The 144179-nt window shown below is 35.1% G+C and overlaps 2 protein-coding genes across 2 annotated transcripts; both read left to right on the plus strand.

Moving 5' to 3' along the window:
• The first annotated feature begins 34982 nt into the window (after positions 1 to 34982).
• Positions 34983 to 38740, plus strand: LOC131064076 (protein EDS1-like). The gene is made up of 3 exons (XM_057998103.2): positions 34983 to 35011; positions 35917 to 36241; positions 37976 to 38740. Exons 1-3 carry the CDS (start codon positions 34983 to 34985, stop codon positions 38738 to 38740), a joined length of 1119 nt encoding a protein of 372 aa, XP_057854086.2.
• Positions 38741 to 44417: 5677 nt separating this feature from the next.
• Positions 44418 to 102726, plus strand: LOC131876147 (uncharacterized). Its single transcript, XM_059220946.1, has 3 exons — positions 44418 to 44558; positions 97015 to 97601; positions 102717 to 102726. Exons 1-3 carry the CDS (start codon positions 44418 to 44420, stop codon positions 102724 to 102726), a joined length of 738 nt encoding a protein of 245 aa, XP_059076929.1.
• Positions 102727 to 144179: the final 41453 nt, after the last annotated feature.

Genomic DNA, 144179 nt, shown 5'->3' on the forward strand with positions numbered 1-144179 from the left:
ACTTTAAAACTCATCACGTGCATCATAGATACATGGCATCTTCATCTTCAAACATCATTTGGTCATAGATACTCACAACCAATTCTCTAAGCTCCATTAGTTAGGGTTCTACCTATCAACTGGTTAGGGTTACTGGTTGATCACTCTGCTTGAATAACAATATCGATTCCCTTCACTACTTTACTACCAATTGCACTACTAGATCACTATCGCATGCAATACAATTTCATTATTGGTTACTATTAACATCAATGACAACACTATACTTCATCAATGCAATCTTCATGCAATGCCAACAATATCCCCCTTTGTTATTGATGACAATACAAATATCAATACCCTTTGATTGTGATGATTGAGAGTGATGCACATACATAGGTATAAGAATCCTAGTTTATATTTTTCCATGTACTCTCTTTCAACTGTATCTCCATGTCTTTAGCCGGTAACTGGCTATTTAATTATATATATTTCTTCTCCCCCTTCAGCAACAATGCCAAAGTGAAGAGTAACCATTTCATGCTTCAGCAATCTATAACTAGTCGCTCCCCTTGAGGAGTATCTCCACTCTACACCAATCTTGCTTCAAGATTTTCACTAAGCTCTGGGACTGATGTTTTCCACATCTACTTAATTGACTTCATGTAGGGGTACAACCCCTAACTTACCTCTAAGATACTCAAATGTATCCTTAGGTAGAGGTTTAGTAGAGATATCCGCTAGCTTTTCCTTAGTAGATACATGCTCTAGTGACACATCTTTACTTTGCACTTTCTCTCTTAGAAAATGATACTTCACCTCAATATGATGTGTCCTAGCATGCAACATCGGGTTCTTAGAAATGTTTATCGCACTAGTGTTATCATAGAAAATCCTTACCAGCTTTGATATCTTCAACTTCAAACCTTCCATCATGTGTTTCATCTAGATTGCTTGGGCACAATTCATATAAGCTACAACATATTGTACTTTTGTAGTTGATTGAGAGATACAACTCTATTTCTTGTTGCTCCAAGACACTAGTCTTCCTCCAAGAAATAATGCTCCTCTGGTTATACTCTTCTTGTCATCAACATTGTTTGCCTAGTCTACATCTGTATAGACTTTTCAATAAAAGTCTCTTGCATATGGATACCATAATCCATAATCAATTGTGCCTTTCAAATATCTGAAAATTCTTTTGGTTTCTACCATGTTTTTCTCCTTTAGGATTTTCTAAAATCTAGCAACCAATCCTACTGCATGAGCAATGTCCGCTCTGTTTTGGACAACATAATGTAGTTTGCCTATCATTGACATGTACTCCTTTTCATCCACTGATGCAGAATCATCCTCTTTAGACAATTTACAACCTATAAACATTGGTTTTCCAAATGGTTTACAATCTCCCATTCCAAAAGTCTTCAATACTTGTTTCACATACTTGGACTGTGTGATGAAAATACCTTCCTTCATCTTTTGGATTTGTAGACCTATGAAGAATTTTATCTCACCTACTAGTGACATCTCAAACTCATTCTTCAACTCATTAGAAAAATCATGACACATATCATCATTTCCTCCAAAAAAGATATCATCCATAAATACCTCACCTACTAGTATCTTGTCTCCTTCTGACTTCAGGGTAAGTGCACAAAGATGGTGGTCAAAAAGGGGGGTATAAGTCGACACTTTTTTCTGAAATCAAGGAAACCTGAACTTGGAGGCAAAATTTGAAAGTCATCCACTCAAGATATGAAGATAATCAAAGCACAAATATTGTAGTACTCTGAATCTTGTTTCCAAACTACTAAACTTTTTCAAAATTGGATAAGATTAAGGGGGTCAAATCCTTCGCGTACGAAAAACTGACCCTGATTTTTTTTGAAAAACATAACATAGTGTCTGACGTGCACATCAAAAAAGTCATAGTTAGATTTAGTATTTTGACAAATTGTTTGGCACAAAGATAGTTAAAAGTAAGCACTAGAAGATGTGTATTTTTTTGTAATTTTTTGTTGAGTATTTTATTTTTTATGATTCTTCCAATCGAGCACATCCTAAATATTAGGTACCTGTTCCTGCGTGAAGCATAAGTTGCACTTAACAAATCAAAAATACATTTTTTTTTAAAATTGTAAAGAATCAAGTGCACTACAATAATATATAAAGTTGTTTAAATTTGGATAAGTATATCAAAAGTTATTCAAAAAATGGTGCACCTATGTCTGTGAGACCTATGGAGACACTGGTAAAAGAAATTCAATAATAATATGTTATTGTTGTTCGAATTGAAGAAAAATTATATTGTTAGAAAGTTGAGAAGATGGGTGAAAATATGGTGGCAATTTTAGAAATACTCACTTGATGAAGTGTAAACTTGATGATGACAAAGTCGATAAACCAAGTTGATAAAATAAAACACGTCAAAAATGAGAGAAATGGAGGGAAATCAAACTTTCAAACCGTAGCTTTGTCATCCAGGCCTATTTCCAAGCCTAAATAGTGAAAAACACATATGGGGTACTTATGGTGTAAGTAGCACGTACATGCTCTTTTTACTATAAATAGTGCATATGTGCTATTGTATAATATGATATTGTATATATAATGTGTATATACATATAATATATAATATATATATGTATATATATAATATATTAGGTATATATATACACATGCAAGTGTATTGTCTACCCCTCTTAAATGCATATAAGGTCTCTCTCTCTCTCTCTCTCTCTCTCTCTCTCTCTCTCTCTCTCTCCTTCTCCCTTCCTCCATACCCCATCCATCTCTCTCTCCCTCCCTCTCTCCCCCTCTCCCTTCCTCAATACCCCATCCCACCCTCTCTCCCATTATTTCTTCCTCCATACCCCATCTATCTCTTTCTCGCTATCTCCCCTTCTCCCTTCCTCCATACCCCATCCCTCTTTCTCTTCTTCTCTCCCTCCCTCCCTCCATACCCCACTGCAACTGTGTCTACACTTCTATAGAAGTGAGTGAATTTATTTCTTGTCTCCAACTTCCTCTTTGACTTTTATCATGTATGCTCTCCTAAGAAAATTGACTAATGGATTTGTGTTTGTATATTGAATAGGAGGAATAGGGTTTGCAAATTGAACCACAGGTGTATTACTATGATAAACAAGGAAACCTACAGCAATATTATTCTCGAATGTGTTTTTAATGAGTAGAGCAGATGTGGAAAATAGTGTCAACAAAGCAACATGATGAGTCACAGGACCTGCAATATGTTTTTCAAAAGGAAACAACATGTAGGAAGAGAAAGAGGGAGAGTAACATAGATGATGTCCTAGAGAATGATAGTGGTGGGTATGTGAGAGTTCCCATGTTGTTACACAATGCTTGTCACCTAAAGAAATTAAATTTTGTTGTATGCATGGTAGTGGTAGTATATGATGATCATCACTTGTCAAATAGCCTCGAATGATACATACCCATGAAAGAAATCAAGTGTGTAATTCCTATAGTCCCAATCAAGATCTTTCTTATAACCTTGGAAATTTAATGGCATCATATGTTTTACAAGTTAGGTAGTACTCTTAGGGTTAGGTCAAGCTCTTACACTTTCTTTGTAGCGAAACCTCATTGTTTGTTCACTTGGAGTCTCGTTGTGTGATGCTCTATTCATAACTTTAAATTTAATATATAATTTGATTAGCCTACCATATGACCCCTTAGGTGTCATTAGAGGTTTTATTGTTTCCTAAGAGGTCATATGGTGTCATGTGACCCCTTAAGACACCATACAACCCATAAAAACATCATATGGTGTCCTAAGGGGTCATAGGATCCCATATGACCCCTCGGGACACCAATGACCCATAACAACACCATATGGTGTTCTAAAGGGTCATATGGTGTTCTATGACCCCTTAGGACACTATTTGGTGTTGTTATAGGTCCTATGATGTGCTAAGGGATAATATAGTGTCATATGACCCCTTAGGACACCCTATGACCCCTTAGATGTTGGGGGTCATATTGTGTCCTAGATTCAATATCTCTTCCTCTCCCTCCCCCCTCCTTCTTCTCTCCCTCTCTCCCTCTCCCTCTCTCTCTCTCTCTCCCCTTCTCCCTTCCTCCATGCCCCATCCCTCTTTCTCTTATTCTCTCCCTCCCTCTTTCTCTTCTTCTATAATTCCTATAGTCACAATTAAGATTAGTCATATGGTGTCCTGTGACCCCTTAAGACACCATTCTACCCATAACAACACCATATGGTGTCCTAAGGAGTCATAGGATGCCATATGACCCCTCGGGACACCATTGACCCATAACAACACCATATGATATTGTAAAGGGTCATATGGTGTTCTATGACCCCTTAGGACACCATTTGGTGTCATTATAGATCCTATGGTGTGCTAAGGAATAATAGAGTATCATATGACCCCTTAGGACACCCTATGACCCCTTTGATGTTGTTAGGGGTCATATTGTGTTCTAAGGGTCATATTGTGTCCTTGATTCCATATCTCTTCCTCTCCCTCCCCCCTCCTTCTTCTCTCCCACTCTCCCTTTCCCTCTCTCTCTCTCTCTCCCCTTCTCCCTTCCTCCATACCCCATCCCTCTCTCTCTTGCTCTTTCCCCTTCTCCCTTCCTCCATACTCCATCCCTCTTTCTCTTCTTCTCTCCCTCCCTCTTTCTCTTCTTCTACAATTCCTATAGTCACAATCGAGATTAGTCCTATAACCTTGTAAATTTAATAGCATCATATGTTTTAGAACTTAGGCAATACTCTTAGGGTTAGGTCAAGCTCTTACACATATCTATATCAAAACTAAACTATTGAAGTTCTATTGTATGATGTTCTATTCATAACTTTATATTTAATATATCATTTTATTAGCCCACCATATGATACCTTAAGTGTCATTAGAGGTTGTATTATTTCCTAATAGGTCATATGGTGTCCTAAGGGGTCATAGGATTCCATATGACCCTTAGGACACTATTTGGTGTCCTTATAGGTCCCTCCCTCCCCCCTCTTCTCTCCCTCTCTCCCTCCCTCTACCTCTCTCCTGCTCTGTACCTTCCCTTCCCCTCTCTCTCTCTTTCTCTCCCTCCTCCTCTCTCTCTCTCTCTCTCTCTCTCACTCTCTCTCTCTCTCTACCTCTCCCTCCCTCCCCCCTCTCTCCCTCTCCCTCCTTCCCTCTTATCTCCCTCCAACCTACTCTCCCTCTCCCTTCCTCCATACCCGTTATTCTCTCCCGCCCTCCCCCCTCTTCTCTCCCTCTCTCCCTCCCTCTACCTCTCTCCCTCTCTCTACCTTCCCTCCCCTTTCTCTCTCTCTTCCTCTCTCTCCCTCTCCCTCCATCCCTCTCTCTACCTTCCCTCCCCCTCTCTCCCTCCTTCCCTCTCTTTCTTCCTCTCCCTCCCCCCTCTCTCTCTCCCTCCCTCCCCTACTCTCCCTCTCCCTTCCTCCATACCCCTTCTTCTCTCCCACCCTACCTCCTCTTCTCTCCCTCTCTCCCTCCCTCTACCTCTATCCCTTTCTCTACCTTCCCTCCCCCTCTCTCTCTCTCCCTCTCTCTCCCTCTCCCAACTTCCCTCTCCTCTCTTCCTCTCCCTCCACCCTCTCTCTCTCTCCTGCTCTCCCTCCTTCCCTCTCTCTCTCTTCCTCCCCCTCCCCTCCCTTCCCCCTCTCCTCTCCCTCCCTCCCCACTACTCTCCCTCTCCCTTCCTCCATACCCATTCTTCTCTCCCACCCTCCCCCCTCTTCTCTCCCTCTCTCCCTCCCTCTACCTCTCTCCCTCTCTCTACCTTCCATCCTCTCTATCTCTCTCTCTCTCACTCTCTTTCCCTCTCCTTCCTTCCCTCTCTCTCTCTCTTCCTCTCCCTCTCCCCATCTCTCTCTCCCTCCCTCCCCACTACTCTCCCTCTCCCTTCCTCCATACCCCTTCTTCTCTCCCACCTTCCCCCTTCTTCTCTCCCTCTTTCCTTCTGTCTACCTTCCCTCCCCCCTCTCTCTCTCCCTCTCTCTCCCTCTCCCTCCTTCCCTCTCTCTCTCTCTTCCTCTCCCTCCCTCCTCTCTATCTCTTTCTCTGCATCTCCCTCCTTCCCTCTCTCTCTCTTCCTCACCCTCCCCCTCCCTCCCCCCTCTCCTCTCCCTCCCTCCCCCTACTCTCTCTCTCCCTTCCTCCACACCCCTTCTTCTCTCCCACCCTCCCCCCTCTTCTCTCCTCCTCTCCCTCCCTCCTTACCTTCCGGCTACCTCCTCTCTCCCTCCCCTCTACTCTTCCCCCCCTCCCTCTCTCTCTCTTTCACTCCCTCCCTTTTCATTCACATTTTTCTTACTACCAATAGCGCGTGCGAGGTACTAAAACTATTAGTTCAATGCCCTGCCATAACTTTTTAAGGTGTAGGAGCGTGTACATGGTACTTATTACTTGTAAGCATGTACGGGGTACTGAGCCTATTATTCGCTACCCTACGATAACAATTTTTAGGCTTAGGAGCGCGTACGCGCTACTTATTAGTACAGAATGGGAAAAAAGAATATTGTTTAGCTTGCCAACATTTTATGGACTAACAACATGTACGCACACTAATACATTTGGCCTAAAATTTTGAAGGAGAAGGAATTGACAATGACATTTTGTTTTTTTTAGAAAAAGTGCCCGTGTTCATCGAAATTCCGACGATCGTGTGCATTACTTCAAAAAAAAAAAAGAAAAGACCAAGTCATTTAATAAATCCCGTGTCTTCATCCATCGACTCTACCATTACTTCGTCCTGCCTGTACCATTACAAAATCCTGCCTCTATAGGGAACCAACCGTGGAATGAAGTGGTGCTGCAGGAGCAGCTATACCAGGATACCTAGCGACGGGAAACTTTCTTGGAGCTTCATGGTAGGAATTTTGTTATGTTTTTAATTTGTGTTTTGTGTTTTGTTAGGAATTTTGTTATGTTTTTGTTTTTATGTTTTCTTAGGGTTCCTTAAGAGCCTCCCTCCCTTCAACTGAACTATCCAAAACCTAACTTGCTCAACTAGTGGTGAACTACCTCCATCCTTTGGACCGGCTTCAATCCCTCTTCCCTGGGATGGAGCGTAACAACTGTGGATCGATCTAACTAGAAAAAAATCAGATGGAATAGATCTTCTTCCACCATAGAATAGTAGGGGCATACAATAGTAGGGGCCCCGACATAACCCCTCTCTCCATTTATCATTGTTCTCGCAAACATGACTGTAGAAGCAACCAACGTCCATTTAGCTAATAAACCATCGATCAATTGATCATTTTTCTCGCAGACATGACTGGTGAAGTGACCAAAATCGATGACCCTAACCTACACCACACATTGAATGAAGGTTATCCAAGAATCTAAAGCAGTGAAGGTGAGCCTCTGGAATGGGGAACCCCTGCAAGGAGAGGTTTTAGTTGTTCCTCACTACTTTCCTTCATCCAACAGAGGCAACAAAGAAAGCAGCCTTGATGATAGATCCATCTCGTGATCTTATGGGCAACTACTACTATAGTTGTCCTTCACTACTCTATGCTCTGATATCTGCTACCACTCAAATTGAGGTGAATATGTATAAATTGAGGTGATATCCCTACTGCAGAACCGTGAGAACACTATGTAGTGATTGAGTGCTATTTTTTGTCGGTGTTTTGGAAGGGAGCATAAGTGTACTATTAAGAAGGTGCTATAAAATGGTGAAAGATGATAAGATAGGGAGGTAAGTGATGAAGGATGTAATGGTAAAAGAGTAAGTTAGGATATGTTAGGGGTTTGGAAGGTAGGAAAGTGAATGGGGGGTGATAAATTAAGGATGTGAAGGATGGAATGGGGTTAGGTAGGTGAAGTAAAAGTAAGTGTGTATGAGGTTAAGGTTTATGATAGGATGTAGGAAAGTGGAGGAGGTTAAGATAGGGGATATGAAAGGTACATGGAAGGTAATAATGATAGGAAGTGAGGTAAAGGTTATGAGGTGTGGGTTAGAAAATAGGGTGTAGGAAATGGAAGGAAGGGTCATATCACTTTGAGAGTTTTCACCAAGATGAGTAGCCTGAGTATGGACCTCAAATCTTACAAGCCATGAGGATCCACTTGTAGTAGAGGAGCATATACTTGCATCTTGGGAGCTTATTATAAGTTCGCCTTGAATTTGGGAAATACACATAGAGGAGATAGAATATTGATGAATACACATTACCTAGCCTCATCATGCATAAATACAAGAGGTATAGACTATAGCAAGCACATATCATGAGCCAAAGGATCATATTCAAGAGTTGCTTCATCTACAATCCTCTACATTTTTAAGATCCACAAATGGGGTTGAGGTTAAGTCTTGGTTACTTAGCTTGGACTTATGCTTTGGGTTGCATCTATATGTGAGCAACTTAAAGGCATAATTTTCAATATAATTTTTGACAGGACTTGATTCCACCTTGTGGTACTGTGAGGATAAAATGCACCAACTCACATTGGAAACCCTCTCCAGATACCATTTTGGAGTGCTTCAAAGTGTGTTCTATTTCAAAATGTTTTTGATAGAGATGCATAGATGAGTTTCACAATTTACATAATAAGGTTTCATAGTGGATCAACATGAGAGTTAGTTTTTGGAGTTCTTGTAGTTTGTATATTACATTCAAGACAAGTTACTTGTCCATTATTTCATTAGGGGTGGAAAGCCAAAAATTTCAGTTTTCCTACACATGGCCAATCGAAATGACTTTAGGCTTGCTATGGCAAAGTCTCTTATGGAAAAGGAGGTACATGGGAGGACACAAGAGGCATGAGAGAAGTTTGTAACCAGCTCTGGCAAAGTCTCTCATTTTAGGTATGAGAGACTATAGGGCAATCAAGCTAGGCCTTCTATGACTCAACAACCTTTTAGGGGAGAATCTAGTCTTTTTAGTAATTAGGATCTTCTAATTATGGTGGGGCTTAGCCAACATAGGGTTATATGAGAGGCACATGTTATTTATATGTTAGTGTTAGACAGAGAGTGCCCACAAGGTTTTAGAGTAGGTGGACACCATCCTAGGATGTCAAAGTAGATAGTTGATATGAGGGTCTTTACCCTCCCAAACACAAAAGGTCAAAGGAAGATTCACTGCTACAACACACACTTTTTCTGACAGTCTCAAGCACTTAGCTAGGATAGTCACTCCTTTCATGGCCATTCATCTTCACACAACACTCTCTAGCATTAATTATGATGATAGTGTACCTCCTTAAACCTTCCACCAACACCTAACTTAATACCAAACTCTTTCTCAATCTCGCTAATGGACTAATTAACTCAACTCACTGTGAAATTGTGATGGTCAATGCAAGGTTTAGGACAGTAGTAACTAGAATCTTCTAATTATTATGGGGCCTAGCCAACATAGGGTTATATGAGATAGGGGTAAGTTTAATAGTGATTTCTCCTTCAATTATTGATCCTAGTTTATGAATTGATCTTAGTTTATCCTTCATGAATTGATCCTAGTTTATCCCTTTAACCCTAATTAATTTATTTAGAGTGTTTAGTTCCATTTTAATCCTTTCTTTTACAATTAAATATACTTAAAAAATTGTATTATTGTTCCAAATTTTGTGGATATTTAGGAGACACAAATAAAATATAAATATAATCATACCATATTTTTGTAGGAGATATTGGAATGAAACTAATAGGAAGAGTAGTAAACATGAGTCACAATGAGCACTTTAGAGTAAACCTAAACATTATAAGGAAGATTAGCTTAGAAAAATAGAAGCGTAACTTATTTTCCAATATGCAAGATTATTACTTGGGAAAGAATCTTGAAAGAGGATTGAAAATATTCCTTGAGCTAACATTGTCTCACTTGTCCAAAATTATGAGGAAGGATTCATTAATGAAATGGTCATTAACAAGATGGAGAGAATAATAATTAGGAAGAGATAGATTTGACATGCTACTAGGTGACTAGATTGGAGAGAAACTAGAGTCAAATCATTTATCTTGGCCATGACACAAAGTCTTAGAATAGATGCCAACCTTGGTGAATGGAATGAAAATCCCAAACAATTAATGAATGGTGAGACTAGAGGCATCTATAAATTTTGTTTTGAATAAAATAAAGAAAAAATGGGACTAAAACCAAGGGAAATTCACATGGAAAGGATAAAGGGTTATTTCTAATGTTTGATAAGATAGATATGAATGATTGACCTTAAACTACATGTTTTTAAAGATGAAGGTGCATTCGGGGTTTAGATGATCTTCCATGACCAAGTCAAAGGAAAGTGATATAAACCTATTTTAAAAATTATATTATCATTATACTCAAGCCATTTAGAAAATATAAAAGAATATATCCAATCTCTTAACTATTTTTCTTAAACCTACCATTTTGTTTGCCCATGTGAGTGCCCCATTCCTAGAACTAATAAATAAAGAGTGTATTCATGTAGATAAATGAATTAAAATCAATTTGTGATAGTAAACATTTACATAGCATGTATAATTAATTTATTTATGATGGACTTTTAAATGTAATAAATTATCTCCTGTAGTTATCTCCTAAAGGTGGGGCAATTAGGTCCATATATGATGAAAATCAAAATAAATAGTTTGAAGATAATATTACTTACCTAAAGGATATTCCACTTGATTATTTGGTATATCATAACTATTTTGACAAATTTTAAAACCATTAGAGGTACCTTTTTCTTCTCTATATGAGGCATTCATTGATGTTGAAGTTGTGATAGCTTATTTGCCTCTTTGTAGACAACAAATTATCCATACAAATTATCATATATACTTGTAACCTCCATCCCAAACCACCTATTTCACTCTTCTTCCTTTGTGTACCTCTTTTATTCTTCCATTAACTCTTTGCTTACCTAAATTCAATCCAAAACATAGTGTATATAGCATCAAAAAAATTCCATATTTGATTAATATTATACACAACATATCGAAAAGACAAATACCACACTTACTATGTCATCAACCAAAAATTATTTCCTTACATATTCAAAGATTTCAATAATGGAGAAACATCCATGTGGTGCTCTACACATGTCCTTGAAGGTTCAAGAAATATTTATCCTCTATTGGCCCAAACTTTAAATCGCTTTCCATACATGAAAATAATTGCAACCATACACAATTTCCCACCCAATAGATTTTCTCAAACTAGTTTACTATCTTAACATAGGGTCAAGGAAAAGCAGGCCAAAATAGGAATCCAAGTGTCTTAAAAGCCTTCAAGACCATAGTGGTGAGGATTGAATTTCTTTCATTAGTTGTAATTTTCTCTAGATTAATTAGTTGAGGATTCTATTAGGACCTTTTCCTAATATCATAGCATTCCATTAGACCATGTTTCTTTGATGCATATCACCAAACAGTTCATGCGCTTTCATGTCTATACTTCCACATTTTCCAAACATGTCAAACATATCATTTCCAACCGTAAGCATCTGATATTAATTGCCCTTACCTTCTGCTTTGATGGAAGCCCATACTTTGTTCCAAAGCTCCTATTTTGGCATAGGTAGAGAGTACGTTGGCAAATAAAACTGATCGAAATGGAAATCTATTTGTTGCATTGACTGCATTGTGAGGACGCTTATGTATTTCATCGACAATATAAAGAAGGAAACAACATCAGAATATCTCCTCAGGGAGGTATTCTATGACAACTGCGAGGTAGATGAGAGTTTCTTATGCCATTTGCTTTGTTCTATGAAATCAAATGCGGGAACACTATTTGAATTCAAATACTAACAATGATTGTCTTTTTAATGGAAATGGATGGGAAGGGACGTCACAGGAAGGAATGGGCCCACAACACACCTAAGCAGTCAAAGCTTAGTGTGTTTTGTTTAAGGCTTCCCCCTTAAGATATCATAATTGATTGTCTCTTCACTCCTAAGACCTTCAAAAGTCTTTAATCGCTTCATTGAGTCCTTTGGTCTTCCAAATGCACCTGCACTAACTTGAATTCTCCTTCAATGCTTAATTTCCTATTCACTTGGAATTGAATTGATTTTTTAATTAAGAGATCACTTGAATTGTAGGCTTTCTTTTATACCTAATATATGTCTTGAAAGCATTTTATCCTCATGGCTTTAAATTAAAGTACTTTCTCTTCTATCTAGTATTTGTGGAGCAGAGGTTGCCTTGCATCGTCCTAGGATACATATTTCTGCAAATACAACACAAGTTAAATATATCCCAGGTCAATGCAAAGCAACCTCTTCTCTAGAGATCACTAGAAAATAGAGAAAGAACTTTAATTTAATGCCATCAGGATAAAAGGCTTTCAAGATAGATAAAATTTGAGTTTGATTGTCATCATTTACTTTGCCAAACTCTTCACATGTAACTCCTGATTCAATTTCCTACTCATAGGAATTTTATTAAGTCTCAAATATAGGGAAACAAAAGGCTTCAAATAGAAAACTTGTACATGCAACTAAATCCATTGACTAATCAGAAGAACAAAATTAAGAAATAGTTTGATCATCTGAGAGATGTTGTAGACTTGCAACTCACCAACTGCTTAGTTTTTGTGGGTAAGAAATTTTTTGTTTTGGTTATGATTGTGGTGTTTATAGGGAGACATTTAAAAATTTATATCTATTTTCACTATTTAATGGTTTATGGGTTTCTAATGGTAATTTAATTTTCTTTCATATTTTTGTATATATTTTTTATAATAGCCTATTATATTAATTTGTTCTATTAAGGATAATGGTGTGGGTCAGACGGCTTTGTTGTCGGTGCATGAAAGCATTGAACAAGTTCTACTTTTAAAAATTACATGAAACATTTTTAATTTATTTGATTAAGTGTTATTTGCAAAAAATGATTATCAATGATGTTTCCTTTCTCCAAGAATTGTCTAGGATCTTTCTATCAGATAATATGTAACATCGAATGACTAAATCTTTTCTTTACAAATGCTTATTTTATTTAATTATTATCTGAGCGTGAATTAAAATTTATATCTGTACGGAAGTAGGACATATAAGCTGAAGATTCATGTGCAAGAAAATTTCCTAAAAGAAAGCAAGCAGGCATTATCTTGAATGACATGGAAACAAGCTCATCAACTACCTAGAAGAGAGTAATTGGAGAATGGCAGAGTAAAGTGTTTAAGGGTGATAAATAGATAGAGAGTATGCAATACAAACAAACAATGTCTGGAGTGTTTGATGTGATGTCTCTAATTTATGTCCGGAGGGACTAACTTGTTTTGGAGTTCCTGCAAAACCTATTGGGCCATGCTTGGAGGAAATCAATGTGTCCATGCAAGGAGCACCTTTTTTCTATTATGAGAATGATGCTTTTGCACCCAAAGATATTTGGAAGTCAATATCCAAAAATTTCTATAGTGTTGAACCAGAGTTGGTGAACTCGAAGTAATTTTCAGCTTTTAGAAGACCAAGAGGTTATGTACACAATCTCCCAATAGAAGGGAAATTTCAAGCATTACCTCTTCCCCCCATGACTATTCAGGAAGCACTTCCTTAGACAAAGGACTATTAGCCTCCATGGGATCAAAGAAAAAAATTGAAGCATAGACTCTAGATGATGTGATGGTTTCCTTTGTGAAGAACTTTGCACTATAATTGAAAATTCATGAGGGAAACTACAAGATAGTGAAGAGAAATACAATCTTGAAAAGTGGGAAGAATGGATCTTGGTTTGGGTGGGGCCAAGTCAGGTGGCTCCTCTAGAGGTTGACAAGATAGAAATCATATTAGGATTTGAAAAAGATCACACTTGTGGAACTTCATGTGCGAGTGATCGATTGTAGTGTTTGGGTAATGCATTCCAAATAGATATAGTTGCATGCCATCAGGATAAAAGTCTTCAATCAGGACATTACCCATTTGGAATGCAACTGTAACTATTTGGAATGCATTACCCAAACACTGCAATCGATCACTCGCACTCGAAGTTCCACGAGTGTGATCCTTTTCAAATCCTAATATGATTTCTATCTCATCAACCTCTAGAGGAGCCACCTGACTTGGCCCCACCCAAACCAAGATCCATTCTTCCCACTTTTCAAGATTGTATTTCTCTTCACTATCTTGTAGTTTCCCTCATGAATTTTCAATTATAGTGTAGAGATCTTCACGAAGGACACCACCACATCGTCTAGAATCTATGCTTTAATTTTATTCTTTGATCCCATGGAGGCCAATAGTCCTTTGTTTGAGGAATTTCTTCCTGAATAGAAATGGGGGGGAGAAGTAATGCTTGAAATTTCCATTATGTTGGGAGATTGTTTACATAACCTCTTGGTCTTCTAAAAGCTGACAATTACTTCAAGTCTACCAACTCTGGTTCCATACTATAGAAATTTTTGGATATTGACTTCCAAATATCCTTCGGTGCAAAAGCATCATTCTTATAATAGAAAAAAGGTGCTCCTTGCATGAACACATTGATTTCCTCCAAAGCATAGCCTAATAGGTTTCGCAGGAACTCCAAAACCAGTTAGTCCCTCCGAACATAAATTAGAGACGTCAGATCAGACACTCCAGACATTGTTCATTTGTATTGCATACTCTCTATCTATTTATTACCCTTAAACACTTTCCTCTGCTTTTCTCCAATTGCTCTCTTCTAGGTAGTTGATGAGCTTGTTTCAATGTCATTCAAGATAATGCCTACTTGCTTTCTTTTAGGAAATTTGCTTGCACATGATTCTTCAGCTTGTATGTTCTACTTCCGTATAGATATAAATTTTAATTCACGCTCAAATAATAATTAAATAAAATAAGCATTTGTAAGGAAAAGATTTAGTCATTTGATGTTACATATTATCTGATGGAAAGATCCTCGAAAATTCTTGGAGAAAGGAAACATCATTGATAATATTTTTTTGCAAATAACACTGAATCAAATAAATAATTAATGTTTAATGCAATTTTTAAAAATAGAACTTTTTCAATGCTTTCATTCACCGATGGAAAAGCCGTTTGACCCACATCATCTCTCACCGTCGGAATTCCGATGATAGCTAATGAAATGTCCAACAAGGGTGTTGTATATCTGATGTCACTTCTATGTCGGATGGTCGTTGAGGAGCAATCATAACATCCATTGAAAATCCGATAGAAATCCATCGATATTTATGGTGAGGGATGCAAATATAGCCACCATCATATCAGTTCATTACATCGTCGAACGACCGACGCAAATGGCATCATCGGGAATCTCGATGATGATTTTTCTAGGGTAAAGTTTGTCGGAAGTCTGACATTTGGTCGTTGCAAATCCGACAATTAGCCCAAATGTACTAGTGGTGGTTATTAATGTAGCATATACACAGTACATAGACATAGATTTAGTTGCCCAAGAGCCTCAACGACCTCAAAAGAATTTTTTGAGGTCATTGAAGGCCCCACAAGAACTTTATCTGCACTTCTATCACTATTTTATACATAGAAGTAAGTGAATTTTGTGGTTTTGCATGATTTCAAATGATTGAATTGTTGTTCTTATTAGTTTTATCAATAGCAGTGTGATTGTTTAATAGTTTGATTCTAAAAAATAGTGATAAGATGTATATTTATGGTTATTTATTTGTTTATGAACTTTTGTTTACATATATATGTAATATGATTCTATTTAGGACAACCAATATCAATGATGGGAAAGAACAAGCAAGGAACGATGGAACAATGAGAGGCTCAAAAGGAAAGACAAAGGCAACGTATGAAAAAATTGTGTGACATAAGAACAATGGGAGAAGAAGGTATGTCATCATCAACATCTCAATTTGATTTACCAAACAAACATAATGTACCTAATGCAATTGAAGAAGAGACATTTTATTTACCGTATGAACCTAATGCAATTGAAGAAGATACTGCATTGAATAATCAATTAAATGATGAACATACACCTTCTCTATTTGATGAATTGAATGTACTAATGCACTGATGTTAACATCTCCTAGAATCATTCATAGGAAACCAAAGTATCTAATTGACATTGATGTGAATATATTGAAGCTAATGCCCAATAAAATGAATGAACGAACTTGTAGGAGAATGGTTAAAAGAATATGGGAAAGCTATTTTGAAAACTTAAATCAAACCGGAAGATGTCAATTAATTGTTCAAATGATTAAAAATTTGAATTTTAGAGAGACAATGAAAATTCTAGGCCTAAGATCATCTGAAAGTAACAGTGAAAGAACTATTGTGAGAGATCTATTTGATGCATATTAAGCTATTGGTTCAAAATCACATACTAAAGATTCTAATGCCACTCGACGTGTCATTACATCAACCATAATGAGCAAGAAAATAAAAAAAGATCATTTGATAAGCAAAACAAGTAAGCCATTAAACATTAGTAGAACAACATTAAGTAAAGCATTAAAGAGGTGGGAAAAAATAGAGGAACCTAACAATAATTCTCTTTGGGAATTCTCAGGTAGACTACCACACAGAGACAAGGTTGTTGTTGATGCACTAAGAACATTAATTGATAATTTTTGGCATGACAACACAAGAGTTTCGCCCAACCAAAGAGATGTGTTACAAGGAGAATTGGGTCTACAAATCATAAGCCACATGCCAAACACTATTTGGATATGACTCAAACTAAATTTTATGAAAGATTCCTTCAAAAGTTTCCTCAAATAAGAATTTCTCAAAAAAAATTTGAAATGGCAAAACCTTTTTATATTAAGATTAATCATGTATGCACCACGTGTTGTTGTAGGATGCATATTGAATTTTTCATGCACTATGATATTTTTCATCATATTTGTTCTACTTTTTACACTAACGATGTTTTGCAAGAATGTAATATACAAGTACCTCCTAATTTGGTAAGAGAATTTATTTCAAAATGTGTTATGTAATAGACATGATGGTTGCATTTATTAGAAGATGCCTTGTTTGGAAGGTTCTTGTGCTATATATGATGGTTTGCAATATTTACCAAGATGCGTACATGTGGAGAGCACACATGAAATTGGTACAAAACTAGTTTCTTTTGGAAAATACAAGACAGTCACATATGGAGTTAAAGATGGAAAAGATTTGAGAAGATGTGAGCTAGTGAAAAATGATATATGTGTAGTTGAATTTATGAAAATGTTTCAAGAGAAACTAGTTTATGAGTACATGATGCACACACATAGAGCTTGATGGTTAGATGAGCAATTCAAGTTATGTAAGGACACATTTCTACTTGGCACCATTGTCTCTATCATTGATTTTACTAAAAATTATACACTACAACCTCAAAATTAAGTGTAATCCATGTATTATCACTCTACACAAGTTTCTATTTTTGTACACATAGCATTCATGCATGCAGATGATAGCATAGAGGATGATAGAAAGGTTGTAAAAGAGTATCACTTTTACATAAGTGATGATCATACTCATTCATCAGAGTTTGTACAAGGATGCTTTAAAGTTTTCTACGATAGTTTAAGGGAAAGGAACATATGATACAACCGACACTTAATATGGTCAAATAATTGCACCACACAATTCAAGAATGCAAGGATGTTTAATTGGTTGACAAGGATGCATATGACAAGTAGTGTACAATATTTTTGAAATTTCACTGAGGCTGGACATGGTAAGGGAGAGCACGATGGTGCAGAAGCATGTGTGAAGAGAGCCCTAGCTAGGGAAGAATTGAAGTACAAAGGTGGTAGTGAGTTGATAGATGTAGAAACAATTGTGCGATGGTGTAAGTCTACGATGGGTCTAGGTAATCCAAGTACGTCAATATTTCGTAGATATTTTTGGTTGATCACTGAATCTAGCATTGAAAACTATCTAGATTGTTGTACAGTTGTAGGATTGAGTGACATGCACTTATTTATAAGTTCAAATTCAAGTTCACTGGTAATTTATATGAGACAGATGGTATGTTTTTTCTCTTCATGCATGTATTGTTTGTGGGAAGAATGTGAATCACAAGAGTGGGTTAACAAATGGTCTTGTAGATCGTTGGATCCCATTGATTCATATCAAATTCCCAAATCACTACAATTGAGCCAGATGGAGACATCAGTGGATTTTGACCATGTACCCAACCTAGTGGATTCATGTGATTTTTTGAGTTAATTTTTTGCAACTATTCTTTTTGGTTCATTTTGTTGTACATCATTCTTTATTTTTTGTATTAATTAACACTTTATAAAATGCAGGTCATGTGTATGCAGTTGTTGTAGAAGAGAATAATGAAGAAGGAACAGATTACCATTTGTGTCATTGTGTTGAGCCAGAAAGAAAATTGACAACCAAAATCATTGACGAAGATGGTATTGAGTACCCAATAGGGTCTGTTGTCATAACAAGAACATGGCTTCGAAGATACCCTATCAAGAATTCTGATGTTTGGTTTTTCGAGGACTTTGAAACACACAGACATATTCTTCATTTCTCTAACCTTGTTGTTGGAACAAATATTCATTTGATGAAGTATCGTGGTAGACCTCATAACAAGATTTTATGGAAAGTTCATGAATCTGACCACGAGGCAATACTTGACACAATACGAGTAAGAGCTGATCCTGAAGGCTCACTTGATTGATTCTACGGTTCTGAGTAGAATGGTTTTGAGAATTTTGTATAAATCATTGATGAATTTTTCTATATTCATTTTTTGTACATATAAATGCCCATGAGCTGATTTTTACATGTTTAGGGGCATAATTTTTAATCGCACATATTGCAATGCCAAATTTTGTATAAAAGCCCATGAGATGATTTGTATATTAAAATGATGATGAGCTGAATTGCACATATTATAATGCCAAATTTCGTATAAAATCCCATGAGATGATTTGTAAAATATTTTCTTGTATAATCAAATAGCCTAGAGCTGATTTGACCATATTTAGAGGCAAATTTTTGAATAATATGTGACAATATTTTGTGACTATTTTGTGTGTCAATGTTTTGTGAGTATGTTTTGAGTATATGTGATGTGTCCCTGGTCAGTCATGAGCATTCTTAATTCTTGTATAATCATGGAGAATTATTTGAGTCATTATCGGGTCATACATTGAGACTAGATATAATTTAAACAAAAATTATCATTATCAAAAAAATTGTCAAAAAAGTTGTCAAGCAACTTCTACATTGCATCAGTAGGGTATGACTCTCAATGTTCCAGTGCTTTGAGATGCATGAGAGGGGCATGCCTAGCGTACACCTACCCACTTGGATGCGCTCATGATGGCGGTTTGTGCACACGACAAATTGAATCAATTCTAGCCAATCTTGCAACTTTGCATTGCATGCAGCTGACGGTTTTTGCAGCAAGCAAAAAATTGGTACCAATTGAAAATGGCTCCAAGTCATCAAAAAATGAGATAGGTCATTGTAGAGGAGCCTCACTCAACCACACGAGTTTAAACGGATCAACCATATGTGTCCTGGATTTGAAGAAATAGTCCGTCAAATTTTGACAATTTCTTGGACTCATGGCACTTGAGAGATTGCCCCGGTATGGTATGATTCTCGATGTTCTGACACTTTGGGATGCAGAACAAGTGCATGCCTAGTGTAAACATGCCCATCCTGATGTGCTCGTGACATCATTTTTTGTACATGATGAACCGAATCAATTCTAGCCAATCTTGCAACTTTGCATTGCATGTAACTAACAATTTTTTTAGCAGGCGAAAAATGCTACCAATTAAAAATAGCTTTGAGTCGTCAAAAAATGAGATAGGCCATTGTAGAGGAGGCTCAAGAAACCCCATAGGTTCAAATAGATCAACTATATGTGTCTTGGATTTGAAGAAATAGTCCCTCAAATTTTGATATTTATTTGGACTCATGGCACTTGAGAGATCACCTCGATACATATGAATCTCAATGTTTTGGTGCTATGGGATGTATGAGAGGGGAATTCCTAGTGTAAACCTTCCCATCTAGATGTGCTTGTGATGTTAGTTTATGCACATGATGAACCAAATCAATTCTAGCCAATCTTACAACTTTCCATTAAATGCAACTAACGGTTTTGCAATAGGCAAAAAAATGTTGCCAATTAAAAATGGCTCTGAGTCATCAAAAATAGAGATAGGCCATTGTAGAGGAACCTCACATGATCCCACAGGTTCAAATGGATCGACCATATGTGTCGTGGATTTGAAGAAATGGTCCGTCAAATTTTCATAATTTTTTGGACTCAGGGCATTTGAGAGCTGGTCCTGGTACGATATGACTCTCGATGTTCTTGGTGCATTAGGATGCATGATAGGGGCATGCCTAGTGTAAAATTGGCCACTGTGATGCGCTCGTGACATCAATTTGTGCACACAACAAACCGAATCAATTCTAGCCAATCTTGCAACTTTGCATTGCCTGCAAGTTACATTTTTTGCAGCAAGCAAAAAATTGCTACCAATTGAAAATGGCTCCATTTCATCAAAAATAGAGATAGACCATTGTAGAGGAGCCTCACGCAACCCCACAGGTTCAAACAGATTGACTATATGTGTCTTGGATTTGAAGAAATAGTCCGTCAAATTTTGATAATATTTTGGACTCATGCTACTTGAGAGATCGCCCCGGTATGCTATGACTCTCGACATTTTGATGCTTTGGGATGCAATACAGGGGCATTTCTAGCATAAACCTACCTACCAGAATGTGCTTGTGACCTCAGTTTATGCAAATCACGAACCAAATCAATTCTAGCCAATCTTGCAACTTTACATTGCATGCAACTGACGGTTTTTGCAGCAGGCAAAAAAATGTTGCCAATTGAAAATGTTTCTGAGTCATCAAAAACCAAGATAGGCCATTGTAGAAGAGCCTCACGTGACCCCATGAGTTTAAACAAATCGACCATATGTGTCCTGGATTTGAAGAAATAGTCTCTCAAATTTTGACATTTTTTTGGACTGAAGGCACTTTAGAGATCACCCTGATAGGGTATGACTCTCAATGTTTGGATGCTTTGGGATGCATGATAGGGGTATGCCTAGCATAAACCTTCCCACCTAGACATGCTCGTGATGACAATTTGAGCACACGATGAACCGAATCAATTCTATCCAATCTTCCAACTTTGAATTGCATGTAACTGACGGTTTTTGCAACAGGCAAAAAAATGCTACCAATTAAAAATGGCTCTGAGTCGTAAGAAACCAAGATAGGCCATTATAGAGGATCCTAAGGTGACCCCACGGGTTCAAACGGATCGACCATATGTTTCCTAGATTTCAAGAAACAGTTTGTCAAATTTTGACAATTTTTTGGACTCAAGGCACTCGAAAGATTTCATTAGTATGGTATGAATCTCAACATTCCGATGCTTTGGGATGCATGAAAGGGGCATGGCTAGCACAAAAATTCCCACTCAGACATACTCACTACATCGGTTTGTACACATGATGAACATAATTTTACCATTGCAAGCGTGAGGCTGTTCTTGCACCAAACACATTGTTGTTTATATTCATATTGTTGACTTTTGTTGTTTATATTCATATTATTTTTTATTACAAGAAAAGTAGGTTTTGAAGGGATCCAAAAACCCTTTACAAAATATCCTTAAGATATAAAAGCATTAAGAAATAAGAAGAGAGAAATAACAAGAAAACCAGCATAGAAATGGGCATTATCTAGCAAAAAAGCCTAACAGAACCAGCAACGTCTAGCCAAAATAGACAAAAGATAGAAAACAAATTACTTAATGTGTTTTAGGGCATTAGCCAAATTTCTGCTAATCCCTTGTAAATCTTTAATATTATCCCTAAGCTTAGGGATTTCCTTTGAAGAAGTTGCAGCAGTTTTTTTCATGCTCGCCCTTGTTCTTTTTGCCGCACCACCAGGAGCACTTTCCAAAATCCCTGTCTCAATAGCATCCTCATCAATATCAAGGTCCACGATAGGTTTGGAGGTGCTAGAGCCATCAAGGACCTTATAAAATTCCTCCAAATTCTTAGTAAGAGAGGAAAGGATATCTGGAATCAAAACTAAAAGGTTTTTAATAGTTCCTCTCATCTGTCTTCCCTTTCTTTGCCTGTTGCTTCTCAGTTTTTTCTAGATTCTTGATTCCTTCATAAACCCACCTATCAAAACCCATTCTAGCCTAATTTGGCTGGTTGTTGACATTACCTATGCTCACACTATGGGTAGGGCTATTCTGATAAAAAATATCCTCAACTCCTCCTTCCTCTTCCCCCACTTCCTCTTCTTTATATTCATATTGTTGATTACATATGTGAATATTCATTTAAATTTATAAAAGGGCAGCCATCAAATACAAGGAATACACAATAATGAACTAAATACAAGGAGTTTTGTAGGGTTAATGAAACATTTTAGAAATTTTATCAAATCATATTCCCTGATTGCAATGTTTTATATCATATATTTTTGTTGTTTATATTCATATTGTTGATTACATAGGCAAATGATCAATTAAATTTATAAAAGGACAACCACAAAATACAAGGAATACAAAATAATAAACTCAATACACATTTATTGGATCAAATATCAATATTTCAATACAAGTATTACAAAAATGTTGCATATGCCATGTCCAAATCGATATACAATAAAAAAGTAGAATATATCTACATGTATTGGTCATTATATGACCAAAACTAACACTATATGATGTTAAACTTGTGGTGGTTCATAAAAATCAAGGCTCTTCGATGCAGTGCGTGGCTCTATAGATGGCTAAAAAACTACAATTCAAAAGCTAAGTTAGAATTCTTTTGTAGAAAATAGTTCATAATTAACAACATAACTATGCATTTAACTATAATTTCTTTGCAATTGAAATGTAGATTACCTCATCGGGTGATCTAGGAGCTAATGTCTTTGCTCTCTTCTCCTTGTCACTCTTAGGAGTTTTCTTGAAGATATACTTAAATGGATCCACATTATGGCCATACCACGAAGGGGACTATTGTAGATTAAATCTGCAATTAATACAATGTACTAACATAAATATATAAAAAACACTTAAAAGCTATGATATAGAGAACAATGACATACCTATGCCTGAGATGCTTCTCCAATGGACTGAGGAAGGCTCACCATCGATGTAGAAACTGTCGCTATTACCTATACAAAAAATGTTCAAAGATTAAATACAATTAATATAATGATAAGTATTGAAGGTTAAAAACAATTAATTTTACATATCAAACAAAAGTGTACCTGATCCTGAGATGCTTCTCCAATGCACAGAGGAGGATTTACCATTGATGAAATAGGTATGGATATTTCTTGTATGAAAAAATTATAAGATTATAATATATCACGAGTTCACATGTATGCGTGCATATAATCATGAAATCAAGAAAATAAAGTAGAGATACATACCTCTACTCTCTCTTGATCCATGGGCGAATCAAGTGCATTCAACAAATCCACATAGCTCAATGGTCGGTGTACATGTAAAATAGACAAAAAAAACTAATCAATATACAAAACCCAACTAATACTTGATTTCAACATTTTCAAACAATTGTACAACTAAAAATCTGTTCAATTATCCTCTTCCCACATTTTGGCATCTTTGAGGAATTCTTTTTCTTAGGACGAGCCCTAGATGTGGAGGGGGTACCCTAAAAAACCAAAATTAACATGAGATATTAGTACAAATAATAAATTAAACATAATTTTAAAAATCTAAAATGAAATGACTTGCATATTCCATAAAAATAATACATAAAAAGGGTTGTACAAAATATGATACTGTATAGCCTTGTAGGCCAAAACCGATCACTAAGAGCATGATGTCATCAATTTGGGACAATTTGTCCCCTGTCAATACCTACAAACCAAAAATTGGACCAAGCATTAAAGATAGTTAGTATATCTTGTATTTTTTTGAATTCAAAGTATACTATTCTATTTTAACATGTTACAAAATTTATACCTCGGGCATCAAAGTTGCAGATATAGTAACTAGGGGAGGAGTATGGGATACCGCTATTACATCCTGAAATGCATATTATTTGTCTCAATTTAAATCGATGTATAAATAATAATTCATTTATGTAATTACAAATTTAAAGTGACTGATAAATAAAAGCTATGAATTAAAATCAACACACCTATGCCTGTTGCTCATGGGCGAACACCATGTCCATCAACTCATCTGTTAGCGTGAAATCCTCAGCTACGCGAGCCTAACATCTACTCCTGAAAATTGTGCACAAATGAGATGAGGATCCATCTGCACCAGTTGCATCATCTATCCCCAAGCATATCTCCAAGCAACTGACACACATATGTTGGATGGGCTCTCTGTTGCCACCTAATGGCTCATCATCCAATACAATAGGGTGTGCTAATGATGTCCCATGCTGAATGATGGCACCAGTCAATGTTGTGGCCACCTGAAGAGTCTGTAGCTCCATCAACTCTTTCAGCTTTAACAGGACAGCCTGATGCACCTTGTGTTTGGGTGCTAGGGGGCAGTGACTCTCCGTGGTCAATCACCTATGGGTTCTAGGTCTATCTTGGGTAGAGACACAACCTCTACCATGGAAATCTCTCATGTAAAAATAGTTTGGGCTCACATTGATCACAAACTCACAATATACTTTTCTCAAAAAATATAATGGCACCTCATAATTATTACAACTGGATCATCAAACACCATCCACCTCCTCTGCCAAAAAAGATTCTTCATTTGCACATTGGTACACCAATGTATGGGAAACCTCTTTGTATTAAGAGGTAATGACTGACCAGTTTTCAGATCAACAAAAAGGGCACATATTTATTTTTTAGTAATATTTTTGTTTTTTACTCCATTGTATGATAGCCCATCGGCATAGAATTGATGACACCTATCCCTAAAGCTTCCCCATTTGGTAATTTGTGTGGAAACAGCTATGGCACCACTAGCTAATGTTTCTAGGCTAGTGGTGAGGGATTGATGATGCTCAAGTTCAGATGTTTTCAATTTAACAATTAGTCTATTGATTTTAGATGTATTTTATCCTAACTAATTAATTAATTGCTCCTGTGTTTTGGATGTGCTGTCAAAAGGAGGAATTGGGGGTTGTTCTCGTGGATTTTTTAGGAGGTGCATTTGGTTGTTCTTGTGGGTTTTAAGGAGGTGCATTTGGTTGTTCTTGTTGTGAATTAGAAGAATTTGGTTTTTGAAACAAAAAATGAAAAAACATAATCAAAACAGAGGAAATTAAATTTAAAATGTAAAACAAATTGAATAAACAAGAAAGAAAGATAAAAATAAAAAAAAACTAACCTTCATCCATAGCCTGGAGGAGAAATATAGCACCCCATTCATGGTATAGGAGAGGAAATAAAAAAACAAAATAAAAACGTGCTATTCACAAGTAAATGAGACCCAATTTTTTTTAAAAAACTTTTTTAATAGACACTGTGTACATGGTTATCTTTTGATTATTAGTGCGTACAAGCTCATTTTCCTAAAAGAAATGCGTACGCGCTACCTTCTCTAGGCTCGGGAATAACAAACCTAAGCGCGTATGTGGTGAATTCAAATTTTAGAACCGTGTAAGTGCTGCTTATTTTTCCATTTTTTTTTGGGTGGTGTCCACTTTTCTGACAACCATCTTTGCGCACATACCCTTGAGATATACGTTACTATCTTCATTGGTTCTCTGAAAACCTATCTTCACCAAGTGAGAGTGCAATCTTTCATACCATACTCTAGGTGCTTGCTTCAGGCCATATAATACTTTATGTAATTTGCAAACCATGTCATTTTCTATAGTTAAAGCATAACCATTTGGTTTTTCAATGTAGGCTTCCTCTTTCAATATTTGATTTAGGAATGCTGACTTAACATCCATCTGATATACTTTGAATCCTAGGTATGTTGCAAATGCAACTAGAGTCCTTACTCCTTCCAATCTTGCAACTGGTGCAACTGTCTCACCATAGTCTTCACCTTCTTCTTGTGCCTATCCTTTGCATACCAGTCTGGCTTTATTTTTGACTACTACTCCATCTTCATTCAGTTTATTTATGAATACCCATTTTGTACCTATTACATTCTTGGTCTCTTGTCTAGGTACCAATGACCAAGTATTGTTCTTCTCTATCTGGTCAAGTTCTTCCATTGCCTTGATCTAGTCTTCATCTGTAAATGCTTCTTTTGTAGTTCTAGGTTGAATGGTGGAAATCATACAAGAGTTCTCTATAAGCCTTGTTCTTGTTAGCATAGCTGCATTCATGTCTCCAAAAATCTGATCAGGCCTATGATTGAGTCTAACATACCTTAGAATAACATGATCTTGATTTCCAGGTTCTTCTTCTTCTTCACTTTCTTCTTCTTCTGTTGGATCTCCCTATTTCAGTTGAATTGGGGCTTCTCTGTTCTATTCACCAACTTCTGGCTTCACCGGTTTTGGTTCCAAAAACAACGTGTAAGGTTCTTCTTCTTCCTTCTCTTTACTAGTTTCTCCTGATTTCTCAAGAAACTCATCAACTCAGATACTAAGACTTTCTTCTTGGTTTAGTTGTTGTAACACTTGTAAGCTTTTCTCTTGGTGGTGTAACCAAGAAATATGCCTTCATCACTCTTGGCATCAAACTCACCAACATAATCACATCTTTTGATAAAACATCTGCTACCAAAAATATTAATGTAACTGACATTAATTGATCTACAATACCAGTGCTCATAGGGAGTTTTATTCTTACCTCTTTTAACCAGTATCTGGTTCATTATGTAAATAACTATGCTGACAACTTCTCTGCAGAATGTCTTAGCCACATGTCCTTGAATTAACATAGTCCTAGCAGCTTCAACTAATGATCGGTTGTTCCTTTCTGCAATACCATTCTACTGTGGTGTCCTAAGTGCAGAAAGCTACCTCTTAATACCATTGTCTTTACAATATCTAGTGAATTCCTCTGAAGTAAATTCATGACCTTGATCAGTTCTTAAACACTTTATCTTCTTTCCACTTTCATTTTCAACTAGGGCTCTTAATGCCTTAAACTTGCTAAATGCTTTTGTGTTGTCTTTCAAGAATGTAACCCACATCATCCTTGAGCAATCATTGGTAAATATCATGAAGTACCAATCACCTTGAATACTCCTAGTCCTCATTGGTCCATGAAGGTCAACATGAACCAAATCTAGAAAATGATTAGCTGAGAAAGATTTTCTCTTGAAGGTTGAGGATGTCATCTTCCCTAACTGGCATTCCTTACACAAAGCATTCACCGATTTGTCCAACTGTGGCAAACCTCTTACTAGTTTGGACTTACTGACTTTTACAATGAACTATCAAAATTTACATCACAAAATCTTTGATGTCAAAGCCAACTATCTTCTACTTTTGCAATTAAACAACTATTGACTTTAGATCTTAAATGAAATAAATTATCTCTAGTTTGTTTGTCAGTTGCAATCAGTTCACCTTTGCTTCCATAAATCTTGCAAACTCCATTATTGAATTCCAGTGGGTAACCTTTGTTATTGAGTTGAGCAACACTCAAAAGATTGTGTTTCAGTCCTTCAACCTAGTAGACATCATTTGCACTGCTTTTACCACAAAGAAAGATGGATCCTTTTCCTTTCACCTTGTAGGGTGAGTCATTCCCAAATGTCACAACACCTCCATTAAACTCTCTCAAAGTAAGAAACTTACTCTAATCACTGGTCATTTGGTGTGAACAATATTAACTATCTATAATCCAGTCATCAAAACTATCCATGAGAGAGACTAATGCCTTATGATATTATATCTTTTTTTTAATAGCAACAAAGATAATGTCCTCATTTGCATCTTCTTTAGATTATTCATCTATAATTCCTCCATCCACTGCAATGAGACAATCTCTTTTACCTTTTCATTCATACTTCTTATACTTCTCACTTTTTTGCTCATTATCTCCATTAGGATAGTTAGCAGCAATATGTCGAATTCGGTTACATGCAAAACACTTCAAAGGTAATTTACCTTTGCACTTACCGGTACCTTTGGGTAACCACTTGGCCAACAATTCTTCAAGCTCAATCAGACTATCTTCATCATCTACCTCTCTGCTAGATCTAGACTCATGACTGTGATTCACTTCTCTACTTTTCCTTATCGATGGGGTTGAAACTGAGGCTCTAAATGCAAATTCTGGTCTCTGAACACTTTCATCAAAAACATTTAATTCAAATGCACTTAATTTACCAATGATGGAGTCAAGAGTTACATTTGTTTTATCAATAGACTTGAGTTCCTGAATGGTTGCAACTCAGATAGCGTAGATCGGTAGAAGGGTTCTCAACACCTTGCTAATGACTGTTGTATCCTCCACTATACCTCAAACACTTTTGATCTCTCTGACTATCTCCTTGATCCTTTGACCATACTATCGAATGTTTTCTCCTTCACCCATCCGCATATCATCAAATTTACCTCTCAGACTCTCTTCTTTGGCAATTTTAACATGCTCATCACCGCTATAGATATCTTCTAGTTTCTTCCACACTTCATATGTAGTATCCAGTCCATGAACATCAACATACTCTGAATCGGACAAGGAACTGATAATGGCCTCCAATGCTTGATTGTTCTCCTGTTGCTCCTTCTTTTGATCATCTGACAAAATCCCACTAGGCAAGTTATATTTAGTAACAACATGTTCCCAATATTGACTTCCTAAGCTCTTGATATAGATCTTCATCCTATCACTCCAGATTCTATAGTTTTCCATATTGAACTTCAGACCTTTCTTAATCATGTTCTCCTAAATCTTTTCCTCAAGTTGTTAGGCTTAAACACAAGAGGACCTGAAATGCTCTGATACCAATTGATAATATGATGAAACAATAAGGATCCAATCAACTACTAGAGGGGGAGGTGGGGTGAATCAGTAGATGGAAAATATACTAAAATTTCACCAAACTTAATTCCAACTCAGGAACAACTTGCTAAACTAACCGATTTAGTCAATGTACCAAAAACTGCAACTGCACTGTCAAACTTACCATTTGACCAAAACAGCAATGATACAATGCAACAGATCTAAGAAGCACATACCATTTAACCAAAACATTGAACCACTTTAATAATATCAATAATAGCTCATTTCAGATCACTTATGGTCATCTAAACATATCTAAGTGGTTTTACTAGTTAATCATATCAACCATATAAAAACATATCCACAAAATCATTCACCACTTGACACAATGATTTTTCATGTGGAAACCCGAATGGGAAAAACCACAGTGGGGATGAATACCCACAAGTATTTTGAACTCTTATGAAGTCCACCTTATTAGGAGCTAAGCCTTGTTAGAAGCTTATAGAATAATGTCCATTAAGAACAATTCTGGTTAGGGACCACCTGGTTAAGGGATTGACTACAATACCCTATTAAAGGCAATACCATGTTAGAGGAAACCTCGGTAGAGGATTTCAAATCTAAGCTAATGGATCACTTGGTTAGAGGATTTAAACAACACCAACCCTATTAAAGCTAACCCGATTAAGGGATTTAACTATTGTAATGGTCAGAGAACAACAGGTTCTTTGGTGATCTGGTAATAGCACTACCTTGCTTAGTTAGATCCTTTTCTAATCCTATCTTCCTTCACAACATTATGCAAACACTCCTTCTGGTTCAACAAAAATCACACTATCACACTTAACCAAATTGTCAACACAATTACAAACAACTCATCCACCTTAAATAAAAATACAATAGGTCAGTAACACAACACAAAACCTACAAATCTCATAGAGATTACGAACATACTGGTTCAATCATAACCGTTGGATTACATAGCAATCAACTACACATTGTTCTAGACAACTTCAACCTCTCCTGGATCAGCGCACATTGGATCCTATAGCTCATCATGTATTTTTCACTTCATGCTATGCATTTTCTCATTCCCAAGATAAACGGTTATCTTCATAGGTCAAAACTACTTTGAAACTCATCATGTGCATCATGCATACATGGCATCTTCATCTCTGATCATCACAACCGATTCTCCAAGATCCATCAGTTAGGGTTTTGCTTATCAACTGGTTAGGGTTATTTGTTGATCACTCTTCTTGAATAACAATACTGATTGCCTTCATCGATTTACTACCGATTGCATTACTGCATCACTACCAGTTGCAATACAACTTCATTACTGGTTACTATTGACATCAATGACAACACTATACTTCATCAATGCAATCTTCATGCAATGCCAACAACATAATATTATGCTTATTTAATTTTCTTTAATCTTTCATAATCTTTTAATACCAAACCAGCCTCGTCTGAAGTCTACTAGGGATGTAATGTCAAAACGTTAGGAACAACTCCGAACCCTCAATTTATTCCCCCGTAGACCCTACCCCTATGGACTTGAAGTCACATGGGCATCCTTCACTCAAGGACTACCTACGTTCCCACTTCCAAATGGGTCAAAGTCACATGTAGTTCTCCTTACAAAGTTTCTCCCAAAGCACACCTATGCACAATTTTCCTATAATCATAGTTTCATCAATCTCATATAACCCACTGTAGAAGTACACAACTATTTAGAGTTTCCCCCAAAGAATGTAATTCTACATTATTAATGATAACGCCTAGGATAATTCTACAATACTAGGGTTATATATATGTATAACTTAGCTTACATTAATACTCATTACGAAAGAAATCTTATCAAATAAAGGTCAAGTTCATCCTTTCTCAAATAGAATTCTTTCTTATTCTTTTTTATTCTCGACTATTAATAATGCTCAACAATTAGTAGGGAACACTGACCCTATTCCTAATTTAGTAAAAATATTCAATGACACTACACTCCAAGGATATTCAAATCTCAAATCAATATCTCCACCATTGTTGTTACTAATTCAACATAAGAATCCCAAAATATCCTACAGTTTATCTCCTTGACGCAAATTTTAGATTGACTACTTAACACTAATTTCTCCCCATTTGTACCAACCATGCTTATCATTGAATTAACTAATTGTGTTGTAGTAGATACATAATGTGAAGACACATTTTATAATCACTAGTAAAAAGGTCCCAAAATTATATTATAGTGCAAGGCCATGTGGGGTTCATTGGTTAGTTCACAAGAATGAACAATACTTTTGGGTGCAATATGCTGGGGTTGGTGTGCCTTATCGCTCTAGTTAAGCATACTTAGCTATGAGATTGTCTAGGCAATCTTGATCTCATCTAAGAATAGGAACTAATAAGGTATATAAGTTCATATATAGTAGTATTCATATATTATTAACATCCTTCCATAATGCCAAAGCCTTTATAAAATTCTCAAAGAGGTTCCACTATGGCATGCTGTAATGATATCGGGTATATATTGTATTATAGAATTGCAAAGGGTTGAATAGTTTTAGCACACTAAAAAGCATGATCCATTTATGTTCAAAATATATCCTCCTCTAATCTAGAAGTTTAGTTAAATATCTTTTAATAGCAGTATATTGTTTCATCCATATTTTAGTGCAAGGCTCACACAATTGACTTAGCTCTCCATTATTTATATTACCCCTATATTGTCAATAAATAATGACCATCTCTAACTAGTCTAATTGCATAGTGACTCTAGATTTGTTTCCAATATTACTCATGTCTAATATCTCTTAGGTCTTACAACATAGGTGTATTTTTTATTTAGCCACGAGTCCTACACAAGCATACCATCATCTAATGTATCCTAGTACCCTTTCCATAGTTCCCTTGATAGTTCTCCTACCAAGGTTATTGTACTTGAGAGGTCAATAAACATCATATAGTCAAGTAAAGCTATTATCCATTAATTTGAGCCGAGCAATTAAGGATATCAATTATGACCAAAAGACATGTTTAATAATAGGTTGTCTTAGTACCACATAGTGAAGCCATTCTCCCTAATGCCATTATGCAATTTTAAGTCCAACTTAATATTAAGTCATATTCTTAGAACACAATGCAAGGAGATCAATACAACTTTAGATACAACCCATAATTCTATGTTGCATTAATAATGAACACAAATTGTAATGCTCATGATATTTCTTAATAAACTTAAGAGTCTCTCAATTTTACAACACTATTCACACTATTAATAAGATGTACTTTATTTAAGCTTAAAGAAGATACCCACAACCTAATAGATAATAAATTACATTTAATCAACAGATAGGCCCATACAAGTGTCATTCATTATATCTCAATTTCCACCTATTCCATAAAGAATAATTTAATCCCCATTCCAGTATTATTTACAACCAATTATATCTTACCATATGATTAAAACCACGATGAAATATAATTACACATCTTGCTTGCCCTCCCTTTCTCTATATGGAAATGAATGATTCAAGATGCATTCACTAATAGTATGCTGGAATATTGATAAAAACAAGTCAAACAGGGTACGAACCCTAACCAAGTGCTTTAAGAAAGAAATCCCATATTGATTCTGTTCTAGAACAATTCTTTTAGCCATTCGACTTCATTATGAGATAATAGAACTTTTATGAAGCACAGAGAGAATAGCTTAAAATTACTAGTACTTTAGGAAAGTAAGATTACAGAGGGGTATACTTAGCTCTTGAAATAATGTGGAAGTTATTTCTGCTGTAATTATTGAAATCCATACGCCTCCTTTCCTTGTGTCCTCATCTTTGTCAAGCATTTTTACTCCCTGGCAGTAAGTTTTGGCGATACCTTCCACCTTGGCTGTGTAACTCCCCTTCGATTGTGCCTATCCATCTAGGCTACCTCGATGCACTTTATTTCCCTTATAGCTCCAGGCGCTACAATAACAGATTTCTTTTAAGAAAAAGCTTTTAGAAACTTCAAGCATATGCTATTGTCGGATGTAAGACATGACTGTGCAATCTTTAGCCCACACCCTTTCCCTTTTATGGGTCATTTTTATGAGGAGCCCCATCATGCAGAGAATACTAAGGTAGCTAAGAATCGTGCTCTCCTCTTGCCAATGAGCATACAGATCGCTACTTCCTCCCTTTGCTCACATTTTGAAGATCATTCTGCAGTTCAAAACAATTAATTCTTTCCAATGTAGATACAACACTTCTCTAATCTTACTTGAAATAGACATGAATCTCACATTTTGGTAGCAAGCACGAAGGATAATAGCAAGGAATGAAGCATTTCTGTCAAACAATTCAGATACATCGCCTACGCCTCCACATTGTGGTCTTTTACAAAATGACTCTGCGCCTACCAATGTGGTTGCAACTATAAGATCTCGCAAACCCTTCTATTCTTCACACTTTTATGGTTGACCATCCCTCATTTCCAAGCTCACATTTTTCCATACAACCTGCAAATTCGGTCCCTTGAGGGACAAGGGTGCCATATCGAATTAATGACACAACCCTCTTATTTTCGGTTGGACGACCAAGCTTTTACTCATTATGGTCCAACAGACATGCATCGGTCAAATTTATGATTCTGAGGTTTGTTTTTCCTTCATACATATGGGCACCATGCATCTTTATGGCATTTGCAACGAATTCTCGATTCTTATGCATTGGTTTTTTTTGGATGTGACACAAGTACTCAACTTAGAATTTGTCAAATTACTAGAGCTAAGTGCCAATTAAAATCAACCACTCGCTGTCCATTCAACATATTCACCAGGATTTGTGAATTAGATTCACAAATAATCCTTTTCTTCCCAAGAATACAACCTCTCTCCAAACCACACAAAATGGTGAGAGCCGCTATGCAATTATTCATATGAAACCTTTTATAAATGGAGAAGTAGAACTGAACATCCCAAGAGCTATCACGACCAATACCTCCAATACCAGCATGATTAGGATTCTCCCTAAAAGAACCTTTAGTATTTATCTTCAAAATGTCATTAGGTGGAGGAACCAATTGACCCACCCAATCAATTGGCCTCATAGAGTGTCTACATCTAATCTTGTTAAAACCCATACCAAGAGAAGTATCAACCCCTTGAACAATAAAGTTGAACCTCCTAAAAATCTAAAGCTCACTAGACTCCACAACAACAAAAAGATTACACTTAGCAGAAACAGTCTCCTAAAGAGTATGAACAATTTGCCACCACAATTGATGAACAAGCAAATTTTTATCCTTCAATTACATGCATTTTATGTCATTTTATAACTGAAAAATTTAACTAAAGATTGTTTTTCTCCAAAACTTTCAAAAATTATAACCTATCAAACTCATAAATATAATTGCTCATATTAATAGTTTAAACAAATTAGTTAGAAGAACTGAAAATAACCATTCAACTTTTCAATGAAGTTTTATTATCCAAAATGAAATCCCACAAACTTTAGTCATCTCATGAGCATTTGGACGGTGGAAAGTGGAAGGGAATGCAGCACTTTATTGAAAATATCGATGGCTTCGTTTCCATGAAACTTCATTGCAATTTCCTTGCAAATAAATTCCAAAAGAAATCAACTCGTATTTCAAGGCGGTAAAGAAATCAATGTTAATGGATCAGTTCCCATTGTAAATAACTGGTGTCATGATCGATTGTTTAATGTGAACACTCCAAAATAAACACCTGCTTAATCTCAGATGTTTGGTTGTGAGTAACACAATTAGTTATATGATTAACAGAACGCTTTTCAGCTTAAAAATATCATTTTACAGTCAAACTGAAAATTTTGAACCAAAAATGTGAATTCGATACTTAACTATAAGCACCCCAATTAGTTTGCATGGTACAATTTGTTGATTAGATACCAAACCATATGGTGTGGCCCAACATCAAGCAGCCTCTTACAAAGAGCTTCCCAGGACTTTCTTTGTACTTTCTCTTTCTCAACCTCTAAGAAAAAATGCCCAAGAATATTTGCGATCTATTCAATATAAAGTCTTCATACGGCAGAAAAATTGAGATGACGACATTTCTTCTGAAGCTTTTCTTAGATGTTGCTCTGCTGCTCCCTGAATTTTTTATTTTTATTTTCTCCTTAATTAAGAGAGTTTAAAAAAAGAGGGAGAAGATTATAAAGGCGCATCCCGTAAGAACTCAAATGCCAAGCAAGTAGCAGGTGACAAGCCATGGATTTAGATTTCACAAACCCTCCACTGTAAGTTCCCATTTGGGTTATATGTTTGAAGACATTTTTATGTAAATATTTTTTTCTGAGTGTTTGAAGATTTTTAGATTAATTATGAGTATTTTCTAGATTCAATTGTATAAGATCTGTTTAGTATCAATGTTTTGGCTCACATTCTGTGATTCATTATCAGAATACAGTAGAAAGTTAGAGGATATGATTATGTGAATTTTTTTTTATCAATGTTCCAGATCATATTTTATGATTCATTCATTTTTTTCTTTTATTTGTTCATCTTGATGATAAACAATAAAATATGATCCAAAATATTGATGAAATTTTTTTGATTATAAATCTGACCATTGAAATTTTCATTTCCATGTTTTTCAAGTCTCTTCTCCTTCCACTGTCCTTTCAATCTTCTTTTGACATATTTTCTACCAATTGACATAAGAGATATTTTATTAATGATGAAACTACATGTATTGCTCCGGTTAATATACAGAAATAATACACATGTACTTTTCCTCTGGATGTAGCCAGTGATTGGTGAACCATGTAAATGTCGTTGCTTAGGATTTCTTCTCTGTTATTGCTGCAGACGAAACTCTGTTTTTCTGCCCTGTTTTATCTTATCACTAACATTGTAGACTCTGAAAACTTATGTCTTAAATTTTTTCCTGTTGTTATTTGTTAATTGAATTTTATGGGAATGTAGACATCATAAAACATGAATAGTGTAAGTAAGAGATGAGTTTGATAAAAATAAATCCGAATGTCCACTGTGTGCTCAAAAGACACTAGATATCTGAATCCTTTTTCTGTGGAAAATTCTAAGCCGGTTTAATCAGATAACCGTTAAGGAGCTTTTGTCTAAATTAGCCTTGGTTTTTGTAATGCCCAAGTGCTGCTAATTTTTAGATTTGTTGTTACAGGTTCAGTGTTGGCTGGGAGCTTGCAACTTTCTTTGCTACCTGTGGGATCCTGCCCAAGGCTTGGGAGGCAATACGTAGTATTTCCAACAATAAAGAAGACATTTTTCTTCTGAAAAAAGATGAAGATGTAGTATATGTGATTTTCCCTTCGTTTCATGAAGAAGATTTTATTGCCCCAGATATCAAATATGCAGAGTGCAATACCCAGATTCAGAAAATCTTCTCTGCGGGCCCAAAGGGTGATGATGCTAAACCGGCCCTCGTTCACAAGGGAGCTCTTTACCGACTCCGGAATATTCTGAAGAATTCAAATTTCGAGGCCAAGGTAAATAGAACTTTTAATCCATATTATAAGGTTGCTTTGTATTGTAGGATCCCTGCTCTTCCATTCCAATTAATCGAGCTCTAGTCTGGAAATAATTCTATCACTACCAATTTGCAGTTTAATGTAATTCACTTATTGTTGTTGATGTTATCAGTTAATGAAATATCTGACTGATCAACCTAATACCTTTTTTAAAATTGTGCCTGTATACTATGATGGCTACTACATTGCAAAGCTTATTGATCTTAACCTTACTGAAAATTAAAACCATTGAATAAATCCCCAAGTATGATTATCATCAGTTTATTGCATCGTAGGAATCTGTCACTTAGGAAACTAAAGTTCACGAGCTTAAATGTCATCCTTCAGGAAAGGAATGCTCGAAATTTGTTGTGCTTGTCAGGTATGTTGGCCATTAAAGATCTTTCTATAAAGAAACTTATGCAATCACAGATTTTATAATTTACAGGGCATTTATACATGTATTACTATATTTATTTATCAGATACATATTTTTAATCAAAATTACGAACTAGAAAAAGGTTTTTAAAAGGTCTGTTTAAAACGTCACTGAGTGTCAATTCATTGTCATACTTAGTTTCATGATTATGATTATAAGAGTTTATGCTGTTTCTTTGAAGCTATAAATATGTACTATACCATTTCTACTGTTAATTTTCAAAGTTTTATCATTACATTAGAGCTAGTAGTGTTAGAAGTTGGTGAGAGTACAACTCTTAGAGATGTCCAAAATGATACAGTGTCAGTTCATTTCATACTGAGATTTATGATATTAGAGGTAGACAGGATGTGACTTCATTAGTGAAATGTATAAAAGATGAGAACATCTTGAGAAATGATTCTTGTGAGATGAGAAATAAATGTAGCTGACTGAATAAAAAACTCAAATATGTTGAAACCATTAAAAAGAAAAAAGAGATCTGTCAAACAAAAGTATGAAAATGCATCAGAGCACTCTCTTGCAATGTGAAAGCCTTTGTTTGTACTATATTATTTATGCTGTTGACTTTCAGAGTTTTATCAATCACCTAGCCAAGAAGTACTTGTTACTCAAAGGAAAAATAATCGGGGTTTTATAAAAGTACAACTGCAAGTCATTTGAGTCAAATGTTGTTACTGTTGGATAAAGTTGAAGTGGTTAAGATAGGCATCATAACTTCAAACATATAGTTTTGAACTCTCGTGAGAACAATCTTTAATATTAAGACATAATATTAAGAAATCATAATCTGAAACATAGGTTTGAACTCTGATATAATAACCTTTAATATTAAGACATCATAAAACATATAAGTTTGAACTCTGATGACAACAACCTTTAATATTAAGACATCATAACCTCAAACATATATTCAAACACTCATGAAAACTGCCCTTAATATTAATATGCTCTAATAACCTCATATTTTGTAAACCAATATTTTTACATTTCAGAATTTCCAAAAAGTTGTGCCTCCAATATTCATAAATTGCAGTACTCCATACTTTTATGCCTTATGGACTGTCAAGCAATATTTAACCCTTGAAATTTTGGCCCGCTTTGTCGTAGCCACAATGATATGAGGATCAGTGAAACATATCGTCATCAGTGATGCTTCTACTTTAACACTCAGCCACACAACGTTGGACAAATATCAATTCTTGTCAATCAGATATTCCTCATTTGTTCAGTGCCCATTTAAAAAATCCTATTTTCCTTTTTGGTTGCATCAGATACAAGGTTTAAAGGAACAAGACATTATATTTGTGGGCCATTCCATAGGAGGTGCAGTTGTAGCCCTGGCCACTCTCTGGTTTCTAGAAAAGCGGTTGAGAAACTCCAATGCATTTTGCATTACATTTGGTGCTCCTTTGATTGGAAATACCACAATTCGTGAGGCAATTGGGCGTGAGGATTGGCTGGGCAGATTTTGTCATGTTGTCTGCAAGTATGATATTGTTCCCAGGATGTACCTTGCACCATATGAATCAATTGCCAAGCCTTTGGATGCAATTTTACCTCACTGGCAGAGCAAAATGGATATTGACTATGTTGCTGTATCACATCTTTCTATTTCGGAATCTTGCACGACTCTCCTTAACAATGTCATGAAGTGCACATCTACAATAGCAAACAATTGCCCTTGTGTTAGAAGCCCGTATGTGCCCATCGGTACTTATATGTTCTGTTCAACCCATGGTGCAGCTTGTTTTGACGACTCTGAAGCTGTCCTTAAGTTGCTGCATTTCACTATGCAAAGCCAAGATGGAATACCATTCGATAAAATTGCACGCACCTGTATTTCAGAGCACACGGATTATGGCCATATGTTAGAAGATATAGATGAAGCCTCGCTAAATGCAAGACAGTTTGCAAACATTGTCTCAAACTCCTCCTTCGAGATGGGAATAGCCTTGGAATTGGAAGCAATCGGTGTTGGAGCTCAGGTAATCTCATTAACTGTGCTTTTTACTTCTGTATGTACCATAGTTGCATGATTCGCGCTCTGAAAATCATAGATACAACAATATGCAAAAACTGTTGTTTTTTTCTTTTTATATTTCATTACAAGTTAACTTTATTAGGTGGAATTGATTTATTAGTTGTTCGATAGCTTTTGAGTTCTCTGTATTCTTTCCTCTTAATGTTGTTTCTGTTTAGACACTGAGATTGACGACTTTTGACTTTTAAGGAGCACAATCGTGCGTTTTTTGCACTCAAAAACGCTGGAGAGGCGAAAAATTGTTAGGGCAGAAATGTAAATGAATTGACAAAAATAAAATGAAACACATTTCAATTAAAATTCAAGAAGTACTTGCTGCATAATAAAGGCAGCGAACAGTTTGCACAGTTACACAAAAACTGTCGGATGGAACAAATAAGTTATAACTATACAAAAACTAATAAAATCAAACAAAACTAAAATTAACCTAAAATAACTAAGTTTTAACCTAAAGATTAATACATTAACATCTCCCCCTTAATCTGAAGGAGTTAAACCAATCATTTCACGAAATTTTTCAAACTTAACACGACCCAATGCTTTGGTAAGGATATCTGCAGGTTGGTCTGTAGTAGCACAATATTGAGGGGAGATACTGCCATCTTTCACATAGTGCCGAATAAAATGAAACTTGGTGTTGATATGTTTGGTACGATCATGAAACACTGGGTTCTTAGCCATTTTTATAGTAGATTGATTGTCAATAAAGAGTGGTGTGGAAGAAGCTTGTGGTGCCTGCAAATCTGCAAGAATTCTTCGAAGCCATAAGATTTCTCTAGTTGCCTCAGATGCTGCTATATATTCTGCTTCTGCAGAAGAGAGAGCTGGGACTGGTTGTTTTTTAGATTTCCAAGAGATTACAGCAGAACCAAGAGACATTAAGTAACCAGATGTAGATTTTCCATCATCCATATCACCTGCATAATCTGAATCTGAATAACTAAGCAAAGAAAATTTTGATATTTTGGAGTATTTAAGCCCATAGTTTTGAGTGCCCTGTAGATATCGAAGAACCCGCTTGGCTGCTAACCAATGAGTTTCTCTAGGTTGTTGCATAAATCGTGACAGAACTCCAACAGAAAAAGAAATATCAGGTCGAGTAGTTGTAGCATAAATCAAACTGCCAACTAGTTGCCTATAAGAAGTTGCATCAACCAAATCAGAGGAATCATTAGATGAAAGTTTGAGATTTTGCTCCATAGGAGTGCTGAGAGGCTTGCAATCAGCCATACCAAACTTTTTGAGAAGATCACCAATATATTTTTGTTGACTGATGAAGATAGATTGGGGGTTTTGAATCACCTCAATTCCCAAATAGTAATGAAGATGACCCAAATCAGTCATATCAAAACCTTGTTGCAATCCTTCTTTTACATTTTGAATATTAGCCTCACTAGTTCCAGTGATAAATAAATCATCCACATAAACAATAAGATAGACAATAGTACCATCAATCTGTTTAACAAAAAGAGTTGCATCATCAAATTCAAAGTGATGAAAATTCAACTGCAAGAGATGCTCAGTAAGTTTTTCATACCAGGCTCGTGGGGCTTGTTTTAAACCATACAATGATTTTATAAGCTTGCATACCTTGTCCTCTTTACCAGGAACTTCAAAGCCTTCAGGTTGAGTCATATATACTGTTTCTTTAAGATCACCATTCAAGAATGCAGTTTTAACATCCATGTGATGGATGCTCCAACCATTTTGGGCTGCTAAAGCCAACAAAACATGAATAGTAGTCCATTTTGCTGTAGGGGCAAATGTTTCATCATAGTCTATGCCCTCTTTTTGAGCATAACCTTTGGCAACAAGGCGTGCTTTGTGTTTATCAAGTGAACCATCAGCATTATATTTATTTCTAAAAATCCACTTACAACCGATAGGTTTACAATAAAGAGGAGGATCAACCAACTCCCATGTGCCATTATTCAAAAGTGCATTATACTCATGTTGCATAGCTTGCCTCCAAAATGAAATATGATGAGCTTCTTTATAGGAATTTGGTGTTGAATCGATTGTGAGATTGAGCTCATCAATAGACTCAAGGTTATCTGAAATATTAGATTGAGCTTGTAGCCTTGCTTTATAAGAACTTCTTGTACCTGTTTTACCTATTTCATCAGGTCGCAAATCTTTCAAAGTTTGTTGAACTTGTTTGGTCCACCTATGAGAGGATTTTTGTGGGACAGTAGATGTTTCTATTTGTAGATTAGAATCTTCATTGGGAGGTAATGAGTCAGGCTCATCATTAGTGAGAACATCACTATGAGAAGGGGCTTGTTCTGGTACATGAAGAGGTGGAGCATCATGAGTTGAGGTAGCTTGAGATGCAGGTTCTACACATGTATTCATTCCTCCAGAGTGTAAAATCTCACAAGAATTTTCTATCCAAGGAGAAGATGTGGCAAATTTATCAAGTTGTTTTAACTCATTTTCAATATGTGTATCACTTTTGAAAGATTCACAAAATACAACATCACGAGCAATAAAAAACTTTTTATGAACTTCATCATATAATCTATAGGCTTTTGAAGTTTCAGAATAGCCCAAAAAAATGCACTTATAACTATGATGATGCAACTTATTCCTTTTTTCTTTAGGAATCAAAGCATAGCAAATAGACCCAAAAATTCGAAGGTGTTGAATAGTTGGAGGATAACCAAACCAAACCTCATATGGAGTTGTTTGGTGAAGAGCAGATGATGGAGATCTATTGCGAAGATAGACTGTTGTTCTTGCTGCTTCAACCCAAAAATATAACTTGATGCCTTTGAAATATAACATTGCTCGAACCATGTTCATGATAGTTCTACTCATTCTTTCAACAACACCGTTTTGTTGAAGAATGCCTGGAATAGTGAGATGATGCTGAATACCATTTTGACAAAGATAATCCTCAAAAATTAGAGAAGTAAATTCTCCACCATTATCTGTTCGAAGAGTACCAATTTGAGATTGAGCCTGATTTTCAATCATAACACGAAATCTTTTAAAAGTGTCAAAAGCCTCTGATTTTTGCTGCAAAAAATAAATCCAAGTCATGCGACTATAATCATCAATAAACAACATAAAGTACTTAGATCCTCCAATAGAAGTTACTGGTAAAGGCCCACACAAATCTGAATGAATGAGTTGCAATTTTCTATGTGCTCTCCAGGTGGAATGAGGAAAAGAATTTTTATGTTGTTTGGCAAGAATACATGCTTCACATTTTTCAATTGATTTAGAAAAAAATGGCAAACCATCAACACCATTCTTTTGCATGGTATGAATGCTATCATAACTAATATGCCCCAATCTTGCATGCCATAAAAGGCTTGGTGATAGACTCTCTTCTTCAGTAAGATATGCAAAATTTTTAGAAGTAGATGCACCATTTAATTTTAATAATCTTCCATCTTCACACCCAGTGAAAACAATTTGATTGTTAGATGTTTTTCTTACAACAACCTGCCCATCTTTTAAGAAAATAGAATAGCCTTTTTGTCGAATCAATACTAATGATAGCAAATTTCGTTGTAATTCTGGAATAAATAATACATCATGAAGCACAAGGTCTTGAAGATTAGGCAACTTAAATCGAATAGTTCCTTTTCCAAGAGGTTTTAGACTAGATTTATTTGCTAAATAAATTGGACCATAGGCACCTTCATGAAATTCTTCAAAACAATCAAGCCGAAATGTCATATGTTGTGTGGCTCCAGTATCTAAGATCCAAGAATCATACCATGAGGAATTAGATGTAAAATCTGAAACAGAAAGCACATATTGATCACTATCACTGTCACAAGCAAATTGGGCTGCTCCTGAAATTTTATCCTCTGAAATTTTATCATCACTGTGCATTTTTGTTTTATCTTTCTGTTTAAATGAATTTTCTCTAAAACTTTCTATCTTGTCCCATGAGAGCTTACATTCATGTGCTTCATGACTACCTTTTCTACCACATCTTTTACAATATAAATACTGCCTATCATTTTGATTATCATGTTGCCTCCATTGACCTCTAGTTTTTCCTTTATCATTATAACTATACTTTGAAGAGATTTTATTGATAGATTTTTCTTTTTGATGAGCAAAACAAACATTTTCAGTAGTAGTATCTATTTTCCTTCCAAAAGCTTTTTCACGTTCTGCTAACTTTTCAACCAATGTATCAAATGAAATGGTTTTCAATTGATTACTTGCTTGAAGAGACTCTAGATAAGTGGAATGTGTTGGAAGAAGTTCCTTGATGAAAGCAGTGAGATAGATATCAACTTTTCCACCCGCAGCATCAACATCATGTTTTATAGCTCTGATTTCAAAAGCCAAACTCATAACATCACCATTTTTCAATTCAAGATTAAACAATTTTAATTGTAACTGAATAAACTCTAATTCTGAATGAGAATCAAATAAATCTTTTATTTTGTGAAGAGCTTCCCATGCAAATGTGCATTCTTGTATATGTCGATACACATCTCCATTAACAGAAGCTCTTATCAAAGCCAAAGCTTTGGAATTTTTATATTGCCAAATTTCTTTTTCTTTAGCATCAATTGGTGTTGTAGGTTGTGCATTTCCATCACAAATTTTAGACCATAAATCATTAAAAATGAGAGTGTTTTCAATTTTTCTATGCCATTCCATCCAATTATCTTTTCCTGTTAAAGTTTCTCCAATCAATGAAACAATAGACTGCATTCTGAATTTAAAATAAATAAACACTATTTACAAGGCCTGCAACTTTAAAATAACTTCTCAATCCTTTAAAAATAGAGAATAAATAAATTGATATCACCTGAATCAATTTATTGTTTCTGTAGAATTCTCTGCTCTTATTTCTCCGCTTTGATACCACTGTTAGGGCAGAAATGTAAATGAATTGACAAAAATAAAATGAAACACATTTCAATTAAAATTCAAGAAGTACTTGCTGCATAATAAAGGCAGCGAACAGTTTGCACAGTTACACAAAAACTGTCGGATGGAACAAATAAGTTATAACTATACAAAAACTAATAAAATCAAACAAAACTAAAATTAACCTAAAATAACTAAGTTTTAACCTAAAGATTAATACATTAACAAAAAATGAGCAAGAAATGAACACTGAAAAACTCAATGTGGAGTTGAGCAAGAACCAAAGTTATTTGGCAGAATTGGAAGGGCTTAAAACGCGTTGTAAGGCCAAAAACACCTGCAATTATAATTCTTTCAAACAGCAAGCTGATAAGAAAGATTTTCATGTAAATTTAGCCAGAATAAAGCTGGGAAATTTCTGGGATGAGATTGTTGAGATGGAAGAGAAGCATGTGTCGCCCAGTGACTTCCGAAGCAGAAATAAATGGATCAATGCTCGCACTACATATAGAAGACTTGCAGAGCCTTTTGACATTGCATACCACTACAGTAGAGAGAAGGGAAACAAAAGTTATCTTTCAGATGGGGTCCGACCGCATCGTTACATAGTTCTGGAGAAATGGATGAAAGAAAAAGAGCAAAATCGCACTGGTTCATATAGAGAAAGAAGGGCCTGCACAAATTTCGCATCCTTAACTCAGGACTCATGTTTTTGGGCTCATTTCTAAGAGGCTTGTAAAGCCTTGATAAGTCTCCGACAAGAGGAAAACATAATAAATGCCTCTCTGAAAGTGTGCCTTGAGTTTGAGGATTATGTGTGGAGGATGATCAAAGAAAAGAGCATTTCTGCTGAGGTTTTCATGAAGGGTAGTAACTTCATGAAATGGTGGCAACAATACAGAGATCTTCGATCCCAATCCCACCAGTGGCAGTCAAGCTCTTCCTTGTTCAGCTTCGTGGCAGATGTGAGCTGGAAGCAGAAATTTTAGAAGGAATTTTGCTACACCCGACACCGAAAGATATCATGGAGTTCATCAGATTAGTACTAGTTATTTGATAGTATATGGGGTTGCTTGTTAGACAGGCAAAAGTAACTCGTATGTATGTATGCATGCATGCAACTATATGTATATGTATGTATAGTTGGAATTAGTCGATTTGTAAGGATTTTTTTCTCCTATCTTGCATGTGGTTATATTTGAAATGATGGGTTGGATAAATGGACTCTTTCATGTGGATGTTCTTTAAATGTTATTATGTGTTCATGGAAATTTGTTTCATTTGTGATATAAGATAAAACAAGGATAAAAAGTAAGAATTATTTTATATTGATTAAAGTTTAAATAAAAATTACAATTATTTAAAGAGAGTTTTTACAAGGATGGTAAAATTTATGTTTATGAGATTTTATATTTAACTTTTAGTCTATTTTGATAGAATGATTTAATAAAATTGTATAGTGATAAGTGGCATTTAACTCTATTAAGTTTTGCTTCTTTTATAATTTTCTATTTATTTATATTTTTACACATTTTTATAGATTCAATTTATAAGACTTATTTGCACCTATTTCAATACATTTAGTTGGTTTAGATTCTAAACTATTTGAGATTGACCCCAAAATTAAATTTTATATCCATTATCCTTGATTACTAGGCATGCTTATCTTATTGAGTTTGATGCGTTTGCTCACATTGTAACATTTGATTTAGACATATTTGATTCATTCACAACATTTCACTATAAAAGATAAGGTCATATTTTTTTATGGAGCTTCATTTTGTTATTTACTTACTTTTTCCCCCTCCATAGACTTAGTAATAGCATTCCTTCTCTTTTAGATAAACTATCCTCACTTTCTGGGATCCTAATATTTTTCTCATTCCTTTTATTGATATACTTTGATAATAACCTTTTCATGGTTTTCTATATTGTCTTGATCCCTATTTTATCATATGAGATATTTTAAATGGGGACTTATCTACCTAGCTTCTACGCAACTTCATGCCTTGTGTCCATAAAATTATTTCTTTGGTTCATTATTTGGGCTCTACATGTGTTGCCTTGGTCTACCTTCCTAATTAAATAGCCACAGTGATTTGGTTGGAGATCCTTTTTGAAATACTAAGTCTTTGTTCACAGTTGTTGTTATTGATGTCAACCCTTAGTTTGTATGTTGATGTTGCTAGACTATGTTAGTACATATTATTGTGTTGTTCATTGGTGACAACCCTTTGATGGTGGAAGTATATGTTGTGTTGTGTCTACTAGATATTTTTGGTAGCTATTGTCATGATTGTTGTCTAGATGGATGTGCAAATGGATGATAAAGATTCAAGATGAATGCGAAGAGGTTTTGCATTGTGGATGTCCACCTTACTAGTCTTGATGTCTACACTCCATATGGTGTGGTGATGTTGGTTCTCTTGGAGATGATATCATGGTGATATTAAAATGAGGATTAGATGCATTGAGATGTGTATTAGAAGCATTAAGATGAGGATTAGAAGTTTGGTGGTGAAGTGATTATTTTAGATGGTCATGTGCATACTATAGGTTGTTTTAGTATCTTGTTTGTTGTTCCTAAGTGAGCTAGTAGTATCTTGATATCCAGAAGTTGATGAAGAGTGATATTTTCAATGTGTGTTGAATGTAGTTTGGAAGATTACTCCACATTACTCTACATTAGTAGATATGGTCTTGCAAACATGGATATAATGTCAATACTCTGTGGATGTTGTAAATTATGTTTCTAGTGATGGAAGTTGTAAGGTAGGGGAAATTAGGGTTTCAAGAAATAAGATAATAAAACCAATAATCTCACCAAGTCAACCATACATTTAAAAAGGGGGCAAATTCAATGGATCTAGCCACAATTCAATTTGGGAAAAGGGTTGAAATACTAATTAAATTTACTTACTTGTTGTCTCCCCTTTTAAAGTAAACATTGGATTTGAATTGCAATGTTCTAGGATAAGGAATTATCATATAGAGATTTGAAAAGAGGAAGTGAGTCAAAACCTATAGCTAAAAATTTGCGTTGAATTATTGGGACAAGGGTGGTAAGTTATTCTAGTTCTATAAGTTCTAGATAGGCAAGTGGGATGTTTTTCTGATGAGGGAGATGCACAAGATTCAATGTTGGAAGATCAGAAAAAAATCTAAAGGCCAAGGTGGTAGGTCACCTTTGTCCTTTGAGTTTTTCTCTTCTAAAAGATGAACCTATTTGTTGTCATCTATTTTGTCAAAATCTTCTATCATAACTTGTAAATCAATTTTCTACACACACACACACACACACACAAAGGGGGGGGGGGGGTGTGGGGAGTTGTGGATAGGGGTTATCCTTGGATCAAACCCTAGTTTAGGAATTAACCTTGAAATTAAAATGATAATTGCAAAGAAAATAGAATTGAATTGTAGAAAGATGCTTCCTTTCAAGGGAAAGGAGAAATCTAAAATTCAATGCTTGTAATTGAATTTGATACCATAATGAAGCTTTCTTGAATCCTCACACAAGGGTTTTGGATATCATGTAGAATGTCTTCATGAAAGTTTGATCATGAATGCCATCTTGAGTGCTTCAACTTGACTTAATCTCTCCTTGAATGCTTGATAAATGCTTGATTACTTTATCACTTGAATTGAATTGGCAAGAGTGTAATGGAGAGATAGGCTTCATAAATATCATAGACCTAAAATGAGATGGGTAGGCCTCCTTTTATACTAAACCATCCAAAAATTATTTGAATTTTTGGAATAGGTCAAAATGAGACCTAAATTCATGACCACTTGATGTTACCATTGATGGGACCAAATTTGGATCCTAATTAGGAGAGCCAAGGTGTTAGAGTGCCTTGGTCTTATTAATCAAGACTCAAATTTGGATAAGAGATGAAAGGGAAGTTAAAAATGTAGGTTTTTGGAAGGTGTGAGTAGAAGCGAAGCAGACATCAAGCATTGAGAGATAGAACACCATGGTGTGGTCTAGGTGAGGATGAAATTGTATATAGATATAATTTATGATACTACATTTAGATCCCACTTTCAGTGAAAGTATAAGACTACACCCATACTCATGATAAAATACAAAGCATTGAAAATTTTTCATGAAGATACCAAATAGACAAGATACACCAAGCCTCCAAGGACTTAAGGATCGTACTACTCTAATATTAAGATAAAATGGATAACACATGAAAGGGAAAGATAACATGACTTACTATGTTGGAATCCAAGAACACTAACACTTGGGGGGGTGAATCAATGTTCTACCGAAATGATCAATTTTAACCTTATTAAAACACGCATTCACCAACCGCTAAACTAGTACATATAAGAATGAAAGAAGTAAAGCAATCAATAAAACAATCACACAAATGGATACCATAACACAAAGAATTATACATGGAAAAACTCATAGAGGAAAAGAACAGTGGGATTTATGACCCACAATATCAATCCATTGGCCATATGAAGAGATATTACAAAATATGGGGGCCTGCATGCAAGAAGACTTCAGCCTAGAGCACACTGCTCATAACAAAAGAGTCTCACTAACTACACACAAATCCAGACTACAATATGAAAGAATGAGTGAACTGCAATGATAGCATCTCCTATGCCTAAATATAGTTCTGGTTAAGCTCTATCTGTTCCAGTTCTAATACCCTAAACCCTTACCAGAATAACCTCTTACATAAATGTCCTCACATACATGATATCTCTCACATATCTTGTATATCATTACATAAAAAAATGATCTAATCAATCGACTTATATACCCTTACAATCCTTCATGCCGTATGTTGGCTAACATAGATAATTACAAAATGAATATACATATCGGTTCAATTACATATACATAAATATCAAAATCAATTGCCGATGGTTAGATCTCACAAAATGATGTCGACCTCCAATACCTATAATGTGATGAATTCATGTCAGCCTGAAATGCCGATACCCATAGAGTTTCTCCTACCAGTGAAGATACCTATCAGTGTCGATGACGGTGATAGTGAAGTGTCTGTCAATAAACAACCAAACCAAACTATGAAAGTTAGAACATGTTGCCATCAATGAAAACATATTGAAACCAATGAAATGAGTGTCAATTACCAACAATCTTCCCTTTTGGCATTGATGTCAAAACTTATGTAAAAAAGGATAATGGTTTCCATATGTCGGTTTCATCCCGAGATTGCTCCCCCTAAGCTGAATATCCATCTATGATCATGACTTGAACAAAATACTTCATACCTCCATATCTCCCAATTTCAAGAATATTTTTTTCACCTATACCTCCCCCTTTGACATCAACACCAAAAAAATTAACAAAAACTACGATGAAGAATGAAAGTTTGTACAAAGAATGTCCCAAAACACCTTACTGGAGTTTAATATATTTGAAAATTTTTGGATAGGCTTTCTCCAAAAGCTCTAGATAGGTATCACAACTTGATTTGAGTGTGTTGGAAACAGATAGAAGTCCATTAAGCATATGGGCATATGACTCTTTATCCTTAAGTGTTATCAGTGTGGAGTTACAAACCATATCAATACACTCCTATGTACACTTAATGAGTCCAATCAAGGACTCACCAATCCTCTAAGACCTCTAGCTCTCCTTATAATTTTATCTTTATCCCTCTCAAGACCTAAAACTTGAGCTTCCAATACCAAAAGCTAACTATCAAAAGATGTAGTCAAAGAATTTGATCCATCAAAAGAATTGATTATACCTACAATCTTCTCCTGAATATCCTTAGTCCCTTTATCTAAATCTATTGTAAGTAAACCTATGTTGTAGCATACTCTGTAAATATTAGTACATTTCCTTAAGGCATTATCAATCAACTTCAACTTATTAGTAATCTCTGTCTTCTCCAACTCAATCATCTGATCAAATGTTGCTCTCTTAGCCTGTGTAAACCTCTCTAGTGCCTATCGGTTTAATATCTATTGGAAAGATTGACAGTCCTTAGAAATGTGCTCTATGATTATCTTAAGCTTGTCAGATGGGCTTGCTCCTTTGTCAAATTTGCACTCTGGGACAAGTCTATGCAAAATAGGGATTGATTTATCAATAACTCCTTTGTCCATAGATCCTTCCTTCATCATCTTTTGTGCAGTCATCATCATGAGCTCAGTAGAACTCATCTCAGTTATGCTTTTTGGTTCAACCTGTGAGGTGTCAATTGACAACAATGATGTGCTCAATGTCGGTTCCCTATCGGATTCCTCTGTCTTCTCCTCTGATGGTTTATTAACTTTTATAGCTTCCTCTTTTACACTGGTGGCTTTACCACTTGGTGCAGTAATAGTTATTGTTGGTTCCTCCTTATGAAATATGACCTCAACCTGTACATTCTGATCCAGAGGACTATTGTCCTCAACATTTGTAACCTATACACTCTCTGAATCTGTTGATATCTGAACATTTGTCGGTATCACCTTTGTGTCCTATACATTAGATTCTATCGGGGGCTCTATATCCAATATCTTAATGTCCTTCAAAATTGTAGATGAGGTACCCATTATACCTTTTCCTTTCCCTTCAACCAAGATGTCTATAGTGTCAGTTTTAGTCTTTGATGAAGTATAAAAACTAGGGTTTGTAGCAAAGAATTGAACCCATGCCTTGTGAGTCTTAGTGACTATCTCATTAACCCTTCCTAAGATAAGACTAACTATCATGTGCTTGCTATGAAATATCTTTCTATCTGCAACCTCAAGAGTCATGTCCAACTCCTCTTGAGTAATACATGCACAAGTAGTTAACAACTCTTGAATCTTTATATGCTTGTCCTCATTCATAGCTGATAAGATTATAGCATCTAAGTTGTCATATAAATGTGCTGGTATTTGATTCTCAATTTCCAACAAGGCTTTCTTATATATATCCAAATACAATAAAACTACTTCCTCAACTTCTCTATGTTCATCATTATCTAAATGCTCATAATATAATTGTACATTTTTCAACATACCATCCTTAGTAATTTCATCTACCAATTTTGCACAAGTCTTAGGTGGAATAATAGTTACATTACTGGTAACAAGTGCAAGATATGTGTCATCCATCTTCTTTCTTCTTCCAGTACCGGATGGAGTAGAAGGTGTTTGAGATATTTTCTTTGGATCTCTTTTCTGTGCTGGTACCTTGATTGTAACCTTCCTAATGGGTTTCTTCCTTGCTTCCTCCTTAGTCTCTTCACCTTTCTTCCTCAATACCCTCTTGATTGTTAAGGGTGTGTTATCCTTAGATTCAGAGTCAGATGTAATAGGCTCAATAAATATTTCAGGCTCTTTCATCTTCCTTCCTTGTTCTAGAACAACATCAATTAATGCCTTGAGGTCCTGGGAAACTTGTTCAACAAATTTTCTTGCCTTGCCCTACTGTTTCTCCCTCTTCTTCTGGTTGAAATCGGTTTCAACCTCTTGCTTCTTCTGTTTAGCGGTACCAAAGGATTTCTCAGCCTCATCAATGGGTGCATCAATTAACATCTTTGCATAAGCATTCAAAATCTGAGCATCAACTTCATAACCCATCTCTTCAATCCATATCTTCTAGGGCTTGACAACTTCCATCAAAGTTTCATCCTTTTTAACCATGAAGCATATCTTGGTTGAGTAATTTTCGACAATGTTTTTAGGAACCCTCTCTCTAGAATTCATAGCCTTCTGGAATGCCTTAAAGTAACCCCATACCTTATCATCTCATTGACTACCCAGTGTAGCAATAGATTGTTTCAGTTGTCTTCCTACCAGGATATCAAATGCCCACTATCTCTTCCCAAAACCAAGAGTTTCATTAATAAAAGATAACATCAAATAGATAATAAAATTTCCATACCAGAATGTCCCCTTCTTTTCTCCTTTGATCTTTCCTAGGTTAATTAACAGCTCATCTAAAATCCATCCACAAAGATCTAACTTCTCATTTTCCCTCATCATCTTATGTGCTACTTAAATGTAGGAGCTAGAAACAAAGCTCCTTCAAGATATTATAAGGTTTGTCCAAATAGATTCAAATTCTCTATGCGCTCTGCTCAAAACATATTTGACAAACTCATCCTCAAATTCAAGAATATCCAAAATGCCGGTAAACCCTAGATACTCAATATGCTTGTACTCAGGCTTGATCTTTCCAAAACCTCCCATTAACCTGCTCATATACATGCTCTTAATATTACTAGTACCCAAATCCTCAATGTGGCAGTGAATGTAAGCTTTGACATTTTCCACATATACAACTCCTTCTAGGACATGACAAAAAGTTCCAATCGAATCATCCAAGGTGGTAATATGTGGACATCGTTTGAAAATCAGCCTAGGATGATCTTGAACTTGACAATAGTAGGATTTGTAATAAAAGTAGGTGCAGAGGATGATTCCACTTCTATGATGAAAGATAAGTACCTGAGAAATAGTTGTTGGTGAAACCCTAAAGAACTCTTGCAATCGCTGAAGAAGATATCGATCACACTGAATCACCTTAGACTTGCTTTGAAACACTTTGAATTGCTTTGAATGCAAGGTGAACAGAAATGAAGTGGATTCAACCTTTTAACCTCCAAGGAACCCTAATCCATCCTTGATATGAATGACTTCCAGTGAAAGATATCGGATCTTGATCAAACATCTCCATGTCAGATAAGCATTTCCAATATCTGGAATATCTTCCAGAACCTCTTCTCAAGGCTTAAGCAATATTATCATTAATTTTGCCTACCCCTAAGGCATCTACCTTAGTTACTGGATGAGCTTCCTACCAGTGCAAGAGCAACCTCCTCTATCGGTTGAGTCACTAGAGCATTCCCATCTATAGATTGATCATTTGACTTCGTGGCCCATTTCTTGATATGATCTTATTGGATTTCATTGAGCTTCTCTTTTCCTTTATCATTTGATCCATCATTGTTAACTAGTGGATTTTTGCTTCTACAAAACCTAGCTATGTGTCAAACCTTGTTGTATGCATAACATGTAACATTGTTCTTTTTAATTGATTTGCTAAAACTAGTATAATTTCTTGACCTGCACTGATTAGCCATATGTCTAAATTTTCAACATGCATAACATTTTACATTCATTTTGCAATCTTTTGTCTTATGACCATACTTATTGCATTTAGAACATTGATCAGGAGAAAAATTATAGTTCTGATTTTCTTTACTTTTACATTGCCTTGCCATGTGACCAAATTTATTACAAACAAAGAATCTACCATTAAATTTGTAAGCATTAAGCTACCTTATGAGTAGTGCCTTCTAGTTTTGATCTTCATTAGTAGTACCAAAGCTCCCGCCTTGTTCAAATCCAAGTCCACTAGAATCTCCATTTTGTCTTTGAATTTTCAATAATTCATCAAGTTGTAATGGTGGGAAAATGGTGAATGATAGATCAAGAGGAAAACTACCCTTTCCCTCAAAGAGAGATGAGATTTTGACTATTGATTACCATTCAAGCACATTTCACCATTATATTAGGAAGGGGGAGAAGAAAATTCACTAGAGTCAATCTCTCCACACAAACATAGTACATTGAATTTTGCTTCAATTGGGAATGATAAGTTGATCCCCTCTTCCTTGTTTGATTTAGAAAGAAAATTGATTGAATTATGTAGTGCAAAAGTGACAAAGAATCGATTATAACTTGAGATCAGAATATGGGTTGAAGTTGTTCACCTAGATTTGGTAATGAAATGTCGAGATGAAGTTGCCTTGTGGATTTGAGGAAAAGTTGCCTGGACCATGGTGAGAATGTACATAGTCCTCCGAAAAATCTACAAAACAAAAAGGGGTTTTACGCCTCTACAAATGAATCCTAAATCCAAAAGTATGGTTGTGCACCTACAACCTACAAACAAAAAAGAGAGGTAAATGGGTTAGGATTAGGGGTTTGCCTTTAGATCAAACACCATTTTTGGAATTAACCAAGTAATGAAAGAAAGTACTTGGAAGTAGATGTAAATGAAAGAGTGAATTATAAATCACCTCAAGCGAGGTTGTAGTAGCAATGTTGATAGAAATTCTTGTGTGGAATTTTAATTCGAAATCAATCTCCTATTCAATGGTTGAAACCTTGACTTGAATGCAACACCTAGCCATGAAGGGAAACTTGAGAATGCTGAATACTAGAAAAGAATGTTTAATCACTTGTGCATACTCCAATCTTATCCAACTTCAACTTATGAAAATTAGAGGACAAATTCCCCTTAAATACATGTTAGTGGATTTAAATTTTGTCATGGGCCGACATTGGGGGAGTTTCCCACCCAAGGCACAACCCACAATGCATACTCTAGGAAGGGTCCTGCCCTAAAATAGGGTAGAGACAAGGGCACCACACCCCTATCCTAGGAGGAAAAGGGTGCCATGCCCCTATCCAAGGGGGGGAAATGGTGCCATGCCTCTATCCTATCCCTCTCTCTGTGGCAGAATGCAGTCCGGGTGATGCAGAGGCCAATGAAGAATTTTTTTTGCAATCTGAGCAATCTCTGTTCTCTGATTAGGTTAGAGGATTCAAGTTCACATGCGTGAGGACCCTAATGAAGTTGAATAATGCTAGGGTCACAATTTTATGACACTACATTTACCCCCAGTTTAGTGAGAGTATAAGCGTACACAAATAGTGTTGGTAAAGTACAAGGAAACAAGATTGAGAGGACTTTCACCATGTTGAGGAGGCAAGATGTGCCAAGCCCCAAGTAGACTTAGGATCTTATGACTTCAATTGACAAAGTAAAAAGGAAGATCAAGAAGGGGAGAACCATGACTGCAAGTACCAAAGTTCCCTTCACTATGAGTCATGAAAGCAAGGATACAAAGATTACAAAGAAAAACAAAGTTCACCAAGTAATTCTAAGTATCACAAGAAGGAAAATGTGAGCGAAGTGTATGGATCCACATTAAAGCAATCGCACATGCCTTTTCGGAAGTGATTTCTTTAAGGTAGGATACACCCAAAAGAGAGAAAAGAAAGGGAGCACACTATCACAAGGATTTAGCCCCTAATCGAGGTATAAACCCAAGGATAATGAACACAAAACATGAGGTAGTGTCACTTTCCTCAGGGTCAATATACTATATGATAAGTCATGTATATCATGTATGTATATTCATATAATAATATTCATTCCCCAAAGGACACTACCTTAGAAGAAAGGGAAGAGAGGATGTCTTTTGAGTCAACATGAAAAATACCAAGAAAAGATCTCAATGCTTTGCATCATTCCCAAGTAGACATTAAGGGAACAATAGAAGAACACATGGATACACATAGAAGAATGGTTACAAAATAGAAAGAAAGGAGAGAGAGAAAGATCTGTAGTGCTAATATTTCTAATCTAGCATGACATCTGTCTCCCAACCTTGTTGATCACTATTTTGGGAAGGCGAGAAACATGCCAGAGGAGAGACATCAAGCACAACATATGGATCTATCACAAGATCCAAATAAGGACTATGCTCATGTTGTAAGTCACTTTGTTCGATTCTAGGAGCTAGGATTAGGGTTTGTGAAAACTCAACTGATAAATGTTTTTCCACATCAAAATACTCATATTCACTATCAGAAGCATTAGGAGTTGCATTTCCATTATGAATAACATTTTCACCCATTTATTCATCAAAGTTTAAAGCAAGAGGAGCAAGAACATGAATAAGAGTAAAACCATCACATGTTTTATGCAACTTATGATTTGGAGATGTTGGTTTAACATCTTTCTTAGGAGAAAAGGGAATCTTGTAAATTGTCAGAGTCTGAGGAGAGTGAGTATTTCGAGGGATAGCTTCATGAGCTCAAACATGACATCTTCATCGGTGTTCTCTCTCACAAAAATTCCATCAAGTCTTAGTGGAAGGTTGAGAAGGAGGAAGAACACTTGAAAAATTAGGAACCTCTCCCTCCTTGATAGTAGAAGGGTTAGGTTGAGGTCTTTTTAATTGAACAAGAGGGGAAGCATGCATCTTCTCTCAATAAGAGGAAGGAGGTAGAACTGTGCCATAGAAAGGAAGAATATTAGGTGTAGGGAGGAGACAAAGCCCATCATGAGGAGGAGGTATAGGTCTAACCTTAGGAGGAATATTGTTGTTCTCCTTAATAGAACATAAAGTCACATCCATAGGAGTAGGTGGACAATTTTCCTTAGGAAAGAGATTAGTTCTATCCGAGAGGAATGTCAAGTGTTGGGGATCTAGGTTGACTTAAGGATAATAGGAATGTCAAATGTTGGGGATCTAGGTTGACTTAAGGATAATATCATATTGCTCTTCCATTTCTTATAAGATTGAAAAAGAGGATTGCTCCTTGCTGGAAGAGATTGAAATTGTTTGGGCCAAAAGAAATCAATAGGAACACCTGGTCTTCTTTCGGATGGACGAAATAAGCTATGGTTCATGGTTATGATTTCTCAATTGTGAGGAAATTTAAGACACTTGTGACTTGGAGAAGCAATAGCCTTCATGGAAGATAGCCAAGGATAGCCCAGCTTCACATGGAATTTCTCAAAACAAGGTATGATAACAAAGTCAACATCCATGGATTTAGTATGGAATTCAATAGGAAGAGTAAAATAGCCAATGGTAGGATAAGAGAAGCCATCAAATAACTTTACAATGACATTAGAAGTATCATATATTCTCTTGTGCAATCGTAAAGTAAAAAGATACTCTTCAATTATGACATTAACCATGCAAGAGGGATCAATCAAGCAACCACGACAAGGGATATCCATAACCTTTCCAACTATGTATAAAGGACCATTGGGTGCTCTAATGGTCTCACTAGGGTCAAATGTAATACAAGGATCCTTAGGAGTATCTTATGTTTCTACCATATTAACTAAGTTTTAAGCCATAGAGGTGAATTCTTTAGAAGTGAGAGAATTAGGCACAATCTTAATAATGTTAGAGGTATGAGATGGCAAGGGATCAGTGAAAATATTAAGATTTTGATTAAGAGGAGCAATTGATTTATTCCATTTATCATTCACACCTGCCACAGATATAATATTATTATCAATCAAGTCTTGAACCTTATCTTTCAATGCAAAACATTTCTCAATATCATGACCAGGTTGACAATGAAATTGGCAAAAGGAATTGTTATCAAAATAAGGAGATGCAAGTTTGGAAGGATCAATTTGTTTTATAGGAGGAAGTTTGATAACATCTATGTGCAAAAATTGAGACATAATACTATGCAAAGATTCATTCAAAGGAGTAAATTGCCTTTCTCTTTGGAAAAATTTAGAAATAGAAGGCACAACTATAATAGAATTCACATGGTTGTTGTTGATTTGATCATTGAACTTGATGAATCTTTTTGTTGCTTTGAAATTTACAAACGGTTGTTGAACATTCTCCCCCTTATCACTCAGAGGCATAGGAGTGTATTTATCCATTCGACTCAAGGCCAATTGATAATTTTGTAGTATTGCGCAGAACTGTGGAAAGGAAGTAAACTCAGACAAAATAATCTTTTCCTAGATATCTTTTTGTAAATTAGAAATGAAAATTCTTTGAATATAATTATCAGGCACATAAACAGAGATCTGAGCACACAAATTCTTATATCTACCAATGAAATCCATCACTTTTTCTTTAATACCTTGTTTACAATGCATTAAACCAGTCAAAGTGATTTTAGGACCAATGTTGTTTTGAAATTATTGGATGAAATCATTTGCTAGTTGTTGAAAGGAAGTGATAGAATAAGAAGGCAAAGAGGAATACCATTGTAAGGCATTACCTCTTTGTGTTCTTGTAAAAAATTTTGCTAGCAATCATTGATCATAAGAAAAATCATTACACAAGGTTTGAAATGTTTTGACATGTGTAAGAGGAACACCTTTTCCATTATAGAGTTCTAATTGAGGGATCTTGACATGTTTAGGTGGCATGACGTTAACAATATCAAGAGAAACTAGGCTTGCAATATCAAAGGTGGGCACACTAAACTTGGATTGACTTATGGAAGCAATTTGTTGTTGTAAGGAAGACACGATTTGATAAAGATTGTTAATTGTCATTTCATTGGAAGAATTGATGTTAGATATAGGTGATTGAGAATGTGGTGTGATGTTATTGAAAGAAGGCATGGAATAAGAATAAGGTGGTAGGACATTATGATAAGTAGGCATTGGTGATGATAGGGTAGTTAAAGGGACACTTAAAGGAGGAATAAAGTTGCTGAAGGAATTGCCCCCTTGTGTCACACGGATTGGTTGAGGAATAATAGGAATACTCATGGAAGTCATAGGTAATGATGGAGGATTAAATGAAGAAGAGGGATTTCCCCCATGACCTATGGTTGTAGGAATGACATTTTAAGTTGAAGTAGCCATGATGTTAGATGTGAAAGTACGAATACTAGTCATAGGATTAGTCAAAGGAATAGGAAAATTAATTTGTCTTGAAGGTTGTGAGTAACCTAGGGTTTTGGCACAACTCTTGATAGGCATGAAATTAAAATCAAAAATATATGCAATTCCATACAATATATTAATTCCATTCTTATCACTTTGAAGCATGCACTTAAGACCTTCAATTAATGGAAGAGCTTCACTATTAGGGTATTCTTGGGACATCCGTTATTGAAAGCTATCAAATTGATTGTCCAATGTAGAAAGTTAATCTAAAGAAACCATAGTTAAAGATTATTCTTCATCATGGGATCCATCAATGGGGTGAATAAGCACATGATTAGGATGGGAAGAATTAGCATGATCCTCATTAACGAACTCAACCAAATAAGGCTCCATCTCCTCAGTAATTAAACCTTGGGAAGCCTTAATTCTAATGCTTCGTCTAACGGGGATAGGATGGGTAGGACTAATAGTGGTAAAACTCATGCACTAGAGGGAAATTTTGAATTTTGAATTGTAGAACAAAGCTTACAAAATTGAGTAATGCCAAAATTCAAGAAAAAAAAGATTACACAATTTGAACTTTGTTGGAGGAAGAGAATGACACAATTTCCAAAAATGAAAGGAAATTGGAATTTTAAAATTAGGGCTAAGGGGACTTAATTTTAAAATTAGAATTTTTAAAATCAAGGCAGACAATAATTAACCTCTTAATTTTAAAAAATTTCTTGAAATTTAAAATGTTGAATTTTGAAGGTATGTCTGATTCTAGAGTGATCAAAAATTGATAAAATTAGCCAATCTTCTGGATTTAAGCTATTAAATACAATCATAACAAGACCCCCAAATTTTAGGAAAAAAGCAGAGGTCCGTGGTAGGAACGCACATAGTCTGACCAACTTTTTTTGAAAATTTTCAGGAATGGATATTACAATGATTTTAAAGCTAATCCCCTAAAATGGCTAATTTTACAATCTCTAGATGGGCGAAATGAAGGCACAAATGTGAAAATAGGACCCTATTAGGGTTTTGAAGAAAAAGAGGAATTGAATTGCAATTTTGAAAAGGGTCAAACCTAAAGGATAGGGACACCTTGGAAAATGTTTAAAAATCTAAATGTAAATAAAATTGATTTGAAATTCATAGAAAATCCAATTAATTTTAAAAATTAGGGTTTGATGACCTAACCACTTAATTTTGAAATTTGAATTGTGGGAAAAAGGGGGGAAATTGAAAATTTGAATTGTAGGATTGAAGATAAATCTAAGAACAATCAAAAATCTGAAAATTAAATGAAAATCCAATTTTTTGCACAAGTTCAAGATGGTTTTGAAAATTAGGGTTTTAACAAGTAACCTCTTAATTTTGTAAATTTTAACTGCAAATTGAACAAGACAATGAGGAAATTGAATTTGACAAACAAAACAATTTTCAGATCTAAGATAACCACAAACAATTTTTACAAATCACAAGTTCAATTTTAAATATAAAAACTACAGTTTTGAATGAATTAACCACTAACTTTGTAGAAAGTTGAAACTTGTAAATGAAAAATATGCAATTTTGTTCAAAGGAAAGCATGAAAGATTTTAGGTTCACCAAAATGTAATGGTGGGAAAATGGTGAATGATAGATCAATAGGAAAACTACCCTTTCCCTCAAAGAGAGATGAGAGTTTCACTATTGATTACCATTCAAGCACTTTTCACCATTACATTAGGAAAGGGGAAAAGACAATTCACTAGATTCAATCTCTCCACACAAAGATGGTAGATTGAATTCTGAATGAATTGAGAATGATAAGTTGATCCCCTCTTCCTTGTTTGATTTAGAAAAGAAATTGATTGAATTATGTAGTGCAAAAGTGACAAAGAATTGATTATAACTTGAGATTAGAATATGGGATGAAGTTTTGCACCTAGATCTGGTAGTGAAATGTTGAGAAGAAGTCACCCTATGAATTTGAGGAAAAGTTTCTCCGACCATGGTGGGAATGTACACGGTCCTCTAAAAAATCTGCGAAACCAAAAGGGTTTTTCTACCTCTACAAATGAAGCCCAAATCTGAAAGTACAACTACGCACTTGCAACGTACACATAGAAAGGAGAGAAAAATGGGTCGAGATTCGAGGTTTGCCTTTAGTTCAAACCCCAGTTTTGGAATTAACCAAGTAATGAAAGAAAGTACTTACAAGTAGATGTAAATGAAAGATTGAATTATAAATCACCTAAAGGGAGGTTGTAGTAGCAATGTTGATAGAAATTCTTGTGTGGAATTGTATGTTGAAATCAATCTCCTCTTCAATGGTTGAATCCTTGAGTTGAATGCAATACCTAGCCTTCAAGGGAGACTTGTGAATGCTCAACACTAGAAAAGAATGCTTGAATACTCTTGAATGCTTGATCGCTTGTGCATACTCCAATCTTACCCAACTTCAACTTATGCAAATGAGAGGATGAATGCCCCTTAAATACATGTTAGTGGATTTGAATTTCATCATGCACCAACATCGAGGAAGTTTCTCACTTAAGGCACAACCCACAATGCATCCTCTAGGAAGGGTACTACCCTAAAATAGGGTAGGGACAGGGGCACCATGCCCCTATCCTGAGAGGAAAGGGGTGCCATGCCCCTATCCAAGGGGGGTTAGTGGCACCATTCCCCTATCCTACCCCTTTTTCCAGTGTACAATGTAGTCAGGGTGATGTAGAGGTGAAGGAAGAAGCTATTTATGCAAGCTGAGAAATATTTGATCTTCGATCCTAGGCTAGATGATTTGAGTTCGCATGCGTGTGGACCCTAATGTAGTCAAAAATTGCTAGGGTTGCAATTTTATGACACTACACAAGCTATGCTGAACTAACCTTGAATTTTTTCGTGTACTTACTTGCAATAGTGAGATCATCTCTCAGAATTATCATTTATCTTTCAAGTTCTTGTTCATTACTCTGGGATTGCACTAAGTCTATTCTCAACATATCATTTTCATGAACCAACCGGATGCATTCTTAAGATCTATCTTTTAGGGATCTCCAAGATTTTCTTCATTCATCTTCTAGTCTTCAATCTCCTTTGACATCCTCATAATTAGGGCTTGCATTTCATTCCTCATGACCATGTTCTCCTGACTCAGCTTCTAGCATCTTTCATTAAGGACATCTTTCTCATTATTATCCTAATTTTGCAGAAGTTCATTCCTCCTAGCTTGAGCAGATGACAACCTCTCTTGTAGGATGAGAATGAATTCCTAAGAAAAACTCAATTAGTCTTGTAACTTCAAGTTCTTCATCCTTTTAGCATCATAATATTTAAGTGCTACCTCAAGTTGCTTCTCCAAACTCAAATCCATGGATTCTAGATTCAAGATCTTCATTAAGTTGTTAAACTTTCTTTGAGGCACAAGGCTCTGATACCAATTGTTGGCATCCAAGAACACTGAGACGGGGGGTGAATCAGTGTTCTTCCAAAATGATCAATTTGAACCTTATTAGAACATGCATTCACCAACCGGTAAACTGGTACATATAAGAATGAAAGAAGTAAAGCAATCAATAAGATAATCACACAAATGAATACCATAACAAAGAGAATTATATGTGGAAAACCTCAAAGAGGAAAAACCACGGTGGTATTTGTGACCCACAATATCAATCCACTAGCCATATGTAGAGATATTACAAAATTTGGGGGCCTACACATGTTGGAAGGCTTACAGACTAGAGCACACTACTCATCACAAATGAGTCTCACTGACTACATACAAATCCAAACTACAATTCAAAAGAATGAGTGAACTGCAATGATAGCATCTCTTATGCTTGAGTATAGTTCCGGTTAATCTCTGTTTGTTCTGGTTTTGATACCCTAAACCCTTACCGGAATAAGCTCTTACATTAATGTCCTCACATACATGATATATTTCACATATCTATACATAACAAAATGATCTAATCAACTGACCTATATACCCTTACAATCATGCCTTATGTCAACTTACATAGATAATTACAAAATAAATATACATGTTGACTCAGTTACATATATACATAAATATCAAAATCAATTGTCAATTGTTGGATCTCCCAAAATGACATCGTCTTCCAATACCTATAACCTAATTAAGTCATTTCGGTCTACAATGCTGGTACCCATAGGGTTCCTCCTACCGGTGAAGATATCTATTGGTGCCAATGTCAGTGCAAGTGAAGTGTCTGCCGGTAAACAACCAAACCAAATATGAAAGCTAGAACATGTTGCCATCAATGACAACATATTGAAACCAATAAAATGAGTGTCAATTTCCAACATACTAACCTAGTAATATTTGTTCTTAATATGAGTCATGAAAAAGAAAATTTTGAAGGCTCAATTTGCAAAGTAACTTGAATATTGAAAACAAGTCATTGGTCTATGCATAAAGAACATTGATCAGAGTGTATTCACCCATGTTAAAGTGATTTCATACACCTTATTGGGAGCAATAGCTTTAATATTGTTGGAATGCACTGATATCGATAGTAAACTAAGAGGGGGGGTGAATCAATTTAAGCACAACACACATAGCACCAATATTTTGATGTGGAAAATCCAAAAAGTTAAAACCACTGTGGGAAACCCTACCCACAATCAGATGAATACTCTATAGTAGTATTATGAATTATTACAATGGGGTCTACACATGCAAAAAGGCCAATAGCCTAGATCGCACTTCCCATCACAAAGGGAAGTCTCACTGACTTACACAATCATCAGATTACAATTTGGAAAATAATGAACTGTTAAAGTAGCATCTACTAATGCCTAATATAGTTTCAATTAAGCACTGATATCTGCTCTGCAATACAAAACCTTTCCAACCTTTTTGGAATTTGATATGACTCTATTAGCACATAATCCATTCTTTGATAATGGAGACTTAACCAACCATAACCATCGATCTATATGAATTACATGAGCAAGTCACTTATAAATATAGATTATCAATCTTATTGACAAAGTTGGCTAAAACCTAAACCCATAAACCCTTAATTACAAAAATTACATCACATGATACCACCAGACCAATATTATGATTTACATTACATAGCATGGACCTAAATCCAGTAACCAAACAATTATATCCATCGGGGATTCCGCTAAGAACAAAATCCTCCTAGCATTATAACAAACAAGGAGAGATTCTTGGAATTTCAATAAGGAAGGTTGTTGATGATTATGGATATAACTGATCAAGGATGTTTACTGTCTTAATATTATTATTTTGTCATAAATGTCAAGAAATTGATTTTCTAATTTAGTACGATGTTGCCATATCTTAAGAAGTATGATTTGATGAGTATAAAGATGTCGGTAAAAGACATAGACAAAATGTGATGAATAAGGGGAGGAATAAGTTATTCAATGGGAAACTATTACCGAGTTAGACAATGATGAGATCATGATGTTTAGATTGTTTTGATATCCTATATATGTTGATTGATTGTAAGGTTAATACTATACTATGTTACCGAGCAAAGAACCTAGTCGGTAAACCCTAAGGTTATCGCTATCGGTTAATGAAGGCAGAATGTCTACCGAGTGAAGTTTAGTATTTATCGAGTTGCAACCGAGTAGTAACAAAATGCATTGAATGAATAAAAGCATTATTTAATGAAGGAAGCTGATGAGCTGGAACTAATTAAATGATTGGTATGCCGTGAATGAAGTTTGTTAAAGAATCTATGGTAAAGGAAAATCGGCAGGAAGATATATAGCTCAGATTGAACTGCAATACCCTAGCACAAGTTCCAAGGCAGGGTAAAACATTTTCAGGTCGAATGATACATTGAACCTACTCAAAGATTGAAGATTTGATGGCTATGATTGATCATGGGAAATGTGATCAAGGAGATTAAATGGTTGGCAAATTGTTTATAAATAAGGAACTATTGATAAATAATATATGCGGGCAAGTGTATGCACAGGGATGCTACATAGTGATTACTGAGCACAGAAGCTTGAGGACCTATTTGAATAATAGAGTATAGAGCCTAGTATATGGACAAGATAAGTCCTATTGTATTGAGCAAATAAGAATCTACTTTAGCATTTTAGATGTGAAGTTGCAGATAGATTTTTAATATTGTTATTTTGTGAAGTAACAGACAATCTCTTAACTAAGTGGATTTAATACTCTTATTCGTAAAACCCTCTAGCAAGGTGACATTCTGATTGAGTGTTTGAAATCCTTTAATAAGGTCACTTCTAACAAGGTGAAGATTCTAACAGATCTGAGGGAAATCCCTTAACCAGGTCACATCTAGAAATGTGTTTGTAATCTTTAACAGGATTTGCTTTTAACCGAGCATACTCTAGAAGAGTATATTTCTTAGTGGGTCAAAAATCCCATAGTGGTTTTTCCCTATTTCAGTTTCCACTTTAAATCTGGCGTTATGAGTTTTATGATGTTTATATGCTTTTGAGTTTGCATGTTTAGCAGTTTTGGTTATATTACTGAAGTATATGTTACCAGGGTTGAATCTATTGTTTTTATGGAAGATTAAGGTTGTATGGTTCACCCCCCCCTCTCATCTTATTAGCTTGGCATATGTACTTAATATTAAGTATTAGATCTATCAATTGGTATTAGAGCTTTGGACTCCAAAAGGAAAAGTTTAAAGGTACTTGAGGTAAAGATCCAAAGATGTATAAGAGGGATGCACCAAAGCTAAACAAGTCAAGTTTCTCTACATGGCAGAAAAGGATGAAGCTGCACCTATCAGGAGTTGGAGAATATGTTGTATATTATCTAGAGAATGATTTCATTACACTGATCACTTATCCATTGAAAATGGAAGAGATAAAAGCAAAGAAAGAACATATCCAAGCAATGATTGAAATAACATCTGCATTGACCGACTCAGAGTTTAATGATCTAGAAGGCTGCAGTGATGCAAAGGCAATGTGGGACAAGCTCATATCTGTGTATGGTGGAGATGAACATGTTCAAAGAGAAAAAGTGGATAGTCTAAGAGGACAACATGAATCTATGAGGATGAATGAAGGTGAGAACATAACCCAGTAGAATACAAGACTAAAGGAGATTGTCAATCAAATTAAAGGAGTAGGTGGAACTATTGAAGAAAAGAATATAACAAGTAAGTTGTTAAGAACCCTTCTACTAGCTTATGCAATCCGAGTCTTTGAAATCAATGAATTAAGGTTTGTACCCAATATGTTAGTTTCTTTAGATGCTAATATTGGTAAGTTACATGCATTTGAGTTAAGTAACTTTGATAACAGTGGGTCATCAGTAAATAAAGTTGAATATGCATTTAGTTCTTTTCATATTGGTGAATTTGATGATTTCATCAAATGAGTAAGTACACTAAAGGGGATCAAAGTGGAGCAAGTGAAAGATTTTGCAAGGACATGGACAAAGTACACAAACTATATGAGGAAATTAGAAAGCAAGAAGAGTTTGAAGCACTATTAGCCAGAAGGTTACCAAGAGGCAAAGGTACGTATAAAGGAAAAGTACCTTTGAAATGTTTCAATTGTGATAAGATAGGACATATGGCTTCTAAGTGTCCTGACAAAGAATCTACTAAAAAGAGAGATTATCGAGATGATAAATAGAAAGATAATCATTACAGAGGACATCAAGACTTCAGAAGAAGAGATAGAAAGTCATGCTTAATAGCAAATGAGGAATCCAATGATAATAAATTAGATGAAACTGATACAGAGGAAGTAGTTTATGTGGCTATCAAAGATGGATCAAATGAAGAAAGGTATGAAGAAAAAGCCCTAATATCTCACATAAATACTAATGATTCTTGGATCATAGATATTGGATGCTCACATCATATGACAGGTGATAAACACAAGTTTGTTATGTTAGAATATTATGATGGAGGTTATGTAAGATTTGGTAATGATGCACCATGTTTGGTAAAAGGTAAATGATCTATAACACTTCTTGACAATGCAAGATGCAATGATATTTATTGGGTTGAAGGATTGAAATACAATTTCTTGAGTGTAGCATAGCTAAACAATATAGGTTACCAAATAGAATTTCTGAAAGGAATTGTCAAAGTTCATGACAAGCATGGAAAGTTAGCTGCTACTGGGATACAAACAAAAGGTAACACATTTCACCTTGACTCAACTCGGAACAAGTGTCTATATGCAAAGATAGATAATACCTAGTTATGGCATAAAAGGTTTTGTCATGTAAAATATTGATAATCTAATCAAAATAAGCAAGAAGCACCGAGTAAGAGGTCTACCGAGTCTTGAGAAACCTGAGAATGCTATGTGCCAAGGATGCCAGATGGGCAAAATGACAAGATCAAGCTTTACTAGTAAGTCCTACACTTCTAAGGGAATTTTAGATCTTGTGCACACTGATATTTGTGGTCCTATGAAAGTTCAAAGTTATTATAGTGATAAATATTTCATATTATTTGTGGATGATTACTCAAGGATGATGTCAGTTATATTTTTAAAAGAAAAATTAGAAGCTTTTCAAATGTTTAAATGGTACAAGGAAAGAGTTGAAAATGAAATAGGAAGACAACTGAAATGTCTTAGATCAGATAGAGGAGGAGAGTTCACATTTTATGAGTTCAACTTATTCTACAATGATCATGGTATAAAAAGACAAGTCTCTACACTGAGAACTCCATAGCAAAATGGGATAGCTGAGAGGAGAAAAAGATCTATTGTGGATTATGCTAGAACCCTAATGATTGAAAAGAAAGTGCCACAAACATTTTGGAGAGAAGCAATAAGCACAGCAGTTTACACCTTGAACCGAGTACAACTAAAGAAAGGAACTTTGAAGACACCATATGAAATTTGGTATGACAAGAAACCTAATGTAAGTTACTTCAAAATCTTTGGAAGTGGATGTTATTTACACAAAGATGATAGAAATGGAAAGTTTGATTAGAAAAGTGAAGAAGGAACATTTCTAGGTTATTCTTCTAGAAGCAAAGCATTTAAATGTCTAATCAAATCATCTAACAAAATAGTAGAAAGTGCAAATGTGAAAATTGATGAATTTGTAGAAAGAAATGATGAACGAAACTCCAAAAAACCAAATGATTATGATGAATTTGTCTATGTTCAATCAACAAGTCTTATCGAGAGAACTACAGAAGAAAATGAAGAGAATATTCAGTTACCGAGTGATGAAGAAGATCATACAAAGCCTACCGAGCCTATATTAGCCAAGTATGTTAGAAGACAACATGCATCAAGTCACATTATAGGAGATAAGGATGATCTAGTAATGACAAGGAACAAACTGAGACAAAACACATGTCTGAAATCTGAATTTGAACCAAGAATAGTGAAAGAGGCTTTCAACAATGAAGATTGGATAAATGCTATGATAGAAGAGATTGATCAAATCAAGAAGAATGACACATGGACACTAGTCCCAAGACCAAAGGACAAAAATGTAATTGGTACAAAGTGGATTTTCAGAAACAAGCTAAATGAAAAAGGTGAGGTCATTCGAAATAAAGCAAGACTAGTTTGCAAAGGTTATTCCCAAGAAGAAGGAATTGATTATGGTGAGACTTTTGCACCTATGGCGAGACTTGAAGGAGTAAGAACATTGTTGGCATATGCTGCTTTCAAAAATTTCAAGGTATATCAAATGGATGTCAAATCTACATTTCTAAATGGTATATTAGAAGAAGAAGTTTTTATTGAACAATCTGAAGGATTTGTTGAAGACAAGAATAAAGATCAGGTATGTAAATTGAACAAAGCATTATATGGTCTAAAACAACCACCTAGAGCATGGTATGAAAGATTGCACTCTTATTTAATCAAGATTGGTTTAATAAGAACAAGTGAAAAGAGAAATATGTACATGAAGAGTGATGAAAATGGAATACTAATCTCAGCCATATTTGTTGATGATATTATATTTTGTGGAAATGACTCTCTATGCAAGAACTTTGGAAATGAAATGAGCAAAGAATTTGAGATGTCATTAATCGATGAGATAGTATTTTATAGGTTTACAAATACTACAAATGAAAGATGAGATTTTCATTACTCAATCCAAGTACATAAAGGAAATCTTGAAGAAATTTGGAATAGAGGATTCAAAACAAGTAAGTACTCCTATGACTACCAACTATAAATTATCAAAGAATGATGAATCTACATCTGTTGATGAGACACTTTACCGATCCATGATTGGAAAGCTACAATATGTTGTTCACAATAGGCCAGATATAGCACATGCAGTAGGTATAGTTGCAAGATTCTCTGTAGATCCTAAGGAAACACACATGACAACAATCAAGAAAATTTTTAGATACTTGAAAGGCACTGAGGATTATGGCTTAGTATATTAGAAAGGAAATGACTTTGATTTAAAAGTTTATACTGATGCTGATTGGGTAGGCAACATTGATGACAAAAAAAGCACAAGTAGAGGAGCTTTCTTTTTAGGAGAAAGACTAGTGAGTTGTCTTAGCAAGAAACAAGGATGTGTTTCACAGTCAACAGTAGAAGTTGAATATGTTGTTGCAGCATTGAATTATACCAATATAGAATGGATGAAACAACTGTTGGAAGGTATAAATGAAAAAGTTACCAAGCTATTAATTATATTCTGTGACAATACTAGTGCCATTAACATTTCAAAGAATCCTGTTATGCACTCTAAGACAAAGCACATCTCTATCAAATATCATTATCTTAGAGAAGAAAGTGGTGTTGGAGTATGTTCGCACAAAGGAACAAATAGCAGATATCTTTACCAAGCCACTACCAAGGGACACTTTTGAGTATCTCAGAAGTAAGTTAGGGGTCCTACCCCTATCATCCATTCACTAACCAAGTTCGATGAACGCATCAATTCGTTGACTCTACATAATATCTTTTAGGAGTTGATACTAATTTACACACTTTAGGATGTTTTCTAAAGGTGTACAGGAAATAATACCGAGAACAAGAATTGAAGACAAAATGCTTTGACCAAGACTAAGTTGACACATAACAACAAGAAATCACTTCATACGGGAAAAAATTATATTTTAGTTCTTTACTTTTTGGCATTGTTGTCAAAGGGGGAGAAGACTAAAGAAAAGAGGAGAAGACTAATGTATGGGGGAGAAGATTGATGACAGGGGGAGAGCATTTCAACATTTCAGAATATCAAAGCAATCTAAATCAGTTAGGTCAAATCAATTGGTTTTGCCATGAATACCAAAGGGGGAGATTGTTGGCATTATAATAGACAAGGATAGATTGTTGACATTTCAATAAGGATATTGAGAAGGTTGTTGATGATTATGGATATAACTGATCAAGGATGTTTACTATCTTAATATTATTATTTTGTCATTGATGTCAAGAAATTGATTTTTTAATTCAGTATGATGTTGCCATATCTTAAGAAGTATGATTTGATGAGTATAGAGATGTCGGTAAAAGACATAGACAGAATGTGATGAATAAGGGGAGGAATAAGTTATTCAATGGGAAACTATTACCGAGTTAGAGAATGATGAGATCATGATATTTAGATTGTTTTGATACCTACATATGTTGATTGATTGTAAGGTTAATACTATACTATGTTACCGAGCAAAGAACCTAGTCGGTAAACCCTAAGGAACCAAGTTGGTAAACCCTAAGGTTATCGCTATCGGTTAATGAAGGCAGAATGTCTACTGAGTGAAGTTTAGTATTTACCGAGTTGCAACAGAGTAGTAATAGAAGGCATTGAATGAATAAAAGTATTATTTAATGAAGCTGATGAGCTGGAACTGATTAAATGATTGGTATGCCGTGAATGAATTTTGGTAAAGAATTTATGGTAAAGGAAAATCAGCAAGAAGATCTACAGCTTAGATTGAACCGTAATATCCTAGCACAAGTTCCAAGAAATGTATGCAAGTTCCAAGGTGGGATAAAACATTTTCAGATCGAAGGATACATTGAACCTAGTCAAAGATTGAAGACCTAATGGCTATGATTGATCATGGGAAATGTGATCAAGGAGATTAAGTGGTCGGCAAATTGTTTATAAATAAGGAACTGTTGATAAATAATGTATGCGTGCAAGTGTATGCATAGGGATGCTACATAGTGATTACCGAGAATAGAAGCTTGAAGACCTATTTGAATAATAGAGTATAGAGCCTAGCAAATGGACAAGATAAGTCCTATTGTACTGAGAAAATAAGAATCTACTTTAGCATTTTACATGTGAAGTTGTAGATAGATTTTTATTACTGTTATTTTGTGAAGTAACAGAAAATCTCTTAATCGAGTGGACTTAATAGTCTTATTTGTAAAACCCTCTAGCAAGGTGACATTCTGATTGAGTGTTTGAAATCCTTTAACAAGGTCACTTCTAACAAGGTGAAGATCCTAACAGATCTAAGGGAAATCCCTTAACCGGGTCACATCTAGCAATGTGTTTGTAATCTTTAACAAGATTTGCTTTTAACCGAGCATACTCTAGAAGAGTATATTTCTTAGTGGGTCCAAAATCCCACAGTGGTTTTTCCCTATTTGGGTTTCCACATTATATCTAGTGTTATGAGTTTTATGATGTTTATATGCTTTTGAGTTTGCATGTTTAGCAGGTTTGGTTATATTACTGAAGTATATGTTACCGAGGTTGAATCTGTTGTTTTTATGGAAGATTAAGGTTGTATGATTCACCCCCTTTCTCATCTTATTATCTTGGCATCTGTACTTAACATTAATTATCAGATCTATCAAATCCAACATGCTTCACTTGCCAGTAGAAACCCTTAGTGAAAGTTTAACAACATCCAAATAGGACCACCACAATAGCACATCATCCAATGCAAAGTCACCAAATTATCAAGATATGGTCAAGATGAACCAACAACATGAAAGAAACCAATTCTATAAGCCAAACCCAAAATCCATTGACCATGTTGCCAAAACAGCATACCACTAAAGCTAGCTAGGAACGCCAGAAGCCAATAAAGCCAAAACCTAGTCTTTAAAGGCATAAACCAATAGGTAACTGGAAATACCAAAAGTGATAAACAAATCATGAAACCACCATAATATAGCAAGCATATAACCATTAGAATAAGCATCCAGAACCAATTCCAGAGATCTAACCATACTAGATTAGAATCACAACCATAACCAAAATGATCACCAAGACTAACCGAGATAGATCCAACTAGGATATAGTGTTGATATAAATGGAAACACCTAACCAAAACCATCATATTTCCAACAATATTCCCCTTTGGAATTGATGGCAACACTAAATGTGAAAAAAATCCAAATGCTAAGGAATGCCAACAAGCTCCAAAACACAAAAAGATCTAGCAGTTTTCACATGAATACCTTCTCCCCCTTTGACATCAATGAAAAAGAATGGTTATTAAACCAAGAGTATTGAACCAAACAACTGACTACTCTCCCTAAGTAGTAGCACCATCTTCATAAACTGAGATTAGAAAAGTATGTCTGATAAGCTCACCGAATTGATGCATCTCTGCATCTCTAAGTCTCCTCTAGAGGGTTGGTAACCCCCAACTAATCTTTGAGATATTTAAAAGTATCTTTAAGAAATGGTTTCATTATAATATCTACAATATGTTCCGTAGTAGGTACATAAACCAATCCAACTTCCTTTTCTTCAACCTTTTCCTTCAAAAAATTATATGTTATAGAAATGTGTTTTGATTTTGAATGAAATATCAAATTCTTTGACATATCAATAGAAGTAGTATTATCATATTGAATAACAATAGGCTCATCATAACATACCCTTATATCCTTTAACATCTATTTCATCCATAAAATATGAGTATGGTTGGTAGCAACTACAACATATTCTACTTCAGCTATAGACAATGAAGCGCATGATTGTTTCTTACTAAGCCATGAAACCAACTTCTTCCCAAGAAAGAACACACCACCAATAGTGCTCTTCTGGTCATCCTTATCTCCTGCCCAATTAGAATCTGTATATGCACATAATGTGAAGTTGTCATTCTTTGGATACCATAACTCAAAGTCTGTTGTACGTTCCAAATATCTAAATATTCTCTTGACAACAATATCATGAGTTTATCTAAGATTTAATTAAAATCTAGAAGCAATATAAACAACATTCATTATATCAGGTCTTGTCTGAGTTATGTACAACAAACCACCAATCATTGATTTGAATTTGCAAGGGTTCACCTTAGGTGATTCATCATCCTTTGACAATTTGTAATCGGTTATCATAGGAGTAGCGACAGGTTTAGAATTCTCAAGTCCAAATTTCTTAAGTAACTCCTTCACATACTTAGTTTGAGAAATGAAAATACCTTTATCAATTTGAGTAATCTACAAACCTAATAAAAATTTCATCTCACTAATCATAGACATTTCAAATTCATTATTCATATCATTAGCAAATTTCATGCATAGACCTTCTTCTCCTCCAAAAATGATATCATCCACAAAGACTTCAATAACCAATGTGTCATCATGATCAATTTTGTAATATAAGTTACTATTAGCATTACCTTTAATGAAACCAAGCTTTTAAAGATACTTATCCAATCTAGCATACCATACTCTAGGGGCCTATTTTAGTCCATATAAATCTTTCTTCAATCTCCAAACCATATCCTTGTCTTTTGATAAAGAAAATCCATCAGGTTGTTTAATGTAAACTTCATCTTCAAGATCTCCATTCAGAAATGCACATTTAACATCTATATAATATACTTTGTAGTTCTTGTGTGTAGCATAAGCAAGAAAAGTCTTATCACTTCAATTCTAGCAATCAGGGCATTCAATAATAGCACACCATCTAATGCAAAGTCATTTAATTCTCAAGATATGATCAAGCAAAACCAAAAAAATTAAAGAAACTGATTCCACAAGCTCGACCCAAAATCCACTAACCAACTCACCAAAATAGCATATCAGTAAAGCTAACGAGGAACGCCAGAAGCCGGTAAAGCCAAAAGCTAGTTGGTAAAGGCATAAACCAACCGGTAATCGGAAATACCAAAAGCAATAACTAAATTATGAAACCAACAGGATATAGCAAGCATATAACCATCAAAATAAGCATCCAAAACCAATTCGAGAGATCTGATCATACCAAATCAGAATCATAGCCAAAACCAAAATGATCACTAAGAATAACTGGGATAGATCCAACCAGGATAGTCTACAACTGGGATACAATGTTGACATCAATGACAACACTTAACCAAATCCATCATATTGCCAACAAATATAGCATGCATCCAAAATACAAGCACATTACCACAATGAGATGCCCCCAAGAAAGGACAAATCAAAGGATAATGGTCACAAAATATATAGGAAAAAGAACATAAGGGATCCACTAACTTTGGGATCAGTAATGCACTTGTTATAAATAATGTATATAAAAAATAATTATATTAAATTGACCTTATCTCTCAAAGGTAGTGGAACTATGAATGCAATGAGAGAAAAGCACACAAGATAACTAAAAAATGTATTTTTGAGTCAACATGGAAGAGACCAAAAATGAGACCTCAATTCTTTGCATTGTCTCTAAGTAGACAACATAAGAGCACATTTACAAACAATAACACATATACAACATAACATAGATATGACATATAGAAGAATTGAGATACAAATAGAATAATGTCACAATGGATTCAACCTCTCTATTACCTTGCACTAATAGAGTAACGAGGGTCATCCAAAGAGAACCTAACAACACACAAAAACATATCAAGCAACACATCATGGGAGAAGCACATTACAAACAAGCAAACACACAAAATAGAATTCATAAGATGAATGAAGCTAGTCAAGTAAATCATCTACCTCGTAATATTTCTTATCATTATTTAGGGATAGTCGAAAATATATAAGAAGAGCCACATTAAGCACAACAGATGGAGCTACTTGATGCAGAGGTAGGGGTTAAACACTAAAACAACAACACAAATACCAAATGGTTCCAAATTTCCAAAGACTAACTCAGAAACCTTTCTCCAATCCTTTGAGGAATTATTTTAATGATTTTTTAATTCCCAATCACACAAACAAAACTCATCTTGACTTCATACAACTACTATCCACAAAACAGTCATAAGAGGCCTATTTAGGACAACCATTAATAAACATCATAAAATAAAAGATGAACTTAATCAATTCAGTAAAATTAAAGATAAAATAGGTATAGTATTTTCTTCCAATTTTCATCAAGATCCAAGGGTGGAAAAGAAACTAAAGTTATGTCTTTTTTTCTCAAATTGGAAACTTTATGGTAGATTTAGACCTGTTGTTACACAAACTGTCATAACTTTTGAAAATCTCAATGAAATTTCCTAAAACCAAAAGAAAATGAATCTAGATTCACATATATAACTTTTCCAATAGGTCTCATGCCTTTATCTGATCTGTATAATCAGTGCCATGCCAAACAAGATGACTGTTACAAAATTATTATGTACAAGCCCACTTAGGATAGTCGATAGAGTATTTGTTTACTCTATCAAAAACATCATTAAATATTGTTTCTTTTTTTTAAGAGACCATTTGATACCCTCCTCCAACCTCACACTCTTGTTGAGCTCAAACACACAACCAACTCATCAAAACATCAACTTCAAATGCACCATTCTTGATTGATACATAGAGGTATTAGTCATATCATCCACACTTTTCATGTGTCCTCTTTGACGTCAAGACCTACAACAAAGGAATTAAAAAAATAATATAAAAATACGTCATTGCACCCATTCATAGAATTTTCTACCAGTGGAATGATGAGAAATACATATTTAAAACCCAGTTCTAACCCTAGCTAGGGTTTGGGGCTGCTTTTACATAAATTACAATAATTTTTACAAATCTTATCAAAAATCCCTGAAACCAGAATTAAAAGAAATATAACTAATTAATATAACAAATTCAATTGATTTAGAACCCCTAGGATTCCGTACAAATCCGTACACAATGAAAGAGCAACAAAAACTACTAAAAATGCACACTTAAACTAGGTTTCCTTCATTCACTTGCTTAAAAATGATCAAAACGTACATACCAAAGGTTTAGAGAGGCCTATTTATGCCTATTACATCTTTTCATAATGAAATATTTTTCTAAGAAGTGACTTTTCAAGTTTTTCCATAATATTGCAACTTTTTCAAAGTTGCTTGACAATTTTTTTGCAAAATGAGTACTTTTAGCAATTTGCAATAAATGGACTCCAAACTTCATGAAATGACTTGTAATGGTTCTAAATGACCTTATTTATCCTCCAAACACCTAAACCAATCTTAAAACACCAAAAAAAAACCATATCCAAAATATGTCCTAATTAGGACCTAAGGGTGCTCCTACACCACTATTGCAAATTCCAAATAAGGACCATGCTCTAATGGTGAATCACTTTGTTTGTCACTAGGAGCTAGGAATAATACTTTTTAAAATTATGAAGATAATTCATGATTAATATCAACAAGCTCATGTATATCATCATAATCATTAGGATCATCAACATTAGCATGAAGAACATTATTATCATCATCCATATCGTCATCTCAATTAATCATAATAGGATCTTTATCATGAAAAGAAGTTGAACCTTCATTTTTCTTGATCATTTTAAAGTTAATTGATTTGAGTAGAAGTTCCTCCCTAGGGTAAGGTGAAGGCTGGACAAATGGGACCAAGTCAAAATTTGGTGTCTTTAGGCAGGAAAGGGTTTGTGAAGCCAACTCGTGACCCTTAGGATGACATATTTGTCATTGTTCTCTTGCAAAACAATTTCTTTTATTTTACTCGAGACTTGTAAGGCTTGAGGATCAATCAACATAGGCTTCTTTTCTTACCTTACAAGGGATTTTAAAATATTTACAAATTGTAGAAGGGATACCTTTCATGGAAGATAGATAAGGATGTCCCAACTTCATATGAATTTGTTTTGATGTAGGAATAATAACAAAGGTGACATATAAGCAGTTAATGCCAACTTCAATGGAAAGAGTTATAGAGCCATTGGTAGGAAAATAAAAACCATCATACACCTTAACCATATTAGATTTATCATATGTTACTTGACACAATTGTTGAGTAAAAAAATGTCCTTCAATTATCAAATTGAACATACATACCCGATCAATGACACCGCTCATGAGATTTTGTCTTTGATCCTTGCAATAATATATAATGGGACATTAGGTGTAGCAATAGTCTCACTAAAGCTGAAGGCAATGCATAAGTCTTTTGTAGATTTAGGTTTGTCAACAAGGTTCACAACATTATCAGATTCTATACCAAGTTCATTAGGGGAGAAGGCAAGTGGCTTAGACTCAACAAAATTAGTAGAATGAGAAGGAAAAATATTTCTTAATATTTGGAGGATTTGGTTAGGAGTAGCTACAAACTTATTGCGTTTGTCATTCACACTGGCTATGGATATAATATTGTTATTAATAAAGTCTTGAATATTATTCTTCAACTCGAAGCATTTTTTAGTGTCATGACTTAGTTGAAAATGATATTGACAAAAATATTTAGGATCATGGGAAGGTAGCAATGGCTTAGAATAGTAAATTTGTTTGAAGCAAGGAATTTGCAACACATTAGAATTCATCAATCTCATCATTATACTATGAAAAGATTTAGAAACAGGAGGTAATTCTTTTCTCAAGTATTTGGATAAAGGAGCTACACTTGGTGTTGTCGCTACCACTTGAGTGATAATATTTCATTTATCTTGATGAAACCTTTGTTGTGTTTGAACTTCATAAATGATTATTGACAACTCTCATTCTTATCAACTAGATCCATTGAAGATGATGATTCAAATTGACTCACTTGAAGTTGATAATTATGAAGCATTCCACACAATTGTGTAAAGGATGTAAACTCAAAAACTAGAAGCTTATCTCTAATATCCCTTTTTAAATTAGAAATGAAAATTACTTGAACATCATGATTAGGCACATCATAATCAATTTCTGAATGAAAATGTTTACATATAACAATAAAATCAGTCAATTTTTCTTTAACTCCTTGCTTACAATGAATCAAATTAGTGAAAGTAATCTTAGGACTAATGTTATTTGAAATTTCCAAATGAAAGCATTAGCCAGTTGTTGAAAATAAGTAATAGAATAAGAAAACAAAGAACACTACCATTGCAAGGCTTTATCTCTAAAGGTTTGAGTAAATAATTTTGCCATTAGTATTTGATCATGAGATAAATCACTACACAAGGTTTGAAAAGTACTTACACGAGTCAAGGGATCACATTTTCCATTGTATAACTCTAGTTGAGGAATTTCCACATGTTTAGAAAGAAACAAAGAGACAATCTCATTAGATAGTGGGCTTGTTGCATCAAATGTGAGAACATTGAATTTGGATTGAGTTAAAGAAACCAATTAGTGTTGTATGGATGAAACAACTTGAACTAGGTTATTGATAGTTTCTTTAGTGGATGAATTGGAATTGGAGATATTGGATTGTGATGTAGGAGTAATATTATTGTAAGTGGAGGTTGAGAATAAAGAGGGTGAACATTATGGTATGTTGGTATGGGAGATGGTTGTGAAACAAATGTAAGAATCATAGAAGGAGGTATGTAACAACATTTATTAATAGGATTATCCACATGACTAACATGTGTAGGATTAAATTTTTTTATATAATTATTCATGATATAAGATGTAAATGTAGGCAAGCTAAGAAAGGATGCACACATAGGAATGTAAATTTAGTTAACTTGGCTAGTAGGTTGAGAGTAACCAAGGACTTTAACACAATTTTTGATTGCCATAACATTAGTATCAAGAATATGAGCAAGGCCACCCGCCACACAACACATCCACACCTACCTTATCACTTTGAACCATTATTTTCAATCATTCGATCAAGGGGATTGCCTCACAATCTAGGTATTGTCAGCCCATCCATTATTGAAAATTTTCAAACTCATTATCAATCTTCTCCAATTTGTCAACAGTAACTCTAGTTAGTGATTCATCCTCATCATGAGAAGTATTTAAACCTTGAGAACTTCTTCTTATTGAAATATTGGATTTTAACAGAAACTCATGCACAAAGAGGGAAAAATTGAATGCAAAGATTGGAAATGTAAACTATGATTAAACAATGCATTTTTTGTAAAATGATTGATTAACCAATGAATTAAACAATGTGAATTATGATATTAAACACTAAATTCATGCAAATATAAAAATAACATGTCATTACAATCAGATCTAAAAATATAATTACAAAATTATGGAACCCACAAGCCCATTTTAGAAGAAAAAAAATAGGGTTTTATGAGTTTAATCTCTAAATTTATGTAATTCAATTGCATATAAGATCTACAAATATAAATTTTTAAAAGAATACAAATCATATCCTAGAATAAAAATTAGAAATCAGCTTTAGGCAAGTTCGGCTCACCAAAATGTAAGGTAGGGGAAATTAGGGTTTTAGTAATTAATATAATAAAACCACTAATCTTAGCAAGTCAACCATACATTTAAAAGGGGGTAAATTCAATGGATCTGGCCACAATTCAATTAGGGAAAAGGGTTGAAATACTAATTAAATTTACTTGTTTTCCATCTTCCATTTTAAAGTCAAAATTGGATTTGAATTATAGAGTTGTAGGATAAGGAAATAAAGAATTGGAGTTAAAAACTAATAACAAAGTGCTCCATGTGTTAGAAAGAGCAATAGATAGAGATATGAGAAGAGGAGGGAAGCCAAAACCTCCAGCTAAAATCTTGAGCCAAATTTTTAGGACTAGGGTGGTAGGTTTCCTTCAGCCTATAACTTATGGGCAAGCAAGTGGTATATTTTCCAAATTAAGGAGACATATAGGATCCACTATTAGAAGATTGGGCAAAAATCTTGGGACCAAGGTGGTAGGCCTACCACCTTGATCCTTCGACTTTTGCTCTTGTAAAAGATAAACATGTTCATCATCATATATTTAATCATAATCTTTGATTGTAGCTCATGAATCGATTTCCTTCACACATAGAGAGAGAAAAAGGGGTTGTGGATAGGGGTTTGCCTTGAGTCAAAACCCTAGTTTAGGAATTAACCTTTAAATTGAAATGACAATTGCAAAGGAAATAGTATTGAACTACATCATGATGCTTTCCTTTCAAGGGAAAGGCTAGATCTTAAATTGAATGCTTTTAATTTAAGTTGATACCTTGAAGAAGGTTGCTTGAATCCTCACACAAGGGTTGAGGATGTCATGTAGAATGTCTTCATGGAAGTTTGATCATGGATGCCATCTTGAATGATTGAACTTGACATAATCTCCCATTAAATGCTTAATGAATTCTTTATTGCTTTCCTACTTAAATTGAATTTGCTGGAGTGTAATTGAGAGATTAACTTAGGTATCATAGACATCATAGACTTCAGATGAGAGGGGTATGCCTCCTTTTATATTTAACTATCTAAAAATTATTTGAACTTTTGGAATAGGCCAACACAAGACCTATATTATCACCCACTTGATGTGAACATTGATGGGAGAAAATTGGGGTCCTAATTAGGAGGACCAGGGTGGTGGGGCACCCTCGTCTTGAGCTAAGACCAAGGAACTTTATCTCTTTGGTCCTATTAATTAGGACTCATATTTGGATAGGAGATAGAAGGCAAGTTGAAAGTGTAGGATTCAAGAAGCTATGGGTAGAATCAAAGGCATTGGGAGACAAAACACCAAGGTGAGGTTTAGGCAAGGATGGAATTGTATATATATACAATTTAGGACACTATATTAGTATGTTGGTAGTGTGTTGATTCTACAACTTGTAGGACATTCTTATAATGTTTATGTAGTGTCTCAATTCATATTTTAGGTGATGAAATATTTTGAAAGTGTGTTTGTCAATGCTTATCTCATGACTATTTTTCTTGGCATGGTAATGAAGAATTTTCTATCTAATTTATTTTACTAGTTGATTTTTGCTTGACAGTGTGGAATAACTATACGAGGATGCTTTTGAAATGCCTCTATGTGATACACATGAAGTTGGATGGTCTGTTTGGTGTTGTATTTGGTCTAGTGTTAGTTTTTAGTGTAATTGGCAACAATCTATTAGGTCCTAGAGGCAATTGAGAGGGTGGGGGGGTGAATCAATTGTCTATTAATATCAACCCAGATATTACTTAATCAAACTTGATGCATAATACTAGTAAACCAAACTTAATGTCGGTAAAGCTTAATGCATGAAACAAAAAGAGAAATAACATCCACATCACATAGCATAGATATTTGTATGTGGAAACCCTATAAGGGGAAAAACCACAGTGGGAAACCTTACCCACAATCAGATGATACTACTGCAAATAGTATGTGTGTACAAATGGGGTCTGGACATGCAAAAAGGCCAACTACCTAGAGCTCACTTCTCAATCACAAAATGAGAGTCACACTAACTACAATAGGATGGTTAAATCCTAGATAATGTACTGCTCAAAATAACATCTTCATATGCTGGATTTAGTACCAGTTAGGCTAATATTATCTCATTCAAACCTTCCTTGAATATTCAAATGATGTCTATGTGGGTAGCTCTTCTTATATTCACATATACCTTATTACATTCCTCTTCCACATAATCTCACAAATGAGATCTTACATATATACCAAAACCTAAGACCAAAGGTGTAGGTCATCTCACTAAGAATATTACAATTAAATAAATTATAAATGAAGCAATATGTGATGCATCATGTCGGCTCAATGCATTTACAATAATAACCAATCAATAAATCATCTCCATAATGTGTCATGTTGATCTGGAATAGATAACACATGTCGGTCCATAACCTAGACCAATTTGTTGGTAACAACAAATTTGCAAACATGATTAGACCAATAACCAAATCACCAAAACCAAGTTTCCAAACCATGTCTTTGATATAACCAAGTAATCTCCAGATGATAACAAGTCATCCTCTATCCTGGTGAACAATATATCATGCCGGTGAACCAGATACCGGTGACTATGCATAAGTTAGTGAACATGCCGATGAACATAACCAAAGATCTTCAGAAAGATAAGTGTTGACAAGTTTTGACATCAATGACAAAACCAATGCGACACATCCATAATACCAAAAATCTCCCCCTTTGGCATTGATGGCAACACAAGATGGAAAAACCATCTAAGTGCCAAAGCAAAAATGCCAAAAACCAAAAACCAACAATCTCCCAAAGAGATGAATTACTAGAAATAAAAATATAGAATATCTCTCCCCCAATGAAAAATCTCTCCCCAAAAGATAATGTGGTTTTCCATAGATATCTCTCCCCATTTGACATAAAATTCCAAAGCAATACAATAACCAGATAGAACCAGTTCATAAAACTAATTACAGATACCAACTAATCCAACTACTCCCCCTGAGAAGTAGCTCTCCTTCATCAAAGCTGGAAAAAGGTTTCTCTGTTAATTTCTATCAGTCTAATGCCATTCTTCAACTGTCTAAGTCTCTACCGGTGAGGGTATTACCCCAAGCTGCTCTCTGAGATATTCAAAACTTTCCTTAGGCAAAAGCTTAGTAAAGATATCTGCAATCTACTCTTTAGTATTCACATAAACCAATTTCACTCCTTTTGCTTCAACATTCTCTTTCAGAAAATTGAATTCGATAGAAACATGTTCCATTTTGGAGTGAAATATTGGATTCTTAGATATATCAATTGCTGCCATATTATCACAGTAAATGATTATAGGTTCTTTGCATTTTACCTTTATGTCCTTCAACATTTTCTTAATCCATAATACCCGAGTACAATTAGTTACTACTGCAACATATTCTGATTCTGCTATCGATAATAATGTACAACTTTGTTTATTGCTCAACCATGAAATCAATCTATTACAAAGAAATAATGTTGCGCCAATGGTTCTCTTTCTATCATCTACATCTCCCACCCAATTAGTATCGGTGTATGCACATAAATCAAAATTTTCATCTTTAGGATACCATAAACCAAGATTTGTTGTGCCTTGTAGATACCAGAAAATCATTTTCACTGCTAATTCATGATTTTATTTAGGATTACTCTGAAATATTGAAACAATGCATACTACATTCATAATATCAGGTCTTGTTTGTGTCAAATACAGTAAACCTCCAATCATAGATTTATATCTTGTCGGATTAACAGGGGTTGAATCATCCTTCAATGATAGTTTATCAGTTTTTGTCATAGGAGTACTTACCAGTTTAGAGTTTTCCATACCAAATTTATTTAGTAGTTCTTTCAAGTACTTTGATTGACATATGAATATAACTTTATCAGTTTGTGAAATCTGCAATCCTAAAAATAATTTTATCTCCCCAATCATAGACATTTCAAATTCTTCCTAGATATTATTAGAAAAGTCTTTACACAATCCATCTTCTCCTCGAAAAATTATATCATCAACAAAAACTTCAATAACCAAGATGTCATCATTACTCACGTTGAAATATAAGTTGTTGTCAGTATTACCTTTAGTGTAACCAATCTTTAAAAGATATTTGTCCAATCTGCCATACCAAGCTCTAGGAGCTTGCTTCAATCCATATAAAGCTTTCCATAACCTACAAACCATATCTTTGTCATTTGACAATGAAAATCCATTAAGTTGTTCAATGTAAACTTCCTCCTCAAGATCACCATTTAGAAATGCACATTTAACATCCATTTGATATACTTTATAGTTCTTATGTGTTGCAAATGCTAGGAATAGTCTAACTGCCTCAATTCTAGCTAAAGGTGCAAAGGTTTCATTGTAAGCAATTCCCTCTTTCTATGAATATCCCTTACACACTAATCTTGCTTTGTTTTTTATTACCTTACCATCTTCATTGATTTTATTTATGAATACCCATTTAGTTCCAATTACATTTTTGTTTTTAGGCCGGGGAACCAATGTCCATGTGTTATTCTTTTCAATTTGTTCCAATTCATCTTCCATAGCCTTAATCCAATGTTTATTTTGACATGCCTTATTAACTGATGCTGGTTAAATTTGAGAAATTAAACATACCTCTTCATTTTCTAGTCTTCCTCTTGTCATAACTCCTTGATACTTATTCCCAATTATCTAACTTTCAGAGTGATTCAATCTTACATACCTAGTTGTATTCACTTGTTGTTGTTCTTCAATCACCGTGGAATTCTCTGATGATGTCAGTGTGACTAGATCAACATTATGTATTAGTGCATTATGTATAGGTTCATTTGTGATTATCTCAACTGTTGGTTTAGAGTCCATAGACCTTGAATCTCTTCTAAAGTGTTCATCAATCTTCACATTTGAACTCTCAATGATTTTATCCAATCTTTTATTAAAAAATCTATATGTCTTGCTCTTAGATGAATAACCAAGAAATATTCCTTCATCACTTTTAGGATCAAATTTACCAATATACTCATCTCTCCTAATATAACATTTGCTTCCAAATATTCTAAAATATTTAAGAGTAGGAGTATTACCAGACCATAGTTCATGAGGGATCTTACTGGTTTCACCTTTGATGTGAACACTGTTGAATGTGTAAACTGTTGTATTTATTGCTTCTCTCCAATAAACATGAGGTAGGTTTGCTTTTGATATCATGTTTCTAGCTACATCCAGAATAGTTTTTTTCTTCCTTTCCACAACTCCATTCTATTGGGGTGTCCAAGGTACTGATAGCTATTTTCTAATTCCATTCACTTCACAGAATATATTAAATTCCTTAGATGTGAATTCACCTCCTTGATCTGATCTTAAACATTTGATTTTCTTACCGGTTTCATTCTCTACTGTTACCTTGAATAATTTGAATTTCCCAAAAGCTTTTGATTTCTCCCTAAGAAAAGTAACCCAACACATTCAAGAATAGTCATCAATGATTAGCATAAAATACTTATCTCCTTGTAGCCTTCTAGTTCTTTCTAGACCACATAAGTCAATATAAATTAAATCAAGAATATTATTAGATTTCTCTGGAGTACTCTTGAAAGTTGTTCTAACTTTCTTTCCAGGTTGACATTCCTTACATATCAGATTTTGAGGTTTTACAATCTTAGGTAAATCCTCTACTGCCTTAGTTGTACTAATCTTTACAATGCAATCAAAATTCACATGACAAAGTCTTTTATGCCATAACCAACTTTCATCAATATGTGCAATCAAGCATGTCTTTTCATTGTTATTCAAATGAAATATATTACCTCTAGTCTGATTACTGATTGCAATTTTCAAACCAGTTATATTCATGACTTTGTATTTACCATTCTTGAATTGTAACTGAAATCCTTTTTCAACTAATTAACCAACACTCAAAAGATTATGCTTCAAACTTTCAACATAATAAACGTTGTCAGTATTGTGCTTACCATCAAAAGATATAGTGTCTTTCTCTCTGATCAAACAAGATTTATCATCCCCATATCTTATTAGACCTCCATTGTATTCCTGAAAAGTTAAGAATTTACTTTTATCACCAGTCATATGATGTGAACATCCAGAATCAATGATCCATTCATCCTTTTCTTTAATTTTAGTTGTCAAGGCTTGCTCTACCGGTTATATAGTAGGCGTTGGTTGATCTTCTGTTATTGCAACAAAATCCCATCCATTGTTTGTCAGCTCCTCATCAAAATCATCAGTAACTCCTTCATCAACATAGTAACATTATTTGTCTCTATTCTTCTTAAATCTAGATCTCTGATATTTAGGGTTAGGCTTATATGTTCTTTTATCTTCTTCTCTCAATCTTACATGTCTATCAGGACATCTAGATGCCATATGACCAATTTTATTGTTGTTAAAACATTTAAATGGTGATTTACCTTGATACTTACTTCGAACTATACCTTTAGGCATTTTCCTTGCAAATAGTGCTTCAAGCTCTTCAAGTTCTTCATTCTCTCTTCTAATGTCTTCAAGTTCTCTTGCATAAAATGCTTTCTAATAAGATTTCTCAAATGATGATGATGATGATGTAGATGAAGATGATGCTTTGAAAGCTAAATCTATCTTAATTGTATCAACATGACCAAATTCCTCAAGTTCAAAAGTTGAAAGTTTTCCAACCAAAGTATCTTGAGATACTAATGTATTGGGCATTGTTCTTAATTTATTTATAGCAGGTACTTTCATTTTGTATGCCATTCGAAATGCTCTTAAAACTTTAGAAACAATCTCATATTCACTTAAGGATCCTCCACAACATTGTATACCTAAAACAATATCATTAACTCTTTCCATAAAAGAAAAAATTCTTTCATCTTCTTCCATTTTCAGATTTTCATACCTGACCCGTAAGCATTCTAGTTTTACAATTTTGACTATGGTATCACTTTCATTCAATGTCTCCAATTTATCACAAATAGCTTTAGCAGTAGATTGGTTTGATAATCCCATGATTTGTTGATCTGACAATGTGCTCAAAAGTGCTTCTCTTGCTTTGTAGTCATTGTCCTGATCTTTAGCCAAGTTTGGTGGATTAGGTTGACTCTATGTAGGACTAACATAACCATTCTTTATAACATCTCATATGGCTCTTTCAATGCAATTCAGATGTGTCTCCATTCTAATCTTCCATATACAATAGTTAGTTCCATCAAGTTTCAGACTGTCCTTCTTGAAATAGTTAGTTGTCATAGAATCTCCACAAGCTGTTAAACATTTGTAAAAAGATGACATAGCTCTGATACCAATTGTTAGGACTCGGAGGAAACTGAGAGGGGGGAGTGAATCAGTTGTCTATTAATATCAACCCAAATATTACTTAATCAAACTTGATGCATAATAATGATAAACCAAACTTAATGTCGGTTGACAGTTTAATAGTTAATAACAATACTGGTAAAGCTTAATGCATGAAACAAAAAGAGAAATAACATCCACAACAGATAACATAGATATTTGTATGTGGAAACCCTGTAAGGGGAAAAAACATGATGGGAAACCTTACCCACAATCAAATGATACTACTGTAGATATTATGTGTGTACAAATGGGGTCTGCACCTGCAAAAAGGCCAACTGCTTAGAGTTCACTACTCAATCACAAAATGAGAGTCACATAGACTACAATAGGATGGTTAAATCCTAGATAATGTACTACGAAAAATAGAATCTTCATATGTTGGATTCAGTACCAGTTAGGCTTAGATTGTCTCCTTCAAACCTTCCTTGAATCTTCAAATGATTTCTGCATGAGTAGCTCTTCTTATATTCATCTATACCTTATAACATTCATCTTCCACATAATCTCACAAATGAGATCTTACATATATACCAAAACCTAAGACCAAATGTATAGGTCAGCTCACTAAGAATATTACAATTAAATTAATTATAAATGAATCATTATGTAATGCATCATGTCGGCTCAATGCATTTAAATAATAATCAATCAATAAATCATCTCCATAACCTGTCATGCTGATCTGGAATAGAGGTCCATAACCTAGACCAATTTGCTGGTAAAAAAAAAAATGAAAAATCCATTAGACCAATAAACAAATCACCAAAACCAAGTGTCCAAACCATGTCTTTGACATAACCAAGTAATCTCCAGATGATAACAAGTCATCCTCTATCTCGGTGAATGATATATCCTGTTGGTGAATCATATATTGGTGACTATGCATAAGTCACTGAACATGTCGGTGAACATAACCAAAGATCTCCAGAAAGATAAGTGTTGATAAGTGTTGCTAAGTGTTGACATCAAGGACAAAACCAATGCAACACATCCATAATGCCAACAGAATCTAGCTAATAGGACTTGTTCTCTTGCTTGCTATGCATCTTTTGGAGTATTTTCCAAGATTCAAAGATGTGTTGAGTTGTGTTTGTGTCATAATATGACTTATGAGGATATTCATTATAGGAATTCATTTGTAAAATGCACTTTTAGGCTGAAAGCTTATGTGATACATGTTTTTCCTACATGTTACCTTGTTGCTGACCTTGGAGGATGTGCACAAGCATGTGTGATTTTTGTGGTTGCATTGGATGATGTTTTAATATGTATTAGGTCATATCTATCTCTTGGATAGGATCACTTTATCCACAATTATGTTTTGTGGCTACCTTGAGGGATCACTTCTTGTTCCCTATTATAGTTAGCCTAATTGATGTTTTAAGATGATGTGGATGGTATATAAATAGGACCAAGTCAATTTCAAAATTTGTTGATTAGAATGTAATGAAGAGGATATGAATGTGAATAAGTGAATGTGTGTGATTAAATTATACTGGAGTTAATTTGTCTAATGTTTTCTTAAGATACTAAATCAAGATAGTTATACCTAAAGGAGATTGTTGAATGCAATGTTGTTGAAGGCTTATTCATTATAAGTCACATACTAATGTATCTTTCTTGGAGATAGTGAATATCCCTAGAAAATTATTTGTATATTTCTCTTGGGAAGTGATCTCTCATCTAGAAGTCCTTCTGAGAGCAACGAGCTTACATAGGCAGTATCAACAAGTTGTAATAATATTTATATACTGTGAGTTAACTCTCACTGTGGTTTTTCCCATTTTTGGTTCTCCACATAAATATGGTGTTCTCTTGTTTATGTGTGTTAATTAATTATCTTTATTTACTTCTAATCAAATTAAATTTTAAATTTGAATTTGAATTAAGTGTTAAGATTTGTTCAAGACTAATTCACCCCCCTCCCCTCCCTCCTCTTGGTCTTGGGGTGTGTTCAATAGTCTCATGTTTCAACGTATGCTTTTATGTTCTATTTTTTTTGTTGACTTGCAATTGATGGATGTTTGTAACTTAAGTGGTTTCGTCATATTTTCTTAGTTTTCATTTTTGTGGTATGTGGTTAATTCACTCAGCTTATTCTTTACTCACTTACCACTACCACATAGTCACACATCATCAAGACACATGGCCTTTAATATTGACCTATGGTTTGCAAGGCTAATGTTGTTCCTTTTCCCATTTGAGTAACATAATGATTAGTTATAAATATATAATGTCAAAGGTTTGTAGAAGGAACTCACATGAAAATTTCTAATTGATTGTTTGATGCTAGTAGTTTATGGGAGGCTAAAACTATTGATTAATTGGTATCTAAAATAGAGATTTTAATAATAGGGTAGGTGGTATATTCTAGTTGGTCCTATTAGAGACAAGTAACAAGCTACAAGGAAAAACATGAATCAATATGCTGCCATATATCACAAGCCCAAGAGTGAACTAAGTAAATGCAAATATATTTAATCTCTTTAAGAACCACTAGTTGTGAATGATATATTCTAGTCTCGCTTATTATGATGAACTACCAAAAGATAAAAACATACACCTTATGTCTCATTGTTTCACACCAAGTATGCAGTAAACCACCGTTTGGTTACTACTAAATTTTTTCTTCTCACAGTTAGTACTAACTTAAATGACCAAGAATTTTTAGATAACAAAATTAATCTTTTCTAACCATAGTTGTGATGGTAGCTCTATGCATCACTCATATACTTACATTATAATGTGTAAGCTCTGAATATCAAATCCATCCCTAGACCTTGAATTAAATACTGAAGCTTTATTTGTAATGTCCTTGGCTATGTATCCCTTTTTAAAATCACAGGCTCCATCGTTTGTACACAAGTAATAGAGAAATAAATATTAACATCTAGGGTGAGATATTTTTCCTTTCTTTTAAATAATAACTATTAATCAAGCTTATTATTTAATCTAATTATAATAAAATGATAGAAACCATATTTGAATTAAGTGTTGGTTCCATGCTAATATTTTGTGTTGGACATACAACAAACTAGACAAGGACCATATCATTCTAACATCACATGTTCTCATAGTGAATGGCTTGAGCGTGCATCATCTATACACAATATGGATATTTATCTCTTGTATCACACATGCATAGGTGATTAACTCTTATACACCTCATAGGTACACATGGGGGATACCATAGAAATGTGTTGCTTATACACAAGGTTACTAGATCACGTATATCATAGGTACAAATAGTGACTAACTTAAGAATAAAACACATATACATAATATGACAACTTGTTCATGCATCAAACATATATACTGTGAGTAATTCATGCACACATCATGCATATAATATAAATAATTTAAACATCACATGCTCAAACAAAGGTCAATTGACACAATGGAAATGGTTGTAACCTTCTTATAAGAATCTTCCCTTCTACCCAATTCACTAACACATAAGTTGCTAAGTATATCCTAGTTGGAAAGAGGAATGTGGTGTAGCCCATGCTACATTATGCCTCACCCATCCCTTTTTCCAATCTATCACAATTTATGATGATAAGAAAACATCCCATACTATTGGATGTCATTATTGGTAAAGGAATAAGTTTAACAACATTCACAACCCATAAGGCTATTTTACATAGGTATTTACTCATACATACATAGTGATCAACTTGTATTAGTAAGTGGATGTGACTTGCCCTTAAAGTGCATCCAAGCTTAAAAATGGAATTTTAGTACATCTCATATTATTTAATGTAGGTCTAGTATTTTTTCCCAATTCTTACAGTAGCCATGATGATGGTAAATCATCCCATACTACTTGTGCTTATCACTAGAGATAAGTTATATGTGTAACTACACACAACACATAAGGATATTCATGACATTTAGATTCTAAACTACTTGAGATTGACCCCAAAATTAAATTTTGTATCCATTATCCTTGATTACTAGGAAAACTTATCTTATAAAGTTTGATATGTTTACACACATTATGGCATTTAATCTAATTCACAATATTTTACTAGTCCTCTTCCATGAAGTTATTCATAAAATCCCATTTTTATAGATATACTAACCTCACTTATTCACAATCCTTATATTTTTCTCATTCCTTTTTGTTATATAATTTGACAAGATCTTTTCATGGACTTCTATATTGTCTTGTTCCCCCTTTTTTAGATCAGATATTTTAAATGGGGACTTTTCTTGTGCTTCTACCTAAATTTATGCTTGTATCCCTACAATATTTTGTTTGTTTCATTATTTGGACTCCCCACTTGCTGGCTTGGTCTAACTCCCTAATTAAGTAGCCATGGTGGTTTGGTTCATGATCCTTTATTTAATACTAAGTATCATGTTTCAACATATGCTTTTATGTTCTATTTGTGCCTTTACTCACAATCGATGGATGTTTGCAACTTAAATGGTTTGGTCATATTTTTTTCGATGTCATTTTTGTAGCATGTGGTTAATTCACTCAATGTATTCTTTACTCACTTTCCACTACCACATACATACACCTCATCAAGACATATCCCATTTAATTATCATAATGATTAGTTAGAAATATATAATTTAAGAGTTTAGTAGAAGGAACTTACATGAAAATTTCTAATTGATTGTGGGATACTAATAGTTTATAGGAGGTTTAGTTATTGTATTTTATTTATGTTATTCCATAGCATACAAATATTCATTAATTGGCATCCGATATGAAGGTTTAATGATAGGGTAGGTGGTATTTTCTAGTTGGTCCTAATAGAGACAAGTGGTAAGATATGAGGGGAAATATGAATAGATATGTTGTCATATATCACAAGCCCATGGATGAACTAAGTAAATGCAAAATTGTTTTGCCTCTGTAAGAACCATTAGTTTTTAATTATGTGTTCAAATCTGACTTATTCTGATGAAATAACAAAAGATAAGAACATACAACTTCTAGGTAAGTGCACACAGTTGTGATACCAAAAAGGTGACACTTTTTATCTTTTCATAAAAATACATCATTGACATGAAAAGGTCATCCAAACCTTCAAGTTGGATACTTAAGGAAAATCCAACCCAAAGGGTTGGTATTCTCCAATACAAACCATTTGGCAAGCACCAAATATAGTACAAGCCCTATTTGGCAGTCACCAAATTAAAAAATTTCATTCTTCACATTTGGCGAGCACCAAATTTGGTGCTCGCCAAATGTGAAAAGTGAAATGTTTGCATTGGGTGCGCACCAAATGTTTAGCATTGTCAAATTTGAAGGTTTCATGAATGTGCAAATTTTCCAATTTGAGCATAAGTTATACCCACCCATGAAGGAGAATATATATGTCAAATATAAAATTTAAGTATAAGTTGCATTGTAATATGTCTTTTTTATTTCTTATACTTTAAGTTATATTTCATGTATCTATTGGCATGATGTTTGAGAGAGGTTTCAACTCTATAGGAGTTATAATGTATATTCTAGTTTTTAGAGGATCATATAAAATTTTAGATACCAAATTTCAGTATCAGCATGTCAAATTTTATTAATTGTTATTCTCATAGTAGCATTATTTATCTTTTTATCTCACTCTCTTTATATTCCTCAAAATATAGACCTATCTCTCTCCCTCTCCATCTCTCTCACTTCTCTCTCCCCTCTCTAGGTATATGCCACCCTCTCTACTTTTCATTCCTTCCTTAACCCCATCTCTCTTCTTCTCTCTCACTCTCTTATTATTTCTCTCCCATCCCTCTCCATTCTCTTGGTCACTACCTATCCCTTCTATCCTCTCTCTCCCCATATCTAGGGCTCTCCCTCCCTCCCTACTCACCTCACTACCTCTCCCTTCCTATATTATTACTCACCTCTCTCCCCTTATAGGTTTCTCACCTATCTAATTGACCACCCTCTAGTTGTCTCCCTCCCTCTCCATCTTTCTCTCCCTTCTCCTTACCCCTATCCATTTATGAACTCTCTCCCTCTTTTCTCTCTCTCCAAACCTATCTATCTCCTCATTCCCTACATCTCTAACTCTCTCCATGTCTACCTCTCCATCCATTCTCTCTTACTCATCTATTTTCTCTTCTATCTATTCCCTCACTATTGTCTAGGTCATCACCTCTTCCTCCTACCCTCTCTCCCTCACTCTCTTAGATTTCTAGGTTTTTCCCTCATTCCTTCTGCACCTCTATACCTCTCTATCCATATCTCATTAGGCACCTATCTCTATGCCCCTATATCTATCTATCTATCTATTTGTCTATCTATCTATCTATCTATCTATCTATCTATCTATCTATCTATCTATCTATCTATCTGTCTGTCTATCTCCTCTCTTTCCCATCTAGGTATTTAACCTCTCTCTCACCCTCTAGATATCTCATCTCTCTATATATCCCCTCTCTAGTTCTCTTCCTCCATCTTCATCCCTCTCTCTCTCTATCACCCCTTACCCATCTCCCTTTATGAACTCTCTCCTTCTCTTATCTCTCTCATAACCTCTTTATCTCCCATAAACTCTAGAACTATTACTCTCCCTCTCTTCTCTCTATTTCTTCTCTCTCCCTATCTCTCTCACCTTCCCTCCTTATTTCCATATGTATCTATCCTTCCCTCTGTCCATCTCTCTTCTCCTCCTATTATTTATTCCCACTCTATTTTTTCCCTTGATCACTACATGTCCCTCCCAACCTCTCTCTCCATACCTAAGTTTCTCCTTCCCTCAATCTTTACCTCTCTATTTCTCCATCTTTGTCTCACTACTGACCTCTCTTTTCTCCTCTATCCTTCCACCCTGGGTCTGTTACCTCTCTCTTCCTAGGCTCTAGATCTATAACCCTCTCTAATTCTTTCCTCTCCACCTCCTTACCCCTCTTTGTGAACTTATCTCTCTTATTTTCCTCTCTCTCTCTCCCCTCACCTATCTACCTCTTCCCTCTCTAGGTATTTTAATCACTGCATGCCCACCTCTCCCTCTCTTCTTAGCTCTCTTTTTCTCTTTATTATTCCCTCTCTCCTCTTCTCTCTCCATTCCCTGTATAGCATTTATATAATATGTTGTAGGAGATAAGGTTTAGAGTATAGGATACAAGATCGATGGTACATAGTTTATGGGACATAGGGTGTGAAATCATAATAAGCTAGAGCCAATACTACATCAAAGCTTTATTACAATAGATAAACTTGATAACGTATGTGAATTAGCTTCTCATAATCTCCAAATCTCATGGAAGTGCAAGGGTAAAGGATACTTCCAACTTTCTCCTAAGAGACTCCTCACACTAGATTCTTAATACAAGACTTTGCTTCATACAACACAAGATCTAACTCTAACACTCCATGCCTTAATGATCTTACAAAGCCTCTATTTATAGAAATTGGAGGAAAATAGGTAGATGGATTTCACTGGTAGGTATAAGTGGTAGATTTTGAATTACTAGTAGGTGTAGGTGGTAGATGGTGATACTGGTAGATGTGAGTGGTAGATAGAAAAGTAGGAGGAACTTTTGGAAGGTAGTGAAAGTGGACTGGTACTATGGAATCTTGTACTCTAAGATTTGCAAGCTCGCGTAGGCTCCTTACCATTTATTTAATAATTTCTAAAACTTTTCTATAGGCTCACTATTACTAAATTATTTACAATTACTTTTATATACTCGAAAAGTGAGAATGGTCCACTTAACACCCATAAGTGGCTATAGAGATCTTGATTTTTACATAGGTTTTGCACCCTATTGTTATATCTTCACATGGTTGACATCATGGATTTTTTTAGACAGGTTTGCATCAGACTGTCAGATCTTAATGTGGCTAGCTTCATGGCAGAGATAAACCCTTGTGCTAGTTGACATGAGATATAGGTGGTAAAATATTATTTGGAAGAGGTCAAATATATCATCCCAATTTTGCGGTCTTCTATGGAATGTATGAACAATTCTGATTTGTTCTTTAGCTCTTATAAAGTCCCATTCTATGCGGACAATTAGTTTAGCAGGAAATAATCTTGGCATTACATCTTTAATTATTACTTTTGGAAACCATGGATATGTAAGATGATGTAATTTAATTCTTGGAAGACAATACTCTCCTCTCGATTCAACCAAATAATCAATCATTCCTTCAAAAATGGCATGAAACAAATTTTCATGTATGAGATTGAAGAATTGTCTCATATTAGGTGGAAAATATGAAGTAAATATCTCTTCATAATCTTCAAACTCACTTTGCAAGAGAGTAATACTATTAATAAGTCCAAACTTGCAACATTTTAGGAAATTTATTTTTGTTGGATTGGTCCAACATAAATATTGAAACCTTGTAATTTGTATATCCATAGAAAAATGGTTTCTACATACGAAGACAATTAGAGCATATGACAACCCAAAAGTTTCTAATAACCTTTCCTCTTCTTTTGGAGAATGAATCCTTTGGTCATGGTATTCTAGGATGAGTCTTCTAAGATCTTGCAGTCATTTGTCCAAAATCCATGCTTCAAAAATTGAAGCGATAATCTGTGTTGGTATTTGCAATGGAGGTTCCATAATGCTCCCATCTAATAATTCCCATTGGGGTATTGAATCACCAACTCAAATTTGAATGGTTGTTGCTAGTTCTCTAGTTAATGAATCTACAAGTGGGTTATTTTCTGCTTTGATCCATTCAATATCAAAATCATATCCAAGAAACTCAAAATACCATCGATAATTCTCCCTTATGCTATATCTTTATTGGGTTTCTTCTTCATGAGGCTCCTCATAGCTTGACTATCTGTTATCACCATAAAGTGCTCTAGTTTGAGAAATATTTTTAATTTTTCAATTTCTTTTTTAACAACAAGAATCTCTTTTTCATAAATGTGATATCAAGATTCTTTATCTCTAAATGTTCCAGATCTATAGCCACAAATCTCCATCCTTTTATTTATAAATTCCTATATCAACACAACAGACCATGCTATGTCAAAAAAAATAGTATATAAAATTAATGAATTACTCAGGGCTGAAATTTGAATACTGGTTAGGCTTTGACATTTAGTCTTGATTTTTCGGATAGATTTTGTATTCTAGGAATCCCATCCAGAAGATGGTTCCTTGAGTTGATCTTGAATCTTTTTCTTGTCTTTTTCTATCTCTTTATAGGATGGTGCCACATAATTCAAACACCAGTAAATCTTTGAATTTTTTCTTTTGTCTATCAATACATCTAGAAATTCCTAGATCATTTTAAGGACATGGGACTGGAGTTTTTCTTTCCCTTATCTAAGTGTAACCCAAGAAAATTTATTTTTGTCTAACCAATCACCATTTTCTTTGCTGATAAGAAAAATCCATTTTTCTTTATGGCTATATACAATTTTCTCAAATGCTCAATATGGTCAGAAACATTGTCAGAAAAAATAATTATATCATCAATATAGACATCACAAAATTCTTTTAGGTGCTTGAGAGATTGGTCGATTCTTTTTGAAAGTATGTTGGTGTAGTACATAAACCAAATGGCATAAAATTCCATTCAAATAAACCTTGTTGTACTGAGAATGCTATTTTATACCTATCTTCTTCTTTGACTTTGATTTTCCAAAATCTTGATTTACAATCAAAATTTGAAAAAATCTTTTTATTTGCTACTCTTCTAATTAAATCCAAGTTGAATGGTATGTGATAATTAAATGGAAAGATAATGTCACTAAGAGGTTTATTGTTTATGTAAAACCTCTTTTTACCTCTTTCTCTTTGATCTCTTTTGTTTACAAAAAATGCAAGACATGCAAATGAATTTTTACTTTCCTTTATTAAATTTCCTTCTAATAGCTCATTCAAATGGTCATCTATTTATTCCACTTCATTGGGACTTAATAAATATGTAGGATCATGGGGTATAATAGATATGCATTTTGGTCTTATCTTGATTTCACATTCATCTTGTTTTGCTAACCAAAATTTTAGATGATTCATGCTACAATAATCTTTCTAAAAGATTTATCTAATTTGAGCTAATTCTTTGTCATTTCTATCTTCTAAAACCTCTTTTTTCCATTCTTTTGTAAAATATTTCACTAATCCTTTCAATCTATAAGTAACTTCCTTCAAAATTAGAATTTTAAGTTCTTCAGCTTTATGATGTAAAGAGATTTGTGTTCTTCAAAGAATGAAAGGTTCATATTTGAACAAGAACAAATATCCTAGTAAAATATCACTATCCATATCACTAAATTCTATTAAATTTGTAATAAATTCTTTGCCATGAATTTTGATATGTACATATTGTGCATACTTGTCCTATTTCAATTCTTCTCCAGTGATGGAATGTCCTTTTGGTAATTCTAGTTTTGGGTTCCCAAACTTTTCTATAATTTCTTTTGTTTTGATAAAAGATCATGTTGATCCTAAGTCATTGTGTTGGTGTAAATAATTATTCATCATGGATATTATTACACTTACTTAAGTTTACTTAGGATAATGCATTTCATAGTAGTTTGGATATGAGACACTTGGGTGTTTGTGCCACATTGGGATAGTGTGTGTAGGAGAAATTCCACCTCTTTTGGTGTTGATCTTGTTATTACACTATCATATCCACTTATTGTGGAGTGATAATTCCACCTTCGGTGGGTGATCCACCTCATGTGGAATATTATATTATTTCTCCTACCTACCCACACCTATTTCCTACCTACCCTTGTTTCTTATTGAGCCACATGTCATGTTTGTGTGCTCATACATATCCCTAGCCTTGCCTATATAAGCAGGCTCATCTACATTGTATGAAACTATTGAACAATCATTGATCATTTTCTATTAATGAGAATACAGTTTATTCTTGTCCCATATTATGTCTCTATCTTGTACATTTCAATGACTTCTTGATCTTGGCAAAATCCAACATGGTATCAGAGCTATTGGAGCTTCATTGATTCATCTTGAAGAGGCATTATTGTGACGTCAAGAGGCAGATCTGAGGAGCATCGTCATTTGGAGGCGTCCTAGACCAGATCCGACCTCTCCATTGCGTCCGGAAGGCCATTTCCATGAATTTTGGTTATAAAGTTGGCCTATTTTGGTGAGGAAAAATTTTTTCCCCAATTTTGCTTATCGTACGGATTTTTCGAATTACATATATATTTTTCAAAAAATAAAAAATTTCATTTCTCTGAAAATTGTTTCAAAAAAATCAAAAAAAAATTTGAAAAGCAAAAGTGTAAAAAAAAAAAATCATTTTTTGGGGGGTCCGCAGACCCCCCCCCTGTGCTCATCGTACCTGTCATCCGCAGGTTTCTGTAGGTACGCCAGCGCCCGTACCACAGAGTACCTCGTACCTGTCTGTCAGCGGCTGCCTCGCTCCGTGCCTTCCGTCGGCGCCTCCCCAGCAGCGCCGCTGCCGTCCTTGCTCCTTCCGGCACCACGTCCATCTCCTCCGCCGCAGTGCGCGCCTCCCCGAAGGTCTCCGCAGCTCCGCCCGAGCTCCCTCCTTCAGCACCACCTCCCGACCGCTCCCGGCATCTCCACCTGCGAGCGGCCCTCCGCGTCACTATCTACGCCGCCTCCTCCGCTGCGGCCGCCGGCACCTCCCCCGCAGCGTCGCTTCGGACTCCGGCCGCCTCCGCCCACCCCGGCTCCGGCTTCCTTCCGCCCGGCAACTACAGCTCCGCTGCCGGGCTCCGCCACGTCACCGACGCCGCTCCAACCCTCGGTCTCCGGGAACCGCCACGCAGACCGCCACCCGGATCCCACGTCAGCACAGTCAGCCGAAAACCGTACGACGCGTCAATCGTACGGACTGCCATGCCAGCAGCTCAGTCACCTCTACCACATCATCATCCGTACAGTACGGAATATCCAGTCAGCTGTCCACGTAATCCGTCCGTACGGTACGGACGCCCAGTCAGCAAGGCAGCGAAGTTTTGGCGACGGTCATACGGCCGTCAAATTTAACCTAGTGTTTTGCTGACGTCAGCGCCACATCAGCAGGGTTTGGAAATTTTTTGACCCCCTCTCATTTGCATTTTTGATTTTGCAGTTCAACTTCAAATGGCCATAACTTGCTCATTTTTGCTCCTTTTTGGGTGCAATTTTTTTTGAAATGGGCTAGAATTTCGTGCTCTCCGCAGTGGTGAAAGAATTTTTTGATTTTGATGCACGGATTTTTCAGAAAATGCAGTTCTTGGTGACTGTCCCTGAGTAATCCCAGTTTTTGCAACTTCAGAGGCTTCATTTGGGGTCATCCGACCTCCTTTTCAGGTGCCGTTTTTTTTGAAAGTGCGTATTTTTTTGTCTACTTTCACATGATGCTATCAGATTGATGTCATTGTAAGTAGAAATTGTACTTTCAGATTTAGGCCATTTTTGGCTCTTTTGGTACTTGCATATTTGCTTGAATCTCAGTTAGATTCATTGCACTATTGATTGAAGTCTCTTGTATCTCATTTGAGAAGTTGTAAAATTTGCATCATAAGTCCACTTTGCCTTGTTTTGCAAGTGGCTCATTGTAACCGCACTAAGTATAAAGTGCCAAAATCATCACTTTTGGGGGGGTACTTTGATTGATTGAATTTGGGGGGTGTCTCTTGTGCTTTTGTGCTCTTGTGTTCTTTTTTTTTTTGCTGCTATGAGTTCTTCTAAGTTTCCTCTCTTAACTCCACATAACTATGCTACTTGGAAAATTGATGCATGGAGTAAACTTATGGAAAAAGGACTCACTCATTACATTGATGGAACTATTGTTGCTCCAGCTGATCCTAAGGCTGATCCAGTTGGTCACTTAGATTGGCTCACTAAAAATATCATGGCAATTGGTACCTTAAAAAAGTATGTATCAAAGGATCTCATTTTTCATATTGAGAAATGCACTCTAATCAAGGATGCTTGGCAAAAGTTTCAAGACTTGTATGGTCAAGTTGATGAGATTAGGGGATATCAAATTGATAGTGATCTCACCATGTTAGATCCCAAGAACTTTGATACTATACAAGATTATGTCACTAAGGCAAATGAGTTGAGGGCACAACTCAAAGATTGTGGCATTGATAAGAAGGATACTCAATTGATATTCAACTTGATAGGGAAGCTTCCACAAGAATATGCAGCATTTGTTTCTAGTTTCCAAACTCATAGAATGACAATGGGTTCAAGCTACAAAATGCCTACATTTGATGCTTTCAATGAAATGTTGATGATGGAACAAACTAAGTTGATAAGCATGGGCATTCTTAAGGCTTCTTCTAAGTCTCAAGCATTAGTGGCAAATCAAGGAAACAAAGGAAATCAAGGAAAGGACAACTTAAACAAGAAGAAATGGCAATCAAAGCCTAAGGAAAAAGCATCATCTTCTCCACAACAAGGAGATTCATCTTCTTCCAAGAAAGATAATTCACCAAAGAGAGAGAGACCTACTTGTGCTTATTGTAAAAAGATTGGTCATGAGGAACATCGTTGCCATACTAAGAAGATTGATGAGCTTACACATATCATCAAAAAGCATAACATTGATTTGCCTAAAGTCTACAAGAAGGATGATTCATCCACTTCCACTTCCTCACATTCAAAAGGAAAAGGGCAAGCATTCATGGCTTCTACAAGTGGAAAGACTCACTCTTTTGGAACAAGAAAAGGACAAGCTCTATGTGCTACAACAAATCATACTTCAGAGAGATGGCTTCTAGATTCAGGGTCTTCTCATCATATGGCATCTTCACAGTCTATGTTCTCTACATTTGAGCCTTGCACCATGCCACAGATTTTGATGGGCAATCATACATACATGGATGTGATTGGGAAAGGATCTATTGATATTGGGGATAACTCCTTCAATGATGTGTTGTGTGTACCCCACTTGACAAATAATCTCCTTTCTATCTATCAAATCACACATGGCCCAACTAAGAGAGTTGTGGAGTTCACACCTGACTCAGTTTTTATTAGAGACATGGAGACTAGAGCTATTATTGCAACTGGGGTGGTTGATCATGCATCTCGGTTATACTCCTTTTCAGATTTTGTTGATGATGATTTCACATTTGATGATTCTACACATGATGATCACACTTATTGTGATGGTTCAGATTTTGAGGAGAACTTTGGACACTTGAATTTGGGGATTCTCACATGTAACCCAGTTCTTGATTCTTGTACTTCATCTTCTCATATTGATATCACATCACCTATTGCACCTGATGATGCAGATAGTGCGACAGTTTTGCCTACATGTGATTCAGTGCAGCAGGATATACATTGTCTTCCAGCTTCAGATTCATGGGATGATTACATGACAGATATTGCAGGTTTGTTTGTGGAATCCTACATTGCAGATTTGGGAGACATCATTGATGACATACATCTTCTCTTTGATGAAGATGATCCTTCTTCGATTGTTGCGAGGGCACACTCTGACCCTCTTGTTCATTCTCTACATGATCATTCTTTCGAGGTTGACATGATTGTGGATACTTATGTACAGCAGTTGGAGGAGGTCTCTTTATTCTTTGAGGAGACACATGAGTCTTTGGACATTGTTCTACATCCATCTCCACTAGATGTTGGAGTTCCTTTTTCAGCAGTATGGCACAGTTTACCATCTTTGGAAGGGGTATCTTTCAGCATCGACATGGGGACACTTGAGCAGTTTTCAGAGATTCCTTTCATCATGAGTTTTCTTCATACATCTTCTCTTCATGATTGGGGAGACTTCATGGATACACCTTTGGTTTTGTTTCTTCCTAAAGGGAGGAATGTTGTTCGACGTTCGTGGAGCAGTTTCTTCATACATCGAGCTTCTATCATTGGTGCAGATTCTTCATTGAGGGATGATCACAGTTTGACTTCTCTTCTTCTCTCGTATGGGGGGGACTATTTCCTCACATGGGGTTTTGTTCCTCACATTCTTCTATGAGAGTTCTCTTGTATAGCTTTCATCTCTTTTTTGGGGGAGGGTTTTTTCCCATTGGGTTTTTCTCTCTTTCCCCACTTTGTGAGAGATTTCATTGCATTGGTTTGCATGCATTTGCATTTGTGCATGGGTACCTAACATGGCCTAGTAGCCGGGACCCATCTTGCATTGCTTAGTTGCATTGTAGACTTAAGTGCATTCCCCTAAGTTGCACTTAAGGGGGGGTGTTGGTGTAAATAATTATTCATCATGGATATTATTACACTTACTTAAGTTTACTTAGGATAATGCATTTCATAGTAGTTTGGATATGAGACACTTGGGTGTTTGTGCCACATTGGGATAGTGTGTGTAGGAGAAATTCCACCTCTTTTGGTGTTGATCTTGTTATTACACTATCATATCCACTTATTGTGGAGTGATAATTCCACCTTCGGTGGGTGATCCACCTCATGTGGAATATTATATTATTTCTCCTACCTACCCACACCTATTTCCTACCTACCCTTGTTTCTTATTGAGCCACATGTCATGTTTGTGTGCTCATACATATCCCTAGCCTTGCCTATATAAGCAGGCTCATCTACATTGTATGAAACTATTGAACAATCATTGATCATTTTCTATTAATGAGAATACAGTTTATTCTTGTCCCATATTATGTCTCTATCTTGTACATTTCAATGACTTCTTGATCTTGGCAAAATCCAACACATTGAATGCATAGAATTAAATAGGCTTGTATCCTTCAAAGAATACAAAAATTCTAATGTATAGAGTATTATTTTCTAATAATGTAATGGCTAAAGATTTTTCTTCTTCCCATTCTTCAAGTTTTGTGTAGTTTTTATTTATCTCAACCTTGGATAAAACATCTCTACTTTCCCCCAAAGATTGATTGAGAGTTCCTATTTGTTTCTTTTGTTCCTTAACCATCCTAGTTGACTCTTCCACTTTATTTGTTATTAGATCTAGTTTTTTGAGGACAACAATTTGGTCATTATTCATATTTTTTAATTCAGTTCTCTTCTTTGAATCCAATTCTCCTTATGAATCTAAATCTTTACCATAATCAAGCCAATCAAATTTATTGGTAGTAGTCTTTTGCTTATTCTGGTATTCTCGTTGCGATGATGGAATCTTGTAACCAGCTATTTTCTTTACATATGCTAATAATTCCTCATTTATATGTTTCATTTCTTATTTAAGATCATTTAATTTCTTGAAATGTCTTCTTCATGCAGACCTTCTCTCTTCTCTATATTTAGTTTCTTTGTAAGGATCTCTACTTTTTTCTATATCATATCTCTTCTAAGTTTGCTCAACTTTTCTCTTAGGAAGCTGACTAAATAATCTTCCTTTTCTTTATCAAAAGAGTTTTCTTCATAATATACTAGTTTTTATTTTCCTCTTTCTTTTACCATATTATAAGTTTCTAATCCTATAAGAAAGAGTTCAAAATAATCATTTTCCTCAATAAATCCCTGAAATCCTAGAATAAAATCCCATTCTATGTTTTGTTGTTGAAATATTATATATACTTTTGTTGTTGCATTTATTTTCCTTTTCCAATTTGTTGCATAATGAGGCCCATTACAAACAAAACATTTAACCCATTTTCAAGCCTTTTCTGATGTAGTTTTCCATCTAAGCATATATAGTGGAGATATATTATCCTTTTCTTTTAAACTGATTTCTTTTGATTGGAGAAACTCTAAATTTTCTCTAGCAATTAGAAAAATATTTCATCTCACTAGTATAGTATGAGTTAGGAGCAAATTTAGATTTCTTCTTAATCTTTTTACAAGAACATTTCCTTTTAAATTATTTAACTAAAGAAATTCCTTGAAATCCTTATTTGGGGGCTTACTGTAGTATTCCTTAAGATTACATGTAGAATTAAACTCGGTATCATTCTAGCTAATTGATTTAGGAGACAATGGTTTTGTAGCTTATTTTCTATAACATTTTTGAGCTTAACAAATGTGAAATTTTGGACTTGAAAACCTTTTTTGTTCATCACATAGTCTTATGCCCAACTTCCTAGTTGATAAGGCAAAGAGTTTAGATGATGTCTTTTAGTTCATTTGTTATTGTGTAGGAGAGCTTGAAACAAGTACTTTTCAGAACCAAATTATATCTATGGAGCAAGATTAAATTCCTTAATTCCCAAGTATATAATATTCTTGTAGTTTTCCTAGCCTTATTTTTGGTGGCTATACAAAATTGATGAATCATTTTTAAATTTTAATTATGGAAACCTAGTAATCATTATATCTTGTTTTCTATGATTTAGATCTTTAACAAGAGCTTACTCAAAATATTTAGTTTGATAACCTATAGCATCTGCACGTCCTTCATCTAGTAATCCTTCCAACTAATCTCTTAATTTTTCTGAGAATAATCTTACTGCATAGGCTACCTTTTGGGATTTTATCTAGGAAGTTCTAGTATCAAATGAATTCTCTAAAGAATCACATCATACATTAATAGCATCATAAGGATCAATTAATTCATCAATATTCAAGATATACTTGTTTTTAGCTTGTGGCCTTAGTTGTTTAGGATGGGTATTCTAGGTGAGAGGACTTGGTGCATTATTTTCTCCCATGCTTTCATCAAAACCATATTCTTCTTCTTCCTTTAATGGGAGCATGATGATTGGTTCTTTTTCTGATGCTAGATTTGAAGTATCTTCATCGGTTATGTCTATTTCTACTATCATTTCTTGAATAAAATCTGTTTCAGAATCTTTATCTTGTTCAACATACATAGGTTTACTAATTTTTTTAGTTATCCCATTTTCTTGTAACCAATATAATTACACTGCAACACTAGTTTGTTCCTTTGTTCTATGAGATCTACAAATCTTTTCAGGTCCAACATCATCAGAAAGTCCTTTTGTTATCTATATGATAACCTTTCTTGGAGGTTTCCTTAGAGGTTTCTTTTTATCCTCTTCTAAAGAACTATCATATTTATTATGAGTTACCTCGATCTTTTTGACATAGGAACTAATCGTGTCTAGTTTTTTAGAGACTACATCAACCAATTCTTTTTTTTTAGATATGTCTTGTTCTATTCTTTGCTGGATATGGGTTATTGAAGAAACCTTTGTGTACATAGCATTAATTTGAACATGAATTGCTTTCAGAAATTTGTAAATTGCTAAAGACATCAAGAGCTATATCATCAATATTTTCTTGAGCTTATATATTCCAATGATGAAGCCAATTTCTTTGAACCTTGGGTTTTTTTGTGGTTGACTAGTTTTTGTATGCAACCTTGACTCATATCTACCCCAAATTTTTGAGTCTTAATTAAGAATGGTGAATGACTCAAGAGTTGGAAATCTACCTAGTTCATAAGTAGTGAGCTCTTCTCCCTTTATCTCAATGTTTATTTGAAATATTGTTCTCTTAGCATCTTGCGCTCTTGGAAGAGATTCCCTAATCATGACTGCCTTTTTCGGCATCTTACTTATTTTAACCCTTACTCCCTTTCTATCTTGCTCAGGTTCTTTTCCTTTTGGGGTCAATGCAAGCTTTAGAATCACTTGTCTTTCCAAAGAATCCATGAGCTTAGGATTATTGCTCAAATCAAAGAGTGTTTCCATAGAAGTCCTAGAAGGATAAGGATTTAAATATTTTCTGGAAGATAGTTGTCATTTCAGAAGATAGTATGTACATGAGGTACATGCTTCTTTAGGATTATAATAAATATATGGCTTGTTTATGGAACTTGGAATATTACCCAAATTTTGAGCCCTAGAATGACTTCCTCTAAAAATACTTTTACAAGAATCATTATTTAGTGGCTATTCAAGAATGAACACCTTTAGATCTTGGGAGTTATAGACAACACATGATGAGGGGCTGTGTCTAAATCTTGAAATCGTGGCCCTTAAATATCTTGAATAATCTTTTCTATAACAGGAAAATAAACTTGAAAGCCTTCAAAATCAATGTGTCTACCATAATCTAACAACCTATTATTCCCTTCTAGGTAAGACACTCCTGATGAAAAAAATGATGGAGGGAAAAAAGTATTTAGTAGATGATATATGCATCTACCTCCAATAGTGGTATAAATTAATTCAAGTTGTAAATCTATTCCTTTTATCTCAAGTAACAAACAAAAAGAAGAACAAATATATTTATCATTAAGAGAATTTATTAAATTTGGTCTTACTGTCGATTTACCATCACCACTTTCAGGATCCAAGACTCCTCTAAATTGTGAAACTACTGCTTGGTCCCAAATTCAACATCTTGTGTCTATAATAGAAATATTTTTTAGTATTTATTCCAGCATTTTCTTTATTTGTCTCTTACCATTGTGTCATTTTGAAAAATATTAAGAGAGATTGAAGTCTGAAAGGTTGAGGGTAAGTCTTGCAAGTAACTATGGACCCGACAAAAGTAAGACCCATTATTCAAGCCAGGTTTGCATTGTGAAGGACAACTGTAAGCCAATAAATTGTAGCAACAATTACATATGGAAATTCTGAGTAAGATCTAAAAGCTTTCTATATTTTAAGAAATGGGAAGTCGTAAGAGTTTAAATACTAGGATGTTTGGAATTGCATATTTTCATAATAGTTCAAAAGATAAGAATGTTGTAATGAATGAAAAGGAATTAGTTACAAATAGAAATGGAATCTTGAATGATGTAAGGAAGAGAAAGTTTGTGAAAAAAAGCAATATTAGATAGATGAAATTTAATTTGGAATTTCAAAAAGATAGGAAAGAAGGAAAGACTTGTGAGAAAAATTATGTTAATGGTCTTTGTAAAAAGAAAAGAAAGATTACAAATTGAAAATATAATAAATGTGTAGAGGATTATATAAAGATTCTAAAAGAAGTTCTTGAATAAGTGGAATGGGAACTAGAAAGAGATGAATAGGAAATCCTACAGATATAAACAAAACACATTAGCCAAAAGAATCCAAAAAGGAAAGTACTTGAAAAAGATAGAAGAACTTAATAAAGAAAAATATTTAATTGAAAATTAAATAAATAAATGGATGATTAAATAAAAAATTAGTATTTTGCAAAAAGAAGAAGATTTTCATCTTACAAGGGCTAAGAGAATCTTGGAAAAGATAAATATCTCTCAAGAAGATATGTCAAACAAAATTCTTCTACCTATGGATAGTAAGAAGCTTATTTCAGAAAAGACTAAAGATGCTATAGATAAGAAGGTGCTAGTAGAAAGAAGCCTTGAACCGGTAGAATGTAAAGACTCAATATGTTTTGAGCATAATGAAGCAAGTTCTTCAAAATATATTTATGAAGAAATAGTTTCAAATGAGGCTAGTGAGTTAAATTATAATCATTCTCAAGAAATGCCTTTTGAAATAGCTTGTGATCAAAGAATTCATTCTCAAAATATCATAACAACAGAAGAAGAGGATAAGGGAGATAATCTAACAAGAATGATTGAAGATGAAGAAAGAACAATGAATATAGTGTATCAATCTATTCTTCCTGAAATAAATCCTAGTGAATGGATGCTTGATCAATACTATGGAAATAGTAAAGAAATTTTTGAAGATGAGTATGATCAAAGCCTTCTTGATTATGCAAAAGATTTGCTGGGAGAAAATTTTGCAATAATTGATGAAGAGTCTTTTGAGAATAAAGAATTCATAGCCCAAATGGACTAAATTTTGTAGAATATTTCCGGGACTAGAGGAGCAATTATGCAAAATACAGAGGTATGATGTTGGAAAGGATGTCAATAAAAACCCTATAAATCTCATAATTTATGTCATGCTAGGAGAATATGATAAATGATTTTCTGTTCTTCTAGATACATGATCCGGAACAAGCATTGCCAAAGAATAAATATGTTTAACAATCTTATTATTGGCAATCTTAGAATATCTTGATTTGGGGAATAGGAGCTAAGAAAATGTTAGAATAAAAAGAATGTGGTATTCCAATAAATTTGGAAGAGATTAACCATTCTTGTTCATTTTGGCAAATGATAGCATCAAAACTAATATTCTCCTAGGATGCGATTTTTTGAGCCAATTTTGAGAGGTTTCCTTTACTTAGATAGGTGTTAGTTTGGGAAATAACCTAGAGGTTAAATCTATTGATATTAATCAAGATTAGGATTGTGTAAATGTTATTGGTAGATTTGATGCAAAATAAATTATTCTTCATGAACCTCCAAAATCTTCAACCAGAAAAATTAAAGAGTTTCTAGTGGAATGCCAGAGGAAGATATTAGAAAGATGTTTCTTTGACAATCCTATTTTGGTATTTAGATATGATGGATGGGGTGAATTTCATATAGTCCCAGGTACAAAAGAGATACACATATTGTCTCCACATCTCACTAAGGGGAAATTGGTTTTTATAAAGGCACTAGTAAGGCAATATAAAAAAGCTCATATAATATTCAAGTGCAAAGATATTACGAGACATTTCCCATTACGATACCATAATGTTGATGATTCGACTAATGTGTTTTTTCCTTCATGTAAAATACTATTATCTCAATTAAGTATATAGAAGTCCAATATAGTCCTCTTAGATATTATTTATCTTGATGTACATTTCCTTGGAAGGTAGCTAGAATGGATCATCAAGCATAAAGACATGCAAATTACAGGTGACTACTATCATCTAGAGACGAGATCACTTATATGTCTAAAATATTTAAACATACTTACAAGTCAAAGTGTGTTATGGAATTTGAAAATGTCTTCAACTTTCTAGGATTTCATTTAATTCCTAACATTGGGTGTCGGCTAATTTTAGAATGGTGGTTCAACTGGACAAGGGACACAAGATGATAATACAACAACACAATGAGATTTGTTGTACATAAATGTATATAATTAGTGTTATAAATAATATTAGCAAGTTTAATAATCAAGATAATATTAGTGGTTTCTTGCTCATGATAGATGGTTCATTATAAATAATGGCTTGTAATTAAGCAAGGACTAACATCGTTGCCCATTTGGTGTGACATTCCTCATTGTAATATGTTTATAACATGTATTCAACTAGCACAAGGGTATGTCTATGTCGTGAATCCAGGCACATTAATATTTGACAGTAGGATGCAACCCTATCTAAAAAAGTCATGATGTCAGCCATGTGAATATTTGACATCAAGATCCAAAACTTGTGTAAAACAAAAGATCCTTGTAGCCACTTATGGGTATTAAGTGGTTCATTCTCACTTTTTGAGTATATAAAAGTGATAGTGTAGCATCCTAAAACTATACCCCTTGTAATTTTTTATTGTATTTCAGTCTTTGCCTTAGTGTTTTCACCCCTTGGTTTGATCGAAGATCTGATTATGCTCATGCATGTCATAAACACCATGTAGCTCAAAGATCCACCTCATTGCCTCCTTGATCCTACCCAAAATAGGGAAAGACTAGGGCATGGTGCCTTGGTCCTCCCTAATGGGGACCTATTTTGGACCCATTGGTCTATGTCGAATTTGAGTAGGAAAAAACCCCTCCATGTCAGATCATGTTGGAAAAGTAATTCATTTTCCCTCTAGGAAAGTATATAAAAGGGATTTCCCCTATCATTTGAACATCACGCACACACAAGAGGTCCTCAAGCATTCAAGAATTCAACTAGAGTAATTGAGCATTTTCAATCTTCCTTCAAGCTTTGGAGTAACAATAGAGTCAATATTTCAAGCATTGAAGAGGAGATCATAATCCTAATTCTCGAAGTCTTAATTCTATGTGGAGGCAAGAAAAAATTTACATGGAGGTATGAGGATTTCATTTTCACTCAATTCGACATCCCTTGAAAGAGGATGATTTCCACTTTAAGTCATTTCAATTACATTATTTCAACAAATTGGTTAATTTCAAAACCAAGGTTTGACCTAAAGGCAAGCCCCTATTCCCAACACATTTCCCTTTCCTTCTTTGTACAAAACACAAGTGCGTAGCTGTAAATCTCAAGATAAGCTTCAGACACAAAGACAAAAAAAACATTTTCAGTGATTGAAAATATCGAAGGACTAAGATGGGGCATCCTAGTCTCTACACATGGTCCTTGCTACTTTTGACAGTTTTTGCAGATAAGCTCCTAGTTATCTCATACTTCTTAAATTTAGGTGCACGACACAATCTCAAATTTCCAACTCATTATTTTCTCAGATTTGTCTTCATTTCTAGCACTTGGTCTTATTTCAACTTGTCAACTTACAAAAGATGGTCAAACACATTCTATTTCAATCAATCTACTTAGTATTCAATCCTTATCCAATGAGTGATTGAATCTATGGATTTACCCTCTCTTTTTAATGTAAAGGAATCTCCCCATCGAAGTGAAAAAAGGCGATTTGGTGATTTCTCCTTCTATCTTGAAAATTTCAAAGTCACCTAGTTTTTGCCTTTACATTTTGGTGAACCAGATGTGAATTATCCTTACTTCTAATTTTCATTTTTTGATTTTATTCATATGAAATTTAAAATTCAAAATTTCAATTACAAGTTTAATTTCATTGCAATTTAAAAAAAAATAGAGGTTAAATTCACAAAAATCCTAATTTTTAGATTCCAAATTGAGCCTGTGATTTGTCTAAATTGGATAAATTATTTCAAATTTGAGAACTCTTGTATTTTATAATTCAAGATTTCATTTACATGTTGAAGTTTCAACAAAATTTCAAAAATGAAGTGGTTAAATAAAAAAGCCCTAGTTTGTAATTTTAAAAATTGAACTTCTGGATTGTGTAGATCTTGAATTATTTTCAGATTTGAGTTCTTACTTCAATTTCAAAATTCACGTTCGCACCTTACAACATTCAATTTTTTAAATTAAACGGTTTATGCAACAAACCCTAATTTTTAAATTTAAACTAATCTTGTGCAATTCCCAATTTTTTTTTAAGCGTTTAATTAATTTAATTCGATATAAGGCTCATAAAAGTTGGCCCTTAACATTTAGTGTGCCCTTTTTTTTCATTCTTTCAATTAATCATCTTATGAAACTGATGATATGATGAATCAATAAGGATCTGATCAATTACTGAGAGGGGGGGGGTAAGTCAGTAGATATTAAAAAGACTAAACTTTCACCAAACTTAATCTTAACTCATAAACCAATCACTAAACTAACTAGTTTAAACACTACACCAAAACTATAATTACACTATCAAGTTTACCAGTTGACCAAAATATCAATATAATAGTGTAAGAGATCTGAAACTCACACAATGTTTAACCAAAATGTCAAACCACTTTACTAACACTAGTAATAGCTCATTTTAGATCACTTCTGGTCATCTAGTTATATTTAAGTGGATTTACCAGTTAATCATATCAACCATATCAAAACATAACCACAAAATCATTCACCACTTGATATAGTGAATTTTGACGTGGAAAACCAAATGGGAAAAACCATCCTGCAATGAATGCCCAAAAGTGTTCTGAACTCTTCAGAAGCTCGCCCTATTAGGAGCCAAGCTTTGTTAGAATCTTTACACAAATGTCCTGTTAGGAACAAATCCAGTTAAGGACCACCCGATTAAGGGATTGACTACAATACCCTATTAGGAGTAACCTCGATAAAGGATTTTAATGATGGTATGATGAAAGAATAAGTATCCTATAGAATACTGAGAGGGGGGGGTGTGAATCAGTATATTGAAAAAATTGATACAAAGTTCCCAAACTCAAATTCAATTACACAAAGTAAACATATCACAGTCAAGATCAATATTCATAAGAATACTTGACATCAACTGGTTTGACTATTATGACAACTTAACAATAAATAACTCCAATCTTGAAAACATCAACAATGCTTAATCATATCTCAACATATTCATCTCTCAATGCTTCTATTTATCATGCCTTATAAGAAGTTAATCAAATCAACAAATAAGATCATAACCACAAAAACATTCACCGCTTGACACAAATGTTTATACATGGAAAACCCAAGTAGGTAAAAACCACAGTGAGATGAGACTCACAAGGATAGCTATCTAAACTCTTTTGAAGTTTTCCCTATTAGGAGCCAAACCTGTTAAAGCTTTACAATAACCCTTGTTAAGAACTAATTCTGGTTAGGAATCACCCAGTTAAGGGATTTACAAATATGCCTTGATGAAAAGCACAATATCCTATTAGGAGTAACCTCACTGGAGGATTTAAGAATCCAAGCTAATGGACTACCTTGTTAGATGATTAAATAAGTAACCAAGCTCGTTAGAGCTTACTCCGATAAGGGATTTCACTTTTGTTGTAATTGTTAGAAAACAAGAGGTTTTCTTGATCTATCTAAATAGCACTACATTTTCTTGATCGGATCCTTTTAAGATTCAATCTATCTTTACTGAAAGTGTAGATCCATTCATCATTTAGGCAATTACACACTCAACAAGTTTCTATGAAACTTGCCAAAAAAATTTACAAACAACTTTATCGACCTTAAATACAAATCAATTAGGTCCATAACACAACAGAAACCTAATTCTCATCATCAAGATTACAACCAAGTGAGCACAATCTTGACTATTAGAAATCATAACAATCTCTTCACATTCTTCAAGAAAATATCAACCACTCCATGATCACCACTTCATTAGAGTTTGTAACTCATCATGCACTATGAATTAGATGTAATCCACTTTGCTCCTTCCCTAGACAACAAACAAATGCACCAAAATGATCTAAACTTATCCTCTTACAATGATCACATGTGTCTCCATTATTACTACTCATCATTTAATAAACCAACAAACATGATCGGTTAGGTTTTAACAACTGATAGGGTTTACCGGTTACATTGCATAGGAAGGTTTAACCCTTTACACCGGTTTACCCATTCAACTTACAAACTTAACATACCAGTTTACAACATCTTTCACAAAGATCTTCCTACCAATTACTAGCCTATATCAAAAGCAATAATATCAAAAATAACATGAATACCATTACCAGTTCAATCGACATCAATGACAATATATCATTAATGCAATCTACATGAAAAATTCCAACAAACTAAAAATGCCAACAATCTCCCCCTTTGGCATTGATAGCAATACAAATATCAATGCCCCTAATTCCTACTAAGATTGGTGAATAGGAATCTTGGTTTACATTACCAAGTATTCATCTTGCTCTGTTTGTCTTTAGCCTACTGTTGGTTCACCTAATCAGACACATAATTCATCTTTGCAATCACATAATTCTTCTCCCCCTTTGACAACATTGCCAAAGTGAAAGTAAAAACATGTAATTTTTCTCTCACTATGCATCAACAACATACTGCAACTTGATGCTCCCCATGTGGAATACATCCACTTCTTCATCAATCCATGTAAGATTCTACAAGTAATTCAGGGACTAATGCAATCAACATCATGCTCAACTAACTTCATGAAGAGGGACAACCCCCAATTGAATTCTAAGATACTCAAAAGTGGTCTTAGGAAGAGGTTTGGTAAAGAAATTTGCAAGCTACTCCTTGGTAGAAACATGGTCCAAGTTAACATCTTTACTTTGAACTTCTTCCCTCAATAAGTGATACTTCAATTCAATGCATTTAGTCCTTGCATGGAAAACAAGATTTTTAGAAATGTTTATTGCACTTGTATTATCACACAAAATCTTTATTGGTTCTAAGATTTTCATCTTAAAACATTCCAAAATGTGTCTCATCCAAATAGCTTGTGTGCAATTCATATAAGTTGCTACATGCTCAACTTCAGTAGTAGATTGTGAAGTTTGTTTTTTACTACTCCATGAAACTAGCCTTCCTCCTAGAAAGAATGCTCCACTAGTAGTACTCTTCCTATCATAAATATTTCCTGCCCAGTCAGCATCCTTATATGCCTTAAAATAAAAATTTCCACCATATAAATAACATAACCCATAGTCAACAGTACCTTTTAGATATCTAAAAATTCTCTTGGTTTCCATTAGATGTTCTTCCTTTGGATTCTTCTAAAATCTAGCAACAATACCAACTACATGGGCAATATCTGGTCGACTGTGAACAACATAGTGTAATTTTCCAATCATTGACCTATATTTCTTTTCATCTATAGACTTAGATGCATCTTCATTGGACAACTTAAAACGTATAACCATTTGGGTTCCAACTAGTTTATAGTCACTAATACCAAAAGTCTTCAAAACCTCTTTCGCATACTTAGATTGAGTAATGAAAATACCATTCTTCATTTGTTGTATCTACAAGCCTATGAATTTTTTTATTTCCCCTACTAATGACATCTCAAACTCATTCTTTATTTCATCTGCAAAAATATTTCTCATGTCATCAACAAATACTTCACTTACCAGTATTTCATCTCCTTCAGACTTGAGATAAATGTTGTTGTCATCACTAGTTCTAGCAAAGCCTATCTTCATCAGATGTGTATGAAGTCATTCATACCATGCTCTGGGTTCTTCCTCTAATCCATACAAAGCTTTATGCAATTTGCATACCATGTCTTCTTTATCTGTCAATGCATAACCGTCAGGCTACTCTATATTAACCTCTTCTTCCAATATCCCATTCAAAAATGTAGACTTAACATCCATCTGGTACACCTTGAACTTCTTATGAGCTGCAAATGCAAGTAAAGTTCTAACATCTTCTTGTCTTGCTACTGGTGCAAAGTTTTTTCTATAATATTCTCCTTCTTCTTGCGCATAACCTTTGCAGACTAATCTTGCCTTGTTGCGAACTACAACACCATCTTGATTTAACTTTTTTCTAAACACCCATTTAGTACCTATAACATTCTTGTTTACTGGTTGGGGTACCAGGGTCCAAGTGATGTTCTTCTCAACTTGATCCAATTCCTCCTCCATAGCTTTAACCCAGTGATCATCACCAAATGCCTCCTTAACACTTCTAGGTTCAAAGGTGGAGATCATGTAGGAGTTCTCTCTTATTATCCTTCTAGTTAGTACTCTAGCATCCTTATCCCCAATAATCTGTTCAGGAATATGATTCAGTCTCACCTACCTAGAAATAACATGATCATTCTCTTCAGGTTTAGCTTCTAAATTTATTTGTTTTAGTTGAACAAGTACATTAGGATTTGCTTTACTGGTTTTTGATTTAATAGTTTCAGGTTCCAAAAGCAAAATGCAAGGATCTTCATTGTTTTTCTCTGAATTAGTTCCTTCATATACTTCAAGACATTTATCTACATGAACATCATCAATCTCAATAATTCTCTATGTCTGGTTGTTGAAGCATTTATAGGCCTTACTCTTGGTGGAATAGCCAAGAAATATGCCTTCATCACTCTTTACTTCAAGCTTTCTTATGTAATCACCTCTTTTAATAAAACATTCGCTTCCAAATATCTTAAAATAGCTAACATCAGGTGATCTCCCATACCAATATTCACAAGGGGTCTTGTCCTTACCTCTTTTCACAAGAACCTAGTTCATTTTGTAGATAGTTGTACTTACAACTTCTTTCCAAAATGTTTTCACTACACCTCCTTGTATCAACATAGTCCTAGAAGCTTCAACCACTAACTGGTTGTTTCTCTCTGCTACACCATTCTATTATAGTGTCCTTGGTGCAGAAAGTTGTAATTTGATACCATTCTCATCATAGTACTTAGTGAATTCCTTAGAAGTAAATTCATCGTCTTGATCTGTCCTCAAACATTTTATCTTTTTGCCACTCTCTTTCTCAGCTAAGGCCCTGAATGCCTTGAATTTACCAAAAGATTCATTCTTAGCCTTCAAGAATGTGACCCACATCATGCTTGAACAATCACTAGTGAAGATCATGAAATATCTGTCACCTTGAATGCTTCTTGTTCTTATTGGTCCGCATAGATCTATATGAACCAAATCTAACAAGTTCTCTGCTGAGAAGGACTTTCTCTTGAAATTTGAAGAAGTCATTTTTCCTAACTGACATTCTTTACAAAGAGCATTAACCGGTTTGTCTAGCTGAGGCAGACCTCTTACTGTCTTAGGCTTACTCAGTTTAACAATATTGTCAAAATTTATATGACAAAATCTCCTATGCCAAAGCCAACTATCATCTATCTTTGCAATCAAATAGTTGCTAAATTTAGGATTAAGATGAAATAGATTACCTCTGTTCTATTTCCTAGTTGTAATCAATACACCTTTGTTGTTAAAGATTTTGCACATACCATTTCTAAACTCCAGTGGGTATCCTTTGTCATTAAGTTGTGCCACACTCAAAAGATTGTGCTTTAGGCCTTCAACCCAGTAGACATCATCAGCACTCCTCCTCCCATTAAGAGAAATAACTCCCTTACCTTTAACCATACATGGTGAGTCATTGCCAAATCTGACAACACTGCCATCAAATTCCTTCAAGGAAATTAATTTGCTTTGATCATCGGTCATGTGATGTGAACAACCACTATCAATGATCCATTCATCAAAGTTATCTATCCTAGATACTGGTGCCTTCTGATCTGATATTTGTTCCTTAATAGCTACAAACACAACATCTTCACTAGCATCATCATTAGATTCTTCATCAGTAATACCACTGTCAATCGCTACAAGACAATCTCTCTTGCCTTTACCCTTATACTTCTTCAATTTGTTTCTCTTCTATTCATTTTCACCATTAGGGCAATTAGCTACTATATAACCAATCTTCTTGTATGCAAAAAGTTTTCAAGGTAGCTTACCTCTATATTTACTAGTGCCTCTAAGTAGTCATTTTGCCAATAATGCTTCAAGTTCCACTAAGGTGTCTTCATTATAAGCATCTTTACTGGATCTAGATTCATAGCTATGGCCGGTATCTCTACTTCTTCTCACAAATGGGTTAGAGACAAAATCTCTAAATGCCGATTCTGATTTTTGTACACTACCATCATAGCTATTTAATTCAAAAATAGTAAGTTTGCTAATAATAGAGTCAAGGATACCTTTGTCTTGTCAATGGATTTCAGCTCCTGAATAGCTGCAACGCGGATAGCATAGACTGGTAGCTGGGTTCTCAATACCTTACTGATCACTATGGCATCTTCCACTTCCCCTCCTACACTCTTTATTTCACCAACTATCTCTTTTATCCTTTGACCATACTACTAGATATTCGCACCTTCACACATTCTAATGTCATCAAACTTTCCTATTAGACTCTCCTCTTTAGAAATCTTAACATGTTCATCACCGCTATAAATCTCTTCAAGTTTTTTCCATACTTCATGTGCAGTTTCAAGACCGTGAACATATTGTTGGCATTGCATACTCCAATGAAAAATTGTAAGTGATTGAAGGTATTGTCATTGATGGCAACCTTCCAATTCTATGGCACCGGAAGGCACCAGCAGATAGTTTACCAATAGTGGCAAAGATGATTACTGGCACTGTGGGCAATAGGATTTTGTTTACTGCATTTTATATTTATTTTGTAATATCTTTTTTGTAAGCCGACAAGGTGAATTGTAATAAGACTCATATATAATTATGAGATCTTGTAGATCATTTGTAGATATGAACATGGGAAGATTATTTGCAGAAGTAATGTGCAAATATTAAGGCAGATTAAGGTATTTATCAAATGGCTTCCTCCTTTGTATCTGAATTCATTGCAAACCCTATTGTAATTGAAATGATTAAATTCCCTAGGCCCATATTTAATATCATACCCAAAATAGCGAAGCAGGATGATACCCTAGGAGCATTTTGTAAAATACCCAAAGGAGTAGCATTTGTCGAAGACCCTAAGATATACATACATTGTCATATTGATGAACTTGGTGTTGATGAAATAATGAACATGTATAGGACTGTAATTTGTGATGAAAATGGTAATGTGAAACCGGAACACAAGATAATTGAAGCCCTAGGTTTTGTTGAGATACTTAGCATTCCTAATTTTCCCAAGGAAGTTGTAAGAATTGTGCTTAGCAGAGTTCATGGGGAATTCTTTTGGCTTGAATCCATCCATAGGATTACAAGAGAAGTAGTTAGGGTAGTGACTAGCTTACCTTCCACTGGTAGTAGGCCTAATAAAACTAAAAAGGTTCCAAACAACACTATGATGATCCTAATCGATGCAACCCATGATAGCATATCCTTGAGAGTCAATCATGTCAAATATATAAATGTCAAATTCATTAGCATGATACTAGGATACAAGACTATACATGCTAATAGATTAAACTATGTTTCTAGTTTATGTATCAAGAGTGCTTATGACATAGTAAACACTAACACTAATATTGACATATGTGAATGGTTAAAAGATGAATTGATTGACAATCTGAAGAAAATTAAAGGTGACAAGAAAGATACTTTTAGATTTAGTAATTTACTTGTATGCCTAATTCTATACATTACTAAGGAAGTTCCTAGTATAGGTAGAAAAGAATTTGGTTTTGACATACCAGTAGGAAAACAACTTTCGGATATCTTTACCAACATGGGAGATGATAGGGAAAAGAACATAATTGAATACTTTCAGGCATTTAAGGCTAGAATGAAGACTAGGGAAAGATTATCTCAAAACATAGTTGATAAATATCAGAAAGAGATATGTTTTATTATAAAGAAAGACGAAATCTGGATGGAAGTAGTGGTTCCTAGAAATGTTTGGGTGACAGAAATGGGTTATGAGGAAAATGAAAACATAATTGAAACATATGCTAAAGCCCTACTTGAAGCCCCTAGAGAACCTGAAGAGGAAATATTTGGAAATGCTGAAACCATTGAGAGAAATGTACAGACCCTTAAACAAAGGAAGAAAAGAGAATAAACCATTAGAAAAGAAACAAAAAAGGCAAAAGAGATTAAGGAAAACATACTGAATATCACTAGTATCAAGGAAAGTGACCTGGAAGGGATACAACCGAAAGCTCATCTTTCACCGGTTGGAACTTCATCTGACACTGAAATCCAAGCTGATTTTAAAAGAGTAGAAAGGAAAAGAAAACCTTCAGCGGTACCCTCTCCTGCACCAAAAAGAACAAGAGGGAAACAACAGGTCGTAAGGCCCCCGGCAAAGAAAATAACACCAAGTAAGAAGAAGGAAAAACAAGTTATTCATCCTTTAGACAATCTTTTGAATGAAATAATGGATGATGGAAACTTGTCTAATGTCAAAAAATTGTATTATACTTTTACCAATGAAGAAAAGGAAAGCATAGAAAACAGTTTCATTCTACACTTAGACATATATAAGAAATTTTTGATAGAAGTTGTAGATGATTTACCAAGTGACTTATATAGAAGACTAGATGCAAAGAGATTAGCCATTGTGGAACTAGATAAGAAGATAAAGATAGAAAAACTACTTGCAGTTCACCCAGTGAAATCCGTAGAAGAAATTGATGAACTAATAAGTGAGGCAAAGAGGACTATATTTTCCACTAGTCATTGGCATGTAGCTTTAATGGCTAGCATAGTGAATGGAATCTCAGAAGAGAGCAGATAAATGGGATATCTTCTTTGTGGAGAAAGAAAAGAAAGAAGAACTTAAACGACCCAAAGATTTCAAAGTTTACCAAAGGATAAGGACAAAGGTAAAGGCAAGGTAGGTGGACCTCCAAGCATAAAAGTGACAGATAACTTGCCCCCACCTTCTTCTGATACTCCACTAGCACAAACTGTTGATACACCACCATCTACTGATAATGTTGAGTTGGAATCAACACATGAAGACACCAATCCTAATTCTAAAGTGTTATATGCAATGAATATTGATATACAAGAGGTAAACATTGTGGTTGATAAGGAAACCACCAAGAAGAAAGATGTGGTAACTGAGCCACCGACTGAGAATATTGAAATGGAAACACATGTTGAGCATACAGTTAGAAATATTGAGATTGGAGTTGAAACACATGTTGAACAATCAGTTCATCCCCTTGGTACTAGAATGGAAACTGGTGCACACACTGAAAAATCCCATAGAGTTAGAAATACCGGAAATGGATAGTTCAGAGGTGCATACTGAGAAACCGAAAATAAATATTGAAACTTCATCAGAGAAACCAATAGAAGAAAGCACAAAGAAACACATTGAGAAACATGAAGAGAAAAAGGTTGAGACAGAGACAGTGCCACTGACAATTGCTAAGAAACCCAAACCTCTGCTAGTTGAGATGCAGACTTAGACTGACCTACCAGAGGTCAACATAAGCAAAGAGGTTACTCACACTGACGGAATGCAAATTGTTAAGGTAGTTGGACAATCATCTAGTTCTTCCTTAATAGAATTCAAACCGACAAATATGACAGAGGTATATTGGATTCCATCAAGAAAATCACAGATTGCAGTGCACTTGTATACAAGGCTATTTATGATATGATTCCTTTATTAAAATTGATTGCACCCAAGTGCAATGTGGAGAATAAAGATTCTTTGAGCTAATTAGACACATTGTCTAAATATATCACCGACAACTTATTGACAGTTGATCAGATTAATGAGGAGACATTCAGTGAGAAAATGAACAAGGAAAAGGAGAAATTCTTTGATGAGGCAATAAAGAAGTGCATGGGACACATTGATATCCTTTTACCGGCACTTAGCAAAACAATAATGAAATTAAAAGAGTTATACAGAGACACATGCAAGACTGATATTTTGATAGTGGATATAGACAAGAAAATCAGTAAAGCACAGAAAGAGATAAATGATATAGCTGATAATCTCATCGGTTCATTAGAACCCATATCGGTAATAGAGTAGGAAATAGCATGCTTTGAGAAGAAAATTAAAAATTTTGAAAAAGAGAAGGAAAGAATAAAGTTCAAGGCTAAGGAACTGAAATATAGACTTGGTCTAAAACTTGACATCCTCATCTCTTTGAGAAAAAAGATTTTAGACGCACTTGTTCTAGGACTGAAGACATGGGAAGAGAAAATGCACACCCTCACCAATACAATACAAAGGATAGAAGTAGCACTGAAGGGTAGTGAAAAGTTCACTGAGAGCCTAAATTTTGTACTAGCAGAACTTTTTCAGATTGTAACCAACCAGTTATAGGGTTCCAGCTAGGAACTACACTTAGTTGATATTTTTGACAACCTTTGTCATTGATGCCAAAGGGGGAGTAGTATAGATTAGAAAAATAATGGACATAAGAGATCATCTTCTTAGGGGAAGCACACAGTTTTGGTAAGATTTTTGGACTTCAAATTTTGGATACATTTTTGGATTTTTCTCATGGGTGTTGCCATCAATGCCAAAGGGGGAGATTGTTGGCATTGCACACTCCAATGAGAAATTATAGGTGATTGAAGGTATTTTCATTGATGGAAACCTTGCAATCCTATGGCACTGATAGGCACCGACATCGACAGACTCTACACTAGTAGATAGTTTACCAGTAGTAGCAAAGATGATTACTGGCAACCTAGTCGATAGGATTTTGTTTATTGCATTTTGTATTTATTTATAATATCTTTTTTGTAAGCCGACAAGGAGAAATGTAATAAGACTCATGTATAAGTATGAGATCTTGTAGATCATTTATAGATATAAACATGGGAAGATTGTTTGCAGAAGTAATGTGCAAATATTAAGGCAGATTTTGGAGCAAGGTTTATGGTTATTGTATGAGCTTAAACTAGTATTGATCCTAGCATAGAAGATTTTGAAATAAAGTAGTACATTATATTGGATTTGCATAATCCATTTTGTAGGTCAGTGAGACTTCCTTTTGTAATTAAGCGGTGAGCTTTAGGCAGTTGGTCATCCTACATGTGTAGGCCCCTATTGTAAGTAATATCCATTCATTGGCCAGTGAGTGAATATTGTGGGTCACAAATCCCACCAAGGTTTTTCCCACACCAGGTTTCCTTGTTAAAAATCTTGTGTTATGGTGTGCTTTCTATGTTGTGCTTATTGTTTTTATTTATTGCATTAATTCTTATTTACCAGTACACTATTTTTTAATGCAATTTATTTAATAAGATAAAAAAATCTATAAACCAGCAAGATACTGATTCTCCCCACCCATCTTAGTATCTTTGGGAATCCTAACACATATATGTATTTAGCATCAGACAGGGAACTGATAATAGCCTCTAATGCTTGATGATTTTCTTGTTGTTCTTTCTTCTGATCATCAATCAGGGTTCCAGTCGATGTAATATACTTAGTTTATATATGATCCTAATATTGACTACAAGGAATCTTAATGTAAATCTTCATTCTGTCACTCCATATTCTATACTTATCTTTATTGAACTTCGGACATTCTTTCTTCATCATGATCTACAAGATATTTTACTCAAGTTGTTAGGATTTTAGATTAAAGTGGACCTGAGATGCTCTGATACCAATTGATGGTATAATAAAATATTAAGTATCTGGTAGAATACTAAGAGGGTGGGGGGGTGGATCAATATACTAAAAAAACTGATACAAAGTTCCCAAATCAAATTCAATCACACAATGTAAACATATCATAGTCAAGATCAATATTCATAAGAATACTTGTCATCAACCAGTTTGACTGTTATAACAACTTAATAGTAAACAACTCCAATCTTGTAAACATCAACAATGCTTAATCACATTTCAACATATTCATCTCTTAATGCTTCTAGTTATCATGCCTTATTAGAAGTTAATCAAATCAACAAATAAAATCATAACCACAAAAACATTCACCAATTGACATAAATGTTTATACGTGGAAAACCTAAATAGGTAAAACCCATAGTGAGATGAGACTCACAAGGATAGCTATCTAAAGTTCACCCTATTAGGAGCCAAGCCTATTAAAGCTTTACAATAAATCCTGTTAAGAACTAATTCTGATTAGGAATTACCAAGTTAATTGATTTACAAATATGCCCTGATGAAAAGCACAATACCTTGTTAGGAGTGACCTCGCTGGAGGATTTAAGAATCTAAGCTAATGGACCACCTTGCTAGATGATTTAATAAGTAACCAAGCTTGTTAGAGCTTACCTGGTTAAGGAATCTCACTTCTATTGTAATTGTTAGAAAACAACAGGTTCTCTTGATCTGTCTGAATAGCACTACATTTGCTTGATCGGATCCTTTTAAGATTCAATTTGCCTTTACTCAAAGTGTAGATCCATTCACTGGTTAGGAAACAACACACTCAATAGGTTTCTACCAATCTTGCCAACAACTTTTACAAACAACTTCATCGACCTTAAATAGAAATCAATTAGGTTGATAACACAACAAAAACCTAATTCTCATCATTGAGATTACAAACAAGTTGGTATGATCTTGACTGTTAGAAATCATAACAATCTCTTCACATTCTTCAAGAAAATCCAACCACTCCATGATCACTACTTCATTAGACTTTGTAACTCACCACGCGCTATGCATTAGATGCAATCCAGTTTGCTGCTTCCCTAGACAACAAACAAATGTGCCAAAACAATCTTAACATATCCTCATACAATGATCACACATCTCTCCATCATTACCGCTCATCAAATAATAAACCAACAAACTTGGTCAGTTAGGGTTTAACTACTGATAGGGTTTACTAGTTACATTGCATAGAAAGGTTTAACCCTTTAGACTAGTTTATCGATCAACTCAGAAACATAACATACAAGTTTACATCATCTTCCACAAAGCTCTTCCTACTGGTTGCTAGCCAATATCAAAAACAATAATATCAACAATAACATGAATACAGTTATAATAACTCAATGATGAATGAATAATACCAAACTGGTACTGAGAGGGGGGGGGATGAATTAGTATAGACAAAATACAGATCTAAACTAGTACAACAACAATTACTCTAAATGATTGGAAAATAGTGACACTGGTTTGAAACAAAGTGCAACTAGTAAAACTCAGAACAACTAAAACAATCATAAACCGGTTACTCACTGATTTTTCCACTCAACTCAAAACTACACTACCATTTCACCCTTATGCATGAATAGGTAATCTATCATCATATCTTCATAATAGCTAGTTTAACATGTTTTATTGATAGGCATAAAACATAGAACCATCATATGCTTAATAGAAAGCATCACATATGACACACATATTTTTCACGTGGAAACCCAACTGGGAAAAACCATGGTGGGGATGAATACCCGCAAGCTTATTGTTGAACTCTTTGGAAGTCTGCTCTATTAGAAGCCTTTCCTGGTTAAAGACATTACAAAAGGTTCTACTATGAACTGATCCTATTAGAGATCACCTGGTTAAGGGATGGCTACAATACCCGGTTAAGGGTACCTTGTTAGAGGATTTCAAGAACTCAATAGCTAAAGGATTTCTAGAGCTCTCTAGCTTTCCAGATCTCAATAACTTTGAGTTACCCTGTTAAGGGATTTATAGCAAGCCGGTTAAGGCTACCCTGTTAGGGGATTTTCCAACTATTGAGGTGGTTAGAGATCAACAAGTATTACAATGATCTGGTAATAGCACTCAATGCTAATGCAGATCCGCTTAAGCTCCTCTTTACCTTCTGCACTTACACTCTACAGGTATCACTTCTCTCCTCTAGTCTGGCAAGGATCTCGTATCCCTTCTCTTGGATACTCACACACAGCTTTTGCCAATAGCCTCTGAAAGAATCACAACATTGACCTTATAGGACAACAAATAGGTTGGTAGCATAAACCCTAAACCCTAGACCTATTAGGTTAAGGAATTCAAACAGTTCAATCCTGACCATTGATTATACTGTATTAAATGTAGCAGATCTTGAATAAATCTCAAGACATTCTCCATCATTCATTATCCACCGATTTCATGGCAGTTGATAATCCATCACGCATTTTCACCATTTACAAAATTTGCACATTCCCAAGGTAGATAGGGATAGTCTTCTTCATGCAAATCCTTCATGCGCACTAGGCTAATGTGGCAACACAATCTGTTCTTTGTTATACTACTTACTCATTACACAAAGATCACTGGTTGAGCCATATAGGCTTGAAGCACTTCAACCGAAAACCCTTAAGTTGAGAATACCAACTAGTAGTCATACAACGCTTCCATGTGTCGGTTCCCATTACCATATGTCGGTTCACCTTGAACAAGCACACTGCTTCATTTTGGTACAAATGTTGGATCACAATGTTATATTGGTTCTCACATATGTCAATTCATACCTTTTCAATATATTGACATCAATGATAACATACAATGTCATTATGTCCATATACCAGTTCACATAATGCCAACAATCTCCCCTTTTGGCATTGATGGCAATATACAAAGATATCTCTCTGCTTCACATCTCTACTTTACATCTTCTCCTCCTTTGACAACAATGCCAAAGTGGAGACACAAGCTTTTTGATTCCATTATGTTGCTCCCCCTGAGGAGTAGCATCCTTCAACACACCAGTCTTGAAGAAAGATTTGACTATGTAGTACATGACTGATGTGGGGAATATACCTTTTGTTCACCTCTTGAAGGGGCAATACCCCTAATTCACCTCTTAAGTGTGTAAATGTAGTCTTTGGAAGAGGCTTAGTGAATATGTCTGCTAATTGCTCCTTACTAGACACATTCTCTAGTGCAATCTCTTTGTTCTAAACCTTTTCCCTTAAGAAATGATAATTAAGCTCAAAGTGCTTGGTTCTAGAATGTAAAACTGGATTCTTTGAAATATTGATAGCACTTGTATTATCATAGAATATACTTACCAGTTCAGGTATAGGGATTTTGAAGCCTTTCAGTACATGCTTCATCCAAATTGTCTGAGTGCAGTTCATGAAAGCTGCAACATACTCCACTTCCACTGTAGACTGAGAGATACAACTCTGCTTTTTACTCATCCATGAGACTAGTCTACCACCAAGGAAGAATGCACCACCAATTGTGCTCTTCTGATCATCTACATTACCAGCCCAATCGGCATCTGTGAACACTTTCAAGTTGAAGTCCTTGCTATATGGATACCACAATCCATAGTCAGCAGTCCCCTTCAGATACCTAAGAATTTGCTTGACTACAACCAAGTGGGATTCTCTTAGACTTTTTTGGAACCTTGCAGTAATGCCAACTACATGTGTAATATCTGGTTTGCTATGCACTACATAATGCAACTTACCAATCATTGATCGGTATTCCTTCTCATCAACCAATGCAGAGTCATCCTCTTTGGATAGTTTACAACCAGTTTGCTATCTTCCATGCCAAAGGTCTTCAACACCTCTTTGACATATTTTGACTATGTGATAAAGATTCCATCCTTCATCTATTGAATCTATAGTCCAATGAAGAACTTAATCTCCCCTATGAGTGACATCTCAAACTCTTCCTTCATCTCATCAGCAAACTCATGACATATCTTGTCATCACTACCAAAGATAATGTCATCAACAAATACTTCACAGATCAGGATCTAATCTCCTTCAGACTTCAAGTAGATATTGCTATCTTCACTTGTTCTCTCAAATCCAATCTTCACAAGATGGGAATGTAGGCTCTCATACCATGCCTAGGTGCTTTCTTTAGACCATATAAGGATTTATGTAGCTTACATACCATGTCACTATCTTCAGACAGGGCAAACCCATCTGATTGCTTAATATATACCTCCTATTTAGGTACACCATTTAGGAATGCAGATTTTACATCCATTTGATATACTTTGAAGCCTTTAAAAGCTATATATGCAAGAAGCATACGAACTCCTTCCAATCTGGCTACAGGAGCAAAGGTTTCTTCATAGTCTTCTCCTTCTTCTTAAGAATATCCTTTGCGCACCAATTTGGCTTTGTTCCTAATCACTATTCCATCCTCATTCAGCTTGTTTCTAAACACCCATTCGGCGCCAATGACATTTTTATGCTCTGGTCTGGGTACCAAGGACCATGTACCATTTTTCTCTATCTGGTCAAGTTCCTCTTCCATTGCCTTGATCCAATTTTCATCTTTATGAGCCTCTTTGAATGATTTAGGCTCAAATTCAGAGATCATACATGAGTTTTCTCTAATATTTCTTCTTGTAAGGATTCCTGCATCCTTATCTCCTATGATCTGCTTAGGATCATGATTCAGCTTGACATACTAAGCAATGGTCTTGACTAGTTCTTCTTTCTTTTCCTCTTCATCCTCCTCTTCATCATTATTAGCATTCACTAGTTTAGGAACACTGTTACTGGTACTTGGTTGACTGACAACCAGCCTCCAGAAGGTTGCAACCAATTCATTTATAGCTTGCTCACTACAAGTTTCCTTAGTTTTCTAGGAGGATTCATCAACTCTTATATTGATACTTTCCATAATTCTCTAAGTCCTATTATTTTAACTCTTGAGAGCTTTACTCTTGGTGGAATATCCTAGGAATATTCCCTCATCGCATTTAGCTTCAAATTTGCCTTGATGTTCACTCCTCTTGATGTAACATTTGCTACCAAATACCTTGAAGTAGTTAACCATAGGTGTCTTACCAGTCCAATACTCATAAGGAGTTTTGTCCTTACCTTTCTTGATGAGTACCCAGTTCATTGTGTAGACTATAGTGCTCACCGCTTCTCTCCAAAAGGTGTGAGCTATCTTTCCTTGAATCAACATGGTTCTAGCTACTTCAACCATAGTCTAGTTATTCCTCTTTGCTAGGCCATTTTTTTGTGGAGTCTGGGGGGCAGACAGTTGTCTCTTGATGCCAAATTCTTCACAATACTTGTTGAATTCATCGGAAGTGAATTCCCCTCCTTGATCAGTTCTCAGACACTTGATCCTTTTACCGCTTTCCTTCTCCACTAATGCTCTAAAAGCTTTAAACTTTATAAAGGCTTCAGACTTGTCTTTCAAGAATGTGAGCAACATCATTCTTGATTAGTCATCAGTGAGAATCATGAAGTACCTATCACCTTGCACACTCCTAGTTTTCATAGGACCACACAAATCAGTATGCACAAGATCAAGCAAGTTGTCAGCAGTGAAAGATTTACCTTTAAAGGTTGAGGAAGACATTTTCCCCAATTGATATTCTCTACACAAGGTATTATCTGGTTTTCTTAGCACCGACAATCCTCTAACTGCCTTGATCTTACTGGCCTTTACAATGTTATCAAAGTTTACATGGCAGAGTCTCCTATGCCATATCCAACTATCATAAAATTTGGCCATAAGACATGTGCTTATATTTGCATTTAGCTGAAATAGATTACCTTTGGTCTGCATGTTGGTGGCCACCAATTCACCATCTTTTCCCTTGATTCTGCAAACTCCATTCTTGAATTCCAGAGTGAGGTCACTATCATTTAGCTGGGCAACACTCAGAAGGTTGTCCTGAGAGCATCAACCCAGTACACATTGTCAGCACTACTCTTTCCATTAAGAGAGATGGACCCTTTGCCTTTGACCATGCATGGTGCATCATTGCCAAAGCAAATCACACCACCATCATACTCCTGCAAGGATAGAAACTTGATCTGGTCACTAGTCATATGGTCAGAACAACCACTGTCAATGATCCACTCATTGGAATTATCAAACTAGGAGACAAGAGCCTTCTTGTCTGACACATCTTATTTGATAGCAACAAACAGAATATATTCATTTTCTTCATCCTCTAATTCTTCATCTGTGTTACCTTCATCAACTGCCACAAAATAGTCTCTCTGGTTTCCTCCTTTGAATTTCCTGAACCTTTCTAGTTTGTCCTTGATATCACCATTAGGACAGTTTATAGCAATATGTCCTATCCGATTACAAGAAAAGCATTTCAAAGGTAGCTTACCTTTGTATTTACCAATTCCTTTAGGAAGCTTCCTGGCAAGTAGAGCTTTGAATTCCATCAGAAATTCCTCATCATCCATTACTCTACTCTGTGATGGTATAGTAGAAGCTTTGAAAGCTGATTCAGTATTTTAAACACTACCATCAAAACTATTTAGCTCATAGGCTATCAACTTTGCTATTATGGAGTCCAAGGATACCTTAGTCTTGTCTATTGATATCAACTCCTAAATAGCAACAACCCGTATTGCATAGATCGGCAATAGGGATCTCAAGACTTTGCTTACCATAGTGGAGTGTTCTATTCTACCACCTGCACTCTTAATTTCTCCAACAACTATTTTCATTCTTATTCCATACTGCTGAATGGTCTCCCCTTCAACCATCCACATATCTTCAAACTTCCCTCTTAGGCTTTCTTCCTTAGCCTATTTTACATGTTCATCACCACCATAGTTATTTTCAAGAGCATCCCATACCTCTTTGGGATTTACCTTGTCATGAACATCAATAAACTCAATGTTAGATAGACTACTAATGAGAGCTTCCATGACTTGCCCATTTTCTTGTATCTCTCTCTTTTGGTCATCGATGAGAGTACCGGTAGGGACAACATAGACATTCTCAATATAACTCTAGTGTTCAGCGCCCATGCTTTTGATGAATATTTTCATCCTATCTTTCCATATACCAAAATTTTCCTTGTTAAACTTTGGACCTTCCGTCTTCATCATTTGTTAGAGATCTTTACCTCAAGTGGTTAAGCGTATAACACAGAGGACCAAGAGGATGCTTTGATACCAATTGATAACTCAATGATGAACAAATAGTACCAAACTAGTACTAAGATGGGGGGGGGGGGTGAATCAGTATAGACAAAATACAAACCTAAACTAGTTCAGTAGCAATTACTCTAAATGACTGGCAAACAGTGACATCGGTTTGAAACAAAGTGCAACTGATAAAACTCAAAACAACTAAAATAATCATAAACCGGTTACTCACTGAGTTTTGTACTCAACTCAAAAATACACTACCATTTCACCCTTATGCATGAATAGGTAATCTATCATCATATCTTCACAATAGCTAGTTCAACATGTTTTATTGATAGGCATAAAACACATAACCATCATATGCTTAATAGGCAATAACAAAGCATCACAAGATAAAAGCATCACATATGACACACATATTTTTCATGTGGGAACCCAACTACGAAAAACCATGATGGGGATGAATACCCACAAGCTTGTAGTTGAACTCTTTGGAAGTCCGCTCTATTAGAAGCCTTGTCTGGTTAAAGACATTACAAAAGGTTCTTCTAGGAATTGATCCTGTTAGAGATCACTTGGTTAAGGGATGGCTACAATACCCGGTTAAGGGTTAAACCCTATTAAGGGTACCTTGTTAGAGGATTTCAAGAACTCAATAGCTAAAGGATTTCTAGAGCTCTCTATCTTTCTAGATCTCAATAACTTTGAGTTACCCTGTTAAGGGATTTATAGCGAGCAGGTTAAGGCTACCCTGTTAGGGGATTTTACAACTATTGAGGTGGTTAGAGATCAATGGGTATTACAATGATCTGGTAACAACACTCAATGCCAATGCAGATCCACTTAAGCTCCTCTTCACCTTTTGCACTTACACTCTATAGGTATCACTTCTCTCCTCTAGTCTAGCAAGGATCTCGTATCCCTTCTCTTGGATACTCACACATAGCTTTTTCCAACAACCTCTGAAAGAATCACAACATCGACCTTATAGGGCAACAAATAGGTCAGTAGCATAAACCCTAAACCCTAGACCTGTTAGGTTAAGGAATTCAAATAGTTTAATCCTGACTATTGATCATACTTTATTAAATGCAGTGGATCTTAAATAAGTCTCATGACATTCTCCATCATTCATTATCCATCGATTTCATGGCGACTGGTAATCCATCATGGTTTTTCACCATTTACAAACTTTGCACATTCCCGGGGTAGATAGGGATAGTCTTCTTCATGCAATATCCTTCACGTGCACAAGGTTGATGTGGCAACATGATTTGATCTTTGTTATATTGCTTACTCATTACACAAAGATCACCTATTGAGCCATACAGGCTTGAAGCACTTCAAGCAAAAACCCTGAAGTTGAGACTACGAACTGGTATTCATACAATGCTTCCATGTGCCGGTTCCCATAACCATATGCCTATTCACCTTGAACAAGCACACCACTTCACTTTGGCACAAATATCAGTTTACAGTGTTATATCGGTTCTCACATATGCTAGTTCATACCTCTTCAACATATTTACATCAATGACAACATACAATGTCATTATGTCCACATACCGGTTCACATAATGCCAACAAGTTACTAGTTAAATTGACATCAATGACAATATATCATTAATGCAATCTATATGCAAAATGCCAATAAACTAAAAATCCCAACATTCAAATCCAAGCTAATGGATCACCTAGTTGGAGGATTTAGAAATCACCAAGCCTATTAAAGCTTACCCAGTTAAGGGATTTAACTATTTTAATGATTATAGAACAACATGGTCTCTATTGATCTATTAATAGCACTACTCTGCTTAATCAGATCCTTTTATACTCCTATCTCCCTTCATACACTTTGTAGATACTCCTCCTGGTTTGGCAATCAATCACACTAGGTCACACTTAACCAAATTGCAAACACAATTACAAACAACTCATCGACCTTAAAAAGAAATATAATAGGTTGGTAACACATCACAAAACCTAAGATCTCATAGAGATTACAAACATATCGGTTCAAACATGACCATAGGATTACATAGCAATCAACTGCACATTATTTAAGACAACTTCGACTACTCCTGGATCACTGCATATAGGATCCTGCAACTCATCGTATATTACTCACTTCATGCTATGCATTTGTCCATTCCCAAGATAAAAAAATTATCTCTACATGCCAAAACCACTTTGAAACTCATCATGTGCATCATACAGATGTGGCATCTCCATCTTTGATCACCATTCAATCATAGAATGACACAACCAATTCACCGAGCTCCATCGGTTAGGGTTAGACATATCAACAGGTTAGGGTTACTGGTTGATCTCTCTGTTTCAAATATGAATACTAGTTTCCATCACTTCTCTACTAACGGTTGTATTACAACTCCTTTATCGGTTACTATTGACATCAATGATAACAATATACCTCATAAATGTAATCTTCATGCAATGCCAACAAACTCCCCCTTTGGCATTGATGGCAATACAAATATCAGTAGCCTTTTGATTGTGATGATTGAGAGTAATGCACATAGACATGTATAGGAATACTAGTTTACATTTTCCATGTACTCTCCTTCAACTGTGTCTCCATGTCTTTAGCTAGTAACTAGCTATTAATCATATACAGTTCTTCTCCTTATCAAACATATAGTTCTTCTCCCCTTTTGACAACAATGCCAAAGTGAATATCAATATCGACTGGTTAACCATTCCATGCTTCATTGATCTACAACTTGTTGCTCCCCCTATGGAATAGCTTCACTCTACACCAATCCTGCTTCAAGATTTTTTGTAAGCTCCAGGACTGATGTCTTCCACATTTGCTTAATTGACATCGTGTAGGGATACAATCCCTAGCTGACCTCTAAGATACTCAAAAGTAGCCTTAGATAGAGGTTTAGTAAAGATATCTGCTAGTTGTTCCTTAGTAGATACATTCTCTAGTGACACATCTTTACTCTGCACTTTCTCTCTCAAGAAATGATACTTTAGCTCAATATGCTTGGTTCTTTCATGCAACACCGAGTTCTTTAAAATGTTTCGTGTACTTGTGTTATCAAAAAAAATCAAAGTTACCTAAATATGGATACTATAATTCATAAACAATTGTGCCTTTTAGATATCTAAAAATTCTTTTAGTTGCTACCATGTGTTTACCTAATACAACTACATGAGCAATATCTGGTTTAATTTGGACAATATAATGTAGTTTACCTATCATTGACCTGTACTCCTTTTCATCCACTAATACAGAATCATCCTCCTTAGATAGTTTACAACCTGTAACCATTGGTGTTCCAACTAGTTTACAGTCTTCCATTCCAAAAGTCTTCAATACCTCTTTCATATATTTGGTCTATGTGATAAAAATACCTTCCTTCATCTGTTAGATTTGCAGACCTATGAAGAATTTTATCTCTCCTACTAGAGACATCTCAAATTCACTTTTCATCTTATTAGCAAAGTCATCACACATGTCATCGTTGCCTCTAAAAATGATATCATCCACAAATACTTGACTAACCAATATCTTATCTCCTTCATTCTTGAGATATATATTGATGTCTTCATTGTTTCTCTGAAAGCCTATCTTCACCAAGTGAGAATGTATCCTTTCATACCATGCCCTAGGTGCTTGCTTCTAACCATATTGTGCCTTATGTAGTTTGCACACCATATCCTTTTCTTTAGTCAAAGAATAACCATCTAGTTGTTCAATGTGGACTTCCTCTTCCAATATTCCATTTGAATTCACATCCATCTGATATAATTTGAATCCTCTGTATGTTATAAATGCTAGTAGAGTCCTAACTCCATCCAATCTTGCAACTGGTGCAAATTTCTCACCATAGTCTTCATCTTCATTTTGTTTATACCCATTTAGTACCTATTACATTATTTTTCTCCAATCTGGTTACCAATGACTAGGTATTGTTCTTCTCAATCTAGTCAAGTTCTTTTTCCATAGCCTTGATCCAATGATCATCTCCAAAAGCTTCCTTTGTTGTTCTAGGCTCAATAGTGGAGATCATACAAGAATTCTCTCTTATTCTTCTTCTAGTTAACAAACAACCATCTTTATCTCCAATAATCTGATAAGGATTATGATTGAGTCTAACATACCTTGGAATAACATGATCATGCTCTTCAGGTTCTTCTTCAATTTCTTCATCCTCTGTAGAATCTACCTATTCAGGTTGAACTGGTGCTGCAGTATTCATTTCCTTAACTTCTGGCTTCATTGGTTTTGGTTCCAAAATCAAAATGTAAGGTTCATCTTCCTCCTCCTTACCAATTTCTTCTAAATTTTCAAGAAACTCATCGACTCGAACATTTGCACTTTCAATGATCTTCTTTGTCTGGTTTTTGTAACACTTGTAGGCTTTGCTCTTTGTGGAGTAATTCATGGGGAGGGGTACTCAAAGAGAGTCAATCCTTTTCCAATAGGAAGCTAAGTTATGTCTTAGTGGGCTCCCTTCACTCTACATTGGTCTATCAACCAATCAAAACATTCAAACTCTCTAGGAGTGCTCCCAATCAAAATGTGCTCACTGACTCCTCAGACATGGTTGAGATTCACAAGGGTAAATCCAACCTCTATCTACCAAACTACTAATATATGCTTGCAGGGGTTGTAGTAGGTATCCATAAGGTTTTTCAAATCCAATCAACTAGTTTTGTGTTTGGGTTTCATTCATTTCTCCATCGCTCATTTTCCTTATTTTCTAGGCCTAGTAGCTCTAGAGCCCCAATTAGCCCTACCTAACTAGTTTTTGTGAAATTTCTCAAAATTGTCTGAAAGAACTAGTAAAACTATTTTATGATCTGAGTACCCTTTTGGGAGAAATTGGAGATTCATTAGGTGAGGAAACTAGGTTTGTCCGTATAGGTACATAACATGAAAATTGCATGTTTGAAGGGCTTTTGGATCTTTTTGGTCTTCTTCTAAGGGTTTAATGTCTCCCCTGATCTACCACACCACCAAACTTCCACAAAGGCTCTACTACACCCCACTTACTCATGCCAAACATTTGGCATCTTCAAACCTGATCATCCCTGCAAGCACTTGCAAAATTTCAATTATTTCCTAACTAAGCTATGACTGTTCTCGCCTAGGAGATGATTTCCAATGGCCTTTCAATAACCTCCAAATAAAAAAAAAGATTATGTACACTATAAAAAGGTTTTGTGGCTTGATTCCCAAGGTTTATTGAGGGAAACACAAAGGACTTCAAGATGGAACCATGTTTGGGCCTCTAAAACCCTTGCTCAGGTCGAGAGCTATCAAAATAAAAAACTCAATTCAAACATACAACAAAGACTAACTCAAATGATTCCTAAGCACTAAAATAACATGCACAAACCAATTATCAAAGAATAAAAATGAAATAAATCCATGAAGTACGGACTGCTGCTCCAAATTTGAGAAAATACAAGGTAAAAATTGGAAAATGGTCTTCAAAATGTATTGTGATTTTCTCTAGGAGTTCACCAACCAGATTAAATTCATACTTAGGGAATTTATATGCCATTTTGATCCTAACTAACTCTGTATCAGTTTCTTAACCACCTATTTGCTCAAACTTTCAAAAAGTTGCTCAAAGTTGGAAAATGTTGTCAAGCAACATTGACAACTTTTGCCAAAAAGTGCATTTTTGCATTTCATGCTTTATCTCTCATTCTAAACCACCTAGGATGACTTAAAAACACTAAAATGACATGTATCAATTCCAAATAATTCTTTTCAAGATGTTAGACACCAAAATGCACGTTGATGCCATTTTAGGCTTACAAGGGCTCATATGCCAAAATTGAGTAACTACATGATCCTATTTACATTCATCCTCCAAGTGTATATCACAAACACATGTGGACCTATGAGTAGTCCATTATTCACAATCCAAAACAAAACTATAGACTAACACACCAAAATGTAGAAAATGCACTCAAAACTAGGTGCTCCTGCACCAGTAACCAAGAAATATGTCATCATCACTCTTAGCATAAAACTTGCCAGCATAATCACCTCTCTTGATAAAAAATCTTCTACCAAAAATATTAAAGTAACTAACATTAGGTGATCGACCATACCAGTATTCATAAGGAGTTTTATCCTTACCTCTTTTAACCAATATCTAGCTCATTGTGTAGATAGTTGTGCTGACAACTTCTCTCCAAAATGTCTTAGCTACACCTTCTTGTATTAGCATAGTCCTATCAGATTTACCAACTGAACAGTTGTTCCTTTCTACAATACCATTCTACTATGGTGTCCTAGGTGTAGAAAGTCACCTCTTGATTCCATTGTCTTCATAGTATTTAGTGAATTTCTATGAAGTAAATTCACCAGCTTGATCAGTTCTTAAGAACTTAAGCTTTCTTCCACTTTCTTTTTCAACTAAGACTCTCAATGCCTTAAACTTGTTCAAGGCTTATGTTTTGTCCTTCAATAATGTGACCCACATCATTCTTGAGCAATCATGAAAAAAACTCATCAAATATTGATCACCTTGAATACTCCTAGTCCTTATTGGTCCACAAAGGTCGGTATGAACCAAATCTAGCAAATGTTCTACTGACAAAAAATTAATCTTAAAAGTTGAGGATGTCATCTTCCCTAACTGACATTCCTTACAAAGATCATTCACCAGTTTGTCTAACTAAGGCAAACCTCTTACTGATTTGGACTTACTGACTTTTACAATGTTATCAAAATTTACATGATAGAATCTTCGATACCAAAGCCAACTATCTTCTACTTTTGCAATTAAACAATTGTTGACTTTATAACTTAAATGAAACAAGTTACCTTTTGTTTGCTTCTTGGTTGCATTTATTTCATGTATGCTTCAATAGATTTTTCACATCCCATTCTTCAATTCCAGTGGATAACCTTTGTCATTGAGTTGAGCAAAGCTCAAAATATTGTGTTTCAGTCCTTCAACCTAGTAGATGTCATCTACACTACTCTTTCCATTCAAACAGATGGTTCCCTTTCCTTTTACCATGCAAGGTGAGTCATTCCCTGATCTCACAAAACCTCCATGAAATTCATTCAAAGTAAGAAACTTACTCCAGTCATTGATCATATGGTGTGAACAACCACTATCTATAATCCAATCATCAGAACTATCCACGCAAGAGACTAATGCCTTTTGATCTGATGTCTCTCCTTTAATGGAAACAAAGACAACATCCTCATTTGCATATTCTTTAGATTCCTCATGTGTAATTCCTCCATCCACTGCAATGAGACAATCTCTTATACCTTTTCCTTTTTACTTCTTATACTTCCCACCTTTCTGCTCATTATCTCTATTTGGATAGCAGCAATATGTCTAATCTGGTTACATGCAAAACACTTCAAAGGTAATTTACCTTTGTACTTACTAGTACCTTTGGGTAACTGCTTGGCCAATAATACTTCAAGCTCAATCAGACTATCTTCATCATCAACCTCTCTACTAGATCTAGACTCATGACTGTGACTAGCTTCTCCACTTTTCCTTACCGATGGGTTTGACACTGAGGATCTAAATGCAGACTCCAATCTCTAACACTTCCATCAAAACCATTTAATTCAAATGTAGTTAATTTACCAATGATGGATTCAAGAGTTACCTTTGATTTATCAATAGACTCGAGTTCCTAAATGGCTGTAACTCAAATAGCATAGACTGGTCGAAGGTTTCTCAACACATTGCTAACCATTGTGGTATCCTCTACTAAACCACGAACACTTTTGATCTCACCAACTATCTCCTTGATCCTTTGACCATACTGTTGAATTTTTTTACCTTCAACCATCCACCTCTTAGACTCTCCTCTTTGGCAATCTTCACATACTCATCACTGCTATAGATATCCTCAAGTTTCTTCCACACTTGGAAAATAGTCTCCAAACCATGGACATCAACATACTCTGAATCGGACAAGGAAATGATATGGCCTCCAATGTTTGATTATTCTCCTATTGCTACTTCTTTTGATAATGTGATAAAATCCCACTAGGCAAGTTATATTTAGTAACAACATGTTCCCAATATTGACTTCCTAAGCTTTTGATATAGATCTTCATCCTATCACTCTAGATTATGTAGTTTTTCCCTATTGAACATGGGACCTTCTTGTTGGCATTATATTTTTATTTATGTCAACTGGTATAGGATGACTACCAGTATAAGAGATGTATGTGCAACACTGTCATGGATAAGTATAGGATGAGATATCCTTGATATCATCTTGTGTTGTAGAACACCGCTAAGGTAAGGGAGAGAATGTCATTGAAATGAATGACCAATAGAGTCACAAATACATAAGTTAGTGTTTGAATTGTGTGGATGAAATGGATAGGTTACCAATATAGTGTATCACCAGTAGGAAAGGATGTCAACTGGTAAGAGTTGTGTTGATAGTGAGTAGTTAACAATTGGCAAGCTTATGACCATTATACAAACAAGATGAGCAAGGTGCTTGACTTCTTGTTTGTGATGAAGAGGTGGAATGCTACCTAAATAACATTAACACAGGAGGAGAAGGATGTACAGGTCACCGGTATGCTATGTGGATGTAGAACAACATGACTTCCACTACCACTAATAAGTGGAGCTTATCTCCTATTATGCATAGAGTGCATCATAGTTTTGGAAGATAAGGAAGGAGAGGTAAAGGCAAATGTTTTAAGGCTCACACCAGATCTATAGGTGAATCAAAGGAATACCTCAAGTGCATGAAATTATGGATATGCACTTGACCAATAGAGAAGGCATGATGAGTTGCAAGGAAAAATGAAGAGTGATGGGTTTGTCACTTTGACAAACAGGTTGAGATATGGTCTGGGCTAATGAAGAAAAATGCAAAGTGAAGCAGTTGCACAGAGAGTATGTGATTGATATGCAGATGCCTTAGATGGAATTAGTTGAAGGTTGATGACATGGTGTCATCAAGAGTGTTTACAAGTATGTATGTCCACTGGTAATATAGACAAGGTGTAGAAGCAGAAGATTCCCATCTAATGAAGATGTGCACAAGGGAGGTTACTAAGAGTGCTGATCGGTTAAGTGTTCCACCCTCATATCAACAAAGTGTAGACATGAAGGGTAATCGGTAAAGTGTGAGATACCAAGATGGTTAGTGAACTAGTAGAAAGGAAGGACTGGTTGTGTGTTGATTGTCAGTGACCGAGTCTAGCCAACACACAAATCTTTGTTAAAGTGGATATCGACATGGATGCCACATGGAATTGAAGTGGCAAGCTCATAGAAGTCGATGAAGTGTCGTGTAGGGATAGGTGTTTCTATAGGTGTGCATTTAATATGGATCCCATGATATGTGTATCTGATCAAAAGAGTGTGGCTTGAAGAAGAAATAATGATAGAGAAATATTAGGGAGTTATTGGCACCTGAATCAAAGCAAGGGAAATCAGATTGTAGGAGGACCTCGAGAAGGAAATAGCTAAGATATTTAAGGCATTTTGACAGATGCAGGTCGATATACAGGAACATGTTTGCTAAGTTTAAGAAATGGGTATTGGAAGGCATGTTAATTGTGGTGATGTGCAGACAACTATGTTGGAGATTAGATCGAGTGAGACTCGATTAGATTTGGTTTTCCTTGGGGTTAATGAGAATATCCTAACCGCTTGAAGTTTGAATTGGTTCTTGGTGGGAAAACCAGGTTATAAATATGCAAGCCAAAATCATTGAAGTTTTCTACTAGATGAGGGAGTGTTGCTACATGTGAGAAGAAATCATTCAAGTGCTCATCAAGAAGAAGGAGAAGAGACTGAGTGTGAGGAAGAATAGGGTTGAAGTGTTCAACTGGCAACAAAAGTGCAAAACTGGTAGCAACCATACTAACAAAGAAGTGAAAGAAACTGCAAACAAGGAATACATAGAATTGGAAGAGTGTAGTACTGGTGGAGAGTAGTAGAGCAGTAGAGGGAAGAGGCAACCAGAAGAGAGAATCAACAAAGAGAGAATCAACAATGAACTAGATAGGAGATCTAGCAGAGAGATTTGAAGAAGTGTTAGAAAATCCATTTGTAACAAGAAAATAACTTTGATATCAAGAATATGTTTCTATATTCACTGAGTTGTAGTTCGATGCAGGGCTTGTAGCTCCTTGGGTTGGTGCCCAAAAATCAAGGGTTGGTTCCTTAAATTAGGGGTTGGTGCCCTAAACATTGTAATAAGAGATTGATTGTGAGGCTAGATTGGAGCAATAGTCTCCAACAACATTTCTCACCGAGGTTTTTCCCATCTTGCATTTTCCTCATATATGCTAGTGTCATTTGATGTCCCTCTTCTATGAATGCATTTGTGTTTAGTCTCCTCACTAACCGGTAAGCCTTCATTTAACTTGATCTTTTAACCTATATAATCACATAGGCTAGTTAAAAAGAAAAGTTTGAGAACTACTAATTCACCCCCCTCTTAGTGGTGCATTATGTCTAACAATTGGTATCAGAGCCTAGGTTCCCAGTTAGATGAGATTTCTCCAGCTTGGGTAGATTCTAGTTTAAGGACACAATGGTTTGTTTAGTGTCAATCTCTACTCCAATTTTTGATAGTTCAATCTATTCCATTTCGATTTGTAGAATGGAAGTCTACCTATCCTCTCTAGGGTTTGATGTGTGGATGTCTATTGTAAATGACTACCCTAGTAAAGTTAGTCCTCCCACTGATTCTGATGCAGAAAGAAGAAACCAGTGTATTGATGCAACAATGAAGGCTATACTCTATGGGTTAATAGATGATGTCTCCTCAAAGGTGGATAGATGCAAATCAATAAAAAGATTATGGGAGAGATTGAAGAAGCACTATGGAAATGGGCCCACAACTATAGAACCAACTTGTGATGATAAGATGAGAAATGCATCTCATGTATCTGCAGATGATGTAGGCATATCTGCTAGTAGTTGCAGCAATGATGATGAAGGAACCCACCTTTTCATGGCTCAAGAATTAGAAGATGAGAGGCACATATCTAAGAATGATCATGTAGATCACTCCTACTAGAAAGATGTGTTTGGAAGTGATGATGAACATGAAGAAGAAGATGAAGTAGAAGTTGATCTTGAAGGTGAACTTGTAAATGCTCTTGAAGAACTCAATAGAGTGAGAAATTAATACAAGCTATTCAAGAATGTTGCTATAGTGGAGAAAAACCGGTTGATAAAATGCCTTGAAGAATCTAAGAAATGAATCTCAGAGTTAAAGACTCAAGAAGGCACCAAGGACTATCGATGTGAAGATCTAGTATCTAGGCTAGAAGTAAAAGATAAAAAATATCAATAGCTGGCTAGAGAAATGGAGATTCTTTGAAATGACCTTGAGAAATGTCAAGATGAGCTCAAGGTAAGAATCTAGTTTGATGGCACCAGTGATGCCTTGGACAAAATGTTGAAAAAGAAAAATCATGCCAAGGACACCGAAGGATTAGGAAGTGGTGCCAATGAATGCTACAACAACAAGAATGTCCCCCACAATGATATTCTATTTGTCTCCTCAAATGGAGAAAACAAGGGGTAGACCGTCGTAGTTAGAAATGCTCCCTGAAAGAAGGTTGACCTAACCACAACCGGTGAAGACTTGCAAACAAGACTGAAAACTGGTGCTATAAGAAGGAGGAAAAATGCAGATCCCAAAGGTAAAAGGAAGATGGGAGAAGACAGCTTCTCTAGAAGTAAGAATAGGAGAAGACAACAAACAAGACTTCCTACTGGTAGAGGACAAAGAAATGATACCGCCCACATGTCAAGATAAGTGTGGGACAAGAAGAGATCAAATAGAGGAAATGCAAAGAATGGACAACCTAGGGTCCATCCCTGAAGAAGCAAAAATGGAGATGCTAAACCTATAAGATCTCCCCATGCATGGCAGAATAAATTCGTAAGTTATATGCCTTCCTTCTCTAGTTATTGCTTTGCATGTAATGGTCATGGTCATAGGGCAGACGAATGTAGAAAGAGATCTAGAACGAATAATTTAGGATCTCATAGACATCATGCATATGAGAAAAATGTATCTAGGAATAGATACATGCATGTCCCCTATCTTGGTTATGCAAATATTATTTGTTATAACTGCAATAGATTTGGCCATAGAAGTTATGAATGTAGGAAGAAGGACCTGCAGTCACATGGAGGTCGATATAGAAGCTATGCTCAAAATAGAGATGTATATAGAGCATATGGAAGTTAGTGGTTTGCATGTAATCAAAGAAGAAATGTTCCTTCATGTTCAAGAGGTCCATTGGTTCTAGTTACCAATCACAACAATATGAGTAGAAGAAGATGGTCAAATTAGCATGTTAAGAGATTCCCGAATCATGAGGTTGGGATGGATGTTGTGTGCTACTTTAGCACTACTTTAGCTCATGATGCAAAGTCTGGAAATGTAATGACTCATCAATCAAAGAAGGTAAGACCTTCTCCCAAGACTGGAAAATGGGAAGAAGACCTTCGATCAGCACTGTGCATTCAATGCATAGGTGATATCTCCTAAGGCTTAAAGGAGATGTTTGACCTTAGGGGGAGTAGTACGCTGAATTTATCATCCACCCCCTTAGTGGAAGAGAACACATGGAAGAACAAGTTGCTACCGATATGAAGGAAGAAAATGAGAAGATAAGTGTGTGTAGTGGCTTCCTTGGCTACACACCTATAGATCAAAGTTGGATCACTAGTGCATGTGTTAATGAATGAAGATTAACAATTGGAATCAGATGCAAAATGACACAAAAATGTTAGGAGTCATAGGAAGGTGCTCTGATAGTGATGGTGGATCGATATAGGAAATCGGTTTGTGCAGGATGTTGCTAGAATGATTGCTAAACAAGTACTTGAAGGTTATGTAAGACAATAAGGTTGGAGATCATTGCATTCGCCTTGACAACATGGAATGGGAAGTTATGTCTCTGGTGATGTTAATATAGACTTGAAATACATATGATGGCCTAGTTGTTGATCATGTAGGCATGCATTCTTTTAAGCTAACTAGTTTTGTTTATGACTTGATGATGATATTGTATGGCATTGTGTACATCGAGGATCATGTCATAGGCTATGGTGAAGTAATGGAACTGGAAGATCATCACATGATCATATTTGTATGGCTCAATCAGTCTATGGAGATGCCTGGAGCCTCAGTATTGGAACTAAATGAAGATGAGGACCTGATATGCATGACTCAGGGGAAGTTCAAGTGCTTGTGATGCTAAGCCCACATGCTTGAACTTATAAGTATACTGACTGCCCAAACTGTAGGTGATGGAAATTGCAGTAGGAATACCCAAGAGAATATCATGGTTAAGGGTATCTACTTGTCAATTGGTTGGTTGTATTCATAGTACAATCACATTTGATTCTAAAGAAATTTGGGATAAAATCGGAGGTGATGCAGTTTGACCGATAGGTAAGTAAGATTCACTAACACATCCTTCTACAAATTGAGTGCTTTAACAATTGGTATCAAATTTGCATACTCAATTGGTGTCAATTGATGGTTGAGTTCTCCATCTCAAGTTTTTTGACTTGAGAAGATGGAAAAAATGGTATCAAAGGAGGAAATACATCTGATAAAGAAGAAAAGGGAGAGAAAGATTTATGTCAGTGCTTGATATATACACAAAGGAGTGAAACCCTGACAATTCCCTTTACCATCATTGTCAAAGGGGGAGAAGGATTTTGTAATATAGAACATACTACATGTGTGAGAATCCATGAATTATAGAAAGGGGGAGAAAGATTATGTAGTATGCCAGATACTACATGAGTTGACATCAATGCCAAAGGGGGAGATTGTTGGCATTATGTTGTCATTGCTATCAATCAGTATAGGATGACTACTGATAGAAGAGATGTATGTGCAAAACTGTCATGGATGAGTACAAGATGAGATATCTTTGATATCACGTTGTGTTGTAAAACACTAGTAGGGAAAGGGAGAGAATGTCATTCAGATGGATGACCACTAGAGTCATCAATACACAAGTTAGTGTTTGACTTGTGTGGATGAAATGGATAGGTTATCGGTATAGTGTATAACTGGTGAAAAGATGTCAACTGGTAAGAGTGGTGTTGATAGTGAGTGGTTGCCAACTGGAAAGCTTATGACCAGTGTACAAATAGGATGAGCAAGGTGCTTGAGCTATTGTTTATGATGAAGAGGTATAATGCTACCTAAATCAAACCAACACAAGAGGAAAAGGATGTACAGGTCACCGGTATGTTGTGTGGATGCAAAACAACAGGACTCCCACTGGACAAAGATGTGGTAACCATGTGAAGAGATGACTGACAATTAATGTGCCCACACTGAATCACATGTGCCTATTTGAAGACATGATACACAAATAGGGAAGCCACATGAGTGCATTGCAGGATATAGATGTCAAGGATTCACTACCATCGGTAAGTGGAGATTATCTTCTATTATGCATAGTGTTCATCATAGTTCTGAGAGATAAGGAAGGAGAGTAAAGGCAAATGTTTGAAGTCTCACACTAGATCTACTAGTGAATCAACAAAATGCCTCAAGTGTATGAAATTAGGAATATGTAGTGGACCAATAGAGAAGGAATGATGAGTTACCAAGATAGATGAAGAGTGATGGGTTTTTCACTTTGACAAACCAATTAGGATATGGTTTGGGTTGATGAAGAAAAAGGCAAAGTGGAGAAGCTACATAGAGAGTATGCGACCAATATGAAGATGCCTTAGATGGAATCAATTAAAGGTTGATGGCATGGTGTCATCAAGAGTATTTACTAGTATGTATGTCCTCTGGTAATATAAACAAGTTGCAAAAGCAAAAGATTCACATCTGATGAAGATGTGCACAAGGTTAAGTGCACAAAGGTGGTGGTAAAAAGGGGGGGTTTTAAGTGGACACTTTTTTTTTCTAAAATCAAGTGAACCTGAAATTGGAGACAAAATTTTAAAGCCATCCATAATCAAAGAATAAGTATTGTAGCACTCTGAATCTAGTTTCCAAAATACTAAACTTTTTCAAAATTGGATAAGATTAAGGGGGTCAAATCCTTCACACACGAAAAAACAAACCCTAGTTTTTTTAGAAAAACATAACAGTGTCTGACTTGCACATCAAAAAAGTCATAGTTAGATTTAGTATTTTGACAAATCCTTTAGTAGAAAGATATTTAAGAGTGAGAAGTAGAGGATGTGTATTTTTTTGTAATTTTTTGTTTAGTATGATTTTTTTATGATTTTTCCAATCGAGCACATCCTGAAAATAAGGTACATGTTTGTGCACAAAGCATAAGTAGCACTAAAAAAATTGAAAATACAATCTTTTAAAAAAAATTGTAGAGAATCAAGCGCACTACAATAATATACAAAGTTTTTAAAATTTGGATAAGTATATCAAAATTTATTAAAAAAATGGTGCATATATGTCTATGAGAACTATGGAGACACTGGTAAAAGAAATACAATAATAATATGTTATTGTTGTTCAAATTTAAAAAAACTTATACGGTTAGAAAGCTTAGAAGATGGGTGAAAATATGGTGGCAATTTTAGAAATACCCACTTGATGAAGTGTAAACATGATGATTACAAAGTCGAGAAACCAAGTTGATAAAATAAAATATGTCAGAAAAGAGGGAAATGGATGAAAACAAACTTCCAAACTGTAGTTTTGTCATCCAGGCCTTTTTCCAAGCCTAAACAGTCAAAAGCACATATGGGGTACCTATGGTATAAAAAGCGCATATGCGCTATTTTTTCTATAAAAAGCATGTATGTGCTATTTTTACTATAAATAGCACATACACACTAAGTTTGTTTAAATTTTGGGAGTTTGTATAACATGATATTGTATATATAATATGTGTATATACATATAATATATAATTTATATATAATATAAAAATATATAATATATAATATTTATATATATGTGTTTATGGTGAAAATGGATAACAATAATAACAAAATTGAAAGGCTAAATGAATTCAACCACCAAACCCTAGCCTAACAACAACAAAGATCCACCATAACATATGAAGATTACCTAAGACAATGCAAATAACTCAAAATCACAAAGATTATACCATCACATGTCCAATAGGGTTTTGATCTCCATTCTTCCTATCTCCATTGATCTTGC

Source organism: Cryptomeria japonica, chromosome 5 (genome assembly GCF_030272615.1).
Source record: "Cryptomeria japonica chromosome 5, Sugi_1.0, whole genome shotgun sequence".
Classification (NCBI taxonomy): domain Eukaryota; kingdom Viridiplantae; phylum Streptophyta; class Pinopsida; order Cupressales; family Cupressaceae; genus Cryptomeria; species Cryptomeria japonica.

What these genes read in the sequence shown, in the direction of transcription:
- LOC131064076 (XM_057998103.2), top strand. Translation starts at nt 34,983, where the DNA reads ATGGATTTAGATTTCACAAACCCTCCACT. An exon ending in GATTTCACAAACCCTCCACT is followed by an intron (nt 35,012 to 35,916) that starts GTAAGTTCCCAT and finishes TTGTTGTTACAG; the next exon opens with GTTCAGTGTTGGCTGGGAGC. An exon ending in ATTCAAATTTCGAGGCCAAG is followed by an intron (nt 36,242 to 37,975) that starts GTAAATAGAACT and finishes TGGTTGCATCAG; the next exon opens with ATACAAGGTTTAAAGGAACA.
- LOC131876147 (XM_059220946.1), top strand. Translation starts at nt 44,418, where the DNA reads ATGATCAAAGAAAAGAGCATTTCTGCTGAGGTTTTCATGAAGGGTAGT. An exon ending in TGTTCAGCTTCGTGGCAGAT is followed by an intron (nt 44,559 to 97,014) that starts GTGAGCTGGAAG and finishes AGGTTTCTGTAG; the next exon opens with GTACGCCAGCGCCCGTACCA.